Consider the following 144,179-nt stretch of genomic DNA (forward strand, 5'->3'; position numbering starts at 1 on the left):
GCCAATTCCTCCCCTTCTATGCCGTGCCTTTGGCACAGGGATTGTTCTCGTGGGTGACAACCCTGGCGTTCAAGGCTTCATGGAGAGCTAGAAGAGAGGACCTAGAAAAATACAAATAATGAGCCTTAAGAAAAGAATCGGTCTGTAGACCAAGCGGCATTATTTGATTCCCAGCAGCTTGCTCGGTGGCTCTGCTGTCCCAGCTGGTGGCCAGCTTTAATTTCCATCTTGGACTTACTGAACAGGGTTGGGGGAAAGCCAAAAGGCTCAAATTCTTCATGTATGGGGAGGAACCCAGTGGGTTTGCTGCACAACACTTACCTCCGGTGTTAGCTCAGAAAAGATCACAACTTCTTACTCTGCAAGCACCTTGATCTAGCACAGCATGAGGGCTCCCACGCAGCCCACTGGGCCAGCAGCTTGGGCCAGGGCTGTACACTTGTTTTACAGGTAGGACTGTTTTACTGGGCAGGACCAGAAGATCACCAGCATACAGAAGGAAAGATTCCACATCTCCTTCAGGGATGGGTTTGCATTGCCAGGGGAAGATGGGTGGGAGTGGGCAGCCTGGCAATAGACATGTTTTGAGCAGTCTTCTGAATCGGCTTCAAACCTCTCATAAAAAGGTGAAAATCTAGCGTGCTGCACTAAGAGACAAGGGGGCAACCAGTCCTCTGAAGCAGCAAGGGGATTTCTGGGGTGAATTGCCTTACCGCAGCTGCAGAGCACAAGCATCTGTCCAAGCAGAAGGTGAGGGCATGCGAGTCCTTCTGCAACCCAGATCTAGGCAGTTGGTTTTACCGCATTGCTAGCAAAACTCACCAGCTATGAGAAACCACGACTTAACCACCAGAGCCATATAAACTATGAATCTGTTGTCCCAGAGCACAGACCACAGTCAGAGCACACTCATCATCCCCCTTTTAGTGCATTTGGTGTAAGTAACGATCACCTTCTCCAGGAGTGCCCTCAGCAGGGTGGAGGGTAGAACTAGCTGGAAATGACCTTAACCCTGTCCTGAAGGATGCAGAGACCTGGCTGTTCCCTTGCATCACCTCAAGTGCACTGCTTGACACCTCCTCTCCCGCATCTCCATCCCCTTTGCCAGAGTGAACAAGATGACATGAGAACCCAAGTGATTTTTACGCTGGTTGGAGTACAAGCGCAGCCTGCCTATATCCTGCCAAAACTCCACAGCTTGAGAGGAAGGAACCAAAAGTTATATATCAAAGCGGGAAAAAAGGCTTCCCAGCCCCACAGGCAACCAGAAGAAGCCAGGCAGGACAGATTTGTAAAATAAAGGCCAGTGCAAAGAAACAACTCTTCCCAACACCCCCTTCTCCCTTGTCCTACCCTTCTGAGGCTCAGATTTGTCCATAAGCTAAGGAAGGAGCAGACATGGGCAGTGTCCACCTCTTACCACCTCTCTTAGCCCGGTCATTGCACTGCAGGGTACTGTCAGAAAGTCACCAGCTGACCCCGGCTGGACCATGCCCACGTTACACATTTCAGGATCACCCAGACATGCAGTGGAAGCCGGGCCGTATCCCACCCTTCCCACCACCCAGCCTGCCTGCACAGCAGATCCACTGGCAACTGCCAGGCAGCAGCGGTCTGAAGGAAAGATGACTTTGTTTCGGGACCTGAGGGATGCTGTGGTCTGAGGGAAAGGTGCTGCAGAAATTATGATGGGAAGCATCTGTACAACAGCCTGAGCTCTGGATGTTCAGCCTTCTTCAGGCCCCTGATAACTCCCAGATTTCTCGTGCCTTCCCCTCTGCTGCTGAAGGAGGAATCCCCTCTGCTGTCTCCTGTCACAGCACAAAAACTATCAAGCTGCAACAAGGTCTTTTACCATCTCATACCAGCATGCTCTTCATACAGTCCCTCTGCTGCCTTCTGCTCATCTCGCCTCATCCAGGGTGTGCATTCCTCTCTCTCCTTGCTTCATCCTCCTCTCTTCCTCGGCTGCTCTCTCTTCCTCAGCTGCGCAACCTCTTACCTTAACCAGCCACAGCTGCACCTTGTCTCCGTCAGCCAACCCACCGCCCCTGAAGCCAGCCCACAGCTGTATATTATCAATTAACCCAGCTTCATTCCTCTACAGTCCCCTGGCAGATCCTGCGTAAGCAGTACCGGTACCTACAGGTTCCCCTGGAAAAATGTCCTGTCCCATCTCCCTCTGCTCACGGTGTTTGCCAGGAGGGGCCAGGACGAAGGTGCACAGCCTTAGCGTTTCCATGCGACCAACTCAGCATCACTACTTAGAGTGTGCTGGTCCCACGCGGCCAGGCTGGGATAACCTTGGTTCAGGAAAAACTAAAATCAGGAGACCTCCAGGGAGTGAGGAGGGGCTCAACTGTCTGCAGAGGAGAGCTGCATTGAGACAGAGCTTGGGATTGACTCGGATACCAGGGTGGTCAAGGGTGTGTGTGCTCTGTGTCTGCACCCAAGATGCTGAGGGACCATGAGACGTCTGAAGGTAGGTAACCACCAGGCTGCAGTGCTGGTGGGACAGTGAGGGCATGGATCATTGAGGAGACACAGACCAACACAGAGAGGTTCCTCTCACCCAAAAGTCATCCTCTAAACTGCTTCTCCATGACTCCCTGTATAATAAATGGCACTCTGGAGGTGCTGCTCATCTGAGCCTATATAAGGCATCTCAGATGTGTCAGAGAAGTCTCATCCTAGCCTTGCCCACGTTTCTCCACCTGCTCTACAGGGAATATGAATGACCAGCTCAGACGCAAATATCTGCAGCTGGGCAAAAGAAGCCCCAAACTTGGCTCCCTAAAGCAGCCATGGATCTTCAATTGCACATTTGCATCATCACCCCAGGACTAGCTCCAGCAGCAGGAACTCCCTGATCATACTCAACACCGTCTCAAGCAAGAGTGACTCCCCTTTGGGAAGCTGTGTCAGGTGCATTCAGACACAAGCTTGTTCCTGTCCTTCACCAAATCTGGCCAGGCATTTTTCTTCTTAAGTGTGACAAGGTTTTTGGTCTTCTTAAAACTGTTCCCCACTAGAGGAAAACACTGGCCAGGCGGCCTGCAGGTAACTCCTAGTAGAAGGTCTGAGAGCTGAAACAAGGTATAAAATCCCTCTAGTTGAAGAAGTCTTTGAGAAGCAGAGTTGCTGGGTCTCTAATGGGAGATGAAGCCTTCATGTTGCCAGGGTCCCCAAACGATCTGCAGCAAAGCTATGGATGTCTGCCTACTCGTAGCCGCTGCAGGCTGCCAGCACACCCACACAGTCCCAGCAGAGCAGCACAACAGAAAAAACACAAAATAGCCCCCCATCACCGAGAAACAGAAGTGCAATAGCTTTACTCCCACCTTGGCTGTAACAACCACCACCAGATATGAAGGGAATCTGCTGAACAGACTCAATCTAAGTGGGTTCATTTTTCACATAATAGGGTTTCTGGTGCCAAACGCTTAATGGCTCCCTTTGGGAGGCTGCAGTTTGGCTTTGCTTCTGGACAGTTCAAGAGGAAGGAACATGCCCTGGAGAACCATGTACCAGCAGGGTCCTGCACAGAACAACTGGGTACTCGTGGCAGTGGGGACCTGAGTGCAAGCCCCAGGATAACCCAGGCCTGGCTGGGCCCTGTGCATACACAGGAGAAAGGCAGAGACAGGGAGACTGGCAGAAGGTAGACATGATCTATCCTGGCACTCCACATTCACATTCATCCCTGGTTACTGGTGGCCGTACTACCCCTGAAGCTTGTTAGCTGGTCCCAGATCTCTTCTTCCCCTTTGAGCACTATCCAAACATCCCCAGAAATGCTGCGGTCTCTAATCATGGGGGTGCACCTACCTTCATCTCCTTTGAACAGAACAGCCAAATCTTTTCCCTTGCCATCAGGTGGAGACGTCCTGCATCTTTGCCTGCTTCCCTGTGTGTATCCCACTGCCTATCATCATCTCAGCTACCCAATGAGCCCTAGTTGCTGTGCGATAACAATATATCTAAGCCTTCTGCCCTCCTGTACGTCATACAACCAAATATTCCATTTATTTGCTTGATTACAGCAACGTACCATGGATGGCAATTTTTTTTTTCTTTGCCTTACTCGGTAGCTTGCTGTATGCAGCTTATGGACCCATCATGTACACTTCTAGGGAGCTGTGTTAAAACAACAACAAACAAACAGGCTTAGGTGGAAAGAAAGGTTGCTGAAGAGGATCTGTCTTATAAAAGAGACCAAAGGAGCCTGTGTAGTCTAACAAAGCACAAGGTGTTGCTGTATATGATGATCTTATAAATACATTCAGGGATGTAGGATAAATATCAAGGAGTAAGAACTATTTGTTAGAAATGACATTAGCACAAGAATAGATGAATACAAATCAAGTGTGAACTTATTTAGATTGGAAACTAGTAGAAGGTTTCCAAATCATCTGTGAGAACACAAAACATCTGGATATGCCACAGAGCTGGAAAAGGCCTCCTGGGTCACTGGCTGCGGCAGGCCCCATTCCATCTTAAAACTGTTTAGTTCTTCATTTGTTCCTTTGTTTTAAAGTAAGTCTACTGCTCTTCTCCCATCCACACCCATACTGCATACCTGGGGGAGTGCACTTCCCTCTCCTCACCACTGATTTCCCTTGCCTGGACCCGGGGGCACTGGATGCAGCCCAGCATGCCATCGCAGCCTTCGCTGGGGGTTGTATCTTGCAAAAGCACAGCTGCCTTGGCGGGTGAAGGAGGTGAGCGTGGATGGGGTGCCAAGTGTTTGCTCAAACTGGGCAGGTTCCCAGTTTAAATAAATATAAATTCCCAGGATTTAGAGAAGGAGGCTGACCCAGCAGTGCCACCGGTGTGCTGCTGGCAGCCCTGCCAGCGGAGGGGCTGCCACCCACCCTGCTCTCCCAGAGGCAAGGCAGGTGGATCCGTCGCGCGGGAGGACTCTGTGGATCACAGCTCTCAGCTCCACGGTGAGGGAGAAGGAGCCCGGTCCCCCAGCACCATGGTAGAAATGTCTGATTAGATACAACAGAGGGATAGATATGCATACTCAGGGACCTTTCTACATAGGCATAAATTAAGAAAAGCCAAATATTTATTTGAAATGGCTGTGCCATATGCTGATGAAATGCTAATCTGCACAGAAAAAAACCCACTGTAAATAAACTCCCCAGAAGCACCTCACATTCACGGAGCTTCATCTTTCTGAGCAAACTAACAAGAAGAAAATAAAATCAACAGCATCCATTATAGACTCCCTTCCATAAGGAATTCAGGCAAGTTTAGGATGACATGGGCCAGTGCTTTTCAAACGGCCACGTTTAGCCCCCAGGAGCACCTGTTAAGGGCCTGCAGAAGTTATTTTTAAAAAAGAGTTGCTGTGTTTAATTCACAATACAGGCATCTTTGGCCTCAGTACAAAAAAATGCTAGGAGGCTGCAAATCAAAAGCAACTGAAAAACACTGCTGTATGCTTTAGAATCAGGAACTGGGAGTCAGAGGGCAGTTTTGTCTCCTGCACAGATCCCAGGACCTTGGGTGAGTGACTTCACTTCCACTTCTCTCCTCATTCTTCTACCACCTCAACTATTCGTAAGCATTTGCAGCATCTCTTCTGGTGCACCTGAAAGGCACCCAGCACAACAAAGCCCCAGGACCCTACAGAAACATGTCACTATTAAACACCTCCTTATTCTTCTAGTCCTCCAAAAACACTCCAGTCCCAGCACATCCCAAGGTTTGAAAACACTTCAAGATGGGAAGCAAGCTATTAGGAAGTCAAATTTGATTACTTAAAAGGCAGTTTTTGTAGGGGTCATAACAAACTGGCCCTGCAGATTGGCATGTTTTTAAGCAGCAAGGCTGGGTGCTGAAACCTGCAGGCAGTGCCTGCAGCTGGCTCCCTTTGTTCACCAAGCCACTTCCGCCCTCTTACATATGTTGTCCTCACTGGCAAATATGCAAAGACCACCGTTTTTATCAACATGCATATTGCAGTGTTGTCAGCAGCTCCTTAAGGTTATTCCCTTTTTCTTCTCAGTTATATTTATAAATCTTGTGCAGAGTTGCTATGGTTTCTGTTACCACCAGTCCAATTGGTATTCAGTGCAGCTTCTCTCACCTTCACCATTTGGGTGACCTTTACTTCACAAGGAAGATCTCATGCCATCAGCCTGTTCAATTAGATGTCACACAACACGCTGTGCAAGAACACCAACCGCTAAGCAAAAGAGGGCTCTGTGGAACAAATTCATCTGCAAAGGCTGTCTGAGAGATGGATAAACAATGGTAATTATTTCAAAACAAATTGGAACCAGAAAGTGCAACCCAGCAGTATAACTGCTATAAGTGCTAGACAAAAAGGAAAGCCACAAAAAGAAGAAATTTCAGCTCTTAACATCTTGGGTACTCGGGTATCTTCCTCTAGGTAAATATTTTTCTACCTTTCTTGCTCTCCAAAGTCACGTTCAAAAAATTCTTACTTCTAAGACAGTCTCTTTTACATCAGTTGAAAAAATTACCCAAGGGACTGCTCACAAATAGGAGCAACACAGTTGTAAACTGGCAGTAAGAATGTCTCTCTTTGCCAAACTAATATTCTATTTAAGTGACTTTGCACAAAGTTACACTGCTTACTGTAAAGCCAGACAGCCGAGCGGGATGCATAACGCCTTCCCCCAGAAGTAAGCGTGCTGGGAATGGGCTCAGCAGCCTCATGTACCAACCAGATCATGGGATCCTCAAAACCCTAATCCTGACACTGAACAAACCCCCATGTTTTCCCTCCAATTCCAAGAAAAATGTTCCTACTACAACAAAGTCACAAATACACAAAAGGCAGAAAATAGAGCTTGGAAACAATATGACCCTAACTCTGTCCGTGCAGTAGGAATAGGAACATCCCCACACTTTGCCTCTTCATAACAAAGCCAGCACTTTCTTCGTGGCACTTCCTTGGCTGTTGAGGTAAGTGTTCTTGCACTGGGCAACTAGGCTAGCCAATACGTCTCATCCCATATGCTTTTAATACTAGTTGGGGCCTTTGAAAGAAGAGGAAAATTACCTGGATCCTTCTGAGACACCTAGGTGCAGACGTGTAGGAGCATGGTGCTTTAGCTGATCCAAAGACAGCTCCGTATTGCACAAACGGAGCTCCTGCATTAGAGGGACTGAACTACTGTGTGTGTGGTAAGTGGGTCAGAAGAGCAGGTCACAACCAGCATATAAAACCAGGCGGGCTTGGAAAGCAGAGAGGGTCAAATGCCCCTGTGCAGTGGAGGCAGGAACATCACCTGCTGCTGCAGCTCTGAGGTTTGTGTGGAAGTCAGGCTCTGGAACAGGTAATTGAGGCAGCCACAGCCAAGGTTTCGCACAGTGCTCTCACAAAACATTTACCGTGAGCAGGAAAAGACTATGTGCCACATGCTCTGAACAGCAGCATCCCTCTGCCTTTGCTATCACCAGCTTGGGTGGCTTTCTGTGGTCTGTTTTATTCCATCAGAGGGCTACTGAGACTCCTCCTGCCCAGCCTGGCTGCAGCTTGCACCTCCAGCGCTGTTTGGTGGGCAGATCACAGAGCCAGCCTTGGCTGCTGCCATGGTGCTGACACCAGCTTTACACCAGCGTGTTGCTCTGGCCCTCCCCAGCAGCACAGTGTCACCTGCAAGTTCATCACGTACCACCGCAGATCCAGAAAAAAAATATCTCAGTCCACTATCTGATTCAGGGTGGCTTCTTCCAAAAACAGACCCCAAAAAAATTCACTATTTCCTTCACTCCTTCCACCTCCTTGTGCCTGGATTGTACAGCCAAGTCGTTGCTCGCTCGATGGAGGACTTCTTTAGAGCGCACAAGCTCTTTCATCTTTACCATGATCAGAACACCTTTCCTGTTTCACAGGCTCTTTTGAACTGGGGTGAGCTGAACTTTCTATGCAAAGACTTGACCTCTCCCAGAATCCCCTCATCAGCAATTTCCCTTGCTTGCTCTTTCATGTCTGAGGCATTATGAAGCCCTGGAAACTACACATTCTCTCATAAGGAAGTGAGTGAGAAAATTCAAATAATCAACTCAGTCCTAGGAGATTCGGAGTCTATTTCCAAGTTCGAAAGCTCTTTCCTAACATAAGTTTTGCTTTTGAAAGTCTTCTGGTGAGTAGGCAGCTGATGATATGGCTTCTCTGGAGCCTGATTATACTTCCAGGCCAGAGGCAAGCAATAAAAAAGCCTGCCTGGCTCTGTGAGGTCTGAATCAGGTGCTAACACTGAACATCTGCTGGGGCCTCAGCTCTCCTCTCCCCCACCCTCCTTCCATGTGCTGGGCATTGGAGCATTCTCCGTTTTATAGCTTGTGGCAATGAAAGGCCAATTTAAGAAGGAAAAGTATTGCTGACAGCGTTATCCAAAAAAACCAGACTCTGCTTTATCTGCTCTCCATCCAGGGCTTTGGCGAGTCCAACACCACCGTGACATGCTGAAAGAAGACCTGCGTTGTATGGCAGCCTTTGGAAACAGCTACCAGCAAAGCATTCACATCCCAGCTTGAGTGAGACGAACAGACTACGTGTATGTTTATTACTTCATACAACCAGACTGCTCATTGTACAAAAATTAAAGTGTCACCCAAGAGGGCCTTCACAGATATTTAGAAAGAGACACGTAAACACGGAATTAAAACGTTGTTTTTGTGTAATTTAGGTACAAACTACTGAGGCACCACACATTGTGTGTGTAAATATGCACATACACACGTGTGCGCATGGATCTCCATACACATACAGACACAGACTGAACAAACTACTGCAGCAGGCTGCGATATGCTCCAACAGTGTTCTCTGAGGAATCCAATATTCCTACACAAGGGTTTCCACCAGTGGGACACAAAATGAACTTACACTGAGCCATAAACTCATCCTTAGGGCCTTGAGCTGCTGCCACTGTCGGCCTTCCTTCCCTGGTGGTTCCTTGCTGCACCGCGCTGCTGGCTCCCCTCTTGAATTAATAACCCAGTGTCCAAGGCCACCTAGGTGAGTGCACCAGCATGGCTGGGTAAAGACGTAAGGGTCAGCATACAGGGTCAGATCTCTATCCCGAAAAGTCTCAGCAGGGAGAGGATGGTGTCTACGTTCCAGGGTGCCTGATCTGGTGGGGCCCAAGTCATGGCTCTAATGCATGGGCACAACCATCCTACATATAAATGTCCACAGCCTGGAAACTTTCGCTTTTCTGTTCTGCAGCAGAAAAGGATGAACAGACGTGTACAGGAAAAACATATTCGGGGTAGAAATCATGACCTTTAGAGAAAAAGACTGTAGCACCTGAATAATTCCCACAAGAGGGAATGCCCAGTACAGTGAATTTTGCTGAATGTCCAGGAGGAAGGTTTAATACCTGAAGGTAGAAGGTTCATCAAACAGCTCAGGAATGACTTTTTAGGTAAATACTGCGCTTTCATCAGCAGGAAGGGCATTGCTGCTCATAATATGAAACTGAGAAAACTGGTACTTAAGACTTTTCTAAGCAGCAGCTGCTGAATCTCAGCACTGCACCTGGGCAGCTGAACAGGTTAAGATATTGGCATGCATGTCTGTTCCCTTCCAGATCTTGCCTGTGTAGACTAAGCTCCTTGGGCAGCAATGGCCTCTCTAGTAAGAGACCACGAAGTGCTGATCTGGCATTGGCCACAAAAGATTCACACAGCTTTACTAATTTCTACTGCAATAAAACAAACAGAGTAATGTATGCAGCCTACAACTTTCATAAGGAAGAAACGACTGGCTGTAGCAATGTTTTCAAAGCTTTCTCTCTATAAAGGTCCGCTTATTCCCAGGGAGGAACAGACTAGCCCTGGTAGGAATTTATCCAAGAATTCTAGTCAACAGAGCCTCTGCTTGCTCATCTTCCAATACAGACAGAACTGCTCCTTGTAGTCTGATGGCCACAGGTATTGTGAATCCCAAGGGTTCTGCTGTGCAGTTGATGCAAACTGGTCAGGACAGAAGCATTTGTTCCCCCTGCAGGTGAAGAGGGTAAAAGCTGGTGTTCCTTCTGCACCGACCTCCCTGTCCAGGAGTGTAACAGGGCCTAACACCAGGCAGCGGTGATGCTCTGTCCTTGGAAAGATAGGAACAGCAGCTGTGTCTCAAACACTCTGGGGCCCCCAGAAGATATTTTTCTGCAGTGCTACATGGAAACACACTTCTAAAGCCCTGATTTTCATGTCAAATGCAAGACTGACAGAATCTCTATGGTGTTTCTCCATGCAAATTGGAGAAGCCCTTTATAAAGACAGGATCAATCCAAGACGTAGTCTTCACCTACAAAGAAAGAGGAAGGAATATTGACAGACAAAGCAGGGACAGTAAAACAGCTTCAAAAGTTGCTCACGCAATCAGATAGGTGCTGCAGAGCTGTCACACATACCCTGGCAGTCCTTGCTATTGAACAGTAAACACACTTGGGCAGCATTTGCCTTAGTGGTTAACATGTCAAGGCCCAGGAGACCAGTGTGCTGATGCAGTGGGTTTGCGTGGCAGGTTTTGGTAGGGGGGGAGCTACAGGGGCGGCTTCTGTGAGAAGCTGCCAGAAGCTTCCCCCATGGCCCTTGGAGCCAGGGCCAGCCGGCTCCCGGTTACTCCAGAAATACAAACGGGTTCTGTTCCTTCATAGCTTAATGGCATTAGAGTACACTGTGCACCAGTATCTACTAGAGCTTTATATTCTTGTGGGTCTGATGTGCCAGGCCCTTGGATCCCCACAGTCCAGTAAACCTGGTTATCCCTGTCTTTCACCCACCTGGAGGAAGGGCCCCCCTAATCCTGGTCATAGGATTCCCCACCAGGATGGCAAGTGGTGCTAAGCAGATGTAGCGTGGAGTGGTTCTGCTCACTTATGTCTTGCCAGAACGGATTAGAATTCCTTTTCACAGGATCAAGAGTAAAGTCAGTCCTATCACTCTAGAAAACCGCCCTCTGGAGACTGGAGTGGCAGCCTTCCTGGAAGACTCCCCATTTGTGATTGTTTTTCCTTGTAATTCATGCACCCATGCCTCCAGGGTTGAGGTAGGTTTTCCATCCCACCTCCTCATGTCCTCTCCGAGGTCCCACAAGTAAACCCACAGGGTACCCTGTGGTGTGTATCCCCTATATTCTCCCTCCCAAACAGCAGGGCATCTACAGTTGATAGCTGAGATGCAGGTCCGTACAGGTGGAGAGTGGGATATATCCTCATCAAGTTGTTGGATCAATCTCTCCTCAGCTGAGATGATGGAGGTAGAGACGCTAACTTCATAGTCTCGGAGATGGTGAATCACTTCATCCGCTGATGGTGGTGCATCATCTTTTCAACACATTATTGCCAATGAGTTCGTATATGATGATGGTGCACCCTGTACCAATTTCTGCCACATGGGTCCTGTGCATAGAACTTCATCGGGATCTGTAGGTGACCATGGATTGTCCTGGTCATCATAAATCAAGCCTTTCACAGCTAATTCCCTGAAGTACCGGATACTGTTCTCTGTTGCACTCTGTTCCACTTGCTTGGGTGACATGTAATATTCTCCTTGTAGGGATACTTTTCCCTAACCCTTGACAGGAGTCGCTTCCAGAGGCTGAGGGCTTGCGTTGATTTTCCAATGGCCTTGTCAATGCCCCCTTCTTTAGAAGGTGATCCCAGCTGCTTGGCTTCCCTCCTTCTAATTCTACACTATTAGGCCCATTATCCCAGCATCAAAGCAACCAGGTGATAATGTGTTCACCTGATTGATGGGCATAATCTTTCCACATATCCCACAGTTCAAAGGGATCAAGAGATTATCTCCTGCTCGCCTTCTTCATCCTGATCCTGTGATGGCCCAGCTTCATCCTTGCCCTTTCCCAAATAAGCTGCTTTCCACTTCCATTTCTTCTTCTGTATAGGGGCCACTGATACTGACTTGGGTTGGTCTTCTGCATCACTCGGTGCAGTGGCCAAGGTAGCTACAGTGCCCGCTATAGGGGCTGGAGCAGCTGTGGAGCCTGCCGAAGAGGCTGGAACAGCTGCAATGCATGCCATGGAGCAGCCGCAATGCATGCCATGGGGGCTGGAGCAGCTGCTGGGGCTGGAGCAGCTGTTGTTTCTGCCATGGAGACTAGAGTAGTTACAATTAGTTGCTTAAATCCCCATCAGGTCCAGGAGATGAGAACAACATTCAGTATTCCTAGCAATAGGGTCAGGACCTGCACTATGGTGCTTTCAACAGACCAAAGATATTCAGAATTTCTAAAAATCCTATGTGCTTCAGTAATTAGCCCTGGGGAGAGGGGGAGGTGTGGACCCCGCCCATAGGCTGAGTCTTCGGGGGAGAAAAAAACCCTAAAAGGTGCCGTTGTTGGCACTCCCTGCCAGGGACCACGCGGCTCTCAGGGGTGACACCGCCACCACCACATATACAGACCAGATTAGTTTTACGACCAGCAAGCCCATCCTATCACAAACCAGTACCATAGAGTACAATACTATGGTAACTTTAGCCCAGGTCCCAAGGAAAATAAACAGCACAACGGGAAACATACTGCAAGTAAATTAAATAACGCGGTCCTGAGACCACAGGGCAGCAACTTCAAGAGCAGAGAAATCAGCATTGTGGCCAATGATTATTGATCCAATACAATGAATACTGGCAGCAATTTTGTTCTAACCCAGTCTGGTTGGACCTGTTGTTATCTCAACCCTTACTGCCCTGCATCGGGTGTAGAAAAGGGCTGTCATGGTTTAACCCCAGCCACCAATTAAGCGCCATACAGTCACTCGCTTACTCCCTCTTACTCAGAGGGGTCAAGAGGAGAATCAGAAGGGAATATAAAACTCAAGGGTTGAGATAAGAACAGTTTAACAACTGAGATAAAATAAAAACGAAAGAACAATAATAATAGCAACAGTTAAAATGAAAAGGAGGAGGAAGGGGAGAGGAATGAAGTCCACAGTGGTGGAAGAAAAAGAAACTAGTGAAGCACAACACAACTGCTCACCACCTGCTGACTGATGCCCAGCCAGTCCCTGAGCAACAATCCATAACCCTGGTGACCCCCCCCCCCCCATTTCTATACTGATCATGAGATCCCATGGTACGGCATACCCTTTTAGCTAGTTCGAGTCAGCTGTCCTGGCTGTATCTCCTCCCAATTTCCCGTGCCCCTCCAGCTCTCCTGCTGTCAAGGCCTGAGAAACCAAAAAGTCCCCAACCACACCACTGTTCCCACACCAATCCAAAACACAACCCTGTGCTAACCACCAAGAAGAAAATTAACTCTATCCCAGCTGAAACCAGGACAGTATCTTTTACAGTATCAAGTAAAGTACTTGATACTGTATCTTTTACAGTATCAGCTTATTATTGTGTTCATTCCCTTTAAAGGCAAATGGAGTTTAAAAGATCTTGTCACCAGAAGAGGATGGGATGGGGGAGAGGCAGACCTTTTATTAAACCTTTAGAAAGATTTCTAACTCATTTTGCAAGTGAAAACAACAGAAGCCGTAAAACTCTTGCAAAGGAGAGCTGTCACTGAGATTAAGCAGATCCAAACTCTGCCATCCACTTTTCATACTTCTCCAGGTCTGCAGCAGAAACAGATTTGGATATTTTCTTCAGGGCCAGCTCGAAGTCCCCCTTGGTAACCGGTAACTGAAGCTCCTCTTTAGAAAGTGCACGAATCTCTTCTGGAGTTAAGCCATTAATACGTCGTCTCATTGCCATTAAAGAGGCATCCCTGGAAACACAGGACAATGTATAGGAGCTAATTGCTAGCAGCATGTGCTGTTAAGCCTATGAATTTTGATTGTATTCTCTTGCTAGAAACCACTGGCAGGAACACTTAAGAGAGCATTTATTTACCATAGAAGATGTGGTTCACATCTTTCTCAGCTTCCATGTTCCCAGATCACTACATTAATTCAAAGTAAAAAACACATTGGCATCAAAACCCATTTAAGCATATGGTAAATGTGCACAGATAATTAAAACTATAAAACTGAAAACCTTTTACAATGATTCATAGAGATGAAATTTTACAACTTCAGTGCAGGAAAGGGCAGGATGGGAGAGGAATGGCACTCAAAGACTTTTTTGTTGGTGGTTTTTTTTGTTTTTTTTTTTTAAGTAGCCTGGATTTTGCACCTCCATCCTCTTAGATTTCAATCTTCCCTCTACCATGTAGCCCAAAAGGACAGTCAGCAAGTGTCTGGAGAGCAGCCCAGCTCTGTTGCCTACTCACACATAGTGCCTGAATCCATAAAGGGCAGAGCAGGAGGCATCAGACAGTAGTGTCACATGGGCCAGCAGGGCTGAGGCCATCGGTGCCTGTGGTTCCTCATGCTCTAGCTGCTCTGTGACTCCTCCCCAGCTTGGATGCTGCCAGCATGGCCCGCTGGCACAGAGAACACTGCTCATTTCTCATACCATGGCCCACATGCAGTTTGAAATTACATTCTCTCTTTCCCCAAGTTTTTCCCAGCAAGGGATAACACAGGCCTCAGGGAGAACAGGTAATTTAACTATTGCACTGCATGACACACCCCAGGTTTTCAAAACCATAGAGTCATTTCACAATTTCAGAAAAGCAGCAGGGGAGGATAAAAAAAAAAATAATCCCAAGCCATGTTCTTAAAGGATCAATTTCTCTTGGCAGGGATCCTGATGTTATAAGGGGACACAGACTTCCTTCCAATAAGTTTTTTCAAATACTTATCCCTCCACCAGAAAAGACTCATTTGTCAAAAAGTGAAAGAAATCATGGGAACAGAATGGAAATAAATTCAATACTAATGCTATAAACTATCTGTATCACCCTTGCACCTAGAAGATTCATGCAGAAACTAAGACAATGCTGCACTGGGGTTGTCCAAACATAGAGCATATAGATAGATGCTTCACAGAAGTACTCTGTGAAAGGTTCCTTTGCATTACAAAATTCTAACTCTTAAACTAATGGTATTAAAAAAAATTAAAAATCCAAACCTGTTTTGCACTACATTAACAAATGCAGACAAATGCAGTAAATGCAGCCAACATGAGATTTGCTCAGAGATTTTTTCTCTTCAGATTTCAGAAAACGTGACTACATCTTACAGAAAGACTCCATGGTCTTTAGACTGCTCACATGACAGTTGTGCATGGTTCCAGTAAGTAGATTTGGGCCTTCAAACATAGTCAACTGTTAGCATGGCTTCAGCTGTAGTGGGATTGCCTTTTATCACATAATGCAAATGATGACTTTCTATGCAGTTTTCTTTGCAGATTAAGGAGAATGAGATACCTGCAAACATTAGTGATGTCAGCACCAGAATAGCCTTCGGTCTTCTCAGCAATTTCTTCAAGACTGATATCAGGATCCAGTTCTATTTCCCGAAGATTAATCTTAAGTAGCTTTTCTCTGCCTTTTGCTACAACATACAAATACATGTTTGAAGACTTGTGACATTAAAATCAGATATAACACAACTTAGATATTTCAGTGAAAAGTAAAACCAAAAGGGCTTAATATAAGAAAAGGAAAGAGACAGTACAGATCATAGTGAAGTGTGCAATCTAATACAGTAAAGTATATGGCTAAAAGTAGTAAACCGGTATGCTGTAGAGCCATTTTCCAAAGTCATACATCATTAAAAATGTCTGTTATGTCTCAGGTGACAAAGCATTTGGTCACATACTACCCAAGGGCACAAAAGCACAATCCTACAAATGTCTGCTTCTTCTCACATCCCTTTGGATTCACTTGCTGTTCCAAGTGTTTGACTGCATATTATTCAGACAGTTTCATTAGAACCACAATGAGGATTCTATTAACAGAGCTTCAGACAGCGCAAACCCCTTAACAATAGGCTGAACTTTAAGCATATGTTTAAGCACTTTGCTCAGTTGGGACCCAAGAAAGCTGCTGAAGCCTGACAGAAAACAGATACATTAATACAGTAAACATATATTTACAATACAAATGTACTGGTATCACACTTTCAGACCCAGATGCAGTATGCACCCAGTGATAACCAGCTGTGTAAATGAGCATTTATGCAGCCAATTAACCATTTTTCTTGTAGAGGCGATGTGCACACGTGCATTTGGGTACATATGTTAAGCTGCCTAGGCTTCTAAGAGAGAATTCACATTTGACAGCTTTAGGCCTCAGTGTTACTCAGCACAAAGGTGGTAAAGAAGAAGATGCTTTCCTGGCTTTACTGTACAGAAAAATATACCAGCTCAGCATCTTTGTTTCCACAGCGACCAATTTTTATGACCTAGAAAAGAGGACAACCTCAACAGAAGAAGCAGCAGTAGGAAAGGTTAAGAGTCTTCAGGAAATGTCCACGCTTACGTTTTATTTATTGATGTCCCTAAATATTTTTTTTTAAATTTTGGGGAGATGGGAAATATGAAAGAAATTAGAAAGCTTCCCTCAAGCTGATTTTGTGTTCTTTGCAGAACTGTCAAGAACATGAGTTATCAATCACACACAACTGGCACTAGCTATAAAATGGGGATTTATTATTTGCAGAGCACAATGTACATATGGCACACCTGCAGAGAGCATCCTGTATCAGAGAACTCTCTTCTAATCTTTGCTATGGGGCTACAGAAGTCCTTGCAGTATTTTGAAAATGAAACATAGTAGAATACATACTTCCATCAAATTCCACAATATACAGGTGTATACATGACTATAATAACACTTTTTCAATTAAAGTGCCTGAGCACATCAGATCACACAGCACATTTATAAATGCATCATTTAGACTTGCCCAGAACAGCTCAACATTCTTATTTGCAGAATAGATGCAACAGAACATAAGACTGGAAATAAAACTGGAGTACATCTCAAATGTTGTCCAGGGGGCAATACACTGTGTCAAAACCCAGTCTGGTTTAATTAGAAACAAGAGCAAAAGTTGATAGGATTTTAGACTAATTGGTCATAAAGACAGGCATCCTTTTAGGAGCTGTTACCATCTGTAAGCTGCAAAGACAAGCTGTAGAACTATTAAGTGTCCTTATACCTGCTAAACTCAATCACAATTGCTGTCACCATGAACACGCATCTTGTTATCTGGAGTGCTCATGCAGGGAGATGAGGCATCCACTGTACCAAGAAGAAATGAAGCTATGCAAACTTCAAGTGATAGGAATCTCAAAATTAATAGGACAGGTGAATGACAGCTAGGAAAGACAACACAAACTGAGACGTCTTAGGGCAGGAAAGCAATCAGCCTGCTGCATTCTGAGTGGCTCAAAGCACAGTCACAGATGCAAGCAAGCAGTGATTTACAATGAACTAAGCCTGTAAGTGAAAATTCATGGATCCACTTCTTTGCATTTGTCTGCAAGGGCACGGAGTGCATTTGCAATATTTGTGAACATGTCCAAAGGCTGCCTTTGATGATCACTCAAGGACTGACTGTTAAACATTTAAAATAATTCTAGGCTCATTAAAACTAACTCTCTTTCAAAATGTAAGAACTCATCAATGGGCTTGCAATGAAATGCCGCAGCTCTTTGTTTTTAAGCCCCCAAGCAAGTAGTAGTATTTTTTCTTTCTCTCTCTTTAAAAATAAAGCAACCCAGCCAAACAATTAACCCCTGAATTTCACTGCTCATCACAAAAACATCAAGATTCCTCTGAAATCCAACAGTCCTACCAGTAATCCTAAGCTCATCCTGCAAAGGCCATTTTAAAGGAAAATGCTCGTAGCAAATTTACCTGTGGGCAAAGGTATATAAATTCTCTTCTCCAGTCTCCGTCGGAGAGCTTCATCAATATCCCATGGAAAATTTGTAGCAGCTAATACCATAACCATCTTGGAAGGGTCATCATTTTCCAGAGCACCATCTACCCCTGCAAGCACAACAGTTTAGAGCAATTTCACTCCACAGCTCTTATTGATTGAAACGCTTGCTAAGAAACACTGCACGAACAGACGTTGTAAAAGTCTGGACAGAGCTAAGCAACAGCTCTATATAGTCCTAGTGCCTCTCTCCAAAATTCCCATAGCTCAGGTGTGACAAGACCACCATTGTCACAGAGAGGGAGACAGTTCATTCTTTTGCCGAGTCAGGGGAAGGCTTTCTTTGATAGCGCTAATAACACAGTCATATGTGAGGGTAGCCCTACTAGTCCTACCGGAAGTGCTCCGTCTGTCAAATCTGGCCATAGAAGAAATAGGAATCACTCCCTGGCCTCTGAAATGAGGACTGCAAAGCCATTATCATTTTGGGGCAAAAGGCTGCCTACCCTGAGTTTACCACAACGAACCTGCACATTTGAGGACATTATAAATGGTAGCTACACAATAGCTGCAATACAGAGGTAGTTACCAAACCACTATGCCATACAATATTCCTCAGATGGTCATCCTTGTTACGTGCACCTGGACAGAAAAGGTACTAAATCCGACTAACAGGGTAATATTAGCTACCACCACAGAATACAGCAAAATCAGATCTCACAATGGCAGCCTTCAAGCTGGAGACTCCAGCAAAGGGCAGAAATTTGCTTAAATCGCATCAAAATCAAAGATCTCTATTAAACTGCACAAATCTCCATTATCTGCTTCTCCTAGAGTCTGTTGCTTAAATTTGAGTCTTCAATTTACCATCAAAATGTCTGTTTTAGAAAAAACAAAGCAGAACACCGTTTTCAGTTATCTGCCTTCAAACACTCCAAAAATACACTACTCTCAAGTTCTGCCTTATTTTTCCGCTATCCAGAAAGCCAGGTTTTCCAGATTGCTCAAGTTCTTACATTCTCACCTGTAAAGAAACAGCACCCCAGCCCCAAACTCGGATCTAAACACTTGTTACCGTCCATCTGCACAAGCAGCTCTGACTTGACTCGGCGACTCGCCTCGTGTTCATCGAACGTGCCTCTGCGGCTGCAGATGGAATCTATCTCATCAATGAAGACTGTTGTTGGAGCATAAAACCTCGCCTTTATTCAAATGAAAACATCGCTGTTAAGGCTCCAGCAGCAAGCACAGGCCCTCATCAGACCACAACCCAGTCCTACTAGACACACTACGTATCTTCCCTGCCTGTCACAAGAAAATAATTCAAAATCTTGATTTACAAACTATTTGGCGTATGCTGAATTTATACACTTTAAATTGTACTCCTTGAGTCCAGGGGTCTTTCAGTGTTGGCTGGCTTTCCTCAGCAACTGGTCTTGCAGAAGGGAAAAGGAACACAATCGCAATACAGGCACTTTTCATGTCCAGGTTTTTATGCTGGTGAAGGGTAAATATAGGCTGAGCTCCCTTCTGGCCCCTATCTTAACAGAGACAGGTTTTAACTGAGAGTATTGTAGAAGTGCAGTGAGGGTCCCAAAGAGGTGAATGACTCTTCAGTATAGGTCCACACAGGCATGTCCTTTACATACTCTGCATGATGGACCACACCCACAACTGCACTGAGAGGCTTGTGTGCATCATTCAGAACAGAGACAGAATTAAAACATGTATTGCTTCCAGAATAACGGTTCCAAATCCCTTCCAGTTTCAAATCTACTTCCTATGGGCTTGTTATAACGAAATAAGAACTGGATTTCTGTCAAGGTCACAACTCTACGTTTAGTCTGGAAAATGCTACCCTGAACATGGGTGATGTCCCATCCTCAACAACAACCCAGAAAAGGATGGAAATACAAAGATGTTTTTCTAACTGGTTGACAGGGTGTCAGTTCAATGAATTCTGTGCTTCCAGCGTGCTACTGGAGGGGCAGGAAACCAAGAGACGTCCTTCCTCACCTTAGTGATCCCCAGACCACATCATCAAGGACGTACCATTTCAAACAAGAGGCGGACCAGCTTCTCAGACTCGCCTCTGTATTTAGATGTCAGGGTAGAGGAAGACACATTGAAGAATGTTGTTCCACATTCTGTAGCAACAGCTTTTGCTAGCATTGTTTTGCCAGTGCCAGGAGGACCAACCATCAGTACACCCTGAAAGGTAAAAACAAAAGTAATGATCAACAAATAAAGAAACTGCAACTGGGACTCTACACTACATCTCAATATGATCTAAGATCTGTGTTTAAATTGTTTAATAACATAATCGTCATCAGTGGAAAACAAAAGACAAAAATCCTGCTTTTGAGAACAGCATGGAAGTGTTCTGCAATTTCTTCTTATCACTCCACTGGAGTCCAAATCACAAAAGCCAGTAACTGCTGCTGCACCTATCACCTGGTAGCAGATAACAGATTTACAGCCTTGCTCTGAATCAGAGCCTGGACTTGAATTTAGGCCTTTCCCAACTCACAAGGGGCTGCACACGCAGATGAAGTCAGTGAATTCTTTTTGTAACAAAGGCTCCTTCATGAAGGAAGCTTCACAGAAACCAAAACACTTTTGCAGAAAGTTGTGTTCCCTCAGTAGAGCATTTTTCTGTAGCAAAAGATTTTGCCAAAAAATGTTTTTGAAGTGTATGTATGGATCTGGTTGATTTTTACATTTAAGTATGTATGAGAGCATTCACTGGATAGAATGGTTTGTGACACTGTTTAGTCCCTCCATCTCAGTACTTCTATGGCCATACTACTGCATCTTAGCAATTTCTGAATGAAACACATCCTCACCATGCTGTTGGATGGCAGAAGAGCACTGCTATCTCTATTTCACAGATAAGCAACCGTATATCATGTGGACTATCACTCAGTCCCACAAAAGCCTAATATGAACCTCAGTGATTATTCAGAAAGCTTTAAACTAGAAAACTGAACTACAATTGTTAAGTCCCAGGTTGGCATCCACATTATCAGACCGTCTTTCCATCTATGGTCTGTCTGAAAGCGAGAGTAAGGAGCACACATCTCTGCAGCTCAGCACATTTACCCATCATTATGGAAGCAGGTTTTTAGCTAGACACAGTGCTCTCAGGACCCATGTTAAGACTGTAGCACTGAGAGTCATTTATCACTCTTGATAGAATTTCTAAATACAGTTATCCTTATGGATAGTCTTTCCAACACTTTCAGCAGCAGTGCTGGAGAGGGACAACATGCTGTTCCATGCCTGCGTAGCACTAGAATAGGGCACTGTGATTTTAAGCATGGCACTATGAAAATGTAGTGCTCAAGCAGCTTGGGGTTTTTTTCCCTCCCAACTACAAGATCTTATTACAGGCTAACAAGTGCTTCCTAAAGTAAAGTTGTACTGTGTTGCAAGGGTAATCAAATTAACTATAATTAGAATTGCATATCATAATGTGCTTTGCAATTAATAACTTACATAAAATGCCACAGCAATAAAATATCTGTTAAATGCAAGCCACATAGCAAATTAGATTTCATCTGTTCCTCACTAAAATCTACTTCAAAAAAGCACAAAGAATGACATGGAAGAGATCTATAAAAACAAATCAACCGGGAACGCAATTATTCAAAAATGTACTATTCAAAAGCAATAGCCTCTCTGTACTCCATTTTCCATTAATTCTTAATACCTTCATTGTCATTTAACACTTAGCTAATGCAAGCTGAACATAACATCCATCGGTAAATTAAATTAGAAACATTCACACACCATCCATACAGCTAACAGTCCAACGTCACTCCTCCTCAGACTGCCCAAGGTTTCCTAAGCTCCAGAGCAAGCACGCAGAAAAAGTAAATGGACTCTTTTTCTCTCCATGAACATCCAGATATATACCATGATTTGAGTTCCTGCATAGTCATAATTGCAACTACAGCCCTGAGTGACTGGGTGAAAATTACTCAGCCTGTGATGTGCAGGTCAGAGACGACTTACTGTTCTCTCCAAGTTTCAAATGTGTTTATTTAATATTTTAAAACAAGCTGCACCTCAGTTCAAATCACACTTGACCTCTGTGTTTGACAAACTGCATTACTGCAGTACCTGGTCATACAAGGGACTAATGTCATTTTTTGGATATTTGTTTGGTCCTCCATTATTATTATGGAAGGTCAAATTCTGGTTTCAGTTACATGTACCACTCACCACCGAAACCAAAGCCCATCGCTTTACATCTCCTGTATAACTATTACAGTAAGCATTACCTTGTATGTGATACTGGTGGCATTATACATGTGCATAACACAGGTGCAAAGCAGCCACACCAGGTATAAAGCTTAGAGAAAACCAAGCTCTCTGGGGATAATGACGATAGAAATGTCAGTTAAAAAAAAAGAAAAAGAAGAAAAAAATAACTTGGGTTCTCAGCAAAACAAAATATACATGGTTGCAAACAGAAACACACAGGATCAAGTTGCTCTTTCTCTCTGCAAACTCAGAGGCTGCCACTTACTCACCAGTTAAAATCCTTGACAAACACAAAGACTTCTTTATTCTTCCTCTAAGGCTCTGTTAATCCAAACTATTCCAATAAGAAGCTGAAATGCACCACAGGGAGTAAGTGTTTTGATGAAATCACTGCAGGGTTACTTCTTGTTGTTGTAACAATCACTAGCAGAGCAGTGGGAAGCACAGCAAGCAACCAGGCCTTCTTTGCACAAAACAGTTCAGAGAAAAAGAGTGAGCAAGCCCATGGACACTCAGAAACCCATGGCTGCAACTACACAGCACCTGTGTTGTATCAGGGAAGACAGCTGGCTCCTGCATACAAGGCACTGTCCTCTGAATGGAGGCACAAACTGTGAGGGCTGTCTTGGGAATTATTCTCAGGAGAGTCTGAACATCCAAAAACAGATTTGGCTGCCTTTTTCCTGAATTATTGTCCTGAATGCCTAGGCTCAACAAATGCCTGCTGCCACACTGATTACTGCAAGAAACAGTCTTCCCTTCAAAACTTCTCATCCTTGTAGCACAGTCAGAGGTCAACAGTGGGAAAAGATACATGCTGTTCTGTGTGAAAAATAAATTCAGGAGAGCTAGAGCTTCACAAGTCACCAGGGAAAAGGCTAACAATGAAGACTCTTCATGGACTTGTCAGAAATCGATTTGCATTTCAGACTGAAGAGAGGAAATAATCTCAGAATTTTTTCCATGTCTACAACCACCTAGTTTTCAGAGGCAACACTGCTCAGTAGGAAAAGATAATCTCATGCGAAGAGATGGAGACTGTAACTCTTTAAAAGACCAGGTGGTTGTTTCTTTAGTCACTGCCACAATACTGGGAGACAAGGCCAGTGGTACTGTTCACATTCCCTGCAGTCTGCTGAGATACCTGCCTTAAAGACCACTATGGCGACTACATCCTCTAGGCATATTAACAGGTGAAAAAAAGCAGAGCAGCTCTTCAGTTCCTTAAAAGTTTTGGAAGACTGGACAGACAGGGCTGTCATAGTCGATAATAAGGGTATGGATCAACTTTCTCTATGCCAAGAGGAAAAGAGAGTCAGCTGTTCAAAAGACACTAAAATCTCACCCATACATTTGTAACCCACGATATCCAGGCTCTGTCCAAGCTGATAGCTCAGTTAACCTTAACTGGTAGTGACCACAAGCACTCTAAACCCCAAAGGCCATATACAGTCTGGGGCTAGGTTTGGACTGCGCCCCTGCAGCTCAGTAAAACCTCTGTGAACAGCCCTCAGGTAGCCAGCTCCCAGCTCCTGCTGTCAGCTCCCTCTTTTTCTGACTTCCCCTCTTTAATGTTTGTAGACAGAAGCCCCAAGAATGACAAGCCTTCCACTCATCAGTTCCGGCAGGGCTTTGTTCTGTAAATAAGCAGAATAATGGGGATCTAGGACTGGCTCAGGCTGGAGGAGGACAGCTTTGAGTGTCAGAGCTAAGTATAAGCCAGGGAAGTACAAGGACCAAGCAGGAAAAGACAGGGCAAGCATTAGTAACGTAAGATCCGATACATGCTGCTAAACCAGCATACTAAACACAGAAACTACTCACATCCACAGCATTCTTTACACATGCCATTGCCTTGCAGACTCAGAATAACAATTTGCAACAGTCTCTTTTCCCCAGTAATCCCTCTCAGCAACCAGAAAGACCTTTTGTGTTGTGACTAGTTATTCCCAAAACAAGTGCAAATCCATCCCACAACAAAAGCATGATACACAGAAATACTCAGCAATCTCCTCCCTCTTCCGCCTTTTCAGCTCTAAGCAAGGTCCAGATTGAGCTCACCTCTGACCCATCAGCCAGGCCAGCTCAGTCCTATATCCTTCCCGTCACCCCACTTGCAGATCATTCTCCCACTTCAAATTTCTCCCACTCCAGCAGTAACTATGCCCAGCTGCAAGCATAACTGCAAAGCTAAATCATCACTCCGACTAGCCCCCTCTCTCCTTGCTTCCTTGCACCATCCAGCCTGCACTTTGCAGTTTGAGTGAGAGACAGCTGGCACATGCAGAATAAAACACTGCCTTCCCCCGTGAAGTGTTGAGGAGTGACCACCATGATCACTCATATGTCTCATATCAATATAAGCTGTCTATTGAGCATTTCTGCTTCTGTCAATATACCCTATATGCTTGCTTACATGTACAGGCTGACATATAAAAAGTATTATAATGTCAACAAGCTATGACTAAGTAAATACAAAAGAATTATTATTTACTGTAAAGCCCACACACACTTCCAGCTGTTTCTTTCAGTGCATTTTACATGAATCATTTTGAGAGGATTTCATCAACAAATTCCTGATTTTTCCCATTTGCCTTTTTGGCCTCCTGCAACAGGCATCCACACACACTGCAGCAGCATACATACATAACTACAACTTGCCATTTACTAACACCAAATAAATTCTCACCTTCCAAGGTCTTCTGATCCCTTTGAAAAAATCAGGCATCCACATTGGAAGAACGACAGCTTCTCTTAATAATTTCTTGGCTTCTTCCAAATCTGCTATGTCATCCCTGTGCAAGATGAAGAAACTTGTATAAGATTGCTGTACAAAAATATTTCTTCTGTTTTTATACAAGAAAAACAGAAAAGCTTTTCACTTAGTACCATCTCTTTTAGCATGTCAGTATATGCCTCATGAAAGCACCCTTATAATCCTGTGACCTAAAATTGAATCCACTTTTGGAACATAGGGAAAAAAAGATTTTCAACTCAAGTTACCCAGAGCTGCTTAATTAAGAATTGTTTTGTACATGTGAACACCAAAGCAGTATCTTTAAAGCTCTCTGGTGTGTACTTTCATTTCAGCAGTACCTGTAAAGGATGTACTGCGCATAATATCAGTTAGCAACAAAAGCTTAACTGTAACCAAATTAATAAACAGTTTAAACAAAAAGACCTTGTTTTGCCTATCTGTAGAAGATTATGATGACTCTCATTTTAAGAGTTAGAAGATGGATAATTTCTCTTCTTCTCCACACTAGCAAAAACATTTCAGTTGAGAAAATCCTCATACCAATGTATGCTTGGATTCCTTGATACAATGTCCCTTTCAAGAGTTTCAACCATGTCTTTGTTGTAACCAGCTCCATCAAATTTTGGAATTTCCCCATCACTGACTTCCTGGGGTATTTTCTTTCCCTAGAAGTAAAAGTCATACAGTCTCATAAGGACATTATTCTATCAACATATCCTTTACTAGCAATACATAGCAAAATTGTCTAGTTCAGCTCTGTAGAAGCCACCCAAAGGTATCAAGCTTTAACACAGCTATCTCAGCACCATGATGGCCAGCAAAACCAACATGCCCACACTCTACATGCCACAAAGAGGCCACAAAGAGTCCCCAAACACTTGTGGTTGCTTCTACCTCAACAGCACCATGCTTCCTTCATAGATGCAGCTCAGAGTGATAAACCCCCATCCAAGTTCCTTATGTATCACCGTGGGTGGGTGGGTGGCTGGCTGGTTTTAAAGCAGCAAACCAGGCTCTCTTAGTAGTGCTAAACCACTCTTTAGAAACTGACACACTTCCCGGCCAGCTGAAGGCATGAATGCAGGAACAACCTCACAAAGCAGGCTGCTGGTCACAACTTAATTGTACATTAACTCCTAGCTGAAGACCAGAGCATCCAAAGCATATTTTGAAGATGCTATACCTGCCACACTACCTGCCAGAGCTAAACAACTGGCACCCCATCATCACGGAAAAGGAACACAAAACATTGCCTTTGATGGGGGAAAACCAAGGTTCTCTCTTCTTGTTTAATTAAAGGTTTCCTGCCCAGCAATTTCTCCTTGCTTCAGCTGCACACTGTTTCCCTCCTCTCATTCACAGGCCAGCTCCATAAACAGTTAACATGCTTTTAAAAGGTCATATTTATTTAAAGGCTGCACCAAAAGTCCTAAAGAAGCTCCCAAGTCAATCAGGCTTCTTTGATCTTCAGTAATTTCTGCAGCATGCCAATGCTTGTTCAGCAACCAAGCCACAGGCTGCCTCTGCCCCAGATGGCCCAGACTTTCTGGTTAATACTTCCACAGTGCCGTTAAGCTTATGGGGGTGAAGTAATATTTTCCCTTCGAAGCATCAGGGCTCATGCTCCTCCTCTCCCACTTCAGAAGGAAACCGCTTCCCCTCCCAGCTCAACGACAGTCTTCAGCAGTGCCTGAAAAGCAGCTGCGCTGTTTTAAAGGAGGAGGGTGTGTGCGGAGCTACTTTAGGACTCTTAACTCAGCTTCTAAACACTATCAGCAGCAGTTAAAGAATCCCAGCTGGCTGGACAAAAGCAGCCTAGGCAAAGGCAGGCTGAGAGGCAGCTGGAGACACACAAATAACCTTGCAGTAGAAAAAGAAAAAGGTAGCAATTACACCCCTCCCAGTTGCTGTTTGCCAACAAGGGAGCACAGTTTATCTTCCCACTATTTTTATTTCTTGCTTCCAACCTCTGTGTTGTGTAGTACTCGCCAATCAGTTTTTCGCAATGGAAATGAAGCTGCAAGTTGTGTTTAGACAAAAAGCTGGTGTCAAAAATGTAACAGTCTGGCATAAAAAGGAAACAGAAAAAAAAGCCCTGTAGAGTTTGGAGGATTTCAGGAGCGAGAAAATGGAATCCAAATGTAACCAGAAAAAAAGAAGGAGGGAAGGGAAAAAAAAAAAAAAAGAGACAATTAAACGAAAGGTATTCGCTTTCTGTCTTTGTTACACACTTCTCTCCTATCTCTCTGCAATGGACCAGTTTTCTTAGTGCCAGAATTTCTCCACACATCTCAAAACAAATCGGAGGGTTTCTATTTTCTGGGTGAAACAGAGCTAAGGCAGGCTTTAAAAAGCAGAAGGCAGAGCAGATCGCTGCAGCACACTGTGGAGGAGGCTGAGGCAGCAGCTCCGGCCCCGGCTCCCGAGCCCGGCCGGCAGATCCGCGCCCAGCGCGTTTGCTGTGCCTCATACGGGCGGTGAACACAACAATCTGGCAATGCGGGCGACACGGGGCCCGGCTGTGACGCTGCTCAGAGAAGCGTAAAAAAGCAGAACTAAAAGGGGAGAGAAAGGCCCGGCGGCAAGGAGGGGGCCGGCAGCACGGCGGGGCGGCCCCACCGGCAGCGGCGCCTCAGCCGCGGGGTGGCCCCGGCCCCGGTCCCGTTCCCGGCCGGCTCCTCGCCGGCTGCCTGCGGGGCCGAGCCCAGACCCGGCTGCCTGCCCCTGGGATACTGCTTTTCCTGGGACGTTTTTCCTGGGAAAGGTATTTTTCCTGCCCTGCGGCACGGCTTGCCAACAAAGAGAAGGAGAAGGGCGGCCAACTGGGAGATGTGCTTTCAGCATCACCAGGGCTAGCATTTTAGTGACACTGAATGTTTCGATTTTTTTTCCCGATTGCAGAATTAAAGCCAGATTTAAAGTATTTGCAGTTTTCACATGTAATAAGATTATTAACGGTGGTCCAACATGCAATCCTCAGTCAGCAGGTAAGTGAGTAGAAACTTGAAAAAATAATTTAAAAAAATGCCACCTGAGTCCAGGCAGCAGGACTAAGCATAATTTTTCAGTCATACCCTCATGTCTTCTTGTGGTACTACTTTCCCAAAACAGCTTTAAATAAAGCTGCTGTGATGGTTTCTCTCTAAGAAGGTATGCCAACAGAGAGAGGTATACAGGACTGCAAAAGGCTGCTTCTATTCAGTGCCCTGGGCAATCCCATCATGTAAACCTTCTCCTCAGCCAAGTTCTGACTTCGACATATTTAGAAATCTGCAGGGCTTTCCACCAGGAAGAGCTGCCAGACCTGCACTAACCCACTGGAACAAAAACCTTATTTCCAAAATGAATGTACTTCTACTCTTGTACTAAGTTCATGCATTTAGTTTCAGCAGTTGTTTCATTGATGCATCCACCACCCTGATGTACTCACAGCGTGCATGTACTCTGCCTTCGTTTCCCAAACCAAGTTACTCTCTTGGAACACAAGCTGAACACAGTTACCCGTTCACTCTAGCAACCCATTTTTTTCTCCCTTCTAAATATTAACACATCTCTCTTGAGCATGGTTGTAGAAACGCATGCAAAATACTCCAGCTGCTGTTTCACCAGGGCCTCCTATAAAGGCATGGGTATCTCTTCTCTCTGTTGGTAGCACCTCAATAAACTGGGCCTGGGGTTTCATTTACACTCATTTCCATGGCTATATCATACTGCCACCTCACACTCAACCTCAGACAGATCAATCACACAGGATAACTCTGGTGGCTGCAATGACCAGAACTGGGTCCTGAAGACATCTTGCTTTCCTGCAGGCTCTTCTCACTACACACAGACACCAAAAACTGCCAGATGCACTCTCTGCCCCTTGCTGCCAGAGCCCCTGGCTGTGCCTTGCTCCAGCAGCCAGCCCTTCCCATCACTTCCAGGAAAAGGTGCTGTGCCCAATGAAAGTTCAGCCTGATCCGATTTCTGCTGGTCTGTCCAAATCTTTCTTCTCCTCCACTGCTGAGCTCCCAGCTTCTAGCAGAAATTCTTGTACCATCCAAGTATGCACAGCCTACAGCTCTGCACTGCTGAACATTATTCCATTTCCATGATTTCAGCACAGAGTCATTCAATTCTTCCTTTACAACAGCGTCATTCGCCTCTTCTGGTGATGGCGCTCCCCAATTTGGTGTCATCAGCAAATTTAATTAGCACATGCCTCTTTTTTTGTGCCAGGGTCATTAATTTAAATGTAAAACTAGAGTCAATCTCTAGTCTGGAGGAAATCCATAAATGATTTGCCAGTTGACTGATACTTTTTCTTTCAGCACCACTTGTTTACATTCCCCTTATTGCCTAATTCCCCCCCACTCTACAATTCTTCTACACCACACAATCACTAGATTAAGTAATTCCTTCCCATGTGGCATCCAGGTAGATTAATTTCTTTCTCTAAGACATTAACTATGACACTAAAGAAAGTGCTGGCAAAGGCAACATCTTTGCTTAAGAAAAACTATTTCACTTTATTCCGCCTTCCATCCTAAGTCTTTAACTTTTCATTTAACTTTAAATTTAACTTACAGCCTCAAGCTTCACCAGGGGAGGTTTAGATTGGATATTGGGAAAAATTTCTTCACCGAAAGGGTTGTCAAGCATTAGAACAGGCTGCCCAGGGAGGTGGTGGAATCACCATCCCTGAAGGCATTTAAAAAACGCGTAGATGTCATGCTTAGGGACATGGTTTAGTGGTGGACTTGCCAGTTCTAGGTTAATGGTTGGACTTGATGATCTTAACAGTCTTTTCCAATCTAAATGATTGCATGATTCTATGATTCTATCCATTCTAAATTTGTTGTAAAACCCTGCACACTGTTTAGATAAAATTAACATCTCGTTGCCTGGATCTCTTTTCCTTTCCCCTTCTAAATAGAGGCGTGGTCAACCCAACTTACCATTCACATGAGACAACAGCAGACTGACCCAATAAATTTTACTGGAAATCTCTGCTCCCAACCCTGCAATTTCACCTACCCGTTCTTTCAGCATTCTCAGATGGAGATTATGCAGCCTTCTGGACCCAGTGCATGGAGGTCTGTGCTTCCACCTAATGCATCTACCTCATCTCACATCTGATGATGCACATTGGAATAATCAAGCAAATTTTTTTTTTTTTAAGTCATATCTTCATTAATTTTAATATGCAATTCACAGATATGGCAGCAAAGCCCTTGGCTATTTCATATCCTTCACAGTATTTACTGTCCTCATCCACTGACAATCTAAAATAATCTAAAGAATACTCCTAAAAATCTAGTGCTTAGATATGGTATTATGCAATTTCTAAAAGACATACAGGTAGCATGCATGCTGCCTCTTTAAGCTGAACTATTGAACAGAAGCTAGAATTCTTGGCAATAATCCAGCAGAAGATAGCCTGAGAACAACACTAATAATTTCCAGTGGAACTAAGAAGGAAGAAACACTTGAAAGCACTATTTTTAAAAAAGAAACACATAAATACAAGGGTTTAGTGGATAAACACTATCCAGTGGGCTGCAGTTCAAAATTATTTTATATAGCACTACAAAAGGTCATTTTACAGGCATAGTCACGTTAAAACACCTTGTCCCAAGATGGTTACTGTCTGTGATTCTATGATATGTTCTGGGGAGAAGAAACAGTGAAAGAAGGCATTTGCCTCAAGTGAGGCAAAACACTTCTAAAACATACATACTATATTTGTATTTATCTTGAAAAAATATCACACAAAAATATGCATTGTGATATTATAGCCAGGACAGCATACAACCTATTACACTGCAATCAACATCTTAAGAAATAGGTAAGTCATCCAAGTTCATTACATGTTCTAAGCAATCTTAGCCAAGTACCCAAACCCAAGAACTACAGAGCTGAAACATTTACTACAAGGAAAGTGGTTCTTAGCGTGAAGCTTCAGGTTTGCCCTATTGTTTTTAATAGAACATGAGGAGTTACCGAACCTCTTTGGTTCAACATGGTAGGCTACAGATGTAAGCTTCTTGCAGCTTTAAATTCAGAAATTGAAGAACATAAGCACTTGCAATCTAAGAAAGGATAAAACTGAAAGGGAAGTTAAACCCACTTTCATGCCTGTGTGTAAAATACAGAAAGTTGCATTAACTTCTTTCACTTCCCACGCCTGGCTGCTTCCTCTTTCATTCAAAATTTTCTTCAAAGGAAAATCATGGATCCCTTACAAGAATCCTCATATAACACATGAGAATTTGTGACCTGGGTTGATTTTTGCATACATACCCCAGACAAAGAAAATAAAATAACGACCAAGTAGCTAGACAAAGGGGAAGATAAGAGCACGCGTATTGGTATCTTTTTGAAGAGTAGACATATTTTCCTCCTGCCACCTAGTGACCAATTTATTCAGATCAGAGTAGTGTTTAAAATGTACCATATTAAATAGAACACCTTCATGACACTTCCTCCATCTCACAGCAATAGTGCTGCTAATCACATTATTCCCAGAGACAAGTATTGTACAAGTCATGTTGTTGTGGGCTCCCTATAGTAAAGCTCTATAATGCTCGTCAGCAGAAAGCTTCAAGAGCCGAGTTCGCCCTCATTAGAGCTAAGACTTTAAACGGTGCCTTACACAAGCACATCTGGTGAACCTGTCACACACCACAACTCCAATTCCCCATGTAGCTGGCAGAACTGTAAATAATTTCACAAATCTTCACAAGCTTTTTATCACTTGCAGGATGCACACTTGTTATTTTAAATCTTATTGATCCCGGGTAGAGAGATTTCTACAATGCTTGATCTGTGCTGTCACTCAGTAGCACTGCTGAAAATGTGCCTGGTCCTAACTACTGATAGTAATAAGGGTTGAAATTACTTAATACTTTTCCTGTGTATCAGAAAAGCAATTCATGATAGAAAAAGCGTATCTTTGAGCTCTTTCTGTGCTGTGAAGAAGTAACCTGTAATAGAAAGGCCATGAAGGGACTAACCAAATTAATTTGGAAAAAAACTGGCCTAAATATTTTCTTATTCATCTATCCAGATCTGTATAATACTGTGTGCCCCATAGGAAGGGGTTTCTCCTATCTGTCTCTTGAGAAAGTAAAGCTGCTTCAGTACAATCTTGACTTGTATCATTTATACTACAGATTCCTTGGGTTCCTCTCACTGACTCCACAGTTACATCTAAAACTGCAAGTGTCTCAGAAACAACAATTTGCATGCAGGTAATTTTTCAGCCACAAAACAGTCCTGCCTTTAACAACACTACTTGATACTGATTTACTGTTTCTCCTTTTCCTTCACTTCAGCACTGCTTCTTTTTCATGGGTCTTCACAGGAAAGAATCCCCAATTTATTCTGATTTATGTCATTCTTTTTATTTCAAAACAAAGCCTTTCCAAGAAGTATCTTCCTAAACATTATAATAAAACTGAAGAAAAGGAAAGCTGCTACAAGTTTGCTTTTACTACGTTTCTCTCATGTAGTTTTTAAATATCTAACTTCAGATAATCTGGCACAGACTTATCTAGCATCAATGCATTTACAGAACTGTCCTAGACTTCTAGGCACACCCAAATTTTACTATTGCATGGCAGAGGCAATGGTACTGTGGAACTCCATAATGCTTAAAGTGTAGAGAAGGGCACTGGTCTCACTTTGCAATTTTTACATGGAAATCTTTACAAAAAACTTGGATTCCTTTTTTTCTTTTTCTTTTAAAAAAAAGAGGTGAGGAAGAAGGAGGTGAGCCTGACTAACACTGACAGATCACAGTCAAGTCCATGGTCTAACTGAGATAGTAACACCCATCCCCCCCAGCAACAGGCTACCATGCTTCCTCCCCATCCAAAAATATCAAATCAAGACAGCAAAAATACAGAACTTTCCATAATTTGGTGTCCTTATTACTAAATATCCCCATGATACATGCTTTGTCCATGAGGCAAGAGGAAAGCACGAAGTTTTCTTGCACAGGATTATTGTGGCTTTTTATTATTACCTGGATTAAATAACTAAAACTAAGAATGCTTCCCTTTGCCACTGACTGCACCATAACTCCTCCCCACCACATTCTTTCCCACTTCTTACCTTGTCATCTCTTCCTCTAGCTCTAGATTCCCTTTCGCGGCTGCCTGCAGCCTTTTCACCCTTGGATACTGCGTGTGCTCTTCCCACAGGCCCACGGGGCTGCAGTCCTGGTGATTCTTTCCTCAAAGGTTTTACATCTCGGTTGGAACGTTTTATCTGAGGTGGAGCCCTAACAACAAGCAAACACAACAAAAATATGCTAAAAACAGTAAAAAAAGAGCAACATTAAGAAGGAAGGATTCTACAATTTCATTAATTTCCTTAGTGCATTATTAAAAAAATTATTTAAAAAAGCTGAGAAGCCCCTAATTCTTGTCTCTCTGTATCTGCAAACCCAACAACATATTTCTGGTTCTGTCTGACACTCAAAAAGAAAAAAATACAAATGGGAAAAAAACATTTCAACAGTGGAAAAAGAGAAAATTAACAATACTATTAAATCAGTACTCCTAACCAATCTTACAACAAACCAATACACACGTAATGGAAGAGGAAATAATTTAGTAAAAGTCTTCAAATTCCTTCTGACTCAAAACCAGGAGACTGTATTAGGCTGCATTCATATACACAGGTACTACATACACAACTAGATGACATCCCTGGTTAAAAACAAACAAAAAAACCCTAACCAACAACAACAACAAGAAAAAAGCTGGCTAATAGCTTTGCTAGGTCCCAAAACAGAGGAGGGAGAATTTTAACACAATCCTCCTTCCTCTGACTTCATTCCCCTGTGTTAAAATGTCAAAACATTAAAACTGTATAGAAAGCAAAAGCAAACAGAGCCGAACTGCAACCACCTATACTTGTGTGCATCATCCCACAATGTCTGAGAACTCAGCAGTGGCACGAGGAGAAAGAATGTGGTTTTACAATGAGATGTCATAGTCATTTTGCTCTAGGGGTTGGAGTTGTAATATAGAACTATAAATGGCCAAGAATGTCACCTAGCTTTAATTAGTGTCCCCTATTAATTCTCCTACTGATTCTTGCTTTGAGTAATTCAAACTTTGCTAACTCCAAAAACAGTTTCCAGGAATACGGCTTAAAAAAGAGTACATACTTAAACACACTGCTGGATAAAACTGCTACACTTTGCCTTGTATACTTTTTCATCAAACTTAACAGCATAGAATAGCAGCTAATTTTCCTTACTTATTTGCACAAAATTTAAATTTCAGCTTAAAAGAGGGAATAAACTATTGGGGCTTTACCTCTATGAAAGATACAAGAATAAATAAGTCTTGCACTTCACATAATATTAACAGAAAAATTCTGATAATAATTTCTACCATTCAAAAAAGTAATCAGTGTTAATGTTATTTTACACTTACATTCTTACAGTTTTTTGAAAAGTGAAGATCCATTTGTTTGATAATCATAAAGCACATAAATTTACAAATAAACTCAGCATTTCTTTCTGTTAACCAAGATCTCTCATTTTACTTTATTCCTTTGCTTATGTGAGTACAAACACTAAAATTCTTTGGTATTATAATATTAGAAAAATGTTGGTGTGATAAAGGTTGCAATTGTTTTTAAATCAGATTTGTTGTTTTCAGCAACCTGTGTCAGGCTCTGTTGGGGTGAAAATAGGGATTTCAGAAAATGCAGAAGCATCTATTTTGAGGAAACTATTAGCTAACTAAGATTACCTTAAAGATGGTTATAGAAGAGAAACACCATGTGTAACAGAACGTGTTCAGCAATAAACCTAAGCAATGGATTAAACACAGGTCATGTTATCTGTAGCTAGGGAGTGATTTCTAACCACCATGTCCTTTCAGGATCCTTTGGTTCTTGCTTCTTACTGACTCCTCAGCCACCACTGAATTTAACTGCACAAATAAACTGAAATGGAAAAATTTTCTCCCTACACATGAGAAAGGCAACTGTCACCAAAAGCCCACTTACTTCTCCAGCAGACTCTAGTTCCAGGCACTTAGCAAGTCACTCCTACAAGAGTGGAGGAGTGACTTTCTTTAGAACTTCAGCAATAAATGTGACTGTTGTTTAATTACTTTTTTCCCCAATGTATTAATTCTTTATTACAAATGACTAAGGGGTAAATGAAATGTGATTTTCCTGTTACAAATGCATTCAAAAAGAACATAAAATTATGGCAACCTAACTTTATTCCACCCACTCTGCTTAAGCCTCTCTTTACCTGTGTTCAGCTGGAACAGGAGGGGGCCAAACAGCAGGATCTCTAAAAGGCTCATCTTGACAGGATACAGGGGTATCTGCAGGTCCGTCCATTTTAAAACTCTCTAAAGTGGAGACAATGCTCTTAACTTGCTCATATTCTTCAATTAACTCTTGTTGGACCTTGAGAAATGCATACATTATTTAAAAATTGTTACCATTCAAACTTTTTTTTTTTAATCATAAAACTAACTCAAAACATACACTGCCCTCAAAAGCAGGGACTCCCAAGCCTTTCCTTTCACAAACCCCAGACGTATCAGGCTGACAATAGGTCTTTAACAGCATAAATAACTGAATCTCTGTAGAGTTCATCTTCCTGCTTGTCAGTGTCATGACCAGACAGAGGGATCACTCTTCCATAACAGGTGCTGATGCTGATTTACGTGTGCATATTGACATGTATGCACACAAACACATACTTTTGCCTAGTAAGGGTGCTGTTGGCAGATCTTTTAACATATTTGCTACTATTCTGGCATAAACGAACTTCTCTGATCACGGTTTCCAAGGTCCTAATTATAAAACTGGCTAAATAATTAAAATATAATATTACAAAATTAGCTTTGTGAGGGGCAATGTCACCTAAGCACAAGTCAATCTTTCATGGATTGCAAAGATAAGAACAGAAATTGGGAACCTTAACACCATATAGCGTAAGTTCAAATGATAAGTACACTAAGTAAAATAAAAATGAGAGGAAATTATGTCTCAGAACAGGTTGCAGAATTATGCAGCTGAATTTTATACTTCAAGTTTCTACTGCCACTAGTGAGGGAATTAGAACTACTGCAATAATTTCAAGAGTATTCATTTGATACTTGTCATTTCAATTTTATTCCATGAAGCCTAGGAAAAACAAAACCTGTGTAGAAATTTGCTAAATTTTAAGTGATATGGCTTGTTACAAGCTCAAGTTTTGTATGTTAAGGTCACTGGTTCTTAGTACACACCAGCAGCAAAAAACTGCATTATACATTCTTCTTAGAAGCACAAGCTTTCAGTGCATTAGCTTACGATGTGCTAGGATTCACCTGAGTGCACTTGTATTGCATCTTACCAGTCATCTGGTCATCACCTATCACTCAGTGATGCCTTCCATCCTGTGGATCAACCTCCGTGCTTATGTTGGTTTTTACTTGCTTGAGGGTTGGTGTTGGTGCACAGCTGAAACTAATTAATGCATTGCTGTGCATGCCACTAAATCAGTATCGGCACTCTGCAGCTAGGATTACCTTAGGCCAGCGTGAATCTTGCCTGTTACAAGCTTGTAGCTGGAGCTAGGGACATCCTGAACCTTTCCACCCACTGGAAAGGCACATAGGCTCTAAAAGCTCTCATGAAGAAACACTACAGTCAGGGTATTTGCAGGCTGCCACTAGGCACACTACTGAGTGAAGGCTACAACTAACAGACACTGCAAGGCTGAATCAAAAGCCAGGATCTGAAGTCAGCTTACAAGAAAGCCAAGGAAAGATACCAGGCACCCAGCTGTGTTCATGTCATGTGTCCATGTGAAAAAGAGCTGGGAGAAATACTGCCTGGGAAGGCTTCAACCAAACTTCACTTTGTGGCCCAGGAAGGCAACTGAGGACAGCATCAACAGATGTCAACAATTCAGCCTGAAATCCAGACTCTCTTTACTGTGCAGATTCTGAGTAATCAAGAGGATCAAGAGTATGGAGGTCTGCAAATCCAGCCTGTCTGCTGAGGTTATAACAGCAGCAAATCAGGAAACTAGCAGTACACAGCATCACACCTTATGACTGTTCTTCTGAATGGTGCTTACTGGTGAAAAGATGTGGCCACTAGCCTGAAATCTTCCTGTCTCCCTGTGTGTCTGGAAATGAATCGCACTGAGCACACACAGAGTGCTGTGTCTTGTCAGCACACTTTCAGAAGCATGCCTCTTCCAGCTTGATTTTCACCTGCTCATTTCATTTGTCTCTCACACTCTCATTTCCCCTCTCAGAATGGCATCTTTCCCTACCCGCCCCGCTCCACATATTCAAAACAGCAACAACAACCCCTCAATTTTGGTGGGGCAACTTCAAGACTGAAAGCACTATCTGACATAACTGTTTGGTGGGTAAGGTATATAAAAGAATGAATGATCAAATCAACAGTACTCTGTAATGAACACACATCACCTCTTTCCGGAAGCTACATTTCTCCTAAAGTACTACCAGGTACATCCCCCAGCAATGTATCATTCTGCTCTGGGGAATTTTCCCACTACAAGGACAAATCAGGAGACTTCAGCAGCACAAAGAAATTCTTCTCTGCTTTGAAACCTTGCTTAAGAAGAAGAATATACGTCACTGTTGTCAGCAAGATACCAATAGGGATAGAGGCAAAGTGAAGGGTAAATCTCCAAGGCCCTGCACGGTTCTTGCAATACTGCATTTACTGCACCAGAAGCTCTACGTGCATCTGTACAAAAGGAGCCTTAGGTATAGGAAAAACTTGATTATTTCACAGGGCAAAGCAGCCTTCTTGCAGATGGGATAGCTCTGCTTTCCAAAGACATAGGATATCCAGCTCAGACAGGATTGCTCCTGCCCTGCTTTGCTGTCTGCTTTCTCATCACACAATCAGCAAACACATCCCCCATGCAAGAACTTCCAGCTGAGTTACAAATGTGATTGACTACTAACTTGGTTACTTCAAACTGTCTAACATGCATCCCTCCTGTCCAAAAATAAATCCAGCTGAACAGCTGCTGTGAGGTACAAAGGAATGATACAACATAAATCCTCCAGGGCACTGCTCCATGAGAGACAGCCACTTCCTACTCCAGTGCTCCAGGAATACAGACAAGATTCCTCCTACCAGCCTTCCAACACATGCGAAAAAATTGGTGGAAAGCAATTTGCTAGCACTGAGGACCAGAGTGCTGTCATTCAGCTCTCTGGACCAGCAAGGAGGATTGTGATATAGTGAGCCTTAGATGACTTGGAAGCTGAAAGAGACAAACAGCTGCTGGCCATCTCTTAGCCAGACCTGAGCCTGACCTGAAAAACAACCCCTTACTGCTTAGTCAGTACCCGGCAAACCAACCAACAACAACCCCTCTATGCACTCAAACAACAGGACTACAAAGGAAAACCAGCTGATAAATTCCTAGAGGCCTTAAAGAAACCAAGTAAGATGAAACAGGTGCAGAAAGAGTTTCTTGCAGTTGAGAAACAACCCAGATGCGAGCCAAGAAGGGCTGTGGTATAATTACAGAGGTGACTGAGCAGCATCTTTGAGCTATCAGTGCTACTCTGAAGCAACCTCAGAAGGCTGCAAACAGGAAAATCACTGGACTCACCCAGTCTTTCTGCCCCCCCATCACACACTTTCCCTGGGTGCCAGAGCCCTCACTGGGGCCCAGCTCAGGTTGCAGAGAACCTTAAGAAAGCTTTTAGGTTATTCATGTTTAAGCAGTTTCAGTAGATAGCATAGGCTGAATTAGCAGCTCATCATTGCCAAATAGAAAGATCTTGCTTCTCCTCACTTATTCTACCCAACCACACTCTACCTCTGCTCTTCTGGATTCAATTCTGGCATCTCAATACAGTAAGCCAGCTTGATAAAATGGCATAAAATTAGTCTAGGAGGGTAAAAAGAACTAAAGGACACTCTTGATGGGTTAGCAAGCCGCACTAGCTTGCTACTCTGTGATCAGGTGAACCCCAAGACAAAGAATAGCAGGGTGCAGCGGAGGGAGAAAAGCTGGTGCAGCTGCAGGGGAGACTAGATGGGGAAGAGCTTGGCCTCTCTGGGCACAGCAGGATGTTAACTGGGTTCAGCTACCATGTGAAACTGCCTTTTCCCCTGAGCCATGCTGGTATACCAGCCACCCCTACCTGCCACATCACCTCGTCCACAGAAGCAGCACCATGGGCACTGCGCGATGTTGGAAAGCCTGATAAAAAGCCTTTCAGTCCAAGGGGTGGTCCCACATCTTTGTTTTGACATTCTAGCCCTAAGGATTTACAGTAATGAATCAGAAAACACATCCTACCATAGGGGCTTAAAACACAGTAACCAAGAACTGAGTTCACTCTTAGTGCCTGTTCCAAAACCCATGACAGGGAGTTCCTTTGTATTTCACAATCCAGCAACCATTGCACCTTTGGCATCACCAGCTTTCATTTGCTACACCAGAGCTTATACTCCTACACAACTTCCCATAGCAATAAGCATGGGTATTTGTACCTTTGTAAATATAAATGTGTGAGGGTTTTTTTTAATATATCATGCAGGAATAAAACCAATCAAGTTTCTGTAAAAGTGTTTTCCAAACTTGAAATTACTGCGTGCAACTAGTATTAGTTATTCAACAAGCTCCATTTTTAAAAAGTGAAAATAATGATTCCCTAAACCATACCCAAAATGGATGCCCTGTAACCCAATCTGATCCCATGCAGTCTAAGTATAGTTCCTGTAACCACAGTTCTTCATGAGCTACCTGCAGCATATTCCTTAATTACTCATGAAGTAACCTACAAAGTGTTAATAAAACAGGGACGAAGCAAAAAGCAACATAAGCAGAGATCGACTGATACCTGTTTAAAATTTTTAGAAAAAAGTAAAAGTCATCCTTCAGTCTTTATGCAAGAATACAGTGCACTTAATCACCTGCTCCAGTGACCATGGTGCCTTGCTGGCTGCTCTGAGCTTTCTGAGAATCGTTGAACTCCTGTCTCAACTCCGACTGAAGCTCTTGTGCTCTCAGATATTGTGCAACACAGAGCACACAGTTGTAACATGCAGCAGGTTTTGCTCGACAGCCACTGGCCTTGTTGTAAGCCAGTACTGTCTCCCGGGGGCACGCTCTGCTGTCATTCTGCAGCTGCTGAACTGTCACTGAAGCAGCTCTTTCCTACAAGCCAGCTGTCTAGCAAAAAGACTGCAACGGCCAAGAAACTCTCTCAGAATAAAACAGGGGGAATGTCAACATAAGTAAAGTTCACAGTAGCAGTCATAAGAGTAAACCTACCTTTTATTGTTGTTAAGTAGAAAAAGAGATGAGTTGCTTCAGATTTTGAACCTTTCCAGTCCCAGCCTGCATTTACATGGATGAATATGCCTACATGTCAGCCAAACCTCAAAGCACAACAAAGAAGGAACTTTTTCAAATGAGCTCAGAGCCTAGGAGTGAGGATAACACTCAGCCACCCAAGAGCAAGCTGGGCACTCCCTGAATGCAAAACAAGTAAGGGTCTCAAGAGCAGGTCACTTTTGATATCCGCAAGTCAAGCTAATTATCAGATGATTGATGACAACGAATTTTCCAAAGGGTCAGAGGAGGTCAAACCACTGCTTCGGTGGGCCCTCTAGGATGCATCTTTTGCCCTTTTGAAATTCTGCAGGTTGTGCCAGACTAGTAACACAATCCCTCTCACCTCATCAGTGCTGAGTTTCAAGTCCTAGAAGCAGTATTGCATCAAGTGGAACTAAGCCAGTTGCTCCCAGAGGAGCAGATGACACATGTTCACATTCCTCCTCCTAACTATCAGCACCAAGCGCACAGAACCCTTGAAATCAGGGTGCTCAGTTGCAAAGCTGAAGTTGTCTGATGGTGTGATATGAAATGCAAGCCATCAAATACATGCACAGAATATGATTCTGTCCAGACCAACATGTAGAAATTTGAAAACAATGACACCTACACAAAGAGAGGTAGATCAAGAGTGTTTGGGAGTCTAACCTAAAATCCCAACTACTTCTGGCTCACCTCTGCTCTGCATTGCTCAATAAATTGCTGGAAAAACCTTGTGTTGTACACAAGGCAACAAAACAAATCCACCTAGCATGAGGTACCTCTTCATGATGGAGCATCCACTGTAGAGGAGTGACCAGATAGGGAGAACAATGGTTCATAAAACAGGTATGAGTTGGTCAGCTCCAGAGCCACGGCTGTAACTATTCTTTGCGATGTTACTCATGTGAGTGTTCCTATTTTATGAAGGAACATGTACACAAACACCTGAAACTGAGTTCACTGCCTCAGAAGTATCCATAGGACAAACATCCTGTTTGTGTACTGTGCGCAAAAGTAGAGAAAGGAAGGGCATGCTTCATACTGCCATATCCCCTCAGCATTGGCGTCCCAGGAACTCTTCAAGAGGTTCAAGATTGTGAATGGGAATGCAGAGAGTACATCTCAGAAACAAACTGACTTAAGTAACAATCTTCTTCTTCGAGCACTTATCTATATGCACATTCACTCTGTGCACCACTCCCAACAGTAAAAGCTCTACCTGCCCAGTGTCTGCTAGAGATTGCTGAACCCACCTCCAAAAGGTACTGGTGATACCTTCCTCAGAGAATGGAGAAACTGAAGAACCTAAGGAATAGGCTAGTTCCATATGCCAGAGGAGACACAATTTCAAATGAAAATCAACTACATTCATTCCCTTAACCTAAGAGTTGCTTTGCTTCTTGTGCCACTTGCAAGAAGCATATAGGTATGGGAGTCTTTTGCTTCTGCATATCACTGGTACCAAGTGGGTTAGACCTGAATGTTGCTAAACTTACACAATATGTATGTCATAATTCTTTCATGACAATGATCTAAAGGAAAATCTAAATATTATTTTAATATTGTGAATGAGTGTTTCTTGTGATCCAACTTTCCGTTTAATTTTTTTCAGAACAGGCTGTCTGTCAGACAGCTACTGAAAGTGACTGACAGGTTGGATGTAGCTGCTGTTGGAGTTGGAAAGTAGTGCTAACATCCAGATCATCAGACTCCCTCTTAGTCTGTCTCATAGAGTGAGAAAGTACAACAATTATATATCAAGAGTCGGTAAGAAAGCAAATCTACTTCTATAGGTCTCACCAAACAATTCAGGTGGAGGTATGGAAAAGCTAGTGGTTCCAGGGCTATATCGTTTGCTCTCACAGCTGTATCATTTAGTTCCCAGTGCTATGGGTAGTCCCATAAATGAATGAGAAGGCAAACACCCTGTGTATGAAGCATTTCTCAGTTTTTTAATCACGCTTCTGACTTTTTGGTGTTTGTCCCTGAGCCAAGACTGACACCAGTAACAGCAAAGCAATATTCTGACAAAGCTCATCTGCCACCACTGTGCTGGGAAGTTTCAGAATTAACATGAGCGCACAGCGTGACAGACGCTACCCCACCTGCTGCTGATCTTTCTGGGGACAGTTCTCTAAAGCATTTATGGGACACAGTCAGGGGCCATTCTGTTTTTACCTAAAAGGGATAATTTCTGAGACGATGCCAACTTCAGATCCTCTGCTAAGGAGCCAGCTGCCCTCCCCAGGGAATAATCCTGGAAACTGTGTCAATGGTCCTTTTTTACTTGAGGCTTGTCTCCAAAGCATAGCATGCATTCTGTGGTGCACAGGCTTCTCTGAAGCAGTTCAAACAACACATGACATCATGAGACTTGAAGTAACCTTCATAAGGTAAGAGCTGTTAAAAGTTGAATGGAAGAATCAATGTCACCAGAGGAAACACTAAATACTAGAAGTGAAGACAATGCAGTGATGCAGCTGCAGAACAAGGAAAGCCTATGATCTACCTTCACGTCAGCTACAAGTTTGGCAGGAACTGAGGTCACACATGGGGCATGAATACCTTGTATCAGCGTGCCCTGGCGTGGGAAAAGCTTGAGTACAAATACTTGACCATCTCCTATACAACATTCAGTTTATCACATCATCAGAAAAGCTAGGAACTATCACTGCTGCTTGTACACACACATGCTTTGCAGACAATAAGCAGGCAGATTTCTGCTGTTCTATGATAAATACCTATGAACAGTACTGCATTACAAAATGATTGCTAACAGTGTTGTAACTATCTGTACACAAAATACTCTGTTAGTGCCAGATTTCAAGCACAAAACCATATCCAAAGCACCTGCTACAATAAAAGGGAAAAATTTGCTTCTGTTTTTAACTGACATCATTTAAACATACTGTATTCAGAAAAACTCTTCATGAAACCATCTCTTCAGCTACTTACTGCAAAATTACATCTTTTATGTGAGTTATGTTCTTCTTTCGAAACATAATATTTATGCAACATGAATGCTTTGTTCTGGAATACAGCTTTGTATGTTTATCCTCCAGTTATTTTATTTTTTTTATGGAACACATTTTGCACAATGAAAAATGGGACCACAAAGTGTAAGGAAGACTCAAATACTGGAAGTGCTAAATAAGGATTCTTACACTTCACCTGCAGATTACTTCCTTGGCTTCAGCAGTACTCTGTTTAGTAGGGAGATGCATGTGTGCAAGACTGAGAAGAGTATTGGAATTTTAGAAACCTGATCCAAATTTGCACACTGTAGCATTATAGTTTGCTACTCAGACAACCATTCTAGTGATGCTAACCCATCCACTCACATCTTAGTTTACTGGACGTTAGATGGTCAAAAGATAGAACAGCAAAAGGAAGTCCTCAGCAAAACAGCTTTCCAAAGTATACAAACACACACAAACAAACCAGGGATTAGCCAATCACCCTAAGTGAAAACAACAAAAAATTGATTCAATTAGAACAAAAGAATTCCTTTTGAATACACCACAAAAATATTTTGCCATAAATATCAACAAAATATTGTAAAAGAAGTGTTGCAAACAATTGAAATATACATGCTCTACATCTTAAAAGGTTTGGGAAGTATAGTGTGTTTTGCAAATATCAATTAATAGAATAAAGGCAACCTTATTTCACCCTACCTGTTGCCATTTGCCCTTAAGTGCTGGATCTCTGATCGATTGGCAATGTCTCTCGATTTGCTGGATGACACCCTGGTAATATACCATAGAAGAGTCATAATTCCCAAGGAGTGCATATTCTCTTCCTTTTTTGGCATTATCACAAATCTCTGCTAAATTCATCTTCACTCAGAAATCTAAAGGAGAATATAATCATCAGAAAAATGAATTTTACATGCTGTAGAGTAATTCAGACTGTAACACTTTAGTTTTGTCTTTTTCTCTCATAGTTGAATTGTATCTTTTCCACCCCCCCATTCCCAGCCAGTCCCCCTTTTTTTCAACCATTTAGCTCTGGTGTATCTCTTCACTAGCCTCAGGTTTCAGATCACGAATCACAACTCTTTTATAGTGATAAACCCCACAACTTCTCTTCTGCCTTTGGCCCCAATCCTATTTAATGCAAGAAAATTAAATGCCCTGCCCACATTGAACCTAACAAGCCAAACTTTAATTTGTAGATCACCACAATGTATTAGCAGCCATCAACCCGTGAATCACAAATCACACGAGGCATTAAATTGCTTTTCATACTGTTGTATTACATACATGCCTAAATGTGCCAACCAGCATCAGGGAAGTCTGCACTCAGCACTTTCAAGACCCCTCACCCTAATGAGATTACGATATGGTTGAATGACAGCTCTACTATAGACGAAGTTGAGAGCTTCATTCTGTTCAAATATTCTTTCAAAGTACTCCAACATCCACATGCTGAGTTGGATTTTTTTCATTAAATTTAACATGTCACTTTGGGATTTATGGCAGAGCTAGCAATCCAAATTCAAGACACCTTAAAACAGTGATCCCAAAGTACGACCTTCCCCTAGTCCCCAAAACAATTTAAGATTTACAGATTTTACTAACATTCTTTATACAAGTAGTAAATCACAGTGTGACTTTAAGGCAAACCCATAGCCCAACTTTTCCCAGTAACCCATTCAAGAAAGCAGTATTAAACCACACAATCAAAACTAAGCTGTGTTGTTCAGCTAGGTTTGTATTTAAGGTTCAAGATTGAAGCAGTGCCTGCTCCTTTATCTGAATCCTACATGACTCAAAGTGATGTGGGATTACCACACAAAAAGAGCATCAATTCCTCTCCCTTGTCCTCTGACTCAGGATGGGTGGCGTCCCTGACATTCAGCCAGATATAAACCTCTGGAAATCAAAAATAAAAAACTACAATTCATAGCTATGTAATGCAGAGAGTTGCATTGACCAAGGGGGAGGAGGCCAGCTTGGGAGGGTCATCCAACTAGCTGCATCAAGGGATTGGCAAGACCAAGGTGGTGGAGAAAAAAACAGGGAAGGAGGGATAGAGGCAGACAGGGAGAGAGCGGGGCACAGGGCCTGGCGCAGCGCACAGTTCTGGCTGCACAGCAAAAACAGTCTGTGGTATGGGAGTGCATGCAGTCGGAGCAGGCAGGAGCAGAGAGAAGCCAGAACAGGAGAAGCAAATCCTAGTTGGTTGTAAAAACTTTAGTAGTTTTTATAGAACAGACAAGACAAGATCAAGACGGCATTAAGGGGAATGTATCTTATGCCTTTGTATTCCCTTATGCTTAGCAAAATTCACACCTCTGACAACAAGTTAAACGTATATCCACATAACCTTCACTCTGCCCTCGCTGAACGCTGCCTATAGCAAACATGCACTCTGCCTCTCAACAGTGCCAAACTGATGGTCCTTACTGCTACCTGCAGCTGCACACCAGGTCTGCTCCACTACCTCTTCATTCCTGCTCCTTGTAACTAAGCCATGGAAACCTGTTACCCTTACTTAAACCCACAGGCCACACAGCTTCCATGTAGCTGAAGACTGATGACAAGAATGTACTGCTACACCATGGCTGGCACTCCACCAAGCGCAGCAAAATACATTGAAGATTTACTTGTCCTTGTGCCATGCCACACATTTCAGCTTCCAGATCATTCCCATGGGCTGTTATAAATTTCTGGGCAGGATGTAATAACGTCACAAGACAGACAGCAACGCTGTTAGGCACCATGTTCTGAAATCCAGTCCTGAGGTATGACTATACATTCTCCACCCCTACGAAATAGAGCCAGGATGGCCCTCTTCCACTGCACAATCCTGGAACAGGTCAACTGCCCCACAGAGCAAAGCAAGGAAGAAAATTCCAGAGTTATGAGGTTTTGATTTTTGGATTTATCCACTTTTTGTGTGCACCCATTTCTATTACCAGAGTCTAAGCAATGCATTGAAGCTGTTCCTTTCTCAAATTGTTCTTACTGCTTGGAAGCTTTTCTTTACAATTAATCTAAACCTGCCCTCCTTAGTTTAAGGCCGTATTGTTCCTGTAAGCCAGATTCAACCAGTTTCAAACACCTTCCTCTCCCTTGATTGTGTTTTCACTTAAAATAGTACAATGATCCTATTTTTAATTTTCTCTTCGAAGTTAAAACTTATTAAAATAGAGAAATGCAAAAATATGACAATACCTTACCTGGAAAAGCATAAACTGCAATACTGACTGTAATATTATCAGCAGAAGAAAAAAGCATTTTTTTCCCTGCATGACATGCAATACTTACTAGATGCCTACAGAAGTCTATTTCTAACTGAAATACAGACTATGTTTCCTTTTCATGTTCTTGATGTATTTTATTTGATTTTTAAAAATGAACTGCAAAAAATTTAAATAAGTCTTTCCTGCTGTATTAGAAAGATTATCCCTTTTATTTTGGACTTTGGTGCAGAACAACTGGTCTTCATTTGTGGTAATTAACTGTCCCTGTTCAGAAGCAATCGCTGATGCTGCAGACAATTATCAGGCATTACGTTCACATGTCAAAAACAACATTTTAACTGATTGCTGTCAGATAAAAAACAAACAAAAGGCTTGCCAAGTTCCACAGCCAAATTTATCTTTCCCTGTTAACTTGGCTTTGCTTAAACTTGCAGCTGTGGTCCCATGGACTGCTGTGAAAGCTAATGATCATTACCTCACAGGATCACAACTCCTGTTAAAATATATGTATATAAAAATAAGAACGAGGCTCAGTTCCAGCAGATTTGGATTGAAACTACATTTAAATGGCTTCTTGAAACAAAGACAAGAAGTGTGCTATGCCAGTGCTCTTTTTTTTCCCTTTTGCTGTATGCAGCAGCAGCAACAAGAATGGCTGCAAACACAGCAGCAGCACTGGGGGTTGCAGCAGGTAATGTCATTGGAGTGTTCACTCCCTGTTTGACATGTCACTTCAAAGCAGCACACACACCAGATAAAGCATACACACCCACTGTGGCACGAAACCCAGCACTGAGGGATCTTTCAATTCACTTAAGCGCTTTCTGTTCATTGTTTTTTGGCTTCTTTGCATTGAAACTCTGTTTTGAAACAGCAGACATGGAGTTAATAGGGAAACGTGTATGGAAGCGGGAAGGAGAAGCAGCATGCACACAGGCCTCAAATTATTTCTGTGTGGAATCTTCCAAGAGCTAATTTGAAACAGAGTTGAATGTTACTTTAAATGCAAGTGGGGAAAAAAATATCTTCAAATGAAGACATTCATCACAAGTTAACAGTAAACACAAATACATAAGAAACCACAAAACAGTTGGCCAGTGTTTTAATTAGAGATAACATACTATTGCACCAAACAGAAAACACCCTGGAGAATGAAATGCCATTTTCAAAGCCTTTGAACTACAATTTTCTGAGGAACTAGAAAGAGAAGAAACAGAAATGGCTGTGCTATCCCTAAAACTGGCTGCAAAATGTATCCTTCCCCAGACCACCTCCTGTACCAGCTTCAGGCATATCCACAGGGGCGCACCACCACTATTCAGGATAACAAGGTGTCATCGGCTAGGCTGGGTAACAGAAACAAAACCAACCAACAACAACAGACACTATGGGGCACTCCAGGGAGCGTAACTCTGTACACAGGCAATTTAGGCAGTGAGAGGCTTGCTAGGCTCTCCATCTTAGGCCGCTGGACCCAGGCTGGCTCCACACATCACTCTTCTCTCTAGCACAGTCTCCAGGGCTTCTGGTATTAGTACCACACCAAAGCCAAGCTAGTGTTCAGGTGGCACCAGCCCTGAGGTGACTGATCCCTCCTCTGACAGGACGCAGGGCTCAGATACCTGAAGGATTCTGCAGGGCCTGTCCAGACCTCAACGAAGTGGAACTCTGCCCAAATCAATAATCCCTCTGGCCATTTGTGCAGCCACTGGCTTTTCTGCACATCACACGTGTAAGCACTTCTGGTTGAGCAAACATGCCACCGAAGGCTCCCAAGATGGGTCTGTGCAGAGCCAGCTTGGGTTCAAAGTGTTTATTAGGTCAAGTTTCTGTGCCAAGAAAGGCAGTTAAACTGCTTCTGCACCTGATCCCGAGTGCGGCATATCCATGTTCCCACAGCACTGCAGCTCATGAGCCCTGCCAGACCATAATCAGCTCTACAACAGTTCAGTTCTGGTGCTGCTACATTCCTAGCACAGCCAATCTGCAACCCAGATAAACCTTCCATGAATAATTGCAGGTTTAATGGACTCACACGTGTTTATAACCCTGACTCATATGATCAGAATCTAGGCCTGAATACTTTTCCATCCTTTGAATTCCCCTCTGAATTCCAAAGAATTGCCTCTTTAGGACTATGAATGTGGTTTTTTTTAATTAGAATTCTGTTTTTAAATTGTTCTACAAAATACTATATATTCTTTAAATATACATTTATATGCATATTGCTGCTAGTGCTACAGGCATCAAGTCTTCAGATTTCAGCAAATCCCTAGAAGAACTTCTCAATTATTTACACAGAAAACTAGACAAAGGCCTGTTGTTGTTTCCCTGTCTTCCATTGGCTTTTCAATCTTGAGATAAAACTCTTTAAACTGAAAGAGGGTAGTTTTATATTAGATATTAGGAAGAAATTCTTTACCATGAGGGTGGTGACACAGTGGAAAAGGTTGCCCAGAGAAGCTGTAGATGCCCCATCCCTGGCAGTGCTCAAGGCCAGGCTGGATGGGGCTTTGAGCAGCCTGGTCTAGTGGAAGGCGTCCCTGCCCAGGGCAGGGGAGTTGGGACTAGACTGTTGCCTAAACTCTGGGATTATCAAACTTGGATTTAGTGTTTAACTATATGTTAAACAAATCTGTGCACAGAGTTTAGGTCAAGCTGACCCTCTAAAGTCGTCAAAATTGATGAATGAAAGGACTTCTAATCAAGGGAATCAACCTTGGGAAACAAAGAACAGATAGTGAAAAGAACACCATTATCTATATTATGCAGAAATATACAATAATATATATTATCTCCAAGTGAGAAAGTTCTGGCCAAATGAAGAGACAAGCAGATAAGGTGTCACAATACACAGAGAATTAGTAAACAGGACAAAGGTAATTGTCATAGCGAGAAATCGCGACCTCCAACTCAAATAGCTCCCCCACAAAAGAGGGCAAAACCCCACTTGGGGAGCATGTGTAGTTAGTTAAAAAACTTTAGTGCTGTCTGAGGATGCATACTAATTTGCATTAGAAGCAAGAAACTTGTAACCAATCCTCTGTGTAAATGAAAATGAATATGTAATGTACTATGAATATGCCAAGTACTCTATTGTATATAATGTGTGCCCTCGAGTCACTTGGTGTGCACATTAGGAGGAAATATGCCCTGTGCACCCAGTGTTGCAATATACCACTGTCAGCTTTCTAAACTATCATTTGGTTTGGAGAGTTTTCTTAGTTACAATTTTCGGTAACAAGATGATCTTTAAGGTCCCTTCCAATCCAAACCATTCTGCGATTCTATGATCGTGAATAGCTCAGGGCAGGAGGATCCATTCCTCTCCATCACCTGCTCATAAGCCCAAGTCTCCAAGAGCAAAGCACCCTGGAAGCATGCTGCAGCAGCAATGATCACTTCTGCACCTGGCATGTACCAGGAGCTGCAAGAAGCCTAAGCCTGCCTAGCATGTATCTGACATGGGAGTAGGTGGAATGAAAAAAAAAAAAAAGAAACTGCAAAAAACCCTTCAACTGCAATAAAAATCAAACATCCATTGGAAAGAAACCTATGTCTGTGACATTTGAAACTGTATAAGGAATAGACATTCAATATTCAGCATACACAAGGGAGCACTAATGCATTGATCCTTTTAAGATACAGATTTTCAGTAAGAAAAAAATAACTCCCTCTAATATGCCAACCATAAATATGTATATTTGAAATATGGTATGGAACACAGGAACTGTAATTTTATTCCCCCTCATGCCTGTTGGAGAATACAAGATAAAGGATAACACTATAACTTGTCATCAGAGGACACGGAGAAGGGAAAGAGACAAACAGCAACACTGCCATCGTGACAGAAACGTGGGCACAATAGAAATGAAGCAGAATTATTCTAAAAGGTAACACTATGTCTGTGCACGTAAAGATGACCTAGGGCAAGAAGCTCAACAGAGCCTAAGTGCAGTAGGTCACGTGAAACTGCGAACTATGAAGTAAACTGGTTGGGGAAACTTTCCAGGGCCACCAGCTCCTGGCTTTCTTTGACCACTGCCTCCTCCATCTCCATTTACCCAGCCTCCCATCTACTCTGCCTTCTGCACAGCCCTCCCCTTGCATCTGCTCAGCCACTCTTTCTCCAGCAGATCTTTCCCCTCTCATCGGTCTACTTCTGTTCCCATGTGCCCCCTTCCTTGTATGCTTTCCTCAGCCTCCAGCAGAGCCCTCTCCACTCGCATCCACACAGCATCCGATCCTTTCCTTGCCGCCACCCAGCCCCACCCCTGCATTCCCTCCTCCCGCAGCACGCCGCCCCCTGCAGCCCTCCACCCGGCCTGCCGCATGCCCCGCCCCGGCTGCCACCGCCCCCCCTCGCATCCCGCCCCTCCTCCAGCATCTTCCTCCTCCTCCTCCTCCTCCTGCACCACCCCCGCCCCGGTCCGCCCCGCACCCGCCCCTGCGCCCACACCCCCGCAGGCACCGCGCTCCCCCGCCACGCTGCCCCTCCCTCCAGCCCCCGCCCCCGGCAGCGGCAAAGGGCCAGCCGGGCCCCCCGCCCGCAGCGCTCCGGCCCCACCATCCCCTCAGAGGCGGCTCCGGAGAGACAAATCCCCTCAGCGCCCTCGTTACCACCTCACAACAGTCCCCTCCGCGGGGGCCAGCCGCGGTCCCCCTTCCCCCCCCAGCCGAGCGCACTGGGGTTTGTAGTTCCCACCCGCCGCCTCTCCCCTCAGTCCCCAGCGCCCGGCGGGGGGCGCGAACTACGCTTCCCAGCAGGCTCCGCCGGGCGCTGCCCGCCGCCAGCCTCTCGCCGCTACTCCCCCCCCTCCGTCCGCCACCTCCCTCGGCGCGGCGGGACGGCGGCCGTTGGGCCGAGGGCCGAGCCGCCGCCCGCCCCGGGCAGCGCCGTGAGGGGCCGCCCTGTAGCCGGGCCCTGCCGTTACCTGGGAGAGCCAGGGTGCGTGTCCGCGGGCGGGAGCGGAGCGGGGAGGGGGGCGCAGCGCTTCTGCTCTGTCAGAGCGGGGTAGGGGGGGGTGAGGGGACCGGGGCGGGGGGGCGCGCGCGCGCGCGGCGACGGGTGGTTGCCGGGGCGGGTGGGGGGTGCGCGCGCGTGGCAACGGGCGGTTGCCATGGCGGCGGCGGCGGGGCGCGGGGAGGGGGGGGGCGCGGCGTCCCGCTACCCCGCCCCCACCGGCAGCCCGCCGGGCCCTCGGGCGGTGCCGGGCCCGCTGCGGAACGAGCTGGCGGGCGGCCAGGCTGCGGCCTCCCCGGAGCGCCCCTCGGCCTCGCCGCGGCGGGAGGAGAGGGCGGCGCTGTCCCGGCGAGCTTCACACAAAGGGACATCCCGCTGCGAGCCCGGGGGCGGCAGCGCCCGCCTTCCGGCGGTGCCCGGGGGATCTGTGCCCGGGAGCTGCCGGGCGGGGCGCAGGGCGAGGGCCAAGCGCGGCGGCGGGCGGCCCGGCGGCGGGGGCCGGCTGTGGGCTGGGCGGGGGCCGGCGGCCGGACGCGCCTCCGGTACGAACCGTCCCGCTTCGCTTCAGCGGCGGGAGGGGCCGCCTGCCCCCCGCGGGGGCGCGCACCGAGGCCGGGCACCGTCTCCGCTGGCGGGTGTCGTTGCTTCAGTGTAACGGTGACGGGACAGATGCAGGGATTTGCCTGTGCCCGGACCGCAGCCGTGCCCGGCACCGCCCGGTGTGTGTCGCCGCCGACAGTGAGCGTCGCCGCCGCTTCTCCAGCGTGTGCCCCGCAGCGAGCGCGGGCAGCCTGGCCCGCCAGCGGAGCGGTGCGGCTGGGGACCTCTGAGGATGGCGTTTCACCGTCAGTGCAAGCCAGCCCGTGTCCGTATTGCCACCGAAAGGGGCGGTCCTGCCTGCCTCTCTGACCGTGGCTGTGCTTTCCTGTTGGTTATTTACACCGCAGTAACACGTTGCCATCTGGCGAGGCGAGCGTGCTCTCTGATCCGGTGGAAAGCCAGTCATGCCCCTCCGAAACATCGCCGGAGCTCAGCGGGATCGCGTTCCAGAACTGGCCGATCCTGCAGAGCTGCCGCAGGCACGAGCGAGGCGGAGGAGACGGGGAGGCAGGAGCAGCCCGCAGGTCCCAGCGGATCTGAGCTGACTGCCCGCAGCTGCACCGCTGCAGTGAGTCCTTACGGCTGGAGCTGCCCTGTGACAGCTCTGGGAGTGTCCCACTGATGGTGATCTTGTGATGGCTCCCAAGAATGCCACGTGATTTCTCCCGAAAATGTCAATTGTCGTTACCTTAAGGTAGCAGCGTGAGGTTGTATCTCGCAATAGGGTTCTCAGAAACGTTTAGCTGACACAAGTGAAAGAGCAGGGATTGAAACTAAAAGCTCAGTGTGCCTCTTAAACAATACAGCATGTGTGAATGTGTCACTCATATATCTACAGATCTCGCTTCCCTCAAAATCATGTGGAGATTCTTATGCCTTTGTGCGTATTTTAGAACTGGGGCCAAAATCGTGATGAATTCGTAACAGCTGCAACTCCAGCTTCCCCTTTTCCACATTTCTTCGAACTTGCCTGCCCATGACATCAATTCCTGCTGGTTTTTCGCATACGCAGAAGCATAGATGCTGTGCAGACTCTACAGAGCTCAACAGTTCTTGGGGAGATCAGATCATAAGCAGCCTGCTCCCAGCACTGCTATAATGTCTCTTCCCACTAGACCATATACCTCTTATCGCATTAGGTGACACAGAGAAGGCTGGTTATTGAGTCATAATCCCTGTATGTTTGGTTAGGGACTTTTTTTCCCCATCCATTTTTTTTAGTAATTCTTGAGTCAAGTGGAGCGGCTTCATAGTGGAAGAGGGTACCCGTACTACTGCTGTTCTCCCTTTGAAAAGTAGTTGCTCAACGACAGAGCAATAGCAGCGTCACCCTAGTTAGACCTCTCAGAGGGAAAGCATTGGTCTGCGCAGTTTGGCAAGATCTACTAATGACTGGGTCAGCAGAAAGAGAACCACATCTCCAGGTTCCTAGCCCTGCACGCTAGGTTTATGTAAGGATCATAGGATAATTCAGGTTGGAAGGGACCTCAGGAGGTCATCTAGTCCCGCCAGGCAGTCAGTAGTTCATAAACTTGCTAATAAGGTAAATGAATGGTTGTGAGTGTGAAATTTCATAGCCTTTCCTGTTGCTGAAGTCAGACTCCAGCAGATCTGGCTGGAGCAATGCAAAAAATACTGCTTCTCGACCATCTATTCTGCCTCCTTACTGAAGGTTCCTGCCTCCACAACAGTCCCTGGATTGGAACACTAATGTTTCTAATCCATTTTAATACAAAGTATGACATTAAAGTCATCTTTATCAGCAGTCTAATCTAATTTGCTGGACCTGGTATTGAAGCAGCTAGGACTAGCGTGTGCGTTTCATTCCACCGACTGCTGTGAGTCAATAATTTCAGGCAAAGAGAAGGTAAGACATTGCTGGGAGGGGGGGTGACCCCTTAGGCAACTGAAGCTTGTTCTACTATGAGTATATTCTCACGGCTTACATCTTTGTATCTTTTGATAGAGGCTATAAAACTAGCACTTCATGTATAAGACATGATGTTGGTGGGTGTCAGCGGCAGTGGTTATGCAGGCTCCAGCTGTGTTGGTGGAGGAGAGCATTACTCACAGCCAAACCCCAGAGACTTATCCTGCCCCTTTCCAGCAATCTGCAAATCTGCCAGCAGAGCTGATTGTGTGCCCTCTCTCTCTGATTTATTCTAGTCAGTTCAATCAGAAGCCGATATAAATTAATATAACACTTCTGCCATGAACATTTGATTTGGTTCAAAGGTGTCTCCAGCTAGAGTAATTGCAGACACTGTCAGATAAGTTTAAAGCTATCCACTCTTAGGGTCTGTGTCAGATTAACAAAACTGGTTTCTGAATTGATTTGGTTATCGTTACATAAATTCCGTAGACTGTGTCTTAACTCAGATGGCTGGCACAGGCTTTTAGCACAAAGTAGCAGAGAGCATCATTTGTTACCTCCTCCCACACACAAACTTCTGCAAGAGAAGGTTGAAAACATACATGTCTGTGAATTACGAACTGCCCTTTGCTTTTATCTTCCCTTCCCCTTGCAATTATATTTAGCTAGACTACAGGAATTATTGTGCCTTCTTAATAATCTTTAATGCCTACATGCAAACATAACTCTTTACCAAAGGTGTTACAGGCTACTTTCAGAAATGCTGGAATAATGGAGGGTGAAAAACAGTAGGGAAGCAATAGCGAAAAGAAGGTGCATGTTACGTATTCATGGACATTAACCTTCCAAGGGAAGTTATGCACAACTCAGTAAAGGCATCAGTAGCAATTTAATTTTCATGCACATACAGTAATTGGTCTTCTGTGTCGATATTTTTAAGGTATGATATTAATCAGTATGACACATACACCAATTTCTGTACTACGAAAGAACCTCAGAGTCTGAACCTTGAGAAATTGTGATGGGGTGGCAACACAGAAGGATTTAGTCAACATCTTCCATACAAGGTGCATCTCAAAATGCAGTGAATTGCTAATAGACAGCAGTTCAAGGGAAAACAGTTGATTTTTCAAATGAGATTTCAGTTAAGTCAGAAAATTAGGGTAGGAATGGATGCAGGTGCTTGTATTTATCTGACCAAATGTAGACAACTGTCTTGCAGACCCTTACCTGTGAGTTAGCTTTCCTCTTAAGTTTTTTTGGTAAGGTGGGGGGAGAGAGGTACTTCGGCAATACAATTCCTGCTTTGACCCAGGTGGACTGTGCCCTGAATGTGTTTAATTTTTTCCAGTGGTTATAACAGACTTAGCTTATCGGCATAAATCTAAGTGTTTGCACTGTAGATGCCTAAAGGTAGGTGAGAGGAGTCCTACCTAACGTGCTCATTGCATTGTTAGAGCCATGTAGAGAGAAAGCTGTCATGGCAGTTATGACTAGGTTGATTAAAATGATGAAGAACAAGCCAATGCCAGATTAACGGAAAATACAGGTAGAAGAGAGGATTAAGATGGGTTGAAGCAAGCCCACATGAGGTTGAAAAAACCCAGCTCTTCTGCTTTGAGTCTCTGGACAGAAATCAGAAGAAATTAAGAGGAACTAGGATACTGTGTTTGTTTTCTGTATATACTTAACATGCAGAAGCATTTTGCATATGTTAGAGCATTATTTTTTGGAGAAGGAATAAGAAAGTGGCTTACAGTAGTTAAAGAGAGGAAGACTTGGACAGAAACCTCGGAGAAAGTAGAGTCAGGCCCAGGGAGCTGTGTGTCAACAACTGTTAAGTGAAAACCAGAACAAGGAAAGAAAAGTTTATTCATATCATCTCAGTCCTGTAGCAGCCCACTAGACAGTATCAAGCGGCAAAGTTCCCTGAATCAGTCTGGTAGGGTTGACAACTGAGAGGAAGTCTCCCGTGATGCACTATTAAGCAAAAAAATGTTTGGCAGCATGTCTCTTTCATGGTAGGGTGTGAATGTTGAGCTGGTTTGTTAAAGATGTGACACTTCTGGAGCACACAGTCTGTCCCACTGCCTGAATTTTGAACCTCATTGGCCAGTTTCAGTTGCATTTGCAACAGTGGCACTCTTAATAGTAACTGAGTTCCATTTAGATTGGTAGCAAGTATCAGGGTAGAAAAGATGGACTCAGCTGGTGCCGCTGCTAAGGAGAAGGTAGGCAGAACTTGGCTGTTAAAGATTTCATCTGGCATCAAGCTGCCTGGTCTGCACACATGAAATGACCACTACTTGGAGCACCTGCTTCTGTGCACAGTTGTAATACCATGTATGGCCCATAGGCAGCTGTTTCATTGAAGTGATGAGGGCTAAGTGGTACAAAACCATAGAATACTAGGCTTTGATAGTTTGAGCCAGACAGTTACATCAGTTGAGCCTGTTAACTCAGACACAACCATTAATTTTAAGTCATGCTGGTATATAGTCTCCTTCCCCTCTAGATACTTTTATGACTTAAAAGTGACAGTTTCAAATCAGGGTGCTGTTGAGCACCTTTTTGCACACACTGTTTAGGTGGCCAAACCACTAGAATAAACAGAGCACAGTCTAATACATATTAATGGATTGCCCAGTGTTTTTGATTTCTTAGGCATGTTAGTTGCAGTTCTGCAGTGTGAGATACTAGAAGATGAATTGGCTTTAACAATCTGCTCCTGTAAACACATTCATCCAGGACAGAAGATAGCTACATTTAAGGAGTATTCCTTGACATATCGGTAATCCTTTCCAGATTTGTCTCAAATAGTCCTTTGAATAGGGCTGTGATCAATGGCAGTGTTGGTGGTTATGTTGAAGAAAGATGCACTGAAAGTTGGTGTTCTGGTGTGTGCCTGAGTATCAAGGTTCTGCAAGGCAGGAGGTAAACATACTGGAGGCCGTGCATCTGCTTTGGAAGGCCAACTTCTGTCATTTATCAGTAACTTCTTAAACGCCCATCACTGAGTATGTAGAAAGTTCAGTAGGTAGGAGCAGTGTAGTAATGGCAAGATGTAATTGGAGACAAAAGTTTAGCCAAAGTTCTCAATTGAGAACTTAAAAAAAAAAAAAGTTTAGGGAGATCAAGAAAGTTAAATATATGCTGGTGATCATTGTGAAGAATCTCTTCCCTTTCTGGCCCCCTGATGTGATGACTGTAGGGAACATGCAGTGGTTTCCATGTGAACAACTTAATCTGGTTTGTATTTTGAGGGTAAAATTGGGAATCTTTTTTTAACTTCAAAATTTGGACTGTGTTTGGACAATGTGCATTTTGTTAATGTTGTTCATTTATTTAATAAATGAGAAACATGATTGTGTTAGTAGAGGGAGGATCAGTGGCACAAAGAACACTATCTCCTAAAAGAACAGACATTGGTATCACAGCTTTGGTTAAACATTTAAAATTATAACATCTCATTCTCAGGGAGGGATATTCACTGCCTATGTTTAAACACCTAACTTAGACGCCTAAATTAGGAGGCTTGTCTCCCTAGATGCCTTGCATAGTTGAAGGACTGAGAGAGGCTGCTCCAGAGAGCAATTCGAAGTTAGTTAGGCTTCTGCTCTGAATTATCATCTGGAGGAGCCTCTTCAACTTTGAATGCTGTTCTGTGCTATTCTTTGCATCTTTTCCTTGGCAACAAAGCTGACTTAACTGATCTCCGCCCCTCAAAACTTGTTCGTGCCCTCTGCTTTTACATATCACTCTGTTGCTTGTGCTAGTACAGCTGTTGATGTGGTGGCACTGTCGACTAGGTTGGTGAAATCATCTGGGTTAAAAAGAACCCTGCAAAAGAAGATGTAACTTTTAACCTAGGTCCTGTCTCAGATCTTGTTCATCATGTGACCTTGTAAATGGTTAAACCTGCATAGATGAGGAAGTGATGAGCTTTTAGCAAGAGACAGAAATTAGTTGTTGAACTCAGGGACCTGTTTGCCAAGTGTGCCACCAAGAAAAAGATACATTTAACTCTGAGATGTAAATTAAGGAGACTGACTCCTGTATCAGAGCATTGTTCTGTTCAAGTACATGATTTTTACAATATTAGGGTTTCACAAATATCATGGAAATTTTTTATCGTTTGCATCGCTGTAAGAAAGAGATAGCCTTATATCTCTGTTATCCATGTAAAAAAGGGTCATAGTTTAAACAAAATAATTTATAGGATTTACAAATGTACTGTGAAAATATGTGCTAAACTTTGTAAATAAGCCTAAAAGCATGGTGTTGCCACTAACAGAGCAACTGCATTCGAGTTTGAGTAGCTTAAGTTCCCCACCCATCAGCCAAGAGCTGCTGATGTTTCCACAGACACACTGTGCAGTTTACCTAATTTTAGTGTTTTACAGTGCAGACATCTGCACGTGAGCTAGCTGCCTTAGATTCTTTTCAAAATCAATGGAAAATCTGGCTTTTTAGATGATGCTTCGTATGACCGGCATGAGATATTCATATTAGCTATGAAATATCTACATTTGGCCAGCTGAATCCCACCCACGGGCTGCACGGCTGCTCCTTGTGCATAAAGCACTACCGACTACAACAAGCTAGGTTCAATGGCCTTGTATACTAACCTCTAAAACCACCCAGGCTCAGCTGCAAATATGTGACTAAAACTTTTATTTTCTGATTAAAAGTCGTTACAGTTCAGAGATTTGATGCCACTAGTGACCACTACTTTGCAGTCTCTTTTAGTTAAAAAAATTCATGTTACAGAATTAACCGTCCTGTTTTAAACCAGTATGCTTTTAAAACAAGCATGTGTTAGGCATGCTGGCCACAAACCCAATGACGTGAGAGAATTGCTAATAGTTTTAATAGTTATTAATTTTTGCATGGCATCTTATGCTGCTTTTTAAAGTTCACTAGTCATCAGGTAAGCTTCTTAATGACCTGGGAAGAGATTGTTCAGTTTTATTTATCTGTGACCTTCCATATCTGAACCTGGCTAATTGCTTCTTTTAGCTGAAGTACTCACCTCTTTCTTGTTCTTCTCCATGAAAATAAGAATGAAACCATTCCTAAAGAATCAAGTAAGGAAGAAGGTAAAATCCACAAGGAAGCACAGCCAAAGCTAAACTTGTCTATGCTAAGCTGGAGCTAAACCTATATATGCTGTTGTCTTCTTGTGTGCATTTCCTTGTTCAAATATTTTTTTATATCACCTGAAAAGAAAAAAAAGTATGAGAGGGGATGGATGTGTTGTGTTTAATTTTCATGCTTGATGCATTTTTAAATGTAATGAAGTTACAAAATGAGCCTGTTGTGGTTTATCACCAGTAGGCAGCAGCTCAGCCCCACACAGTCGCTCACTCCCTGCCCAGTGGTATGTGGGAGTAGAATTGGAAGGGTAAAAGTGAGAAAACTCATGGATTGAGATAAAGACAGTTTAACAGGTAAAGCAAAAGCTACACGCACAAGCAAACCAAAGCATTCACAAAATTCATTCACTACTTCCCATCATCAGGCAGGTGTTCAGCCATCTCTAGGAAAGCAGGGCTCTATCACATGTAACGGTTACTTGGGACAACCAACATTGTCACTCCAGACCTCTCTCCTCTTCCACCAGCTTTATATGCTGAACATGATGTCATATGGTATGAAACACCCCTTTGGTTGGTTTGGGTCAGCTGTCCCAGTTGTGTCCCCTCCCAGCTTCTTGTGCACCCCCAGCCCAACTTGGTGGGACAGTGTGAGGAACAGAAACATCTTTGATGCTGTGTAAGTGCTGCTCAGCAATACCTAAAACATTCTGTTCCTATGAAGGAAATTGACCCTACCCCAGCCAAAATCAGTGCAGAGCCTTAACTCTTCACATCCTTTTACAGTGGAGAAATACATTTATGATGAGGGTACTTGTGCAAAAGGAAATACAAGATTGGGGCTTCCATAATTATGGGTTACAAAAGAAGAGCAAAGTTTATTAAAAAAAAATATTCCAAAAGTACAGTAGAATAATATTCTACAGTTTTCTAATGATGGTGAAGGTGGTCCTGTGCTGTTTCTCCTGGTCACCTTTGGCGTTTGTATTCTGGGTTTCTGCTTTCCTGAGATACCAAGAGATCCCTCTCCTACTGACACAGTCCTTGGGACCTTCCTACATTACAGAAGCAGCCTCCAGCACCACTGTTGAGAGCAGCACTGGCTGACGTGGTGGACTCCCTGTGCCATTATTTGGAAGTGGCTCCAAAGTGTGTATCCCACAAGACAGGGAGCAATTTTCCATCTCAAGGCTCAGTGGTGCATGCTGACTCACACTTCGGCAGCTTAGGGCTACTACAGAGTGCTGTGTCCACACCTTGTGGTGTCCCTCCTCTGCACTTCTAAGAGTGCAGAGCCTGCGGGAATAGCGTTGAAAGACAAAATGGGTCTGAGGGAGCCAAATACAATGTTCTTGGCCTTACTGCCATTTAGGGGGGATCCCAAGAGTGAACTACTGAAGATCTGTGCCTTAATCTTGAATGCGTGGGATGTACCTGAATAGGTCCCCAAGGAGAGAGCTAACAATTAAGCAGAGGTAATTGGGTACTCAGGCTTTTTCCCTCGACCACGGTGTAGGACATAGTGTAGACATGTCTTAAGTGCCCACTTTTAGTCCTGCAGTGGGATGAGTACAATATAAACACATAGGTTCATACAGATTAGCTGAGTACATGTTAATTGTATACAGACTTTGAGAACAGAAGTGGTTAGTACTATATATCTGAAGCACCTTAGTGTTTCATACATACTGCTAAAGTAAAGCCACTTAGGTTCCTAGTTTGTAGCTCTGCCTGCAGCTCAGCAGATCTTTGGCTGGCTCTTAGATCTAAAAGTAAAATTTTCCTTCCTGAGATACCATACACTTCCGTGATATTCTTGGTAGGAATGGAATGCAGAAGTGGAATAGATTATATTAATTGTTGTCTAGAAGCTTTCTATCCACTGCATAGGAAACCTTGATTATATTCTTCATCACACCATATGGCATCTAAGTATAATGTGATAAAATTACTAATACGGGACAATAAATAATGATGATTATGTGTTTTGGGTGCCACCTCGTACATGCACAACAAGTAATTATAGTTGGAATGAATAATGAAGATTTGAGTGTTCTATCTAGGAATATATTAGAAAGGACACAATTTGTCATTAAGGATGGTAATTGTCTCATCTGACTTTATGGATTCAATAAGTAGGTGTCCACACCAAGCCAGTCATCTGTGACTGCATCTGTGATCAGCGGAGAGGAACAGGCACGTCAGAAGATAAATGGCCCCTCCGGTCTTAGACAAATATTTTCAGAGGAATGCATCTCAAAATCTCACATGAACAGAAAATCTTCAACAACATTTATCGGGGGGAAAAAAGAGAATACATTCAGGAAAACCTGGTCACATATTGTAACCTTTCTCAGATGAATCTCCCAAGTCTATTTGCTTCACTGGACCATCATATGTAATGAAATTTTTGATGATGTTTATTTAAGCCATTTTTGACACATTCCAGTGATGGAAGTTACACCGTCTCTCTAGGTAGTTTATACCAATGCTTAATTTTCCTTAATCCTGGACAGCTGTCTCATGGTTTAATGTAAATCTCCCTTGCTGCAGTTTATCCCCCTTGCATGTTGTTCTAATAGACACAAACAACAGTTTACTTCATCCATCTTTGCAACTACTTTTTACATATTTAAAGATTCCCTCCCCCAATTTTCTCAGTTCTTGGCATCATTTGTGTCTTGACACTGAACTAAATACTAGGAAAGTGATACTAGTAGCATTTATGTACAGTTAAACCTTCCCTCACCTACCCCTTCATGGCCCCCAGTTACCTTAGTGGTCTGCTGCCCCCCTGATGGCACTGATATACCTTGCTGCACTCACAGTTGCAATACCTTAATGCTGTGAGTCTGTCACCCCTGGCTGGCTTCCAACGAGCACTCCCAGTTTGTTTTCCTTCCTGGTAAATCAGGGAGAGGAGAGGGTTAAATGGTTGTTTCTGTCACACTTTTATGGACAATAACTGGCTCACAGCTTTAGAAGGCATGATGCCCACGCTCAATAGTGAAAATCTGGGGGCTTGTTAGGCAGCATTTACAAGTGTAATGTAGTTTTTGACTCATATCTGCCTTTTTTCTTTTTTCCACGTGCCTTTTGCACAGAGCTTCCATGCTTTCTAATTTCTTTACAGTGATACTTTCATAATTTCTGCAAGGCATTACACAGAAATCCAGCCATTTTGTTTGTGTGTACTGAAGTATGCTTAAGGATTTGTGAGTTACCCTTAACACAGAACATTTCACAGGACTATACCACAAAATTATTCTTAACATGTTAATTTAAAACATATTTTTCGTTAGATTAGTTCATAAAGGGAGAGGAAGGAAGATATTTAGCTTCAGACAGCACTTGCAATAGGAATCCGTTATTTCTGTGCAGCATCTTTCCTTTGAAATATCACTAAATGATTTCCAGAGAGAGGAAGAATGTAATTTAATGATCCCTTGCACAGCTCGAGCACCTTTCATCAGAGCATCTCAAAGCATTTCAGACAAGCCTGAAAGCTTGTCTGTTTTTCCCCAACTATTTCAGTTGGCCTAATAAAAGATACTACGTCTTCCTACACACCTTGTATTATTTAGCACTCAAAGCATTATCGTACTTGTTTTACAGATAACTAAAAAGGGCACAAAGAATCCACGTAGTTTTATTTCAGACAGTGAATCTAAGATGAACTCTGTGGGCTCCCATTTTCCCTGAGTCTCCAGGAGTTGTAGAATACGTGTTCTCAGATTACAAGCAGACATGTGGAGCGAAGTCTTCATCCCACTGACATCAGTGGCAAAATTCCCATTGATCTGAATAAGGCAGAACTTGCGTCCTAGCTTTTCTAACTGCTGCGTGCCAAAATCGACTTCAGACCCATGCATCCTCCCTGTCTTACGTGTCACCCTTAGTAATGAAGGTCCTGCAGTCCATGCCGTGTCTGCCATTATGTTCTCAAGAAGTGATCAAGACAAATATAAATGAGGAATGAGAGACCCCAGCAATCGGAGGGGTCTCTGCACAGTGAGTGTGTGGTGTGTGGTGAACGGTCTCCTCACAGTTACTGCAGATGGATCCATCTGCCTGTTACGCATGCACTCTGTGCTGACAAAAGGAGCCGCTTGAATCATCTTGCCCTGACGTGGACGTGTGCTGTGCTCACTCACGAGTGTCCCAGCTTGCAAGTGTGCTGCCAACACCACCACAAAGGCTGTGCCAGGTCTCTGCTATCATGTCTGACCTTTTCTAATTAAAGGGTGGTTAACCATCTTGAGAAAATCTGGAGATCTCTTCCAGCCTCATTTTTGCTTAATTAAGACCATGGATTTGGGCACACAGCACCAAATGCACCCAAAGCAAGTGCTGTCTTAAAGAATAAAGTCTCAAAAAATGATCAATAAGTCTTTCTACCATAATGTCTGTGGAGTATGCTCTATCATCAGAAGCCTAATTTTACAACAGAAATAAAAGCACTTTAAAATACAGATTAAAAAAAAAAGAACGTGAAGGGAGAAAATGCCTGTGTATGCAGTGAACAGGTATCTTCTGCTACTGAGAATGGCTGAATATGGTCCTGGTGAGAAAAAGAGCATTTGCTCATTCTTGCTCCCTGTAGTGTCCTTTTGTCCCTTGCTGCAGGGCCCTTCTCAAGCTTGATGGTGGTGCAGCCACCCAGTCTTAGTATATTCTTGATGGTTTTCTAGCAAAATGCTCACTGAATCCTCTGGCTGTTGTGCTAGACTGAGAGCAGAAAGCTTTTGCTCATCTGGTATTTGTTATCTACAGCTGCCTTTCCTCTTTCATAGGTACTTCAGGTTATGGATAAGCTGAAGGAAAAAAGTTTTTCGTACCGCCAGTTTCAATTTGAAGCTGAAGAACACCAAACAGCCAAGGTCTGAGAGTAACTCCTGAGCTTACAGAAACATTCTCATCTCTATTTGGCTGAAATAAATGTTGGTCTATTACATCTTGTATTATGAGTTGCTTGCAGATCTTTGTATCTGATCATTCTCTCATTGTGTTGGAAAACAATATGTGGGAGTTTCTTTCCATACTAGATCTTTGTGGGTTACTTGCTAGTAAACTAATTTTACATGACTCAGATTTAAATAATAAAAAGGCTTAACTCCAGTCTGAGAAGAGTTTATTGCCCACAACTGTAGCCTAGAGACAAACTCCAGCACCTTTGGGACTCAGCTGAGGCAGCAATTAGGCAGCATTTTATTGTGATGCAGTGAGTGCGCAAAAGATGAAGCTGGACTACTCTCAAGAGCTTAGAAACAAAATTGGCTTCCTGGAGAGAGAACGTAAGAAATCTGGCAACCTAAAAATATTTAAAGAGCTTAAGGCTCCCAGGGGAGAATTTTAAGCTATTGAAGTGGAAAAGACTGAGCATTTGCTAAGATTGAAAAAAAAAAAAAGGGGGGGGGGTTTACATGAAAAACGACGAAGTACAGATATTTTTTTTTTTACTGTAGCATGTTTCAAAGGGGAAAATATAATAAACCTGAAATCAATCAGTAGCACAGACTTCAATGCAGTGTTCCAAATCAAACAGCCCTAGCTTGAAAACAGGAGTCAAAAGAGGTTTTTTTTTTTATTTCAGAATTATAAGGGATTGAGGCCAAGAAACCATTAAATGAGGTGAAAGGTCTAGGCTAGAGGGCATCTTGAGCAAGTCTAATGAAGTCATGGTTGCTTCAGTGGCCATGTTCCCAAAGGGTTTTGCTGTGTCTGTCACTGCATCTCTCTGTTCCTCCTCTGAATCTGGCTCCCTGGCCTCTGTGGTTACCTGCCAGAACGTGCCCCACCAGGCGCCCTGTGAAGCACCCTCCTGGCAGCCCCACAGCGTGTAGCAAACCTATGTCAAAACAAAGCCATACGAAATATGATTCATCTCACCTGTCACTTGAAATGTCCCATACAGACATTTACCTGTGAGCTAGTCGTGCCTGACTTGCTGTATTGTCAGTGGGGAGCAGCAGGAGCTTACAAGGCTCAATTTAGCTCAACTGAGTGTAAAATTCTACCGTATGCCAAAAGTGTCTATTTCTCTCCGACTTGAAACGGCATCCTAAGGTGCCTAACTCACAAATGGACACCTACAGTTTAAACATCTACATCTGCTCAATGAACTCTACCCAAACAACTAACATTATGCCAGCGCAGACCATGTATTAGAGGCCTCTCTGCTGTGTTCAGGCTATGCCTTCACGCACCCTGTATCAAGGACTAAGACAAATTAGCTGAAACGGTTTAGCTTATTGAGACATAAGCAACGAGGGGGCTAGAGGGTGCAGAGTATTTACCTTAGTGTCGCCTCTTCCCTTCCTCTGCATTACGCTGACAGCCCTGTCCACATCACTGCTCCAGCCAGGTTTGGGGGCTGAGGGATAACTGGCTGTAAGGAGGGCGGGATGGGGGACAGGAGGGGAGGAGGCTGGTGGAGGGAAGGAAGCGTGCAGAAGGAGATGGGGACGGGGTGCTTTATGTGCTGTGGTAAGTAATAGCAGCCCAGTCTCTATCTTGGGAATCTGCAGGGCAGAGCAGTTCGCAGTCTTGAGCTCTGCATGTGTAATGCAGCTGAGGAATAGATCACCTGGGTTCTCCACCTGGGTCCTGGACCAAGAGCACTTGGGACTGCACTGCAGGTAGGGAGCATGCCACATGTTATGCTTCTGGCATGAAATAAACTCTGCCACACGCATCCTAACCATGCCTAGTATTACCACCCTGCCTCAGTTGTACAGCTCCGCTCACATGATGCCCTATGTCAGAGGCAATCCCGTCAAGTGACACAAGAAACCCCAAAAGATCTCTGAAGGAATTCCGCACCAAGGGGCAGAGCCAGGCAACTGATCAAAGTGGGAAGTCTTGCTCTGCTTTTCTGTACCTGAGTAAACTTCATCTGCACAAACTTTTGATGTCGGTGTTGACTTTGACAGAGCTACTCTGGTAGGCAAAACTAGTCAATGATTTTTAAGTAGTCCCCTAATGAGTACCTATTCTGTGCTGAATGTACTCAATTCCTTCTCATAGTCCCAAGGCTTCCCTTTTGTGTATTTAATGTCATAGGCTTCCCATTCAGTTGTTCTGTTGCTGGTTTGGAGGTTTCTTTGCTCTCTGACTGCGATTTGCCGGGCAGACAAGGTTTGTGGCTGTTACCGTTAATGCAGCAGTGTTAACGGCCCAGCATCAGCCAGCTGCCCAGGACACGGGCCTTTGTTGAGCCCTACACACCAGTACTGTACATATTGTAAAGCCGTCCTGCTCATCCTGCTCTTGATTATTGCTAAATTGCCCAGAATCCGTCTCTTTTGTTTGTCGGAAATCAGGCACCTCTGGTAAACAATAAACAGCGGGGAAAAGGACAGCATTATCCTCTCTGAAGCGTACCAGCGTAGCAGCCAATTTCTGGATACACCATTCATAGACCAGAAAGCAAAGCGCTGGCTGGTGTGCAAATGTAACAGCAAACACAGTGTTCCCTGGAGAGGCTGAGCTGTAATGTGCATGAACAACGTGGAACAGTTCTGGATGAGCAGAGAACATGCGTATCTCGGTGTGCTGCAGACGGCTGTGGCTCTGGTATTGCATGGTGCAAGGCCAGATATTTATTTAAGGCATTTCCTGCTTCAGCAGTGTCTGCTAAGAACATGACATATTTTCTACACGCCTGAAAGACCTAGTATAAATGCAGGCACGTCTGCGGGAGAGGAGGAATCAGACCCTATGCCCAGGACCGGCATGGAAGTGCCCTCCAGCTGCTGCCGTGTCAGTGATGAGGAGCAATGCACACTGCAAGGCACCCTATGATGCTGAAGAGGAGACAGTACTGAGGACCTGCTTAAATACACCCGTCCTGGACTTGGCCAGTTAACCTGCGTTGTGCTGGAGATCCTTTCGCTTCGCTAAAGTGACACAGAGGAGAAAGAGCATGGTGGAGGTCGGGTTCAGCAGTACGTGGGAACGCACAGCCTGGGCTGTGAAGGGAGGTGGGTATACCTTAAATGAGTTTTGTTGCTGACAGTGGCCATCTGCAGCCTCAGAGCTGGAGCCTTACCGTAGGAATCCAGAGCCATGTGCCCTTCTACGGTACACCCTTTATGGCTGGAAGAGCAACCACAGGCAAAGCATATTTTGCAGCGAGACTTGAAAGAAGCAAGTATAGTCTGTTGTCATATCACTAAGTGACAAGAAAATAAATGTTTTTATGCCTACCAAGATGTGACTAGCTTGTCAGTTATGTAACCTGCTTGTTCATGCTCTTGTCATGATCTATGAGTAGTTTTTCTGCCAAAAGATCTTACACAGCTTCTTAGCCTTCAGAAGCACAAAGGATCTGGGATATATTGCACTAAACATGATGCATACCAGTAGAAAGGCCAGAGAGTCTTCCATGAAGTCTGCTTGTGGCCATACAATTGGTGTTCTCAGATCAGGCAAAATCTGTGATGTGCAGTGACTTAAAAACAAGCAGACTCTTTCAAAAGTCTGTCTTTTTTTTTTTTTAATTTTAAAGTTGTGTATTTAATAAATAGTTCACCCAGAACACAGCTTATTTTATAGCAGAGATGTGATAGGGAACCAGACATGCAAAGTTTCAGGTCGGGAAGGGTTATTTTAGGACGGACATCACACACCTCGGAAACACCAGTAGCACTTTGTACTTCTGTTGAGATGTGCTTTGACCATCTCAGAGTGTTCTACAAACTGACATAGCAGTCATGCCTCTGCCGTAAGAGATATCAGTATTACTCCCATTACAGATAGGAAAATGAAAAACAAAAGGGGCAGGGATTCATCTCTTGTCAGTGGCAGAGCAGGGATTTGCTTCACTTGTCCTGATTTTTTGCTCCAACCCTTAGCTGATGAGCAGTGTGGCAGGAAGCAAAGTAAAGCCTAATGAGGCCAATGTTCATCTCAAAATAGATCAATACTAATGGAAATTGTGCTTTGAAATTACTACAGGTTGACACCCCAATAAAGTCAGGAAGTTCAAGACCTGTGCATTTTGGGGAAGAAAGTGCTTCTATGGGCAGAACTCACACAAACTAAAACCAGACTGTAGCTGGAGGACTAATTTCTGATTATGGTATCTATTTATCTGCTTTTCATGGTATAACTCAGATTGATAAATGGCATTGCTTTCCTTGTTTTACAGTTACTTTGTACCTGGAAACCCCAGCTAAAATGAACCTGTTGTTTGCTAGGTGTTGTGAAAACAGTGGTTGTCCCCGGGCCTTGTAACATTCCTGAACAGCAGATGCAATAAATCTAGGCAAGGAGATGGCAGAGGCAAGGGGACTTGCCTCAAGATGCAAAAATGAGATGGCATCGCATGAAACACAGCTCAGGTCTCTGAATCCCAGGACACCATCAGTCTCTCTGCTGACATCTACATGAATACAGACTCACTTTCAGAATTACAGGTTCCAGGGCATGGAGTAGAGGGAAAAGAAACCAAGTAAGATCCCTTCCCAGGCAAAGAGGAGCCCAGACAAAGTCCTTTGAGTGCTGTTCTGGTGGGGAACACTTTTTTAGCTTCTGTTGAGTGATCCTCTTGCAGGAGCAACTTCCTCGGAGCGTCCCCCTCGGCTGCCTCTCTGCTGGTCTCATCCTCTGCTCCCACTGCTCTTGGGCAGAGGCTGATGTGGTCCCAACATGCCGTGTGGAAACGAGCTGCTCCATAGGATGCAGGATGGCTTGCTGCCTTTGGAGAAGGAGAGGGCTGTGATTATTGCTCCCAGAAAAACTGGAATAGCTGTTTACCCACAGCAAGAAAATGTTATTTTGGGGGCAAAAGGGAGCTGTAATGTTTTCCTGTTACAGTAGTTGGCAGCATTTCTCTATAGCCCACACAGTTCTTTCTTAAAGGGATCTTTGCTCGTTGCTGTAAAGGGGAGAGAAGTATATGAAAACTTTTGGAATTCAGACAAAATATTCTGACAGTAAGATGGGTTTAAACCCTGAGAGCCCAAGAGCAACCAAGCAGAGGAATAGGAGAGTGGGACCCAGAACCAGGAGCCTGAACTGAGGAGGTACTGGTGGCTAGGTGCAGAGAAATGCTATATGTATTATGACTTTCAAAGCATAGGCTATTGGAATAGATACAGTAAGGACATCACTTGCAGGTTTTTTTGGGTTCATCCAGATGTTTCAATGTACTAAATTTGAGTGATGGCATGAGGAAATGGGAACCAAATGAGTTAACTAAGACAACTCCACTTGGAGGCCAAGGTGGCAGAGCAAGCTGATCAAAGACATGGAGGTGCATTTCATGGAAATACATAAGAAAGTTAGGTAGCAACCTGCCTTCTCCTACAGAACTGATTATAAGCCATCCTATGACCCTGATTTTCCTCTCCCATTAACATCTTGTCTCTAATCCTCCTTTGCTTCAGGGGAAGGTTAGTGGAGAGGCTGCTGTGGGTTAACCCTGGCAGAACATGTCTTACCATGTAACTTCATCTTACAGTGGCTGCAAAAACTTGACGTAGAAGGGCAGAACAAGCTCTCGTTTCAGGGAATGCTGGGAGGTCTCTTGTTCAGCTGGTTGCCACTGTTTGCCCATTTCCCTTATCAGTGTGAGCATTAGGTCCTCTTCTCCGTAGCTCCCCACGCAGCTGCAGCACTGGCACTCTACCAGACCCTCTCTCCCAAGCCAGACACCTACCACAAATACACTCTCCCACCAGGAAGAGCCATCAGCCATAAACGACAAGGGAAGCTACTGGATTTTGGGCATTATTTTGTTCCCTGGAGAGAGTGTTGCGCATGTTGTGGCACTGGTGGCTGATACAGCCAGGGTATACCATGGTGTAGCAGATGTTAAATTAGTGCATGTGTTGCACTGAACACATTTGAAGGCTGGGTGCATAGCTGGATGGTAAAACAGTAAACACCTTAGGCCTAAATACCACAGGAAAACCCCTCGCTTGTATGTATCTCAGATGTGTTTTTCTCATGGCACTGCTCTTTAACAGATGGTTGTTAAACCCCTTTTCACTGTGTTCAAAGGAGCAGAGGAATGTTTGCATCCCATCCCAAGGCAGCTGCCTGCCCTGTGTTTGGGGAGGTTTGCTGGGCACGGCAGAAGCCCACTGTGGGTGCACAGCCCTCTGGGGAGGTTTGCCAGGCACAGCAGAAGCCCACTGTGGGTGCACAGCCCTCGCTGACTCCCCCCAGCTGAGCCTGCACTGCCGTTGGAAGGGCCAGTCCTGCACTTCCCATCGCAGCACCCCACCACCTCTCCTTGTGCCAGCCCCAGCATCCACCCAGCTGCTTGGTCAGCCAGTTCAGCAAACCGAGCTGACTGAAAATTAACCCTACCAAAAGGGAAAAGAAACGAGGGGAGGACTGTGTCGAGACCAATCAGCCCCCGGCGCTGCTGACCCCACAGCCGAAGGAGCACAAGTGTCAGTGGAGGGTTGGGGGGGAGATGCCTTTTGGCAGGAGCCCATCTGTGGGTCAGCTTCAGCCAGCTGTGAAACCGCACATTTGCTCAGCCCCGGAGCTGCCGAGGGTGCCAGCATGCTCGCCAGCAGCCGGCCACCCAACCCTTCCAGACCTCACTGTGGCAAGCTTCGCCATTGGTGAGTGTGCTAGGGAACCCGCAGCATCTTTAATGGATCCAGGTACTTGTGCAATTCATGCCTGAGAGCTTGAAGACTGAATGTCTGTTTTCCCAAGCAAGAAAGGAGCAGACCCTTACTGCACATACACTGCGAATGCCCGGTGAGGGTAATTTCATGTTATCCCATGAAAGTAAGTGCCTCGGGGTAGAGCTGGGGCTTGTTCTCCTCCAAAGTGGGAGGCATAAATAGTTAACAGAAGAACAAAAGAGGGCAGCTATGCCTGGGTTTAGAGCAGGGAAAGTGAGAATACAAATTATGGCTTGCCTATTGAAGAACCATACGAAGTTGTGGACGTTGTTTCAGTAGTGTTGCAGCAGTGATAGTGTCAGGCTATAAGCAAGGCAGAATTGATAGGAAGAGCAAAGGGCTTCTAGACTAGCTGACCACGCTGTAGAAAGCAGACGCCCTTGCAAACACATACGCCCTTCTTCAGGCCTGTTCTTCTTCAGATTTGAAGAGCTTGTGTCTTTGCAAGCATGTTTTGCCTAGGAAATGGGTTAGTGTAATAAACCTCTTTCCCACCAGTGTTGCCCCACTGCTGATTTAAGGGTACTTTTCAGGCAGACGTTTCAGCTTTTTGAAAATGGAAGTGTTTTCAGCATGGTGTCCTATTCCTGATTCTGGAAATACTGTTCTCACCCTTGAAACATCAACTGATTGATCCACGTTCTTAAAGGCACATCACGGGCAGGAGTGCAGCACAGCCCTTAACGCGCTGGGTTAATCCTCCCCTGCCTGCTGCCAGGCACGGCCACACGCCATCTAGTGAGGTAGCAAAGAACACTGCTAGCCATACCTTGCACATGTAGGTTACATTTGTTGTATAAAGCCATGAAACGACGTCTGCTGGAGAGCAGGCTGTTTTTTTCAAAGTCAGGTTACTTGTTTTAAGGTAGCTGTCCTAAAGAAAGGGCCTGTCCCAGCCTTTGTTGTTAGGTAAACTGAGGCACTTACCAACCACTGCGGTGATGGAATAGATACAAGCAAAAGACAAAATTTTCCGAAAAATTGTTTAGTGTATGTTCAGTAACCTTGAAGGAGCCTACAAGGTCATGGTTGCCTACAATACTTCATGGCTAAAGGTAGCTGCTGTTTTAAAGGCAACTTCGTCACTGTGTGTCTGCGGCGCGGAAGTAAGCTGGACTCCTTGCAGCCAAAAGCTGGATTCCTCGCACTGCTAAGGCTGCAGCCTGTGCCGAGGAGCTGAGGAATCCCTCCGAGTCCTTCCTGCTTTGGGCTGTCACGCTGTAGCTGCAGCCAGTGCTACAGGAAGCATTGCTGGGTACACACCCTCCCTTTGTGCTTTATGAACCTTACAAAGGCAGCAAACACTTGTCTTTTGTCAGCGAAGAAAGCACAGAGCGTAAGACACGGAAGATTTATAGGTATAACGTCCCAGCACTGCGTGCTTGGTTTTACCCTCACTCCAATCCCATTTATTTTAATAGGGATGTTGCTGCTAAAACCCTGCATGATATTTTAAATATTTACCCCATAGGGAGCACATAATCTGGGAAGTAACAAGGTGCCATTTCCTACCGAATGTGTTTTCTGACTACAACCACATGTCAATGGTACAATTTAGGGCCAGGCTAGAGCAAAGTGTCGATTCACCACTTACCAGCACAGCTAAGCTGTACCACCATGTGAACTGGGAAGGTTCTGTTTGCTGTCATGCTGATATATGTCAGATAGAAAAAAAGAAAGAAAAAAAAAATTACGATACCAAAGCTGGAACATCAGGCTTCCTTTTGTGACTTGCTTTTCTTATTTTTTCTTCTAATCCTCAGAGCAAAACAATTTTATTTTAGAGCCAAGCTCCAAAGTTTATTAGATTGTGAGCACTGCAATGGGGCTGCTCACAGGTGACCAACACAAATGGTGTGGTGGCTCTAGAGACCACATTAAGCATGGCAGCAGGATGTGTCATGTCAGAAATTGTGTTTTCCTTTCCACAAATGTCAAAATGCTGCCTAGCCCTTCATTTTGCCAGGATTTTGCCCATTCTGGTGTGGAATCAGCAGACTTTATTCTGTCCTTTGCAGCATGAAGCAAAGACAGGAGCCGAGTTCTCCCACCATGTCATCTACCCCTTCCTCAGCTCTGAACGAAGGCACATCGGCACAGAACAGCTTAAAACCTTTGAAGAAGCCATAAAGCCCAGCAGTTCCCGTGAAGCCCATCACAGAAACTGTAGCTCTTCTCCTAACTAGACTAGAGTGGTACTTGACTGACTCTCCTTGTCAGTGGACAAGGAGATGCATTTTGGGATGTAGTAATGAGTGTGTTGGGAGGGATTAACAGTCCCTCACCTTGAAATGGCTTCAGCTTGATTTCTTATGGAAATGAGGGTCTGTGATCACATGGGCAGCTGTATACATCTGTCTCTCTGTGCTTTTCTGCATTATCTGCCCTTCCCCTGGTAACTTCTGAATTCACTGACCAATTTCAGCAATCTGTAACAGAGGAGTAGCGGTCTTAAAGATAATTAAGTTGGTAAATGTTCATTGAAGTCCACAGAGAACTACAGGAGAAAGAACTTATTGTCATTTAAAATAACAGTGTAGCTCAACACTTACTTGCCCCAGAGAATCCCCACCAGGGAGGATATTATGCAAACCCTCGTTTTCCTCCTCACACGTGTGTTTTGGCAGAGCATGATCCAGCCCTAAAAACTGCAGCTTCTTCCTAGATTGTTTCTAAGGTGGGGATCGCAGGTACGGTTATTCCATAGATGATTAACCACCAAGCACTAATGAATTCCTTCTAACATGATGCGGGGCTTAGCAGAGAGTACGCCATAACATCCTGCCGAAGCAAGTAGTTGGTTCAAAACTGTAACAGTATCGCTAGCAGTGTTACCCAAACTGCTAGAAATGATCTAGTAGGATTAGAAAAGTTCATTTTGATGTGGTGTGTGTGGTAGCATCCAAACCGTTTTCATCAGGTCTTTGCGTCGAGCTTAGCATGTGTGTTGTCGCTCACCCATTTTGTGCTCTAACCCCATCCATCTTGTGCGTACCAGTGCGGCGGCAGCAGCACCTTTGTCTTGGGCAGTGGAGGAGCAGCTGCGTTACCCAGTTCCCAGTTTGCAGGGAGGATTCAGCTCGCTTTGCAGCCCTGCCCCACAAATACCTGACAGCAGAGTCCCAAAGCACAACTTGAGCAAGTGGGTGACCTTGGTTCTTTGGGACCCCCAAACCCCTTGTGCCATGACACAGGGAAGGGGTGGGAGTGAAGGCATTCCCTGCTTATCCCCGAGCCCAGAGCTACCACTTAAAACAGATGTCTGCGTAAAAAAGGCCCCACACCTGCCAAACCACCAGCCTCAAGCTTCCTTCCTCGTTTCTTCAGGCCTCAGAATAACAAGAGCATTTGTGCAATGTACAGTGCGCCCTGTGGTTTTTTCCTCTCCCTGAAGACGTGCTATCTTATCTCCCTGAAGCAAAAAATCAGACAGCAAGCCTTACAAGACAGGAGAAAAGAGGTGAACAGTCAAGCAGCGTGCACTTTGCTCAGCTGGCTTTACTTTTCCACACCAAAAAAAAAAAAAAAAAAGAGAAGGAAAAGCATGGGTCAGTGTCATAGACTTTGCCAGAGAGACATTTGAGTCTGTGCCTCATTTGCACGTATTCTGCAGTGCGATACCCACAGCACTAAACTAGAAAAAATCCGTTAACTGAAAAGTCATCTTGAATCAGAAACCTCCAAGGGTTCAGTTTTAAACTGCAATGAGAATTTAGTGTTTTATTGCTGCTTCGCTTTTGGTTCCTGTTTTTGCTAGCATTGAGAAACAAGGTGCCTTAGGAAGCCGCATGGTGTGTAACATGCAGTCTCAGCCTGTATACAAAGGAAGGAAGATGATGTGGCAGAACATTGTTGAGGAAAGATCCTGTTTGTACAGGGAGCTGGAGAATAGTAAACCAGAACAGAGCAGGGATGCAGAAAGACCAGAAATGAAAGGAAATCAACTCATAACGCTCGTGAATCCTGCTTGTGTGCAAGAGTCCGCTAGAGCCACTGAGACAATTTAAAAATCTGGTTTATTTGTCTTTTCTCAGTTTTCCTATCCTTTTGTGGAGGGGAGGAGAGAGGATAAGAGAAGGGAGACACACTTGGTTGCATTCCCCTGCCAGTCTTTTCTCCCGTGGCAGCCCTGCAGCAGCGGGGCATGTGACTCCAGCAGCAGTTAGGTTTGCATCAAAACTGCCAGAGCTGACCAAATGTTTCTTAATAGTAATTCCTTAGCTGTGTTTTATCCCAGGGACACGTTATTTCAGGAATAACCTCTGAAAAGGTCCTGTCTACCTTGGTGATTTTTTGAGATGTATAAAAAGCCATCTCTTAGTTTGTTTCTGTGAAACAATTAAATTAATTGATTCGATGAGCTTCAGTTCCCGATAAACATTTGCCTGTTCTGCAGATGCTGTGTGTGTAACAGAGGGAAATTACCTCCCTGCGATATATGCCCATTTCAGGTTACATACTCTTTTGTTAGCCTTTTTAAAGCATAGCCACTTAAGGTCATTACGCTCTCTAAATAAGTCTGTAATACAATTTTCCATAAACCCATCTTTTCCAAGTCATATCAAACGTCTTGATAAGAGAGTATCTTGTCTCTGCAACGGGAGGATTTGTCTGTGAGTAATCTGGGTGGTGCTGCAGCAAGTGGGGTTTTTTTCCTGAATTGATTCAAGCGGTTTATGGTCAAATTTCGAGACCAATATGTGCACAGTGGCAAACCCCCGCATCCAAATACAAGCATTTGTAGTGTCTTTTTGCTTGTACATAACCTTCCTGCGTTGGTGTGAGCAACTTTGATCTTTGATACAGTGACCAGCTTCCTGCAGTAGGCGGAAGAGACATTCTTAACTGTGTCTGCAAGCTGCGTCAAGAATTCATCAAAGTTGCTGACTCCTAAAGTTCAGGCGAGCAGTGCTGTGGCACATATTATAAATGATCCTTTTCTACTGGCCTGCTGGCTGTAAACAAGCTTGATGCAAATTTAGACAAGGAAAGCACCATGCCAAGATGTTTACTGATATTTTTGTGTTGATTCTGGTGTGTTGGGTGCACCCTACTGAAGCCCTCTATAAAAAGGCAGTGCATGAAAATGCCTCCCCCGTGAAATTAGCCATAATTTTAATTGTAACAAGCCAGAGACATTCCAACACACATCAGAGCCTTCCTGGACACAAGCAAAGAATAACATGATTCTTATCCCAAGGCACCCGAAATGCGGTCAGCCAGTGCTGAGTGAGCAGTGAATCACAGGCCTGGGAAAGAAGCAACCAGCCAGGGATGTTCTTCTGAGTTTTGAGATGAGCCTGTTTCGTCAGGTGATTTCCACATGGAACTTGCCTGTTTTGAGCTTTTCTGTGGCTGATGACTGAAGTCACTGGATAAATTTTGGTCATTCTAATGGCAGGTGCAATATAGCAGGTTGAGGGGAAAGCAAAGGGGTTTAAAATCCCTCCCTTGTTTTAGATATCTCATCTCCAGCTTCTGTGTGATGTGGCTGGCACCACTCGCTCTCTGTGCTGATGGGGTGGGATGAGAGGAGCTACTGGAGGTAACTAAAGCCCTTGTGCATAGCTGCAGCAAGGTGGGACAGTGCCACAGGTGCCAGCAGCTCTCTGCCAAGTAAGGCTGGGTATCATATAGCTAGGAGATCCCCAGACACAGGTGCCATATGGCTGGGAGGTCTCAGGACTGTGAGGCTCAGGACTGTGGGCAGGTATGGGCTCCAGGCAGCAAGTCCTGCCTTCCCATGTGGCCCACATATGAAGTGGGAATAGGTCTGTCTGTATCAGGGATGTGCTTGGTATATATCCATGTGATCTCTCATAGAGGTCTCATCCCGTGCTGGGGACACATGGGGATGTATCCCACCACGGCACACACACAGTCCGTTTCACTATTAGCTGTAAATGACCCAACTCTCTACGAGGCGGCAGCAGTGCTGCAAATTTTAAATCAAAAAATGCCCCAACATGCTTCCCAGCCTCTAAGTGCTGATGTCTGCCAGGTGGCATCCCAGGAGGGATGTGAGCTGTGGACATGGACTTCAGGTAGCCATCAGCACCAAGGTTTGTATCCACAGGATGTGGTACAGGCACCTGACAGGACATCAGGGAGTGCTTGCTCAGGTCTGCCTCTGCTGCTTCAGTGTTGGCTAGGCTTCATTGTGGTGAGGAACGTCCTCTCTTCTCACTGCTTAGGTAAATTCATGCAGCCTCTCTGGGTCTGTGTGATGCATGTCTGAAAAGGAAACGGGAAGGAGCTGCAAATGCAAATGTTAAGCCATCGGTGGAAAACATCGTAACTGAAAAATCTTTGGAAATAGTTAAATTTCTTTGGTTATTCACAAAAGCTGAAAATTACTCCAAGTTCTCTTTCAGAATGAGAAAAACACCTAATGCCTGGGTGTCTTTTTAAAGTTAAGTTTGTATTTACATCTCTTATTTGATTACCTGTAAATAGCCAGCCATGTACTTCAGCTTCAAGGGACAGGAGACACTGAACTTTACATGGAGTCTTCTGAAATCAGCGAGTGCTGGAGAGACTGTGAAAGAAGTGACTTTGTCCTGGCTGTGTCTGCCCCAGGAGAGGGGACAGGCTTAGGCCCGGGTGTGAGCATCCCCTGGCATGGCTCTGCCCTGTGCCTCTGAGCCCTCCCTGAGACACTGTTCCTCGGGGCTGGCCACCCTTTTTGTTTGAGGGGTAGCTGTGGGAGAGAACTTGCCATATACGAGCTCTGCTGTGCCGCTTGCTGACAGGTGAGAGAACACGCCCTGGTCTGTTTTGTTCACAACATAAATCACAGTGTCGAATTTGTCTTTACCTTCACTAGAGATATACCAGAGCGTTTTGTCCCATAATGGCATCATGCTTGTCCAGCTGCCCTGAAAACACGTGTGACTAGAGCAGGGGAGAAGATCTACAGTATGAGAGCTTAATATCTCAACTGTCTTAATTTTTCTGTACGTCATCACCCCAGCTGAGAACTGGTCACCATAAGCAGATAGCGCATGGACTCTTCTTAGAGAATCTGCTCATCTCCAGCTAATTAGTTTCTCACCCAAGGACTGCTGAGTATGCTATCTCAACCCAGGAAAGAGCCACTCCCACCAGCTATATAATTTAGCAAAGCTACAAACCAAATGAGTTGCCAGCCTGTGAAACACTCATGCCACCCCACAAGGTGTGGTTTTCAGGTGGGCACTTTCAGCCTCTTTGATTGCTTTGCTAGGCTGAAGGAGCTTATGCCATACATGTGTGTCCGTAAGTTGATAGAAACCTGTCTGAGATTTGCCTGAATAAAACGTTTAACACTGAAAAGAGGCAAGTTTTGCAGACCTGCGTTGTCCAACACAGATGGTCGTGGCACTGGACTGCATTAATACAGGTAAAGGCTTCCTTTTGTGCATGTGAGGAGGGAAAATATGACTGTCCCATACCATTGCAGGTCTGTAAATATAATTTTCTAGAGCTGTGAACTCCAAGACTAGACTTGGTAGAAGCGATGGAGAAAGGATAATTTCCCTTGAAAAGTCTGGATAGCTGAATAGGTGTTTTCTTGAATATGCTGAAAATAAGAAAGCAAGGGATGCTGATCGTTGGAGTGCTTTGCAGTCAGAAAAACAGCAAGTGTTTTCAGTTCATGGGGAGATGAATGGAGAGAGAGGGCAAGTCCAGAGTACGTGAAGGTAGGAGCTTCATACAGCCTTGCTGCTGGGCTTGTTTTCTGTGCTAGTGGCCCAGGGAACTGGTAAAACTGGCCTGGGACAGTAAAGGCTATAATCCCAATTCATCGTTTATAGCCTGCTTGTGTCCAGGCAGACACATCTATCCCAGCCTTCTCAGATTCAGTGAGCTGCTGCATTTCACAGTCATGGGAAGGGCTTCCCAGCTGCACGATCCAAACGTTTTGAAGTGAAACATGGTGCGTTATATTAACTCGGTTCAGATAATCAGCTTTAAACATCTGAATCTCATTTCTTGATGCTAATTCCTCTTGCTCAATCTTTAGTTCAGCTGTGTGGAATTCTCAGACCTTTCTGACCCTGACTTATCATTTCCTGATGTTTTATTACTAAGTCATTGAGGTTTCAGGGAGGCTGATGTTTCTAAAATGTGCACACCTTTGATTGTATGCATGGCTGGCATGTCAGACCAAACTTTTCATATGCTCTGTATATATCACTGTCTGCACTGCTGTGTCCTCTGCAGTTTCACCATTCAGCAGGCTTATCTGCATGCCCCATTAATGCAGTCCTCCTTAAAATGTGGTTATTATTTAAGGCTTTTCAAAAGCTCAGCCTCTGCACACTACAAAACTCGATCTGAGCCTACGTCCGCTCTTGTCACTCATGTACAGGTTCCATCTGTTCCCCTTTTCCTCTCCCGTTTCTGCTTGCCACATCCAGACCACATGCTGCTTATACATTGTACAATAGACATTTCCGCACACACACTTTTGAAAATGTGGCTCTTGGTGCTTTATTGCTCACATGTGTCTTGTTGCTTAAGGCAAGTTTTATCAGTAATGATTTTGTTGTTTACTGACACGTAGAATAAAATAGGGTACTGTTAAAATGTGACCAGAGAGGAGAAGAGCCTTTGATACACCAGTTACACAATGTCTGCCAGCTTTCTGATCATTCCCCCCTGCCACCACTTCCCCAGATTCTGTAGTTGCCCAAGGATGAAGCCAGATCCTAACATCACTTACAACAGTGTAAGGGCTGCTCTGCTTTGCATGAGGTTGCTCCATGTTGGTAAGGATTCACCAGCATCTCCTGCACTCCTGTGTCTGACAAGGAGAGGGGATGGGACCTTCTAGCACTCCTTTCCAGCAAGGCAGCCCTAGCTTCTGCTTTAAATCTTTTTTACAGGCCCCCAGTGGTGCCTTTGTGTAGTGGCTATATTCTTCCATTTGGGGGGGAAAAAAAACCCTACAGGAACTAGTTCTGGAAATTAAATCAGTGCTAGGAAGGTCTATGAAGGCGCTTCTCTTGCAGGAGCCGAGCAGACCTCTAGTAGCTACTCCAGTGCACCAACTAGAGCAGACCCAGAGGTATGCAATGACAGGGGAATTAATGCAGGCAGATCACCTGGGAACCATCTCAGGTCTTTCCTATCACACCTTGCTCCATACCTGTGGTGAGGCTGGAGTATCTGCAAACAGATCACACTGGGTGCAACTCCCAGTAATGCTCCTGGGTGTCTGCAGCGGGGATGGCACAGAGCCCATTACACTGGATTATTGCCACCCAGGGATTTCCTGCACCAGGAAAATCCTCAGCTGCCCAAACCCTCTGGTTTTCCACCTGAAGAAGCCCAAGACCTGCCTATGGTAATGACGATTTCTCCTACTGGGGAAAGCAAAGGCTACGGAAACCCACAAATGGTAGGAATAGATCCTGTTTCTATCAGAGACCTGTTCTAATTAAAGCTTTCCCTACCAAAGACAGTGTCTGCTTCTGACATGGAGATAATCTGCTACTCCCTTCCCAAGAAGAGAAGCAAGCAGCTACACAGCTCACCTTGCATTCCTCATGTGCGTGCTGCATGCTTGGCACTCGGCCTCCTGGGCATGGCAGAGGAGCACTCTGCAGTGCTGGAGAGCTGATGGCAAAAGACTCATTTCGGAGGGCTGCTGAAAAGAAGGCGTGAGCACATGAACATAGAGACCCTTCCACTTCTGTCCATGGACCCACAGGGTATCTCATGCCCCCTGTTCTACCCTGTGGTTCCCATCCCACCCAGTCCTCTCTGCAGGTCAGGAAAAGTGTCGAGGAGACCCAAGATCTCTTTCCCCTGAGAAGAGGTGGGCAGGAAGAGCCAACTTTTGTTTGCGCCAAAATACTCTTAATTTTCAGATACAATACACTGAACATTTTGTGTACTGCCCTCTACCAAAGTTTGTGGCTGTTGATCAGCCACAGGGGAGGCACAGAGGGTACGAAAGAAAAGATGGAGTTGAGCTCTTGGCAAGCTGTTGTAGATTAGAGAGGAGGCAGGTAGGAACAGAAGTGAAGCAAGTGCTTAGAAGTTACTCGGGAGAAACAAGGGCTTTAAGTGACGTTTGAGTATGGGAAAGAAATCAGTATCCGTGGTTTCCATTGGTGCGCAGGGTGCTAAAAGCAGAAGTGGTTGCTGGAGTCTGAACAGGAATCTGAGGCTGGGCTCTCAGCTTCGTCCCAAATTGGATGAGAAACTATTCATTTGATTTACAGGGTCACTGGCAGAAGAGGTCTTATTTTATATAATTTTGTGGGTTTTTGAAACAAATTGCTTTGTGAGCAGTGGAACTAATGGCTTTTGGTTTCCTGTGGTCCTGTGAACCTTGCTTCATAGCCACCTCCCTTCTCCCCCATACTCCTAAAATAAAATAGCTGCAACGAGCCCAGCTCTTCCCTGCCTGTGTGCTCCAAGACTTCTCACTGGGCACTAGTCAGGTACATACATACTGGCTGACCAGCTAATGCATACATGGTCAGCCAGCATGCACACACCCACTAGCCAGCTGGCTGCTGGCCGCATTTCTCTAATTAAGGTTTCTATCCCTCACCCAGCCATCAATTTGCACAAAATTTAGAAAGGAAATCGATAGCTTTTGCAACTTCTACCTTTCTGTCGTACGTGAAATCAGGTAAAAATTATTGATGGAACTGGACAAACAGATTGAATCTGAGCTAAAAAGGTTCTGTTGTATTGGCTTTGGATGTGCATGTAGGATGTCAGTTCAGGTTCTGGAATTAATTTCTCTGTCTCTTTTTCAGCTATTTTTACTCTGGATGTGTTCTGCGATTTGTTTCCCACACAGCATTGAAACGGGCACAGCCAAGGGGTGAGTGAGGGGTAAGAGAGGGGAGGGGGTAATTAGGGGATGCTGATGTTGGTGCTAGTGCTGAAAGAAGTGCTCATCAAATTATAGCCTCTCAGATCTGTATAACGTGGAGGCCCACAGCACCCCATGGAAAAGTTGTGAAGATAAATATATTCTCGGTCTTAAGGTGTTCAGATACAGGGTGCAAAGAGCTAGAGAAATCAAGGCATCTGGCAACATGCCAAAACTACCAGCAACAGTGGCCAGTTGTGAAATGTAATGTTTTCTGTCGTAGTTCAGCATCTCAATACTGCCCACGTTCCCATGTGTACATCTCAAGCCATCGCTCTGTGTAGGGTCTCCTAAGAAAAATCCTTTTTGCGGCAGCCCAGTTGCTGTACAGAGTGCACATCAACTCACAGAATCAATTCTAGAAAGCCTTTATCTGAGTTACTATCCATACAAACCTCAGGCTTGGAAGAACAGAGGTTTTATCTGGAAAACACATAGGAAAAAGCTTCTTGAGCATTAATTTACAAAATGAGACCTCTAATTGCGAAGCATTTCTTTTCTTCAGTTAACTATAGATGATAATAATGTGTGAGATCTGCCTTTCCCCCCTGTGTTCTCTTTAACACTGTTTGTTAGACATGAAAGGAAAAGAGGATTAAAAGGGAGAGATGGTATTGTAAACAGCCCTTCAGGGTAGGTGGGAAAACAACAGTAACTCTCAAAAAGAACACAGGGATGCCCTTAGGAAAAGGTTTTGAAAGTGTCCTGCGTTTGAAAGTTAATGAGTAAATAGATCTCAAACACTACTTTAAAGACTGACAGCACCAGCTTTAACATCTCAAGCATACACCACAACTGAGAAGAGACAAAGGGAATTTTTAATGGGCAATAAATGGACTAATATTTTTGAAAGCAAAGCTACTAGGGGGTTAGTTCTGATGGGATGTGGGTTTGTTCTGTACTTCCTGACACAGCGACTTTACTGTATTGGGTTTGTTTGCCTTACACTATCTTTTGATGAGGCACTACTTTTTCCTTTAAAAAGGAAAAAATGTGGTCTTAGTAAATAATCCTCCTCTAAGCTACAGTAAATCCATTGGGTATGGAGTTTGCTGGTTTTGGGGGTTGTGTAGGCACGTGCCAGACCATCTCACCGCTATCCTGTGATGCCTTACTTCACACCTAGCTTGGGTTGCTTGGCCATCTCTGCCCCAGCAGTGTTGCAAGATCACCTTGTGTGGACAGCCCCACACTGGTGGGAGGCTGGCAGGCAGGCAGCAGCACCCCTTCCCACCAGCATGTACCAGCACGGGCACTATTAGCCATGCTGCAGCATGCCCCTCTCATGTCCAGTGGATCCCAGGCAAGGTCCCAGACTTGGCATCTCTCTTTGGAACAGTCCCGTACTGTCCCATACCATTGCACTTCAAATGAACAAACTCTTGGTTACTATGTTCCTGGATGTCGGGCATTTTGGAGGAAGCTGGTCTTACCTAGAGCTTTTGTACAGCTCCTGTCACAACCTTCTGACCTTCAGGGTCCTCTGCACATGGCTGTCATGAGTATTCAGTAGCTACAGTGGCTTCCATAAGCATGACTGTGCCTTTGTGGCCACAGGAGAAGACCCAGCAGGAACTCCCCAAAGCAGGTCTCCCTTTCCTTCACCCAGAGCTGGGTCAAGGCAGAGACAAAGTCACCTTAGGATGGCACACTTCCTATTTTGCTCGTGCCTGGAGAGGCAAAAATGGATGTTTCTGATGTAAACAGCTCATCTGTGCCTACTGCCCTCAGCTGAAGGGAAGACACCCGGCCCCTCGCCCATGCTCAGCAGCCCACAGAGGGCAGAAAGAGCCACTATGTGGGGAGGAGGAAAGGGAAAAGGAGTCGTCTTGCTGGGGAAGCAGAATGGGAAGATGTATAGGTTGGAACGGAAACCTTGCGTTAAGGGAATTGGTGTCAGGCAGGGCTTGGGAGAGGTGGCTGGGAAGGACAGAAACAGAGAATCCCTATTTCCAGTCATATTCCAAGGAAATCCCTTGATTGATCAAAGGGATCGAGGAAATCCCTGTACATCTGGGTATGCCTTTACCTGCCTAGAATCGTACAAAACCCCACTGATGTCCTCCAGACCTTTTACCTGCCCAGGGTACCCAAAACCATATCACCTCTTCCCAGCTGACTCTCGCTTATCCTCACACCTCAGACATGCATGGGCTGCTTCACAAACCTTCTTCCTACCTCCCATTTCTCCCAAAACTCCTCTGCCATTGCCACAACATTGAAACAGGCCTGCCTACACCAGCGTGAAGTTGCCAGCTTAAAAAATAGAAGAGAGGATTGGCTCCCCAAGCTTTAGACACCCAGACATGAGGGAGCACGTGCCAGGCCTTGACACAACACATCAACAGCACCTCCACCTTATCACAGCTGCTGTCTGGCTCACTCACGCTATTCCTAAGGGCCAGCCACCTCCTTCCAGTGCTTCTCAGTTGATCAAAACCACTTAAGTTTAACTTTTTGGCTCAGCCATTATGTTCTACCTCTTCCAGAGCAACTAAAATCCTAGTCCGCCCACACCTTCATGCCAGACCCAACCTCTCCGAGCTGCAGGTTGTACTGCCCCTCGGGAACCTCCCGTCCTTTTCCCTGTGCTCAGCCTCTGGCCATGTCATGTCCTGACCTAGTGCAGCACCTGCCTGCTCTGCAGGAGAGGTACCTGTGCTCCTGCACAGCTCACCTGACTCCCCATCCCTGCAAACTTGAGTATTTCAACACTTGAACAGCGGGACAGGCTTGGCTCTTCTATGTCCTCTTCCTCCCTTCCCAGGGCATTTTTCAGCACATTCCCGGTGTCCTCATTAGCTTCTGAGTTAGTCTTCCTTGAGCTTATTCCTAAGTGACAGGCTGCCGAACAGGCACATAACCTTTCACTTGACTTCCACCAGGGAATGCAGCCTTGAGCTGATAAGGGTATGACTGAGACCAGCTCTCCTGCCCTGTCAGTGATGACACCATGTGGGGTCAGCTCTGCTGTGCCTGCTCTTTACCCCGTGGAAGTTACCACCAGCAGTAATGCTGGCTTTATACTACCCAAAAGCAAGAACTGTGTATATATAGCTCACCTTTCATATACAGATGCATACCTACCTACATACATATACAGACATATATATATTGGCTCTACTGAATCCTGTCCAATTTTTGGCATCCTTCTGAGCAACTGGAGCATAAAAGTAGAGAAGGAAAAGGTTACTGAGCTTGCTTTATGTGTTATGAGTGAGAAAGACTTCTCGCATGGTGGCCGTGTTCTACAGTGCCATCCCAGCCCCAGGCACTCGAAGGACACAGCCAACTGGTGCACAGCTCTAGTCAAGCTTGTTGTGACCCTCTGGAAAAACAAGAGTTCGACTTTCTTCTGGCTGATAAAGTCAGTATTGTGAAGAAACCAGAAATACTAGTCCTGCCTAAGAGCTAGCTGTGCTGTGCCCCAGGCAAGAATATGAACACAAGCTTCTCCCTCCAAATAAAAGTGAAACTGCCAGGTATTCTCAGCACAGCCCCAGGTGGAAGGCTCTGCTTGCTGGCGGTACATACAGTGTGTGACTCCAAGGGTGACGATGTGAGACTGGGGAAAGGTGGAGCAAAGGAACATAACCCCATCTAGGTAAAGGGTTTGCTTGTGGTGCAGAACCAAGAAGGAGTTTCAGCACTGTGTCTTCCCTAAGTGAACATCAGGTCATCTCGATGCCTTGTTGACTCACTGAGAACAGCATTGCATTCAGCACAAGGTGAAACACAGGGGAGAGGAGCTGCATAGGCAGGTGTACGCAGACAAACAGATGGAAAAGGTGGGTGCCCCAATACTGTGATGGCAAGCATTGAAGAGGGAGAGTTTGAAGAGGACTAGAAAAGACCTCAGTGTTTTCCCTACCATGCATAAGATCAAATATAGAGCCAGGGTGGGTGTGGGACTTATCAGTAGGAGGAGAAAGCCTCTCAAGCTAAAAACTCTGCTCCCATTTTCTGTCCTCAACCACTGCCCAAAGACTCATGGCAAGCAGCAATATCAAGTGTGAAACATCAGCCCTAGTGGTTATCAATTTAGCAATCCCCAGATTCCAGCGAACACCAAATCCCATCACAGCCCAGGGGATGGCCAGTTTCCCCGCTTGTTTCCTGCTCCATCTGTGCCTTGCCTCATGCTAAGTATGGATTTATTTTTCAGAAAAGGATCCGTGGGCTAAACAAAACAGTCCTTTTACCACCCCTGAAAAAACACCCTCCGACATCCCTTCAGGCCCCTCAGTGTAGCGCGGTGGCGGGGTGTCAGTCATCTGTCCAAGTGCAGGTGTCAAGCTCAGGTAGAAATCTTCTGGGACTCTCTAAGTGCACTGACTGCATCTCCACTGACTGTGGTGGGCAAGCTGCTCTCCAGGACTCCCCGACAGCTCCCCAAAACCCTGTGGATACAGTCACAGACCAACCGCCAGACCTATAACGTGCTACAGAAAAATAGCAGGCATTGCGTCTCACACACTGTTTGGCAGGTTTTTTAGAGTGAACACATCTAGACCCCTAACTCTATTCCTGTCCAAAACTGGTGTGTATTTTTCCTTGGACACTGCCCAGTCTGCAGAGTTAGTGTTTTCCACACAAAAATGCGTGTCAGTAAACTTTAAAGGGGTTCTATTTTTGATTCAATGAGGAATGGCAGTTTTCCATGGAACCTACTTTCCTTTCCTTCTTTCCTCCTTTCTCCCCCCACCCCACCCCACCCCACCCCCCACCCCCAAATAAGATTGCTAAAAATTCCATAGATTTTCATTTGAAATGCTACCCGGGGCCCCATAGATGTCGAATTGTCATGTTCTGCAGGAGGTTGAATGGTTTCTTTAGTAGTCCTTTTTTACTGGGAAAAAATAGGGGGAGGAGGAAGGGGGTGGGCTGTCCCCATCTTTACCTTTTCATTGGACTGTTTTCCCCTCCTCTTGAAGAGAGTGCAGCAGAGGCTCTGCTGTAAACTTCTGAAAACTCTCATGTTTTCTAATACTATACTGCTGCTCCTGAGTCTGTATGGTCACTTGTGATCATGAAGGATGAGGAGCAGAGTCACAGCTGTGGAGAAGCCACTGGAATCCATAACTCCATGGTCAGAATAAAGATCTGCTGACGTGTGATCTCCTCAGAGTGGGAGATACATGCAGATTTGCAGGAAGCATCTTACTCTCCTGCATTCAGGTTCACCTACTTCTGCATACAAGTTGTCCCACAGCATGCAGACCACGTCCTAAATATCTGAAATTTGCAGGAACATGCCATTTCCTTATGGGCTCCCATGTTCAGATACATTTCTCTACTCTCTTTTTGTCCTGTTCTATGTTTCCAGAGTCTTAAATCAGCAAGAACAGAGCTTCTTCCAAGTCGTAATGATCCTCACTTGTTCCCTCTCTCACAAACAGAATCACTTTGGCCAACAGCCAGGGCTGCAATAAGGGCCGGGCACATACACAGGCAGCTTAAAAGCACCTCAGCTTCGGGAAATCCTGCTGGGCTGTAAAAGCTGCCCACAAACCCAAATCGTATCAAGCAAGGCCTGTCTGATAATTCTTTGGCACAGTGCCCAAACTCACTGAACAGCTTTTCCATACAAAGTGTTTCCAGGTGGGTTATTCGGTACTGTATCCCTTCCATCTCGTATCGTCTTGCAGTTGAAAAAGGCGTTCCTTAGGACAAGCTATTTTTAAAAGGAAAACAAATATTCTCCTTTATGTTTCTGGCTCCTCTAAACCAGAAGGATACTTTGCAAGACAAACTGTTCCTGCTGAATAGAGCAGGGGTCTCGCCTCCTCACAGCGCCTGTGTCCATACAGGACTTTCAGCTGGGGAGATAATTTATATTTCCACAAGGAGACTGATGCTGGTACAACTACCAGTGTGAACAGTTTGTGCTAGTGTGAAGATGCCATACTCCGTTAAATCTAGTTTCCCTTCCTGTATTTTTATAGCAGCATCACTGCAGCCGCATTTCAGCCTGTGCTGCTTTAATTGCACCAGAGGAGTGAGAAGGAAGGAGCTGAGCCGAGCGTGTCCCGCAGCCGGCTGCTGGCTGAGTGCATGGGGCAGGGTGTGAGGAGGCAGGAGCCTGGCCCCACGCAGCCCCGCCAGCTTCGGGTGTGCACACTTAGGCTGTTTTATGTGGGTGCACACCAGATTCACCAGTAAAGCTTGGCTTTGCTAGGAAAAACTGCATCTACGTGAGGACCTCATGGTGTAAGACAGCAAAGCTTGGACTGCTTTCTGTCTGGAAAGGCTGGTTTGCTGCTCTCCCTGTGATGAAAGAGGCAGGCAGACCATTCGCTGACCTTCTGTTATTTTGGCCCATTGCAATAATCTATGTCCGATGTGAACGGGGTTATTGAAAATGCACCCCAAATGTAAGACCTGTAGATCTGTAACTAGATACTGCATGAGAGAAGTGGGTAAAGGAAAGATAGGGCTTTTATTTGAAAACTGTCAGAACAACAAAGTGGTCTGTTGGGTGATTTGAGTCTTTGGGGTCTCTGCCACCATTGACAACAAAGAGAGGTGGAGGCAGAACCACAAAACCCAGAGGTGCCCGTGAGTTAAAATAAACTGTTTCACTTTGAGATGCTTTCAGACAAGATGATATTGACACGTGTCTTTGGAAAAAAATAACCACCTATGACCACTAAAATGTGACCCGGCAGTGAGTGATCTGGTTTTGAGGCACAGCTGCCGGTGAGACCTCCATCCCCAGGGCGGCCTGCCTCACCGCTGCTGCGGGATGCACAGCCAGCCAGGATTTCTTTCATACCCCTGCTGGGAAGAGGCGGGTGTTGATGGGAGTGCTGTGAGCTGCGTGTCACCCCAGCCGGTCTGGTCTGTGCTCCCGGCTGCGGTGGGGTTGAGGGCTGCACCGTGCACGGGCGGTGCGTTGGCATGACTCAGGTTCCCCACCGCGCAGCTGTCTGCCCTGCACGGCCTTCGTCCCCACATCCCTCGCCGTCTTGACATCTCCCACTCCTGATACCTTCCTCTTCTTCTGGAAGAGTCCTGCCAAACGCTGCTGCCTGCCGCTCAAGGTCGCCCAGGCACTAAACCAAAGCTCCTGCTCTCAGCCCAGTCCAGCTGAGCTCAGTCAGCAAGACCCGGTGAGGCAGAATCAGAGCTGGGCTGCAGAACAACCTGGGCTCCTTGAGTCCTGCAAAAACTGAGGCATTACCCATTGCGGCAGAGCCTGGAGAGCCCCGTGCTCTTGAGGGAGAGCAAAAACAAGACAGGAGCTGTTGCAAAGGTGATTTTTTTCCTCCCAGTGAGTAGTAGAAAGCCCCACCCAAGTTTCACTCCTCACTCTCACTTTATATTAAAAAACATACAAAACAAAACAAAAAAAAGTCAGCATTTGCTAGTGTGTGCTGCCCTTGCTGCCACGTGACCCAGGCATGTGATTAAGTTGTTGATACTTGTTTTTTTATAGGATCACATTCACAGCTGCTGTAGAAGCCTGCATAACTTGTCAGAGCAATTCTCTACCCTGGCAAGTTACACGAGCCAGGGAGCTTTTCCCTGCCACAGCGTATCCTACCTATGCATGCCTTCTTCCTTCATGCATGGCTCCTCCTGTCCACCCTTTTGCAAAGGCATCAGCTGTACTTATTTTCAGGAAAGCTGGCATCATTTCTCATAGCTGCACCATGGAGCTGGGTGAGAGGCCCCGTGATGAGGCAGTAGTTTCTTCCAGCCTTTCTTCCCACTGGAAGTGTTGCTTTAAAAAAAGGGAAGGATAAGCCTCCACTTGGGGAAAAAAAAAAAAAAAAAAGAAAAGAAAAAAAAAAAAAGACTGGGCTTGCCAGCCTGCAATGTGCTCTGTGTTTGATTTCTGCTGGCAGTCTGCACATTTCTGCCTGTGCAGATCTGTTCAGTCATGTTGCATGGCTGGACTGGATGGGGCTGTTTGCTTCAGCACTGGTGATTGTTCCCAGCTCTCCGGAATGATCACCTTACCCATGCTGGGGAGCCACCGTGTTGCAATGGGGCCCCTTCCCTCCCTGGCAGACAAGGAGCTCCAGAGGATGAAGGGGGCCATGCAGAGCCCTTGCAGGAAAGCATGTCTTAGCAAGGGGACTGACTCCCTTTTACTGAAGGACTAGAAAGAACCATGGCCCTACTGGTGGTGTCCTTATGTGACCAGCGTGCACTGCCTTTGGCCAAGTCCCAGCTGCCTCTCAGGTCTCAGTAGTTCTTGTGAATGATGGGGGGAGCCCCTGCTTCAGTGACCACCTTTGCTACACGAGAAGAGGCAAGCCTCTGAGATACCTTCACCGTCCCCTGCTGCTGGAGTTGGCCTGGCACCGGGCCAGCACCTGATCTCAGGTGAAGTATTTATGATCCTGGAGCCCAGCAACAGGTTCACAGTTACACAGAGGCATGAATGGGAACCAGTGCTGCCCAGTTTGTCCTCAGCATGCTGGCAAGGAAGCACAGGAGGTGTGAAATGCCCACATTTACTTTGGTGGCAATTACCCATTACCACCCCTGTGACTTACTGAGGCAGAAGATGAAAGCTACAGTGTCAACGCTACTGATCTCCCTCCAGTTTGCCCCAAATCTCCACGTGCTTCCAAGTGATGCAACACACACCCTTCCTGGGATTTGACTTTTATTACAAACAAACTTTTTGTTCACAGTATTAGGTGCCAACCTTTCTTATGGGCTTTAACCTAGCAGCCTAGGGCAGCCCCCCCTGCGCTCTCTCCAAGGCTCACTGCTGTTAGCTTGTTGGTGGTGCTTGTACCTGCAGACACCACCACGCTATAGAGACACTACATGGTGTTTGAGGTCAGGGTCAGGCTAACAGTCATACAAGGATCATGATCTCTACCTCCCCTGTCCAGAAAATGTCTCTCTGCCCATCCAAGGCCACTCTTCAGAAAGCAAATGCTCACCTTGGCCATAGGACAAGGATACAAACTGTTGTACTCTCCCACTGCCATGTGGCTTTAACTGGGATGTTAAGCTGTGTATTTGTCACAGGAAATAAACATACTGTTTTCCTATAGGTGGTTTGTTTTGGTTTTGTCAGGCATAAAGCCTGAGGGCAACAGTGGACACAGTGCTTGCTTTTCCTCTTCCCTTGTGCTTCCCCTTTTCTGTACTTTGCCACTCTCTCTTTCCTCTTTGTAGAAAGGTAAATCTTTGATCATAACAGTTTATCATCACCTATTTTCATACTGCCTGGATTTGAATAAGAAAGTCACAGAATCTAAAACTCATTGAGTTGCCCCATTCTTGGTGTAAAAAAAAAAAAAAAAAGTTGCATTACTGCTTTTCTGTTAAAAAAAAATAAAGATCAGAGGTGATGTTTGGAAAAGCCACATAGTTTTTAATGGTAGCTAAAACTGTGGTAACCAACAAATTTCAGGCTTCTTATTGCAGTGCTTAAGTAGGAAATCAGAGAATCATAGAATTGTTCAGGTTGGAAGAGACCTTCAAAAATTATCAAGTCCATGCTGTGGGCAGGGACATCTTTCACTGGATCATCCAACCTGACCTTGAACATTTCCAGTTATGGGGCACCCACAACTTCTTTGGGCAATCTGTTCAAGTGTTGGGGTGCCAGTCAGCATATATCATACACCCAAAATATGTCTTATTTCTCGATTGTTTAGTTTTGGTGTTATTCTGGCCCTGTTGCTCATGGCCTGTGTGAGGACCCAGCTGCTTCTCTGGGCTCTAGAGCTCTCTCCTATGGCATGTTTGTCTGAAATTCCTTCTTCTTTCCCAAGGACCTCAGGCAGCTTATGTCTGGTTTGCATTGGAGCTCTTGTGTCTCTGACACAGGTAAGGGTCTCTGTGTCCCATTGGGGCCTTTTTGCTGAAGGGGAGCCTGTGATTTATTTATTTATTAATCTTATTCCCATGGTTGGAGAAGGTTCTGTTTTGCCAGATCACCAAACTGTCAGCATGGAGATGCCAATTATCCATATATCTCTAAGTCAGTAGCTGGACAGGGTCCAGTGTGTGGTACTCAGGAGCAGTCAGTATGATTCTTTGGTTTTCTTGGGTCAGTATAGCTTGTTCCTTGTTGAAAATTGCTTTCTGCTCTTAACGACCATCTCTTTTCTCAAAACTTCTTTTTCCTTAGTGATACCAGCAGGAAACACATTTATGATGGCACATATAATATATGTATATATGTGTGTATGTGTATATGTATATATGTATGTGGGTATGGGTATGTATAAATAAAATAGACCTTCAGTTTTCCAAATTTCAACTTAAATATCAACTTTTTAGATTTCAACAAAAGAATATATACAATACGTACATACAATATTTTGAGGATGTCTGTCATTTTCTGAGAACCTCTGTTAAAAAATAACTTTAAATTCCTTCCTTTCCTGCCTGCCAGATAATACTGGCAGATTTCTTGTGGCAGGGGACACACACACATGTCTCTCTTCTTTTTAGCCTGCAAGACCTCTAGGCCAGGGGTTGCCCTTATCCTTCTACAGCTACTGAGAGCAGGAGACCGAACCTCTTCACAAAACCCAGTTCACCCAATTTCATTCTCCAAATGACATACACTGACAGAAAGAGAGAGGAATGGTTCTGCTCCTCTCAGATCTTGCTTATTTCCCCATGAAAAATTACACAGACTTCTAAGCTAGTGAAGGGAGACGCATCGGAGATGCTCCTCAGTGGTTGCCGCGATTAACCCGAAGCTGTTAGCCAGAGCTGCGTTCCATGAGCCCAAAGTTTTGCTGTGCAGGAGGCTTTAGCTGCAGTGAGGGGTGCTGCATTAGGGACAAGCTTCCAGACTCTAAGCAGCAAGTCTGTTGCAATAACTCTGTTGATCAAATACAATTTCTGCTCACAGCACAGAGCCAAAAAGTTTTTGATTGCAGCCTTGAGGGGTATTTCTTGGCTCATGGTCGATGTTTTAAGCAATGTGCAGCCCTACAAGTCATTACCAATGTTTGAAATCTCTTCCTTCTTATTATTATCCTAGGAGATGTGGAATGAAGACTATTTACCTTCCCCTCATAGTTCATTATGATTATTAAGCCATAGGAATGAGGACATGTGCATGAGAGTTGGATATAACAGGCCTGTTCTAGCTGCGTCAACATTATTTCCCAAAGATGAGAGTATATTCAGAAATATGGCCAATTTTCCCTTTTTTCTTCTTCTGACTGTATTTGTGTACAATGATTTCAAGATTTCACAATGGCATATTATATACACACTGTTTGCTGAAGAAGTAATAGGAGGTTTCTCATTGCTACGTTACCAAGACACTTAAACGAGTCTCTTCATTAATAATCTGTTGCCTTATACCTTCAGATTCCAGCGTCTGGTCTGGCCGCTGCTTGCTATCTCAGCTGCCTTCTCCCCTGCACTGAATTTAAAGCTGTTTTCAGTTGTCTCACCTGCCCCCTTGGGCCCTACCGGCTCCTTTAAAATGCATCTTTAGACCCTCTCTCTGCAGCAAGGAGTGACCAAGGTCCCAGCACAGATGGGGTGGAGTAAGTGCTTGCAGATGTGTCCACACAGCACCCGGCAGCAGCTCTTCCCAGCTGGTATCACCACGGGCTGCTGTGCAGTGCAGAGGTGCTAATGAGAGTAGGAAGGGCAGTGTATTTGCATGGACACTGGGTTATGTGGCAGCAGAAGAGCAAAGCTTGTTCAGCCAGGCTTTGACCAGCCTGGCTATGCTGGTCCTAGCCCCCGGGGCAGCTTGGGCTCTGCAGACCACCTTCACTTGGTGCGGTGTAGGTACATCCTGAAGTCCTTCATGGCTTTCTGGCTGTATGGTTGGGTCTTGTTTTCAAAACAGACTTGTTTACTCAAGACTTTCACACACTTAGGGTGACGTTCAGGCTCCTCCATGCCAAATCTCTTTGGAAAGTGCAAGCTGCTCTTACAAATCTCCAGAGGCAGTGGGGATTCACAAGTGAGTTCTGCAAGTGTTAGTGCCTTTAACCCCTTTTTCAGAGATGGGGGATTGCAGCGTTGGAGATGCTGCTGTTTATGGTAGCGGGAACAGAGAGCTCAATCTGCAATGGGTGCAGAGCCTGAACTGTCCTCTCCTTTCCACATCCTTTTGAATTTAGGCTTGGCAGGTCACTGTGGAGGAACGTGGCCACCTGATACATTTGTTCTCTAGATGGAGAGGACTGAAATGTATTAGCCTATTTATCTGCCTCATTTTGTAAGCACTACATCCACCTTTAAATATAATGACAGTCTGCATAGCCCACATGCACTTTCATACCATACAACTTTTCTCCTGAAAAGCAAGACTCTGCCTGCTCTGAAGAATGTGCTTTTTTGCTGGACACTTCAATTTACACCTTCTCCCCATTGCCCATATCCTTTATCCTTTGCTTCCAGGTGACTGTGACACTACATTGGAGTTTGCATAAGCAGGGACTGTCTCATGACTTGTTCATGTAGCACCTACAAAAATGAGGTTTTAATCTAAACACTCATCCCTCATACATAAATACAGTAAATTGGAGGCATGAAAATGGATAAACTGGGAATGCAGCTCATTGTGGAAATAGTACCTAACAGGGGAATAATTCCTAACTCCTCAGGGTTCCAGTGCTCCTTTCTACTTTGCTCTGAGCATTCAAAAGCATGCTCACCACAGGATGGTTTGTGTTAGGAATGATGATATTTGCTTGATTAAATTTCAAAAATGTCTAAGTGGCAGACCTACTGGGCCAGAGTCAAGAACTTTTCTTTCCCGTGTTTTCTGGTGGTTAGACAGTGTTGTTGGTTGGTAGCTGGCGAGTGTTCAGTTCATACATCTAACATCACATTGCTGATGGCAAATATAATTTAACTCTTCAGTCTAGAAGCCTTATTGGTATAAAATCATTATATCCTAGTAGCAAAAGAGAGAGCAGCATTTACTAATAATTCTATAAATATATGGATGGCTTTTATTAATAATTTAACCAGTTATTTTGTCATAGGGATTCTACTAACTTCGTTCATGTCACTGCTATAGTCCCCAAGAGCCAACACTCATGACCAGGATCATGGTGCATTGAACTGTGAACAAAGAACAAAGCACACACATTCCACAGGAGTTGGCCGTAAGAAAATATTGATGGATATGGGCAGGAGCAGGTAAAGCCGAACCCTGGTGGGTTGACCATGTCTGGACACCAGGTGCCCACCAAGCCACTGTATTACTCCTCTCCTCAGCAGAACAGGGTGGGAAGAAAATAAGGTGGATAAACCCTTGTGGGTCAAGATAAAGGCAGTTTAATGAAGCAATAGCAAAAGTTGCACACATGGAAGCAAAGGAATACAAAAGATGTTATTCTCTACTTCCCATCACCAGGTGATGTTCAGCCACTGCCCGGGAAGCAGGGCTTTAGTACGTGTAGTGGTTGCTCTGGAAGACAAAATATTATGAATAACGAATGCCTCCCCTTCCTCCTCCTCTCTCTAAGCTTTTATACCTGAGCAGACATCATATGGCGTGGAATATCCCTTTGGTCACTTCGGGTCAGCTGTCCTGGCTGTGTCCCCTCCCAAGACCTTCCCACCCCCAGCCTGCTGATGGTGGGGGAGGCTGGAGGGGCGGCCTTGGTGCTGTGCAGGGCTGCTCAGCAGCAGCCGGAACACTGGTGTGTTAGCAACACCTTCCTGGCTACCAGTGCAGGCACAGCGCTGTGAGGGCTGCCGTGGGGCTCAGCCAGACCCAACACACCAAATGTAATGTATAGTGCTCACCTGGGCTTTTTCCTAGTAGGACAGCCTGCTGGAATCACACCCTACCTTCCCGGAGACAGGCTCAACAGGCAGACAGGATGCATGATATGGAGGATTCTGTCCTCTCTCCATCTGGGTCAGCACAGTGATTTAAGGAGTAGGGGCCAATGGTGACAAGTTCCTGCCGTTTGCAGCAGGCACATCTCCTCTGTGACCACCCCACCTTGCCAGGTGTCCATGTGTAATGGGCATGAGGCTCTGCAGGTGGAACTGAACAATAACGAGGACAATAGTTGATGTGGCCTGGAGGTGTTGCTGAAGTACGGTCAGCCTATGCCCTGCTTCAAATCTGCTTCCATCGAGAAAAAACGACGGGTCCTTGTCCTAGCAGACCCCCTTCTGAAGGGAACAGAAGGCCCAATAATACAGACTGGACCCACTTAGGGAGTCCACTACCTCCCTGGGGCCTAGGTTGAAGATGTGAAGAGAAAGCTTCCCACGCTGTTACGGCCCTCAGATTATTATCTGTTATTGATTTTTCAGGTAGGCAGCGATTAAGTTGCAACAAGAAGTCCAAGGGCAATCAAGAGAGATGCCAGGGCCTTGGGATGACTGGTTAAGGGATCAGGGGCACAAGTGATGTTCTCCTCTGTCCTTCCAGTTGCAGGGAATGGCAAGGGAAGAAACAGGAGGAGCCAGCAGATCGATACCTGGCTCTGAGCCTGGTGTCACTGGCAGAATTTTGGGGTTTTCGATCACGGGTCAGTTTACACGACAGCAGGCCTGCTGGCAACAGATGGGGTACACCTGTCACAAAAGGGACAAAGGATCTTTGCACAGGAGTTATCAGTGCTCATTGAAAGAGCTTAAAACTGCATTTGAAGGGGGAAACAGATAAAAGAAGGCTCGCTAGAGATAAGCCTGGTGGCAGCACGCCACTGTTTGAGGGACGTTGTGCTAGTGAGGTCCTTCAATCTGCTGTGTCCGTGGAGGCAGGGGATAGAGATCCACGTGGCAGGAAAGATGCGAGGCTTATTGATGTGTTAGAAACCACGGAAGCGCTTGGCAATTAGGCCTTCTCCCCCGAGATCAATAGCCCAACTGAAGTGCATCTACACCACTGCACACACTGTGGGCAACAAACGGGAGCAGCTGGAAGCCATTGTGCAGCAGGGGAACTGGCATAGCTGCCATCACAGAAACGTGGTGGGATGACTCGCACAGCTGGAGGGCTGCAGTGGATGGTATGAACTCTTCAGAAGAGATAGGCAAGGAGGGAGAGGCAGTTGGGTAGCTGTGTGTTAGGGAGTGTTTTGATTGCCTGGAGCTTGATGATGGTGGTGATAGGGTTGAGTGTTTATGGGCAAGACTCAGGGGGACGGCCAACAGGGCAGACATTGTGGTGGGAGTCTGTTATAGACCACCCAGCCAGGATGAAGAAGCAGACAAAATATTCTGTAAGCAGCTGGGAGAAGTCTCACAGTCGCTAGCCCTTGTTCTCGTGGGGGACTTCACCTTACCAGATGTCTGCTGAAAGTCCAATGCAGCAGAGAGGAAACAGTCCACAAGAGTTCCTGGAGCACGTGGAAGAGACCTTCCTGACACAGCTGGTGAGGGAGCCAACTAGGGAAGGCATCTCGCTGGACCTGATGTTTGTGAACAGAGAAGGACTTGTGGGTGATGTGATGGTTGGAGGCTGTCTTGGGCACAGCAATCACAAAATGACAGGGGTTTTGATTCTCAAAGGATTAAGGAGAGGGGTCAGCAGAACTGCTGCCTTGGACTTCAGGAGGGCAGACTTTGGCCTGTTTAGGAGCCTGGTTGGCAGAGTCCCTTGGGAGGCAGTCCTGAAGGGCCCAGGGGTCCAGGAAGGCTGGACATTCTTCAGGAAGGAAGTCCTAAAGCGCAGGAACCGGCCGTCCCCATGAGCTGAAAGACGAGCTGGTGGGGAAGACGGGCCTGGCTGAACAGAGCTTTGGCTGGAACTCGGGGAAAAAGGAGAGTTGGCCACCTCTGGAAGAAGGGGCAGGCAACTCTGGAGGACTGTAAGGACATGATGAGGCTATGCAGGGCGAAAATTAGAAGGGAAGGGCCAAAGCCCAACTGGAACTTCATCTGCCTACTGCCATGTAATACAATAAAATGTGTTTCTCTAAATACATTAGCAACAGGAGGACGAAGGAGGATCTCCGTCCTGTATTGGATGTGGGGGAAAACTGTGACAAAGGATGAGGAAAAGGCTGATGTACTGAATGCCATCTTTGCCTCAGTCTTCCACAGTAAGACCAGTTGTTCTCCAGGTACCCAGCCCCCCTGAGCTGGAAGACAGGGACAGGGAGCAGAGTGAAGCCCCCATAATCCAAGGGGAAATGGTCAGTGACCTGCTGCACCACTTAGACACGCACAAGTCTATGGGGTTGGATGGGACCCACCTGAGGGTACCGAGGGAGCTGATGGAAGGGCTCACCAAACCACTTTCAATCATTTATCAGCAGTCCTGGCTGACTGGGGAGGTCCCAGTTGACTGGAGGTTGGCCAATGTGATGCCCATCTGCAAGAAGGGCAGGAAGGAGGATCTAGGGAACTACAGGCCTGTCAGCCTGACCTCGGTGCAGGGGAAGGTTATGGAGCAGGTCATCTTCAGTGCCATTACGTTGCACGTAGAGAACAACCAGGTGGTCAGGACCAGCCATTATGGGTTTATGAAAGGCAGGTCCTCCTTGACAAACCTGATCTCCTTCTACAACAAGATGACCTGCTTAGTGGATGAGGGAAAGGCTGTGGATGTTGTCTACCTGGACGTTAGTAAAGCCTTTGACACTATTTCCCACAGCATTCTCCTGGAGAAATGGGCAGCTCATGGCATGGACAGGTGTACTCTGTGCTGGGTTAGAAGCTGGCTGGCTGGCCGAGCCCAAAGAGTGGTGGTGAACGGAGTTACATCCAGCTGGTGGCTGGTCACAAGTGGTGCTCCCCAGGGCTCAGTGCTGGGGCCAGTTCTGAACAGGGTTGCCATCCCTTTCGTCTCCATTCGGTCTGTTTTCACTAGGACCATCATGGCTACCAACCGTACCACTGCTGCAAAAAGCTCCCCAGAACGACTGGCCCTGTCAGTGGACCTGGGCAGTGAGCAGAGATTGTGGGGATGCTGTCTGCCAGGTGAGGAGAATAAATGAAGCTGCCAGGAGCAAGTCATCATGGGCTGAATATAGCTTGGGGTGAGAAGGCTGGCACAGGCTGCGGGCATGCTCTTGGTTGGAGAGAGGCCCTGAGGCAGCACTTTTGTGCCATGTTTTCCCTTTGAGGTTTGGCTCTGGCCTTGAGGGCATCTCAGAGCCTTGGGAGGCATTGAGGGTGGTATTGAGGCTCTGTGTATGTGTGCTGTTATTTCAATATGGAATTCCAAACACAAAAGTAAAGCTTTTGGTCAAGGAAACAGCAATTAATGGAGAAGTGCTTAAAACTGGAGAGAACAGACAGACAGAACAAGTAACCCAGATGCATCCAACCAGACAAAAGAAGTTGTGCATAAACAGTCTCTAAAACTGTTTACAAAGTCGAAAAGAAAGAGAAAATACAAAAGATTATTTTTTTTTTTTTCTGCTTGAAAGCAGAGGACACAAATGCTAGTTCTTTGTCCCTTCCACCAGTGTTGGGCAGCTTGCTGCTGGTGGTGACATGGTCTGTGCCTCTGGTGCTTTGGAGTGTGGGGCTCCCCATGTTATACAAGCACTTCCATTAGTCATCTAACCATTTCTGAAATCTTTGAGTCTTTGCCAGATGCATCAGGAGAAGCATAACAACTACAGGCACCCTTTCATTTGCTTTCTTTCTCTTCTGCCCTTCTCCCTGTATCAGGAGCACCAAATCATCCACTGCCCTGAAGCAATCAGTCATTACAACGACCTTGATACTGCCAGGGTGCTTCTCTAGCCACTGCAGTCAAAGACACTTCTGGGAAAGACAGAAAACAAGTTAGATTTTCAGCTGCTGCAAAAAGGGAAGAATAACCCTTTAAAAACCCTGTGTTTTTATTTTTACCCACTACCCACCCAGGGCAGCAGAGGGATGGCTCATCAGAAGTTCTAGCCAGTGCTGCCATGATGAGTTTTGAAACAGAGCAAGGTCTTAAAAAGATTAGTCAGGATGAGTTTGGTACAATGCTCTAGGTGATGCTCTGTTTGTGTTGAGAAAGAAATGTACCCTGAATAATAAGAAAAGTACTCTGAGTAAGAAAAGGTTCCACTGATGTTAAAGGAATGTACCACCGAGGATGTTCAAGTAAAGGAATATACTCTGAATAATTAGAAAAGGTAAGGTGGGCACCTGAAGGAGATAAGGAGACCATGAGTCAGGAAATCGTTGAACAAAGAAAGTTAAGGTTTACTCCACCTAGATCCCACCTATTATGAATAGAATGATTAGGTGTCAAAATCAAATGAATATGTATGTAAAGATGTTGTAACCTCTCACAAAAACTGTATAAATTACCTAACTTTTCACTGAAAACTTTGGAGCTAGTTTGTCTGGTGCAAATCGGCTAGCTCCCCAACGTTGCACGAAATAAATACCTTTGCTGCTTAAAGACAAAATTTGTCTCTGAGCAGTTACTCTGTGCTGTTTTGGCATCAGTTTACTCGTCAAATAGGTCCCCTTTTCCCAAGAGAAGGGAACTTGGCAGAGGACATCCAGAGGATGCAAGGGGCTGGCAGACATGGAGCTGCTGATCTCTGGCTAGAGAGACAAATTGCTTCATGTAGCCAGCCAGAGGATGCTTTGTGTTCCCTCTGTTAGCAGAAAAGGAGCCTGCTGAAGTGCCTGTGCAGGGGTATGCATGGGTGGAAGCAGTAATCAAGTCGCTATAGCCAGCAACCTCAAGTAAACAGAAGGAGGCATGGTCTGGGTTGATTGACGACAAGCAGAAATCCCTGCAGCAATTACCTCCTGTCCTAGGATATCTCTTCTACCATTTACCTCTGAGAGAAGCAACTGGACTGTCAACACTTATGGCTAGACCATGTTCACAGGACCACAAGCCTCATTTCCAAGGCGAAGCAGGCGCTGGAGGAGAGCACAACATGCTGCTGCTGGCTGTGGGAGGGGGAGGCAACATGGAGGAGGGGCTTGGATTTCTTAACCTTTACTGTTAGTTTCTTGGAAGCCACCAGCTTATTAAACCAGCAGAGGAAACCTTGCTTGCTTTTTTTTCCCCCCTTGGTGCATGGATAATGACATCCATTTTACATTACCTTGGGAAATTTAAATTACCTTTAAATTACCCTACCTTAGGAAGGTAGGGGAGTATGCCAAGTAAAGAAAAACAAGGTGGGAGAGCAGGAGGCGAAGCATGCAGCACTCAGCAGAGCTGCTTTGCCTTTCCTTGCTGCCCCCTATTCACTAGAACCAGCCTCAGCTTTGGTTTCCCGGGCTGCAAAGGCAGCTTTTTTGAGCTCCCTGGTTTCCCAAGGCAGGTGTAGGGCCAGCAGAGTATTCTGTATACTTCTCACTCATCTGCCAGCATCCTCCTCAGCATGGAGCTCAGGGACACTTTTGAGGATCCCATGACATAATTATGGACAAGGAGTCCATAATTAGGATGGAGTGGGTGGTCATCCCCATCTCTTATAGCACATTCCGTCCTACAGGAGGAACAGAAGTTGTTGGATAATATTTGTGCCATGGGACACTGTAGTGATACAAGTGTCAGAGGTCCTTTGCTTGAGCCTGTGCTGCTTTCTGCCCAGCATGTCCACTGTTACAGCCTGGTCCATGCAGTCAATTTTTCCCTTGAGGTTAAGAGATCCTCTTGCTCTAGGTAGAAGGATGGGACTTCAGCTTGCACATCTCCTGTATAACTATGTCTTCCTGCAGCTCAAACTGACCTAGCGGAATTCAAAATTGTGGCCACTGTGGCCCCACGCAAGATGTGGGATTGCCCTGAGAACTGGTACTGCCCCACATGTGAGGGACTGTCCAGTCTGACCCTGGGTGACTGAAAGCTTGCACCTGCCAAGGAGGTAGTGGTTCACAGCTGAGAAAAATCCTCTGTGTGCTTTTAACTTTTTGTGAAAGCAGATGTTTGAGACAGTTTGTTTCCAGAGCTTTCTGTAGCAGACCACAGATGAATGCATAAGCAGAAGAAAGGTTTCCAAACAATTTATCTGAAATGTTTTCTAAACAGCGTTTCGGGATTTTCAGACTACAGGACCAGACCCTTAGCTAGCATAAAAGGACACAGATCCACAGAGCTGAACAGTGTTCATGTCCTTCACTTAGAAAAGCACAGAAACACAGAAATGTTGGTTGGAAGGGTCCTCTGAAGGCTCAAGTTCATCCAGGCTCCCACTTAGCACAGGACTATTGCACTAGGTCAGGTAAGCCTTGGCGTTTTCTAGCCAAGGCTTGAAAGCCTCCAAAGATGGAGAGTCCCCCTCCCTGGGACATGCTTTCCTTGATGTCTGTTATCATCTCTCCAGCTCCAGCCTGGGCTTGGTGCCCCTTATTTTTGCACCTGCTGCTCACAGGTGTTGGGCTTCATCAGTCGTGTAACTGCCATCAGGGGAAGTGTAATTTGCAATAGGATCCTGTTAGATCACCTCTCCATCTCCCTGTCTCTGGACTAAACTCACCCAGCTCCCACAACCTCTCCTCCTAGCTTCTGCACTCTGCCCTGGCCATCTCAGTATCCCTCCTACTGGGCCTGATCGCACCAAGGGGTCCAAAGCAACACGGTACGTCACCGGTGGGCTCAGGGGAACCACAGCTTCCCTCGCCCTGCCGGCTGTGCGCCTCCTGCAGCCTGCCGGGCACTTTGTCCCATTGGCAAATGGGCCCGAACAAGGTGTGACCCATAATTTGTGGCAACATGAATAGGAGCAGAGGTTTCATTCACTGCACTGGAGATAGTACAGTAAGCAAGCAGTTTCAAAATCCAATTTCATAGACACAGAGATTACATTAATCTCTTTTAATAGCTAAACAATTGAGTTTTCAAGATAGGACAAAGCATGGGATATTCTTGACAAAACTGGTGCTTCAAAGCTGCCTACATCAGATTTAAAATCCTAACTCCTAAGCTCCTAATGATAGAACCGATTGTATCTTTTCAGACAATAGCACTGCAAAACTTGTGCTTAATCTCCTCTTTTTATAACACACTGTAGCTGCCTGGGCTTGCCTGTTGGGAAGAAAATGTAGATTGACTTTGCCTTCGAATACCATATGAGGAAACTCACTCAGCGCTCACCAACTGATCTCAGGGGCCTGTGGAATGATAAAAGCTCAAGTTATCAAAGTATCTGTAAACTGCCTTCTGATTTCTGGCTGGAGCACCTCCCTGAATCTGGACCCTTTGATTTAAGGTGGCTGCTTTCTTTCACCGTGTCTCAACAGGCAGAAAAGGGCATAGCTTTAATTCCTCTTGGCTCAGTTGCATTGGCTCGACATGACTGAAAAGCCCTCTTCACGCTGAACTGAATGTGGATCTACACTGGAAACTTCTGCACAGGTAGTAAGTAGCTTGTAATATACAGGGATGTTTCCATACTGCCAAAAATAGTGGTGTAAAAGTGCTTTTCTTGTTGACACTGTTCTGTTTGCAGAACCAAAATTAGCTCTCCTGGGGAAAGCACTGTTTATTGGGCTAGACTGCATGTTTTCAGAGAATTTGCAGGTTTTGTGGTCTAGGCATGTCCATTTGGGGCTGATTTTTAGTGTTTGCGTTATGATTTAGGGCTCTGACAAATGAGCTTTAGTGATGGTGAGGTGATTGAAGAGGTGTTTATTACTGCTCTGCTGGCAAAGATTACTGTCCCTGCAGTAGAGCTGGCAGAAGCCAACGTATGTCCAGGGCAGAGCTGTTCCAGATTTTTTGCATTTGAGTTGCAATCTCCAAGAAAGCGAGATTAGACTAGGCAGAAGACTGTGAACTAGAGATACTGAGATGTTGTCCATAACGGTTTATGCCCACCAAGAACAGCACTGCTTCCATGCCTCAGGTCCTGTGGCTTCTGCCCCATGTTTCTCTCCTCTCTTTGCACCAGAACTAGCAGTTGTCTAATCCCAACAGGAGACCATTCAGGGACTTCAACCAGCCAAATGATCTCCTTGTTCATGTAGGAGGAGTGTGGGGGACTAGAACATCACCAGCTTCTATCAGCTTAATCATGGTACCTCTCTCTCAGGCAATGGTACGAGTGTCCTTCTAGTGTCTCAGCTCCCCTCTAGCCTTTGGTGCTAGAGTGGCATCAAGCAACAAAAGGTGATAATGCCTTCATCTGCTCATCTGTTTTCCAATCAAACAGTAATCTGAGGCCAGGGACTCCCTCTGCTGCTGCTGTACGGCCACCTAGCAAGGCCTCTGCAGGCAGGGAAGTTACTCCTTACCCTTCAGCTGTAATCTCCATTCTGCTGTAGGAGTAACCTGCTGTAGCTGGTGACACTGCTGTCAGAAATGGAGCTGCCATTAGTAGTTGTGTCCTTCCTCTCCCGACTCAGAGGATAGCCGGAGACTGAGTGCCCTTGCACCCTGGTGCAGCAGCAAGCAGGAGCCGCTGCAGGAGTGAGCCAGGACTGACTCTGTTCATGCAATATTGCCACGCATGAGAGTTTTTCTCTCCCTGGCCCATTAGTAACGCAGAAAAAAATCAGTGGGAAAAGACTGGGCCTTAAATATACAATGAGCCTTCCCCCACCCTTTACCACCTAAACCGATAAGCTACTCCAGGCTATCTTGTTTATGTTTATGAGTGTTTAATACCTCTTAGCATTTGCGTTTGCCTTGAAGCTACAGACAGCTATGTGCTGTAGTGTGCTAAATATTTGTGCCGTAAGTACAAACAGATGTTTGAAGATCTGCTTTGAAGCAAATCTTTACCCTCTAGATTCTCTCCCAAGACTCCTCAGGAATAGTATACATCCCTATATTCAGAGTGAAGCCTTGAAGGACAGGGAAAGAGGAAATAGATAGGAATAGTCAGTAGTGGAACAGGAACCGGTACTCACATCTCTGTTGTATAAATCCTTTACAGCAGCACTTTGGCCATTGGTTTTCATAAAGAAATTTGCAGGGCCTCATTCCTATAAAGCAGTCTCTGCTGCAGGCAGGTCTTTTGGGCTTGCTAGCCTAAGGGCAGACCCACTAGCCTGATTCTTGTCACTTTTTGGAGGTATCGCCTGCAACCTAAATAATATCCCTAATATGAAAAACCTCAGAGTGAGCAGAGATGGTAAAACCTGAGTGGTGTGCGTGGATGGCTCTTGCTCACTGGTATTGCTCCTGCCAGCTGCTCACAGGGGTGGAAAGGCTTCACAAGGCAGACACAAGTGGCATTAAATCATTTGACTCTCAAGAGTCAAAAACTCCATTCAGAGTCAGAAACTGCAAGATACCCCATGATACTGCATGCCACATGCAAAGTAATGGGGAAGGTTGAACAGCCTCCGCCTCAGGCAGCCCCCAGTTTATGTCAAGACGCAACAGAGAACCCGAGAGGGGAAAGGTAAGGTGGTAGTGGTGAAACCAGCCAGGATCGTGCGGTGATTGCTGTGTGGGAGGTTGCAGCCGGGACTCTCAAATGACTTAAACCACTGTGGTATGGCTTTGGTTTTGTTTCTTCTTTTCTCACGTTTTGGGGCAGAGCAGGGTGTGTCTGGAAGTTCAGGCGCTAGCTCGGGACTCAGATGATCTACGTCCAGGTTTCTGCTTTGCCAGTGGCTCCCTTGGGTAAGCAGCTCCCATCCCCTCCGCCTTTTGCCCTTCATTCTCCGAGGAAGAACAGCACTTCCATACCCCTGAGGCGTATGAGTTTAATACTTCAAAGTCTTGAGGTATGGTATGAAAGAGAGCTGTAGCAGGCCATGAAGAGATTCACTCTGCACTACCTTTTGACTGTACGCCTTGGACAGCAAAGGGGATACGCAAAGCAGCGTTTGACCTGAGCTACACAGGGAACTGATGTTCTGCTGTAAATCTCTCTAATTCACCCTGCAGAACGCTTTCCCTTCACTCTGCTTCGTTTCACCTCTCTCACTTAAAACATGAAGACTAGTCATTTTTTTTTTTTTTTATCATTCATTTTCTTTTCCTAATAACCACTCTTTTCTCTGGCCTAATTCTACTTCATCTGAAACTGTTCTTCCTCCCTTTCTCTTCCTCCTCATCTGTGAGCTCAGGCAGGAGCCACCCATCACTGGGATACCTGCTGGGACTGTGCGGTAGGTAAATCCCAGGATTTACAGACCCTTTGCAGCAAGGAGTGGCTGGCTGGGACTGGCCGCTGGCTATATTCCAAGAGCTGGGAGCACTTCCCAGCTCCTGCATCCCGCTTGGTGCCCAGGTGAGGCTGAGTTGCGTGGTGATTCCTTCCATCTGTGCCATGCTCGCCGTGTGCAGGAGGGGCTGGTGCGAGGATCTGGGAAGCAGCTTGGCTCTTCCACAGGCCAGGCCTCCAAGAAGTGCTGTGGTGTGAAACAGGAGCTTGCTGTAGAGATAGCTGGGGAGAGAAAGGTGGGAAGAAAAAAAAGAGTACGGGATCACTTTGGATTCAGGCCTTTAAAGGTGCTTTCCTTGCCCTCTCCTTACCTTTTTTCTTTTCCCTACTTGCAAGAAAGGTCTAGTAGCTAAGACATTAGCCTGGGATTCAGGACACTTACCCGGTTTAGTTTGCTCTCTTTGGCATAGATCCCTGAAACTATCCTCGGGGCAGGAGTCAGCAAAGGCAGGAGTGGGAGCACAGGACCAGAGCAGAAGAAGAGCCTATCCACATCTACGGCAAGAAGCTGTTGGACTGGCTCAGCTGTAACATGGATCTGCATCTGCCAGTGGTGGGGCCAGCTGTGTTGCCATCCTGTGCTCCTGTGCCCTTTTGTTAAGAGAGAACAATTTTTTTCTTCCTGTGTAGGGATGAAGCTTGGAAAACGAAGGACCCTAGAAAGGACTGTGGCCATGATCACAAAAGTGTCTCGGAGCCTGGCAGCTACTCACCGTACCCCTCTTTACCTAACACACTCCAGAGCGGTCTGAGTGGAGAAAAGATGCCATTCTGGTGGGGACCTGACAGCTGTGCCTTCCTGTGAGGATTACGCTGCTTGCATCAGTGCTGTAGGCAGCAAATCTTGTCAGAGGTGGTGGACCAACCCTGCAAGCCATTTACAGCAGGTTTCCTTGAGGCAGCAATGAAATCTGTGATGTTTTTGCTTGACATCTGCAACGCCAGTGGAAAGAAAACAGTGTGACTCCTGCCTTGCATTTGCAGGTGAAGCCTTATCAAGGACAGAAAAGAAGAAAGAGGCACCTCTATTTTTTTTTTTAATCTTCTGCAAATACAAACAGTGTTTTTCTGGTGTAAATGGAGAGGCATAGGGCTCTGTGGGAGTTATCTGCTTCTAGGAATTTATGTCACGTGGCTGTGAGTGGCTCAGCAAGATAGGATGGGAAAAAAGAAATCGGTCCAAACCTCCAAATAACTGAAAGAGCTAAAAAGCCCACAGAAGAAGTCCTCACATACAATCTCCTGTTCCTCCAAGAGAAAGGAAACATTTCCAAGGGAGCTGATACCTGCTCTTTGTGTTGAGTGTGAGGTGGGTTTTTTTTTAAAGAAAAGCCCTTTTCCTGTTCAGTGCCAGTTTTTCTGAGGCCAACTTGAGTCTTTTGAGAAATGCTCTGAGAATTTGGAGGCTGGGAAGGCAGCTCCCTGGCCCTGTCACCTCCACAGCTGCTGATGAAATGCAGAAGAGCTCCAGCAGCCAAACAAGCCGGCATCCTGAGAGGTTGGCTCTCTGGTTTTGCCCTCACCAGCTGCTCTCAGGGCAGGTTTTCCTGCTCAGTCTCACCTTTCAAGGAGGGACTGCATCCAGTTCCTTTTAAAAAAAGGCCATTTTTCAAATTTTCCTGATTTGAAAGAAAATACTGTGTTTGGCGGCAGTGAAAACAGAGGTCTAAGTGAACTCTGGCATCTACTGCGCGGGTGTGATGAGGCTGGGCCATGAATCCAGCAGGTTTTGCTCATTTCTATGCTGTGCGGAGGCAAGCTGCACGTGCGGTATTTTGCCTTTACCCTAGAGCTTCCTCCCAGAACCCTGCCAGGAATTTGATCCTGCTTTGATAAACCATCACACAGACACAACATGGAACTGTAGTCCTAATGACCTGTGTTAATTAAAAATCAAATGACACTTTCTCAGGAGAAAGTTCTTTAGTTCCAGTGTTTTTCTAAGATAATTATACCAAGCCAGCCTATTACCCTCCCCTGTAGTTTCATTTATTGCTCACTTTGTCTAAGCTCCTGCATGCCATCACACTGCATTTTTTTGTCATGTTCCACCCCGTCATTTCAAAATCGGTTGCCTATTTGTTTAAAAGTGCAGCAGAAGCTTTAAAGTCTTGAGGAGAGAGAGGCCGTATGTTTACTGTGAAGATGTACAGTCTGCTGGTTCAATTTCACTGCCTTGTAGCACCAAATTGAGAAACTCTCTGACTCTTTGTCTCCCCTGCCTTCTAAAACAGCGAGATAAACAGGAAAAAGGGGAGACACCTTCTGTTTGATATTGTTTGACTCTCAAGTCAGTTCAGGCTCTAATATTAATAGCTTCCTGTTTTGTTGTAAGTCTTCTGACAAGTGAAGAGCCGCCTTCTCAGCCTGAACTCAGGCAACGATATGCCTAGTGTGTTCCCAGGCTCTGGGCTTCAAATCCCAGTTTTGTGCTTACCTTCAGGCCACATTTTTAGAATTGGAAGTCAAATCACGGAAAATCAGGTGCCTAACCCCACAGTTAGCTGGCAAAATAAAAATGACCTCGCTGTTGCAACGGTTAAACACCTGCAGACCCTGCAAGTATCTTGGGACTTGAGAGGGCAGAATCTAAACAAATCAGACTAATCTTATGTAAGAACTCAAATAAGGATCCTAATTTGAAACCTTGGACTGCTGTTCATTGCTAAGGACATGCTCAGAAGTGGGTAACAGAAAAGAGGATCTGCAAAAATGTGGAGAAAGGTGCATTTGTGTAATATCACTTGTGCAAGATGCTTGTGAAATGTGGTGCGTGGTGCATTGCATCATTTTTCACATACGCTTAAATTAGTAAGACTCTTTCTTTTCTAGCTATCTAAATAACTTTCCCTGTGAGCTGAACTACTTCCTCTGGATAACCCGTTGTTTTGCTGCCTGCTGGAGAGGTGGAGCCCCCCCAAATGCCTAATGTCTGTGTAGGCAGCCTGTGGCTGCTGCTCTGCGTAACCGGGAACCATCTCCCCATCACGGTGTGTGACAGGACAGCTTGGACTTAGCAGTTCTATGAGATTTAAAAATCAGACCAGCTAATCAAGATTTAGAACGGCACTGGATTGAAAAGACCAGCAAGCGGTCCAGCTGCGAGATAATTCATCAGTTGCAGTAAATATTGTTGGAAGAGCTTGTCAAAAGGAAATGTGAAGCAGCTGAAAAGAAATGTCCTTAAAGTGAATGTCAGAGGCTTTTGCAACTGTCATCCAGTGGTCTGGGAGAATCCAGGCTTTGCAGAGAAAACAAGGGTGAAAGAAATAAAAATTTGAATGGAGAGGATAAAGTACCAGTTCCCACTGAGCTATTCTAAAGGAAGCAATCTTACCACTACAGGGACCTAATTAGAGACTGAATCTCACAACTGTCTAATGTCTCCTCCAGGACACTGAGAAACACAAACTAGCTAAAGCAGTCCATTCAGACCAGCAGCAGCAGGAGGCTCTCTGCTTCAGGGGCACAATTAAATGCCAGGTCTACATAGGTATGGTCATTTCCAGTGTTTCTGAATCCTATGGTCTGTTCAGCGCTCACTTAGGACCAGGGGAGCAACTTCATTTTCTTGCCTGGCCAGCACAGCATCATCCTGGTCCTACAGAAGCCAACAGTGGGCTCCCGCTGCTGTGTACCCAAGCCTCCTGGAGGAAAGGCACCAGGGCGCGTTTTCCCAGGCAAATATAAGAGTTAATTGTCAGCATTAACAAGAGAGAATTTCACATTTCTATGACTGATTTGATGAATCACTGCTTTTGTTTGTCTCTGAAACGTGCAGATCAGGTGTGGGTCCTCAGGCCTTCCTGGAGACACGGGGGCTGCCAGTCAGTGTTTGCGTGCATTGGTTCCCTTAAGCCTTGGTACAGGGCTCAGCTCTCCCACCTCGCTCCAGCTGTTGCCCATCTGAGATGCTGTCACCCTTCTCTCCCTCTTTTTGGAAACGTGGAAACAGTGGCCATAGTCTGAGGCTGCCCTTTGGCAGCAGTACCCATCCCTGCTCTAGCTGCTCCCTCCTGCCTCTGAGCTGCAGTGCATCACCTTGTCATCGGTGTGCCAAGCGGGGAACTCCCTGAGTTAGGTTTTGTCTTTCTGTGGTGTTTTTTAATAAGCAGCAAGAACTTTTTTGCTGGATTTTATTTAAGATCGGTCAGTTCTGGGCCCTGGTCCTCAGCACTCCTCTCCTGGTGCCAGGAAGGGCTGCACCAGCAGGAGACATCCTCTGGAGTGAGTGAGCAGCAGGGTCAACAGGAAGGAATGATTTTAGCTGGTATTGCCCTTAAAGGCACTTCTTATATAATCCTGTCTGCCCAGAGTGATTCTCTGCAGGTGAGGCTTCAGGGGAGCACAGGAATCTCTTCCAGTGACTACTACTACTGCTTCTACTACTACTAGCAGTTTGTTTTTCTGTAGCAGGATTTTCCAGGCAGAGGGAGGGCTGTGTCTTCTGAGACCACCCGGGGAGCTCAGTGCCTCTGGAAGGAGCAGGGATGACTGCTTGGGATGGGTGGATGCATCATGTATCGGGGGGCAGTGGTTTACAGGTCTCCTCTGGAGCTGGGAGGAGGTAAGTGACCTGCCCAAAGAGAGCTCAGCACTGCAAACCTCTGACAAGGACATTTTCATAACTGAGATAAACAAACAGATGCCTTTTTTGCTCTAGGAAGATAATTTCTTCTGTGCAACTAGCCTGAGACCGTTTCATTGGCTTAGTCTGTATTTTTACCATGTGCAACAAGCCTTAACCACTTCATTTGAGACTGTTAACTCATTTGGGGCCAATATGAAACATTTCTGGCATTTCTTTTCCATTTTTCTGGGCCTTACATGTTGCTAATGTCTTCACTTTTGTATTTATGTTTTCTTCTCTAACATTTCAGTTCTCTTCTCTTGAGGGATTTTAAATCCTTAATTGCCTGATGCTGCAGATGGAGAGTATTAGTTACCTTCCATCACCACTCTGGCCACGGTGACTTCCTTTGCTTGACAAGCTGATTACTTTGTCAAGGTGAACGTTAAGTCTGCCTGGAGTACCTCTCTGCATCTTGTGCCAGATTCCAATTGCAAGCTAATTTCTTACTGGACATGCTGTTTCTCCAGACACAGAATACTAGCAGTAAAACTGGGATTTAGAGGGGCTTTTTTCCCCACTTCCCTAGGGAGGTTAATGTTGCTCCAATTTATACCAGCAGGATTTATATGGCTATATCTCTCAATGTGATAAACTAATGCACGGCAAAGCAAACCCAAGTGATGAAATTCCATTGATAAAAAAAAAAATAAATTCACATCCTAGCAACCGCTCAGCAAAGTCCGCAAGTGGCGATTAGGAGTTAATAATAACTGCACCAAGCCTGCCAAAGCTGCTGGAAATGTGACAAACGGGCACCTCTGTGGAGCCAAAGAACTGCTGCAGTGCCTGCTCCCTGCTGTTCTGCATTAGCATGTCCAGAAGGGCAGCGTCCTGGGTGGGCATGGGGCTGACAGGCTCCCCAAAGTGCCAGCTCCAGGCAGTAGGGATGAGGAAGGAGCCTTTGCAAAAGCATTGCAAAAATGGCTTAACGCTCTGTGGGCTCTGTAAGGTGGGAAAGAAACCTCCTCTCCGTTGCATAGCAGGATATCACTGGGGTTGGTGTCTCAGCTCTTGCCATCAATGTATGAATCCACAGCTCCCCTTCACACATGTATGTCTCTGCTTGCCAAAGTGGCTATACACAGCACTGCACCTTGCCTTCTTCTGCCACGTACATGCCACCCAGGCCTCCATGAACCTTCAAATGGTCACATGCTGCATGACCCCTAAAAGAGGGTAGACATGGCGTTAACAACGCTTTCAGATTGTCCAGTGGATATAATTGAGTCAAAAGAGCAAAGTAAATTAAATGCCTTTCATAGCAGTTCCTGAGGGAGAACCGGTCTCCTTGTCTGTCAGCTGTAAGCCAGGTCAAGGCTGGACCTTCCGCAGAGAAATTGCTGACATTGGCCCCAAAATGTCATTGTTAAGGGAAGAAAAGCATCCAGATGTCTCTTAATTTTTCCTAGCTGATATAAGGAAGTGGTGTTTAGACCACTATAGGTACCACAGATTTGAGAAACAACACTAAACAACATAAAGAACAAAAAACAAGGGGTGCTTTCTGATGACATAAGGAAACTAAGTCCTACGCTGCTGAATGCTTCAGGAGAGTAAGTCCCAATAGCTACAGTAGCCAAATGACACCTGGGACTAGAGTGTGAATAACACTTCCATGATATTACCTAGCGAACGTCTCAACTTCGTGAGTTTGTTGCAAAAGATAAAAGGTTGGCCAGCATTATTATTTGGTGGTACAGGAACATTCATTTCTCTAACCACGAGTGGTGGTATCTGACCACCTTGAATATCTGAGCAGGCAGGTCAAAGGAAAGCACTGTGAAGACTTGGTTTTCCAAGGCACCTATTTCTAGTAAGTGTGATCTTCATTTTCTTTTAGGAATTCATTTTTCCTGGCGTACTGTGGCAAAAATAATAAACAAAACCATGGTTTTTTATAATAAATAATAAAATAAACAGAAGCATGTACACTCGTAAGATGAACCTCAGGACCATGCTGTCTACAGCCAAACCAGCTCTGGGTACAGTGTGAGCACTGAGGGCAGATTTTGGGCCACTGTTCTCCCTGGCAGATGTGGTCCTGGGGTTGCTCTGCTCACAGAATCCCAGTGAGTCCTTAGTGAAGAGCAGAGACAGGACTTTTCTTGTGTCATGTTATCATACATGACAAGGCAAGAATGTGTTGAGGTGCATATAGGTTGACCGCAGGTCAGCTTCACGCAAGAATGGAAGAGCAACATGCGTCCGGCTCTTTTTTTTTTCCTTTTTCCTCTGGTGTTTGTGGGAAGGAGGAAAAGCATGTTTTAATGTCTGAGTTTATGATATTTCTGCTCCCCCTGGGTGGAAAGGTAAGGGACCTCTTCTCTCTCTCTGCCTATGAGGGAAGCACTGAAGCACTGGCTGTTGGTGTGAGTGATGAATGAGAAGCTCTCTCGGGGCAGACCCTGTTCTCCCCAGGGACCTGCACCCCAGCCACTTCTCACCCTGGTCTGGCGTGCTGGGACACCCTGGCTGTCCCCTCCGGGGTCCCCCTCTCTCCTGTAGCTCTGAGCCATGCCGCTTTCTGTCATTGGAAAGGCAGAGGTTGGGGAGCAGGCTCCCAGTGGGTCCAGAGGAGCAGAGGGCCTCCACTGGGGGTGTCTGTTGCAGGAGCTGAAGGAAGCATCTCTGCCGCAGAGGCTGCGGGCAGGAGCAGCCATGCGCTTCCCTCTGCAGCTGGCAGCACTCCGCTTTTCCCCATCATTTATTACCTGATGACCATGTTCGTGTGTTTCCCTCCAGGCCGGGAGCCAGGAGGGCTGGTGCTTGGGTCACCTTCTCCTGGTGTGCAGCCAAGGATGGCAGCAGTGTCCCCCCACCGAGGGCAGTGCCCCCCGCCACGGGCACACAGCATCCATCCCTGCCGCTCGCCCAGCCCTCCCCTCGAGACCTACTTTTGCTGGGAGAGGCAAGGTAACCTCGCCACTGAAAATAGCTGGGATGGCAGCCAGCGCAGATTAATGGCATCATTAACATCCCCAGTTTATTTATAGGCTTAAAAATGCCTCAGACCTGCACACTGAGCAGAGTTGCTTTGTGTAACGTGGGGACTCCCAGGTCTCCTGCTTCTGCCTTTCCTCTTCCTGCTATTGCATCCTGATAGCAGGGACTACAAAACCTCTGGAGCAGGGACTATAAAACCTCTGGAGCACAGACTGTAAAACCTCTGGAGCAGGGACTGTCTCATTGTAAACCTACTTTGTAAACCTTGCTAACTAGGGGTTTACACACAGGTATTTATTTTTTTTCCCCATGAATGCTGTATTTGTCTGGTCTCCTTCCTCCACCCAACTCTTTCTATGGTCACTGTGTCCTGTGGTCCCTCTTTGGGAAAATTGTCTTTTTGATGAATTCCTAAGGCAGGGGCTGAGCAGTTGTCAAAGGAATTAGTGATTTTCTGCCTTGAGTTGTGAACTGTGAGGTCTGTGGGAGGACTGCGAATCGCATAGCTGTGGAGAGCACCTAGGACATGTGGGACCCTAGTGAGACATGCAGATGTAATTAATGAACATCAAGGTCTTCCTAGGTGATCCAGCAGACCCAACCCAGCTCCCAGGTCCTCCAGGAACTTCACAGGACTGGCAAGAAAAGAGTTGTCCCCAGAAGAGGAGTTTTCAGCACATGACCTGCGGCCGCACTGCCTGGCCTGTTTCCCAGGGCTCGGTGAAAGGTAGGTGAGAAAGGAAGCCTGTTGTCGGCAGGCACAAATCCAAGGGATTGCCTGTGTGACTGGGAGATGGCTCCATGAGTGGGAGAAAAAGGTAAAAATGCCAGTAGGGACCCTTCCCACCCAGAAACAGGGATAACCAGCGTGGTACGTCGTGATGTTTCAGAGGGTAACCACCTTTCACTTTGCCGTTGGTTCTTTGTTGTAGCAATCTGAGATAAATCCTGTGTCTGTCTCTCCTTGTCCCTCTGCTCTGTCTTCTATGGGCTGAAATAAACAACCAGCAGAGAACTGCTCAAAACAGTGTTGTCTTTTTTTCTCTGGGCAGCAAGACTGCTTCAGGGCAGAGTAAAGGTGCCAAAAATGCTAGAAGGAGGGTTTCTTTGCCATGTCTACTACAGGTGAAACCACAACTCTGGGGCCCCCTCACCCCCGCAACATCTGGTGGGTTCATGGTATCTCAGTGCCCTGCGTTCCCCTTCCCCTTTTTCCCATTCAGGTTCTGGGCTCCAGGTCCCCTCCGTCCCCTCCTGGCCAGGACCCAGCTCTTCGCGGTGATGGGGAGGACGGTACCTGCTCAGTACCTCAGTTTCCATGTCTGTAAAATAGGACCATGACATTTAACCGGCTTTATGTAGTCCTTTGAAGGACAAAAGCATAAGTGCAATTATTCAGGTATCGAAAGATCATAACTGGGAGAGTATTTCCCTGTCTGATACACGTGAGGTCCTGTATAATTTAAAAGGCTTCAAGGAAAAGGCAGGTCACATGCAGCATCTGAGATAAAGGGGAAAAGAAGTAATCTTTTAACTGTACTCATCCTAGGAGAGAAAAGACTCTTATACAATTGTTTCTTATCTAAATTCCTGAACACCTAACCAGAAAAGTCAGCACAACTTTCTCACTAGACTGATGTGAGACTAGAGGAGTGAGTCTTGTGACAAAAGGGGCCACCTAAATCTCAAACTGATCACCTGCTTTGAAAAGTGAATATAAAAGGTAGAATTTTTTTTTTTTAACAAAACAGCTAAACTGCATTTCATCTACGGGACACCTATCTCCTGGACCTCAATGCTGCACAGCTTCTGTGGCATTACTCACTCCAATACAGAAAGTAAAAGCAGGGATTTTTTTCCCTGTTTCACTAGGCTACACCCAGTTGTAACCATATTTAACCTTCCTTTTTCTAGCTACCAACACTGGGTGGCACTAAGTAACTCCTTCTGGCATTTTACAAAATTGACTTCTATAAACTTGAATACCACTGACTTGGTTCCACTTCATCCTGACAGCAAATGGGTTTGTTAGAGAAACTTCTAACCATATAGTTATTGCACCAGAAACATCTGACTTGCATGGCACGTTTTGTACTTTGTTTGTTGGGTTTGTTGGGTTGTTAAAGCTCTCCTGAAACTCTGGCCCCACAGGTGTGATAAAGGTTCAATGTGCTATCAGGCTTGAAAGCCAATTTTCCTGTACTGAGGTGAGAATTGATGGAATACTTGAAAATAAATGTGCTTTATGCTGGAGATTTAAATGAATCTCACAGAATCCCAGCATGGTTGAGGTTGGAAGGAACCTCTGCAGATTGCCTGGGCCAAGCCCCCTGCTTGAGCAGGGTCAGCCAAAGCAGGCTGATCAGGACTGTGTCTAGTCAGGTTCTGAGTATCACCATGGCTGGAGACTTCACAACCTCTCTGAGCAACCTCTTCTGTTCATCAACCACTCTCACAGTGAAAAAGTATTTCAGTTTGTGTTCATTGCTTCTTGTCGTGTCACTGGGCAACACTGAGAAGAGCCTGGCTCCATCTTCTTTACGCTGTCCCAACATGAGGTATTTAAACACACTGATAAGATCTTCCCTGAGCCTTCTTTTCTTAAGGGTCAACAACCCCAGCTCTCTGAGCCTTTCCTCATATGTCAGTTGCTTCAATCACTTAATCGTCTTCGAGGGACTCAGTCCAGTATGTCCATGTCTCTCTCATACTGGGGAGCTCAGAACTGGACAGAACACCTCACTGGTGCTGAGCAGATGGGAAGGATCAACTCCCTTGACCTGCTAGTGACACTCTTTCTAACGCAACCGAGGAGGCTGTTGGCCTACTTTACCACAAGGGCATATTGCTGGCTCATGGTCAGCTTGTCCACCAGGACACCAGCAGCCCCAGATCTTCTCTGCAAAGCTGCTTGTCAGCCCAGTCAGCTCGCAGTGTGTGTGCAGGTGCATGGAGTTATTTCTTCTGAGGGGCAGGTTTTTCCCTCTTCATTGAACTTCATATGGTCACTGTCATCCTGTTTCTCCAGCCAGTTGATGTCCCACTGAATGGCGGCACAGGCAAATGATGAATCAAGCCCTCCTTCCCTTCTTTTCTGCAAACTTGCTGAGGGTAGAGCCTGTCCCATCATCCAGGTTATTAATGAAGATTTTAAACAGTATCGGGCCCGTTTCTGACCCCAGGGTGCTCCACTAGTGCATGGCCTCCAGCTAGACTTCATGCCACTCATCACCAGCCTTAGAGCTTGGCAGTTCAGCCAGTTTTCTGTCCACCTCACTGTCCACATATCTAGCCCATACTTCGTCATTTTGCTTACACAGATGTCATGGGAGATAGTGTCAAAAGCCTTGCTAAAGTTGAGATAAACAACATCCACTGCTATTCCCTCATTCACCAAGGCAGTCATGTCATCATAGAAGGCTATCAAGTTGGTTAAGGATGGATTCCCCTTCAAAAAAACATGACTTGTCCCAACCACCTTCCATCACTACCTAAGCCTCCTCCATGTCCAGAATGAGCTGGTCCCCTCTTCCTCATTCAGCAGCAGGCCCACATTTTCCAGCTGTAGAAGCCCTTCATGCTGCTTTTCATGTCCCTCACCAGATTAAACTCTAGGTGAGCTTTGACTTTCCTAACTCCATCCCTGCACACTCCAATAGTGTCTTTATATTATTCCCAGGGTTACTTGACCCTGCTTCCGCCCTTGTGTGCTTTTCTGTGTTTGAGTTTTGTAGGACCTCCTTGTTCATCCTGCTGCCTTTGTTTGATGGGCATAGACCATTCTTGAGCTTGCAGAAGCTGGTCCCTAAAAATCAGCCAGCTCCCCTGGACCTTTCTTCTTTTTTCAGGACTGTATCCCATGGGATTCTTCCAAGCAGCAATCGGAAGAGGTTGAACTCTGCTCTCCTGAAATCCAGGGTTGTGGTCCTGCTCTTGCCATGCTCTCTCTTCTTGGGATCCTGAACTCCACAATCTCATGGTCACTGCAGCCAAGGCCACCCCAGCCCTCACATCCCTGACTGTTTCTTCCTTCTTTGTGATTCTGAGTCCAGCGGATTGTCCCCCTTTGTTGGCTCTTCAGTCACCTGCATCAGAAAGTTATTATCAGTGTACTCCAGAGTCCTCCTGGATTGCTTGTGCCGTGGTGTGTTGACCTTCCACCAGATATTGGGGTGGTTGAAGTCCCCCATGTCCTTATCCTGCAAACACGAAGCTTCCTCCAGTCACCTCAAGAAGGCCTCAACTACTTCTTCCTGATCAGGTGGTCTACAGAATATGTTCACAACAATGTCAGCCATGTTTGTCTACCCACTTCTCCTGGCCCATAAACTCTCAAGGGGCTCTTCATCAATCCAAGGCAGAGCTTCATGCCTTCACACTGTTCCCTCAAATCAAGGGAACTCCCTGCTTTTTGCCTTAGCCTTTTCTTCCTGTAGAGCCTGTAGTCATCCCTGGCAGCATCCACAGCAGTGAGCTATTCCACCACGACTCATAATCTCAATGAGTGTAGCCCGACAATGGCACACAGACCTCCGGTTTCTTCTGTTTGTTCCTCATGTTGTGTGCATTAGTGTATGGGCACTTCAGAAAGATACCCAGTCGTACTGATCTCCTGGAAGAGAAATGAGAGATTCTACCATAAAGTTCTCCCATAGGCACTTCCTCATCTCTGTGCATATTATTGAGGTTCGATCCCTTCAGCCCTGTTTTGTTGACTATGATGTCTCTCCTGCACACATCACACTGAACCCTCTCCTTGCCAACTTGATCCAGCACTTCCTCACTTGCCAACTCCCTCCTCCATCGTTCCTACGTTCAAGTTATTCGCCAGCAGGCTGGCCAGCCTGCTAGCCCACTTGGTGTGGTGGTGGTGCTCTCATTTGGTGTGGTGGATCCCATCCCTCCCCAGCAGTTCTGAATCCTCAGTGAGGGTCCCATGGTTATAAAAACCATACCATTGTCAACAGCAGCTGCACAGCCAGTAGTTGCACTGCAGGATCCATCCACTCCTCCTGAAGGCCTTCCCCATCAGCAGCAGGATTGAGCAGAAAAACACCTGGGACCCCATGCCCTTGGCCCTCACCCCCAGAGACATGTAGTCATGCTTGATGTGCTCCAGGTCTGCCCTGGTGGCTTGATAGGCGGCCTCATGGAAAAGCAGAACCAGAGCCCCAGCAAGCAGCAAACAACCTTAGATGCGAGGCTGGGTCAGCAGATGGGGGTCTTGGCCGCCCCCTCAGGAGGGAGTCTCCCACTGCTGCCACTTTCCACCTCCTCCTGGTGCTGCTGGGGGGCTGGGGTGGCTGAGCATCTCTGTGATCCTGGTGGGAAGTCCCCAGTGTCCCTCAGCCCCAACCCTGTGGAGCTGCACCCTTCTTCAGGAGCTCGACGTGGGCTGAGGCCACTGGCACTGAAGGAGATGGCCAGCCCCCATTGGAGGCTGCAGCATCCTCAACCACAGCGGTACCTAGGTGGTCTCCAAAGGGCTCCAGGGGTCCCCTGCCAGCCCCAGAGGCTTTCTGAAGATGTTGAAGTGGAGCTTGGACGCTGCCATGGCTGCTGGCTGCTGCTGCCAGCTGCACATCATGAAATTCCTGTAAAATAAATCAGCTTTAAAAGGACCGCAACCACAAACATGTGGCTTCACCTCCTGCAGGCAGCTCTTGCCCTGAAGTGCCAAGGCTGCCAATTTAACAGCCTCTAATGGCTCCAGTGAGCTTTGTAGAACCCTGCTGACTGATGCTGGTGGGTATGCTGATGGAGGCAGCAAAAAAAAATCAGGGTCAAGTAGTATGTCCTCAGAGGACGTGTGGCTATTCTCAGCTAAGCCACCTGTGGAGATCCATTGCTGTGTCCTGATAGCAAAAATTACCATTGTTGTGTTTGTACCTGTCCCTAAGAAGGTGTTTAAAATATAACAGACAATAGATGTTATAACCTGATGGAACCATAAAGATTTGTATCCTGAAGGCAAGGACACAGAAGCATCAATAAGAGTAGCTGAAAATCCTTAATTTGGAAATTAAGTTCGATAACCAAATCCTTACGTGGCTATTCTGAGGGCAGCAGGAGAGGTGTGGGTAAGGAAGAAGCTGCCCACAACGAGAGATGGAGACTACTGAAGAAGCTTGGTGTCTCCAAGCAGAAGAGCTGGCAGAGAGTGGGACCAGCTGGTAGCTACATGAGAGCCAGAGGAGAGATGATCCATACACTGAGTATGACCTACAACATGCCTGCCATCTTCTCTGGCAGTGGGAAGAGGGGTCCAAGCAGAGCCAATGGTTTCTGAAGAACAGTTCATTCACTGAAAAGCACAATTCTGGTTGACCAAAAAAGTTGGTGTGAAATACATTCATCAGATTTAACCCATAACATTAGGAATATCAAAATGGCTTGGTTTGATATTTCCAAAGAGAAGCCTTTTTTGACTTTTTTTTGAGGCGGATAGCAGAAGAAAGCCCAGACAAGTCACACTGGGAAGAGAGGTTTGGACACCCTCTCTGCCTCAGCTGGAGCAAGGGTGTAGCTGACACGTGCTACATCTTAAGACTCTGGCCAAACCACAGACCGCGGGACAGCCTGCAACAGGGCTCTCCTAATCCTCCTGCCCAGGGTTTAATGTTATATAAATTATTTATACCGTTTATTGGACCAGATGGAGCAGGAATATCTACAAGGCTCAACTGCCTGCCCCAGAGAGCTGGCCTGGGAGCCAGGAGGTAGTGCTTGAGAGCGGTTGTGTCCACACTGCTCAGGGTCAGCCCGCTGGCCTTGGCTGCATGACATGGCACTTGACTCCAGCTCAGCTTGGCTCTGGGTGTTGTGCCTATGGAACTAAGGAAGGGTTTCTTTTTATCTTGGTTCAAAATGATCGGCATAATAAAGACGATGCTATAGCTCACCCGTGTTGGGTTTCCGTAGTGTAAATCAGTCAGAGTGTGTTGCATGCCCTGGAATGACGCATGAGAGCATTCAGGAGAGCTGGAGGATGGAAAGCTGGTGGGACCATGCTGGAGGAGCATCATGAGGGAAGGGAAAGCTTGCCCATGAGGCACTTGAAAGCTGTCCCAGGAGCAGCTATGCCCAGAGCAGTGCTGCTTGGCAGTTGGAGGGAGCTGCTTGTACAAGTGTAGAGGAGAGCATAGGCATGTGCTAACCAACACGATGGGGACAATCAAGGATGAGGACCCGTGAGTCGTCTGAGGGAGTAATTTCTGTTGGTGTAGGCACATCTGGCAGGCATGTCTACATCACCAGCAAAGGGGGGATGGACTCCAGCCCCAGGGACTCCTGCTCATTCTTTGCTGGATTCTGCTAACTCTGAAGCTCGTGTTTGGATTGCTCCCAGTAGCTGTTTCCACGACAAATTTTCTCCTCGAGGGAAAGCTCTAGGTGCCATGCCTTTGAGCCCAGCAGTGCCACTCTGCCCTGGCCTGCTTTTGATGGGCAATGTAGGCACTGCCAGGTCTCCTGCCTTGCTGTGCTCCCACCCCAGCATGCCTCCAGTGCTGCCTGGCACACCAGGTGTGATACTGCTTCTGGGAGACCTTTTTTTAAATCTTCTTCTGTATGAGAATCAGAAGGGTTTTGAACTGGCATCTTAAGTGCTTTGAGCCCAAGTTGTAGGCAGTGGATCATAGTGGATGATAGCTTTTCTTCATAAGCCTTGTGGCTGAAGATGAGGTCACCTTAGGAATCCACCCTTCCATTCCTGTGAGACTTTTGGGGTTGACCTATATCATGTTTGTTGAGCTTTTAGTTTGACTACTGAACAGAAAAATCAACCCCTGGCAGATCTGCCTTGTCAAATAGACAAAAACCCAGGAGAGGCAGAAGCTCTTTGGAGAGGAGCCCTGTCTTTGCAGGGATCACAAGGCTTTGGGCAGAATTCAGGCAGAGGATAAACCCAGCTATCCAAGAGGATAACTTGGGGAAAGGGAGTTGCACGGGATTTTTCCATTGCTGTAGGAACCTTTACTGTAATTCAGCTCATGTTGATTAACTCTGAATGCTAGTTTCTTAAAAAGTGATTAGTGAGATCATCCTGGAAATGGAAACAGATGTACCATCTGTTAGGCAGTGTATGAGGTTTAGAGGGAGGTTTTGCTGAAACACAGTTGTTCTTGACGCTGACATGAGACTTCGCTGCTGTCACCTTCCCATTACCTCCCCAGAAGCTGAACACCCCTCCGAATGTACAAAATGAACTGGTGGGATTTGGTGTCAATGGACTAGTGGTGAAGTGGCTGCTGGCCGGTGACTAGGCTGAGAGCTGAATTATGGTGGCATCTCAGCCTTTAGGGTAAGCCATGGTACAGGGCTTACCTCAGAGAGGCTTTCCAAATGCCTGAAATCCAAATGGGAAATCTGGGCTTCAGTCTGAACTTGCGCTTGTGCTCAGAGCATCTTTTCCTTCGGTGAAATGTAAACACCAAAAGGTCAGAGGTGGGGTTTTTTGAGTCTTTCTGCAGAGTTGTTCATGTACTGTATCCCTGCCCCAGAACACTTCATTTGCTGCAGGTCTCAAGGATTATCAGAAACACTAAACAGCTCTCAGACAGCAGTTGCAATTATGCTTCTACAGCTGTGATTGTCCACAGCCGCGCCTTCTGTCTTCATCCAGAGCAACAGAGGGTTTTAAGGAATGGTGCAAGGCTGAAGAAGGCAATGGATCCATAGATGTTTTCCTAAATCTAATCTGGCATCCTGCTGGCTTTCACAGCACCTGAAAAGCAAAGTTCACATTTGTTCACATCGCTGCCTGATAACTAATATCTGGTCTAATAGATGGAGCATTGTGGCACCTGGGGAGGACAGGAGCGGGTTCCCTTTGATTCACAGGGCACCTTTTCCAGCGCAGCTGCACAGCCAGGTAGAAAGTTGTCAGGATTCTTGGGTTTTTCTTTCCTTTTTCAGAGTAAATCTCACATCTCATACACTCAAAGTCTCTGGCAGGTCTCCATTTACAAATATAACTACTGTTTATTATTTACAGAGAAACAGAGAAAGGGCCATTGCTTTATGACCATGTAATAAAACAGGTCATTGCTCCCTGTGTGCTTTGAAGCCCAAGTCCTGATCAAGTGGAGGCAGAAAATGGCACTTCAGGCACAGGAAGGGGATTGCTGTAGTGGATCCTTTTGCAAAGACCAGGTTTAAAGACACAACACACCTACAAAGCACAGGGGCGAAAGGAGCCAAGAAGCTGCCTGCCCTCCCTTGAGCAGCGGCATGACAGCAGAAACTGAGCACTGTGCTCCAGCAATACCCATGGGGATCTTCTGAATGTAGGACCTGCTGGCATTGCATTAGTTTTACCTGGGTAGGGCCAACCGTACCTCAAAAGAAATGACTTATTTGCCCCCCCTGTTGCTGCTCTTGCCCCACCACTCCCTCTTAATAGCTATCCTTAGGTCTCCACTGAGAGCAAGGCGAGGGGGGCAGAAGATGACGTGCCATGAGGAGGAGAGTGACAAAGTGGATTCAGCATATGGTTGTGCTTTACATTTCCAGAACACCAACTCAACCCCTGCTGCCACCCCTACGCCCAGCCCTCCACGGCTGTCCCCACGGCTTGTTCCCCAGGGTGCTGGGAGGAGCTAAGTTTGGGATGCTGAAGGAGGAGAGGGGTTGGCCTGGAGAAGGCCACTTGGTAACTCACCTGCTGGAGACCAGAGAACATCCAGGGTAGGGAGAGTCTTCAGCAGCTGAGCCATCATCTGCCAACACCATTTGTGTGGTGAAGGACCTCGGTGCACCCCACCAGCTCCATCCACTCCAAAAGAGGTTTGGGGACCTAAGCATACATGGTGAGCAAGGAGGGCTCAGTTTTGCTCCTTGGGTTCCTACAGAGTTTTCACATTTCAGTGCCTCACAGGGGGATGAGGGGACATGCAAGCACAAGCAAGGGTAAAGTGAGATGCTGGTGAAGCCCATGGAGCAGCCAGCAGCCCCACCAACATCTTGCTCCTGTGGCAGTGGTGGCAGCCCTCCATCCCCCATCTTACGTGGAGCTGCCCTCCAGTAAGGCCAGCTCTTCTGCAAGGATGACATGGCTCTCCTGGGCTCTTGCTTGTTCACACAGAGCTGATTCAAAAAAGATGTTGGCAGAAGATGTTACAGACCTTTCAAGATCTCTTTTCATACTTCAGCACTTCTTTCTCTCCATCTTCAGGCAGGAATCACACAGGTCTGGACCACAGCCCCAGGCCCCAGAGCCCCAGCAAGCCGATCCCTAGCAACAAGTCCTCCCAATTACTTCTTTTAACAGCACTTTCACCAAATAGTTGATTAATCCTACAAAGTGCTCTCCCTGGATGCTGTGTGCTGTGCACAAGGACAGAGCACCCGCACCCAGGAAGAGGGCAGGGTCCGGGCTCCTCATGCAAGCCCTAACGGCTGAGGGGCGAAGGGATGTTCTCAGGCAGGACATGTGCAATGGTTACCCCGTGGAAAAAAGTAGCATAATAGAAAATTTCTTCCCCCCAGATTCCTCATATGCAAGCCACAGAAACAAAAAGACAACCTTAGTCTCTTTATCCAGGGAATTTTCAACAGAAAAATGGAAAGCATGTTAAAACAAAAAAAAAAAAAAAAAAGGATTTGGGGAATCTTACTGAAGTTGTCTTGAAATCTCTGAATGTGCCTGCTGGGGTGTTTCAGCACTGCTGGGCTGCCTGCATCGCCCCCCAGGGAGCGGGCGCCCTGGAGCTCAGCAATGCTTGGGGGGCAAGGCGGCTGCACCCAGCAGAGGCTTTTCCACCGGTCAGTGCTCACGCAGCTCAAGCAAGGACACAAGAGAAAGTGCTGGTGGTCCTAAGTGCTTTGCCTGAGCAGCTGGAAGGAGACATGGAAGGAAAAGTGTCAGAGTGGTGTGGCTGACAACACAGCTGCAAGGTCCCTGCTCGGTGACAAATGTCTGCACCCAAAGGCACGCTGGGCCATGGTCTGACACGGCAGACCAGCCTCCTCGGGGACAGAAGCCACTCGATGCTGAACCTACAACAACCCATGAAAACCTTGATTTTCCCCCTAGGGTCTGCCTGCCCAAATAACTCAATAATAACTTACCCCTCCATGCACCCAACTACAACCATGTATTTTTCACAAGTGTTTAGCAAATGTAACCTCTGTGTTTTATACCTTTCAGTCATTGACCAAGCTGATGTGTTTCTCTTTTGGACAAATAGTCATTACATCTGAAAGTTTATGGCTGGGCTTTGAAGTTAATGTTCTCTGAGATGAAGGAGAAAGTTCACACTTCTTCTATTGCTTCCAGCCCCTCTGGCTGCAGACCAGATAAGACAGCGATGCCTTCAATTTACAAGTGATGACTATTTTTGCAGGCAGAAAAGCCAAAAAACTTCTTAAAATAATAAAGGCTTGAATCCTGTAGTGCTCAGCAAAATGCTGGGAAAGGAAAGAAATGAATCCAGGAAACCTGTGGACATCTCAGAAGTGTTCTTTCACTGTTTACTGTCTCAGCTTCATCTGAGGCTGCATTTCCCTTCCTCAGCTTTTGCTGCTTTTATGGCCACGCTGCCTTAGGTTGCCCACAAGCTGCAATTTTCTACCCACCACCCATGGGGAAGAATAGCCACTGCAGGCAAAAAGATTTCCCCTGGGTATTAACTCCCTCAAATTCTCCTTGAATAGGTAAAGGAAATGCTAAATTTACGGCATACTCTGTTAACAGCCAAGAGGGAGTGCTTAAGCTGGAGAGAGTCAAGGCATCCAGCTCCTTCGCACTGGTTTGGAAATTGCAGCCTTGGTGTGACCTTTTCAAGCCTCTTCCCTGCCCTCCTTCCATCCACAGCATCAGACAAGCCGGGGCGAGACAGTTCCTCCAGGCTTTGCTGGGAGAAGGCTCTCAGCATCTCTGCCCGAAGGGGTTTCGAGGAGCATCCCATATGGTGAAAGCTGGGATGCTCAGAGCCAGGTTGTCACTGCCTGCAAGCTCCAGGTGGAATAACTGAGGCTGAAAGGGCTTTAGAAAGGGGACGGGTTTTCCAGGGCTTCATCCAGCTGACTTTGGGAACTCTCCAAAGACAGCAGATCCATCAGCTGGGCAGAGGTGCCTGTGCTTGCCTGCCTCCCACTCCCCTGCCCACCGCATCCCTCTGGGTCTCTTCACTTGAAAGCAGCTTTTCCATTTGAACCCACCAGCCATGGGACTGGCCAAAAAAAGAGGTGCCAGGAAGGTCCATGCGTGCCCGGCAGCTGGGGTTATCTGAACCTGTGCTAGGGAGATGTGAAATGCAGTGATGGCAGTAGCTCCTGCAGGGCCTTCACCAGATATCATTAGCATTTTGATACAGCTAATGAGTGGATGCTTGTATAAGTAAAATACCTTCTGAAATGTGGTTTACAAAACGGCAAGATTGCCAATATATGCCGTCTAATTTAAAACTGAATTACGTCCCTGTTGTAGTACATTAAAGGAAGGACCAGGGTACTGTGGCTCACAGCTGGGCAGCATGTCAGCTAAACCCGCTTCTCCCTTGCAATTACCTGTCTTCAATTTGTTTCTCCCAAATATTCAGCTGAAATTCAGCCGAAAGGCATCAGCCAAGGTCAGACCAGTAAGGCATCATCGGATGAATGTCAGCATCCCTTGTAAAGGGAAATTCGGTACCTGAATGAAGGGGGTACACGACTGGAGGGACCGTTAAGCCCCCCACCCCAGCAAATCCCAGTGCCCTCCCTACTGTGGGGGACAAGAGCTGGGGAGCACAAGGCTCTTGAGCTGCCCTGGCACAGCCACAAGGACCAGTCAGCAAATCCCTCCCGGGAGGTGACAACAAACCCCAGGATGCCACCAGCATCCCCCATACCAGCCAAGAGAGTCCCTGCAGCACCCTGTGCCAGAAGCAGCCGTTCCCTTTTGTTCACAGCTGCACTGCTAATTCGCCTCCATTAGCACAACGAAGTGACTGGACGGGCTCTGGGCAGGGGGGGGGCTCTGCGTCTTGCCAATGGGATCTGCCTCACTGAACACTCAGGAAACTCCATTTAATCTTTTGCTGCAATACTAAATAAAATCTACTTATTATTAACTCCCTCCCCGCCCCCCCCACCCCCCAGTACTGGTTATGTTTGCTGCTGGTTTAGCTTCCAAGTAATTTAAATAAACAACTGAACCATAAGAAGAAACTATTAAACATCCTCTTCCCCTGGACATCAAGATGCACCAGGCCATTAATATTTATTTACCACCACAAACTTCAGGGCTTGAAAGCCATGCCTTGGTTTGTCAAATGGGATAATTATTAAATGTTTTCAATTATCCAGCTAATTAGCACTAAACCCTGCATTGCAGTGAATCCTACAGTACGTGGTGTTTCTTGCATTAATTTCTTTGTAAGTTTGGGCCAGTAATTTGGCACAGCCCTCACAGCAAGGAGGTGTTTCATCTTCTAGGGTAGCATCACCATTTTGGCCCTGGTTTACAAGGCAGCCAATAACCCTTCCAGCCTTCCCAGGCAATCAGCAGCCAGAAAATCGCTGTTGGCTTGGGAACATCAGCGTCAGGAGGCACAAAGGTGGTTGTCCTTCCAGTGGTGTTGGGGGGACTGTTCGGGAACAAGCCCCAGTGTAACACTGCTTTTGTTTCAGTGGCTGCCCAGTCTCTCCTTTAGAAGCACCTACAAGCACTCGGCAGTGCAGTGCCACACTGGGGACGTGACAGATGCACCTTTTCCCCGGGCACTCAGGAGCTGGAAGCCATTTTAGGGGTCTTGGTGCTTTTTCCCCCCGTTCCCCTGGGGAAGGCAGGGTCAGTGGAAGAGTGGTCTGGGTACCAGCAGCACCAGGGCATCCCTCAGGGTTGCTTGAGGTCTGGGTACCAGGCGGCACGAGGGCATCCCTTGCTGCAGCTTCTGCTCCACTTTTCCTATGCTGCCCACTCACTCCCATTTTTGGAGGGTGGCGCAGTAGAAAGCAAAGCTCTGTAACCCTTGGAGAAGGCACTGTGGAAAACACCAGCCTGCTCCCCAACTCCATTGCAGGGTAATGCAATTTCATTTCACCATAAAACGGTCTTACCATCCGACATGGAGCAGGTCTGCAGCAGCCCCGGAGAGGTGCAGGGCTCTGCATCCCATTAGGGCTGCCTGGAGGAAGCTGGACAGAGTTTTTATTAAATCAAGCTTAGAGTCGATGCTTAAAGAAGGGCTTTTTTGAACTAGGAGCTGAACCTCATGTTTGGTGCCCTGCCAAGCTCAGGATAGTGCGAGGAGGAAAAGGAGATGTATTTTTGGACTGCATGTCTGCGAACAGGCTGTTAGATAAAATTAAAGAGGCTGTTTATAAAGAATCCTCTGGTGGTGAAGCAGATGTGGAGGCCTGAGTTTATGACAAGATATATTTCTGGTGTTCGCTTGAACAATCATTTTCATTCAGGACTTTCCTCATGCTGTAATAATTTGTTGGTTTGGGGTCGGGTTTTTTCTTCTTTTAACTGAAACTGGCACGATGCCCTCATCACTTGTGATAAACTTGTTTGTTTACCTATGTCGTGGTAACCAGAGAGCTGGACTTGGGCTCTGCTTCCTTGGATGCTGGTTGTTTCCTATCAGAGCACTTAGGGCTATTTGACACAGGTAGTGAATCAGAAAACCAGCATTTCATTATTCTCTTGCAGTGTTGCTTGCCTTCAGCTTCTGCAGGGCAATGAGCAGGCGCCCATACGACCTTCTCTCACTCAAACCCACACGGTACAGGGACCTTTGCCACAGGGCAAAATAACTGCAGGAGACAATGGAGTTACTTCTTAGAATCACAGAATGGTTTGGGGTGGAAGGGACCTTTAGAAGTCATCTAGTCCAAGACCCCTGCAATCAGCAGGGCCACCTCCAGCTAGATCAGGTTGCTCAGAGCCCTGTCCAGCCTGACCCTGTATGTTTCCAGGGATGGGGCGTCTACCACCTCTCTGGACAGATCCCCAGAGCATACTTCAGGTTTGCTCTGGTACAAAACGGGAGCTGAGTTTTCCTCTGAGCAGATGTTAGTCTTTACTGAGCTATGTTTAGCGTACAAGAAAACACTTTGGTTTATGCTTAATGTTATATAAATACATGGAATGTGTTTAATAGATACTCCTGCAGCTCTAAATGTGTTTTAAAAATACATTGCTTTCCTGAGCATCGTAGGCAGCAAAAGCATCGCTGTGTTTTTACAAGAAAAATCAAGAGCGCAAGCGCACATTTTTAAGTGAAGACACATTAGCATTAATTATACGTGATTTGGGTTTGTGCTGACTTGCCGTTCCTCCTTGGATTCCACACTGAGTCCTGGCTTTCTTATGGCACAGATAATAACTTAAAAGAAAGAAGACCAACACAATTGATGTGATCTATATCTACAGCAGGGCATCGCATATGGAAGACATAATATTTGATGGTAAATTTTTGCTTTGACATTACAGTAGAAGTTAAGCAAAAAGGTGTCATCCTTGGCCTAGAGTTTCACGACTGCGACAGGCAGAACACGCTTCTTTGGGCTCTTTTAAACCTTCTCCTCCTCTTCCAAAAGGAGAAACTCACAATCTGGACTCAATTGAACCTTAAAGCTGTAAAATTCCAGGTTCCAATAAATCTTTGTTTTATAAAAACACATCCAGCATATATCAAAACAGAGACTGTAAAAGAAATTAAACATGTGTGGGTCACATACTCTGCTGGATGCTCCTTAACAGTATTGCAAAATGAGTGGAATAACGAGGTGCAGTGTTGCTATGAGGTTTCGGTACCTCCCTGTACTGCTGTCAGGCTGCCCAGGGCGCCCACCCAGAGCATGAGCAAAGGCACAGGGAAGCAGCTGGTGGCTCTGCTCCCATGTCCCCATCGTCCTTTCCTAGTGTGGGCAAACTGGACTCCAGTCAGCATCCCCACAGGCCCAACACCTGCGCTCAGCCAGGGGCTTCGGGTGCTGGAGCGATGGGATGCATCAGCCGCAGGATGCGGCCCATGGGCATCCCACACATCTGCCCCTCAGCAGGGGCCCAGCAAAGCAGGGACTCCAGCCCCAGCGAGTGCCGAGGCCATGGCGAGCAAAGGTGCTGTAAATCAAAGGGAGAGAAATGTAAAGTGATATTCGGGGGGAGGATTTGCCTGCCTAGTCCTGTAAAGTTGAAATGTGAAGCAAAAACAAAAGCAGCTGGGATCATGCTGCAGAGAAGCAGGCTTTAACAAACTTTTTTTCAGGGACTTAAAAAAATTCTGCCTGTGATGTAATCTTGACATTTCCTGGCTCACTGACGATTTCCTTGGGATCAAACACCCGGAATGCCGGGGAGTCGTCACGGGCGTGCGCAGCTCCTATTACTCGTGTCATCCCAGGGGACGCAGGGGGAGAGAGGCGTGGGGTGCTGGGTGGCTGTGACAGGGGACAGCAACCTGCGCCCCTCTCCCTGCACTCCTATTCGGCCCAGCCGGCCAAGGCACTGAGAACACAGCTTCCCTTTTAGAAATCCCCCTTCATTTTGAGGGGTGAGGTTTAAGGTTCCTGGCTGGGGGCCAGTGTCCAGCAGCCTTGGAAGAGAGAATAAAGCCTGCAAGGACCCTGGCAGGGTCAGACCCTCAGACTTTATAACAAGATATAATCTATTTTTTTTTAATATCTATTGTATTACGGTGATTATATGAACTTCCAGGTGACTTGCTGGAGCAGTCACAACCAAACAAACAAGTCCAAAAGCAGGCAATGCCCTATAGACTTTGGGAATCTTCTTATCAGGAAGATTCATTGAGTTTCTGCTAGTGATGCGCTGCAACTAGAAAGCTGGGGAGGAAAGGGGGAAAAAATCTAGCACACTTTCTTTATTAGCATTATTATATGAAATAGAAGTATTTCAGTTTATATTCAGAGCTCACTTCTTTGCATTCTTGTAAATTCAAGCAGCCCCAGGGATAATGCCTGTAAGAGCACTAGGATGTCTGTCCTCGAGGTCCAAAACCCTGGGATCCAGCAGCATTTTCCAGCAGCAGGATGCGACTAGTCTGCCACAAAATTGTAGCGCTGGGATGAGCAGCAGGTGGGCAGGAGGTGTGTCCCGGGTTCCCAAAAGGAGCCCCATGGATGAACAGAACCCCCGTCCACACCTGCCACGCATGGGGCCATGGGGATGATGGGGCCATGGGGACAGCAGGGGTGTGGGGGGCCAAGACAATTCCCTCGGTATCCAGCACCACGAACATCCCTGCAGTTTCCATCAACCCCTGGAGATCGAACACATTAAATCTGGCAGCTCAGTTACAGCAACGAAATGTGAAACGCAGGGACTTTCATCAGACATATAGTGAAAAAACTCCCTGCGCTCTTACTCACGCCCCAGTCCGCCCCCCGGCAGTGCCACTGGTTTAGGCAACATTTTGCAGCTCCGGGTCCCAGAGCACCTGCTTGGAGTTGGCTGCATTGCGGTCAGGGCTCCTCCTGAACGCTGTGATTCACCGGCACGCGATGAAAATAATTTTTGTAGGATGTAAGTCTTCTTGAAGGAGCAGAGTTTTTTGATTCTTATAGCAACCAACTATTCAGTCAGTCTAAGTATTTCACTGCCTTGAGGAACTCCAGCTTTTGGGAAAAATGTCCTTTTACGTGTGTTGGCAGTTGGCTGTGCTGGCAGCACGTGGCTTGGCTAGCTGACCAGTGCCACGCAGCTCAAATGACCTCGCAAGGCTGTCAACGTGTGCATCCTCATGGGATAATGCCAGGACAGGACTGGTCCCCCCAGCTCAGAGGATGCCATAGCAGCATGGCCAGACAGGAGACCCAGCAGGGCCCAGTGGCAAACCCCCATCCCGACTGAGAGCCTCCAGCACCGGCTCTAACAGGTGGAAGGAGGAAAAACCAGACTGTTCCCAAATTTTGTTATCTGGATCTCCAAAGACTGTCCACATTTGGGTTGCTCAGGACCTCTCTATTACTAATTACCGTAAAATAAATAAAATCAAAGGCAAGCAGTGAAGGACCTGCACGGGAAGCACCCATACCTTTGACCAGAGACCCCAGGCATCTCTGCCCCACCTCTTCTTCCTCACCAGGGAACTGTCAGCAAATCAAGCTTCTGGAGGTGTCACCTGGAGGCTGGAGCGCCAGGAGCTCGGGGCAGTGGGACCACGGGGGTCACCCTTCTCCTCCCGGCCAGGGGACACCCACTGAGTTTAAATATGGGAGCTGCAGCTGAGAGGTTAATGGAAAAGTATTTTAAAAAGGGCATGTAATAGGGTATCACTGACTAAGTTAATGCAGCACCAGCATAGCTTTAGAAGCAGTATTTTTTAAAAAATCTAATATTAAAAACATTATGGGTTTGGTTTTTTTTTATAATTTCCATGCAAACAGTGTAAACGATCAATGGAGGTTTTTGCAACCCATCCGGCACAGCCCTGAAGAAAGAGAAAGCGAAAGGAACGGCGCCGTGCAAGCTGCAAAACGCCCAGCCTGGGCAGGGGAAGGCAAGGCAGGGCCTGGGCAGGGCTCAGCAGGGGCCCTACAGCAGCGAGCAGGGAGCCAGCACCACAGCTTTGCCCACCTAGACTTCTACTCACGTAATCCTCCAAGTCTTGCGGTAACACACATCAGTTGAGTTTGGTTTTTACCTTAGTTATATCACATGCTCCAGATTTTTATATTCACTTCCAGGCATATCATGGTATTTTCAGACTTAGGTCACTTGAATTTTATTATTGCAGGTAGCCCAAATAAAATTTCATTAACTTTTTTTATGTATGTTTTCTAAAGAGAACTGTAAAAGGAACAGTTTAAATTTAGAGGTTTTGAATAAGGATCAGGAGCAGCTTCCCTATCAGTTTTTACAATTACACTCTCCATTTCGCTTCAACCCTCACATTAAATGCAGCATCTAAAAGCCAGAAAAATCAGCACTACTTACCTGGCAGGCACAGATATTCAGATATACAAACCAACCTTTTATTAAAGACATTTCAGGCGATTTGAATTGTGTTACGCATTCCTGTTTTCCCGTTTCCTACGTTTTGCTTCACTGAAGACCTTCACAAAGCTGTACGCACACAACTGGCCCCACAGAAACAGCCTGCTTGAAGTCGTGGCTCTGCCGAGGCTTCTCCCAAGGTTAATTTATTACCAATTAACTTGAAGTGCTCAACACCTTTGCAAAGGCTGGTGTGAATACATCTACAGCTGGAAATCAACTGCAGGTAAATGTCTGGTTAAAAAGGTAAAAATAAGGACCACGATTAGTAATCTATAGGTGCTTGGATACCAACCCAAGGGCAAGAGCAGAAGGGAGCAAGCCCAGCGCCCCAAACCCATTTTAAGAGCAAAGCTACTCACTGTGCAGCACAGTAGTTTCTCTCTGAAGCATTTTAAAAAGCCTTCTGTGGGACGGTGGAGTTGTCCTGAACTTTTATGGGTTTAAAATGAATGCCAAAAAATCGGGAGAAAGGGAGTTTCCCCTGCAAAAGCTGTGGGCCAGTGGTCGAGCACTGGGGATATCAACTTGAACTCCAGTTTTGAGAGCGCTAAACAGACAGAGAAAAGTCCTTGTAAAATTCACATTTTGTATGTTTACCTTTGAAAAAACGCCTGTCAAGTCTCCTCTGCCTTTTCCCCATTCTTGTCAAACCCAGGACGTCCCAGTGCTGTGAGGTTTCTGCGTGTTGCAGGTACAAGCCATCGCTTGGAGCAGTGCTCTGGGACTTGCAGTCTCCGTGTTTATATTTCAGCGCTACGCGTCATTAATCCTCCATTTCATTCATTGTCTTTTTACTTCTCTGCTATTGGGAACAGTAAATAAGAGGGAAGTTGTAACAAGAGCCTCCCTTTTATTCAGAGACCTTCTGTTTCCTGCAGGCTGGCGGCTTCGCAAAAAATCACAGCTCCATTGTGCTCTGAAGTCATATTAAATGATTCAGATGGAAAGAAAAACCCGTGTCAGTAGGAGCAGTGGATTCAAAGAGCAGTGTCGAGGCTGGTGGAGCAGGGACACCAATCCCAGATGGTAGCACATCCTGAGGATGCTGCATCCTGTGGCAACACCGACATTATGGTTTCCCCCCCCCCCTATTTTGTGGGTCTGCGGAAGGCGGGAGCTGCTCCCGGCATTAGGTGTGCTTTGGTGGGTATCCCCAAGCACCACAGGAATGGCATCAATGGTTTGGGGGTGGTGGGGCAGCAGAACAAGCCTCCTGTCCCACCTGGGGAGCATGGATCCAACCTCCAGCAGCCAGGGGGGAGCCAGACTCAGTCCTGCTCCCTGGAGCAGCAGGAGGGGGCAGGGGCACTGCTGGGCGACCCCCTGGCAGAGGCAGGAAGGCAGAGCCTGGGTGCTCCCACACAGAAGCGGAGTGTGCAGCACTCGAGATGGTGCCGCTGTTGCTGAACAACTGCCATGAATGCTCCCCAAAATAGATCATTTCCTTCTTCCACCTCAAAGGAAGCTGTGTTGGAAGGAGGCTCAGTCGCAGCCGAGCCAGGCCAGTGCAAGGGGGGTCCCTACTGCAGGCAGGTTCTGGCAGCCTCCCGCGGGGAGCCAGCTGGACATCCTGGAGTGCAAGTCAGGAACAAGCCATCAGTCCGGGGCAGGACCCAAAGGGTCAGTCCTGCAAAATGCCCAAATGCCCACGTGGGTGCTGTGCCTGTCAGTCTCCTGGAGCAGAAACCCACCAGCGCTTTGCCATCGGCGGCTGGTATAGCAAAGCCGAACCCTCCTGTCCCCAAAACCTGGCATTAAAGTTGCTCCTGTGCCGAGAGGCTCAGGCTGTGATCAGTCCTCACCTGCATTTTCCAGTATCTGTTTTACAATGTAGTGCTTGTTCATGGCATCTTCCTCATTGGAAGGCTTCAGTAGAAACGTGTCAACAAAACTAAAACGAGCGTAAGCGCCGCTGCAGTCAAGTCTGATAATAAAACATGAGTCACTTATTCAATTATTTACTAACACACGTTTTGCAAGAAAGTTCTCTCTTCTAGGAATCATCACCACACAAAGTTGAGAGGTTTCTTTTTAGAAGAGTGTCGTGATTTTGCTTTTTACTGCGTAGCCTTCACTGGGCTGGTGCCTGTGGTCCCCCTCTGCAGCCCACTGCCCTGCTCCCTTTGCATCTCCATTTCGATGGAGCCCCTGGCCCTGGAGTCACCTGCCACTTAGGCTCTGCATGGCGCAGCCGTGGGCAGGAGCCTGCCAGCCTCTCAGCGCCATCCTTCCTCCTGGCAGTTTTCATGCCCAATGTCTCCCCAGGACCAGGAGTGAGCAGGCAGCAAGGAGGGGTCCCCCGGCTGCCACCGGTACCCCCCCCCCCCCCCGGCTGCTGCAAGCCTGCATCATCTGTAGTGCTGCTGGCTGGTGTGAGTTTAGGGGACAGGCATGTTCCCCCTGGGCTGGGCTGAGGAAGAGTGTGGTCACCCCCAGCACTTCGGCATGGGAGGCTTTTCCCATAAAGGTATTGTTTGCAGCGCTTTCTTCCATTTCTCACGTTTGGGAAGGAGTAGGAGGTGTCAAGGATGTTGTACCTTGGCCGGAATTTCTTCCCAAACATTTCTTTGAAAACATTATTTTTATTCTTGGTAACAAATGCACTTGCAAACATTGCAGCATGTGTCCTCGGTTTCCCCTCGATAAGCCTGATTTTTTGAATGGCATCTTGCAAAAAGCATTTAAATGGTGACCTCTTGCTGCTGTAAGGTGTGCGGGGAGCTGGGTCCTTTCCAGACATTCAAGCTGTAGCATTTGGTCTTTCCTGGTTTTATTGAAGAACTTTTGGGAGGTCAGAAATGTGTGATTTGAGCTTTTGCCACCTTAATAGATGAAAGGCTGTTGGAACCATTAGGATGAACTTCCTTTTTGACAAATGCTCATCGTTTAGGTCAAATGTTTTAACAATATAAACAAGATTTTAAAAGGTGTAGCTAAAAAAACCAGGCTTGCCCATCTTGCTTGCTCCTTGCTGCTCTGCCATCTCACCGCTTAACTTGATCTTGAGCACTCGTGCTGCAGTGAAGGCTTGAGCTTCTGATGCAGCAAACAGGTAGACCACGCTTATTTATAGCCAAGTCTTTTATTCCATCATAAAGTGGCAAAAGGGAAGGCTTGTCTCTCTTGCGGGTCACCTCTAATAGCAATAGCTTCAGCAAGATGGATTTCAAAATTAGGTGCTCTTGAAGCAGAAGCCACGCTGTATTTTTCAACAGCATGAAGCAGTCGTAAGAGCAATCTGATCTTCATTCTTAAAAACAAATTCATTGCGGAGAAAAATCCATCTTTGTTTTTCTGCTGGAAGTACTGTCTAAAGAAAAGCCAAAGCACAACATATACAAAATAAAAATACAACTTCTGCAAAACAATACAAAACTCTTGGAGATTTACTTTTCCCATCTTTTCACTCAAACACCAGAAGAAAGTCTGACAGCTTGTCTACAAGGACATTCTTTTGGAATAAAGGCTGGTGCTCATTTAAAGCAAACCTATCCTAGACTAAATTAATACCAGCTCAAAGTGGTTTTGAGATGTAGGATGCAATCCAGTAGCAAAGTCTGGGGAAAAGTTTTATCAATAACACCCACGTTTAGGCACTGCATTGGACTAGCTCATTTGTAAAACGCCCCTTAATGTATTTCAGGGGCTAAAGTAACATGTCACAGCCTGCCAAAGGAAAACTGCACACACTTGTTTTCTTCTAAAGCAGCCCCTGAAAGACACAGATCCGTAATCTGTAGTGAAGTACAGCCTGACGACCAGCTAAAGAATATGATGAAGGAACGTTGTTTGAAAATACTTGGTGTTTTACTGTTATTAATAAAATGATAGGTACATTAGTGTCCTAAAAGCCTGTAGCTGGTCAGCTACTACTGGCAGAGCCTGGAAACGGTGAAAATTAATCATCTCTTGTATTAAACACTGTCTTTGTATCTTGCCACATCTCTGTTACAGACTTGGTATTGAATAACGTATTACAACCCAACGCAGCACATCAACTTAATTCCTTTGATCTTCTGTCAGGCATAGCTGGGAAGGCGCAACGGGAACGTTTATTCTAACTAGTAGGTTTAACCTTTAGGCTAGCAAAAATCAGGAAAGCGTTTTTTCAAGCTTGGCTTTGTCACCCATCTAGAGAACCTAGTGCTGTGGCTGCTGTCCGCCCAGCTCCTCTTCTGGCAGGGTCACGCAAACCCATCTTCCCGCTTTCTAGCAAGCCTCAACCCAGCTGTTACTCGGCCCTTTCTTTTTCACAGTGGGCTGGTTACACCCATGAAAGGAGCTGTAAAGGGGCTCAGTGTCAGCATCACCCTAATTAAGCTGCAGAAATCTTTTCAGCCACTTGATACTTCAGCTTTCCAGGGGCCTGTCTGCCTGAACAGAAACATTTTGTTAAATAAGCTCAACTTTTTGCTAGAGCCGGTATGACACTGAAAGCACAGCAGAAGATACGAATGCTGTCCGTACGTTTTGTTAAACCAGCGTCAAATTACAGAGCATGCCTAGAAAGCAGGTGGCTACAACTACAGCTCCTTTCAGGACCAACTTGAGATAAACAACCACAAAACCAGCACGGCTTCGTTTGGCGTGGACGATACCGTAATGACTGCTTGTTAACACGCAAGTTCTCTCCAAACCATCCCCGTTTGGTGTTTTTTTTCAAACCAGGAAAAGCCTTTTTTCCCTCTACATCAAGCATCTATGTGAAGGTTAAAGCCCTAGGAAATGCTTTTCATTTTGACAGCAATGCCAATGCCATCCAGTTCCCTTGTAGGGAACCGCTGCCTCAACAGTTGTAATTTCACTGTTCATTATCCCTCAGCAAGAAGCACTTTTAAAGATCACAAGGCAGATTCAAGCGTCAGCAATAACCAACCTTGTATCAAGTAACCTTGTAGTAGTAAAGTCTGACCTATTGGTGCCAAGTATCAGCCAGAGTTTTGACCAAGAGGATTATTTAACCAGTGGAGCTCGCAGGGGAGAGGACGACAGCAGGGGACCAGGCAGGTCCTTTCCAGCAATGCTCAGAAGTTCTTACTTTAAAAGAATTAATCTTCCTACACTTCCCCTCCAGAAACAGCGGCTTCATCATGTCAGAAGTTTTCTAGAAGACACAAGCAAAGACTTCAGTCCCATAGAGGTGTGCAAGCTCAGCCGATTTACAAGCACATACCAACTGCTCATAAGAAACCCACGGCCGCTCCTGGAGAGCCCCGGAGGCTCTGGTACACCTCCCAGCCATCACCAGCCTCTGCAGCGCAGTACTGGGGCTGCTTTTCCTCTGCAAGCAGCGTTTATCGTTATTGTATTACCTACCCTCTTCAGCCTTGAGCACGCTCTCTTTGTTATCAATGTGTTAACCCGAAAGATAAAGGTGAACGCCATGCCTGGCTGCTGGCTAAGCGCTCGCTACTCATCTTCCAAGATCAGCGGAATCCTCTAGGTTACTTCTGTCAACACCAAGAATAAAGGCACAAGATCACAGGGATCTCATTAAGTATATTTGTTCCGAGAACAAGACCTGTGTCTACTTTTCTCTGATGACCTGAGGAAAAACCCTTCAGCACAGAAAATGTATTTGTAATCAGTTATGGGCATTTGAATGGGCAATATCCACTTTAAGGAGAAAAAAAAAAAAATACAAAAATCTATCTGTCCTAAGCTTTCTATATTGAGACCTAGTGAACAGCATTGTTCTTCTGTTTGAAACAGAAAGCAGGGATGGATGTATCTGAAAACACCAACACACACAAAAAAAACCCCAAACCCCACCCTTAGGATATTAAGTGAGCCATTTAACTAAGTATTTAAAACCTCTGCAATTATTAGTTTATTAGTATCATCCAGGATTCAGATGTTCAATATTTCTCCTGAAGTTATACATAAATGCAAATTGAAATAAGAATCTGAAAGTCAAAATTGTATAACAAAACAATACTCCATCACAAAAGCGTGTAAAATTACAAGAATGCTTTTTTTTTTTTTTTTTTTTAAACACTGGCACTTAAGAGAACCATAATTTTGTAACCACAAAACTGCCAAATTGTCCCCCAAACTGGTAAGCAGGTATATGTGAAAATAGTTAACAGTTGCCAGCACTTGAAATTTTACTAAGTATGCAAAAAACCCCTTAACTTTGGTTTTGGAAGAGAACTGTATTTGACCAAATTAGACATTGTTGGTATACCATAAACATTTCATTTTTTAATGCAAAATTTAATAAAATGTACTTTTCCATACAGCTATATTTAACTTAAAAATGGGCAAACATCAAGAGTGCGGTATAAAACCTAACAGGAAAAATACATCTTATCTCATTTTCAATTTGAGACAATATACAACTTTGTTTAAAGGGCTAAAACTAGAATTTCAAGAATACAAATATGAATTTACATAGATTTAACAAATAATAATGGTACCATTTATAGAAATCTTAGAAAGAAAAATCATTTCTCGTGGGCCATTTGCTACCAGGAGAGTTTCATGGTATAAAGCCCGTGGCCATCACCAGACCTGTCACCAAAAAATAATATGGTAATTTCATGCTTTTAACTTTACACATTTTTAGGTACGCTCATCGCTCACAAGTGTTCAGAGATTTACAAATACAACTTCCATTACATGGTAACAGAGTCACACATGTAAATTTCTCTACACTGGATGGACATACACTCTTCCTATGGGTCCTTCTAGGACAAAATTTAACATTCCCTCCCTCCCCGCCCTCCCCCCAAAGCATTTCATTTCTGTAAAATTGAACTCTATACTTCTCAACTGTCCAAGACTGGTAAACTCATGCAACTCAATAGAACATTACATTTCACAAAAATCTGACCGAATAGCAGTTTGTTGAGAATAAATTTTTTGTTTTGTTTCCAGTTACGGAAGAATATTCTTTGATCATATGCCTATATATTTTTCTTACCCTATCATGACTATGCAGGGTATGCAGATCAAAGCTTTGTTTATCAGCTGGTTATATGAAAGATGAAAACAGTAATATTCCCGTGATCCCATAAGGGCATTCAATAAAGCAAAAGATGAGTTCCCCTCAAAAAAAAAAAAAAAAAAAAGAAAAAAAAGAAAAAAAAAAGAAAAGAAAAGAGAGAGAAAAGAAAAAGTGTGATTTTTCAAGGGCACCTATTAAAAGGACAACAATACTAATAAAAAAAATTGTATTTACTTAGAAGCATTCAGAATGTCAACAAAACAGCTGCAACTTTTTTTTTTTCCTTTTTGCAATTACAGAGTGGTATTCAGTTAACAGAACAACAATTATTTTTATGATGCATCAGAGACAACTGAAGATGAAAAATGAACTCCATCCCCGTATATAACTAATTTGTGCTGTGCACCAACAAGAACCTGCTTTAAAACTCCCATGCCAATTTACAACCCCCACACTGTACCAGGCAAGGTTAGTGGCCATTGAAATACCACTAAGGACAGGGCTATCTAAAGACACATTCGGTAGTGTGTTAACTATACAAAAAAAGAGACACTGTACAGTTTAAAAACAAATCTTACACAGCCTTACATTTCAATTTTTTTTTTCTTTAAAAGGAGTGAGTTGTGTACAGGGGGGTTAAATGCTTTATAGACAAGAAAGAAATTGCTCTAAAAGAGACTTATTCATCATCATCATCATCTTCATCCTCCTCCTCTTCCTCTTCTTCATCCTCTTCATCCTCTTCATCTTCATCCTCATCTTCCTCCTCCTCCTTCTTCTTCTTGCTCTTCTCGGCCTTGGCAACTACTTTTTTGCCTGCATCAACCTTCCCTTTGGCCCGGTATGCAGCAATATCCTTGGAGGAGAAAAGCAGGAAGAATCTCTCAAAGATTTAACCAGCCAAGAGCTCTGAGCAACTTCCAAATGGTACTTGTGAAACCAGAGCCACCCACGTATCTGCCCCTTCTCCACATCCACTGGGGCAGGATCGGGAGCTGTTCAGCTACAAGGTGAACAGAGGCCCAAAGCCAAAGAAAGGGGAACCTGCTAACATAGAGATGATACTGACGCTGGAACACACTGCTTACTGCTGCTGAGGGATCGCCACTGTTAGGCTTCTGGGAACACGTTGGAAAAGCTACTGCCTCGGATGGTAAAGGCACAGCTGAGCCCACTGTCCCATAAGGAAATGAAGTAGGGAGACCTCTTAAGGTGCCCTTCTTGCCCTACCTTCTACAATGCCTAAAGAAGTGCACAGGAGAATCCTCCTTTAAGGTACAAAATTGTAATTAGCCATCTGAAACACATTACAATGACATGGCCTAATATTCACAATGTTATGCCTCAGTGAAGAGCAGTTATACAGAATTCTGCCTAACTCAAGTTTACAAAATAAAAGGTACAAGAACTTGATTAAAGGGTAGACAGTGCCACCTTCTGCATGCAATAAATTTATTCTAGTCGTTTATAACGCACAAAATTCAGTTCCTGTTACCAGGAAATCAAATCTGTACCTGGAAAACCAAACCAGAAAAGTGGTTAGACTTCCTGACTTTGTGCCAAAATAACAAAAACAATTAGCTAGGTATGATCTACAAGACAGAAACATACCAGCTGCAGAGAAACGTCAACCTTTTTACGTAGATGGTCCAAATCTTCAAATATTCCTCACCCAGTAAATGTCACTTTCAGTAATAAAATCATCTTTCAGTTCCCTCAGACTCCCTTAAAGCTTAGCATGAGATTTTCAAAAGGTACAACAGTCACGAAGTCAAAGGCCAAGCAGTGAAACACTGACATTACCGCACCTTAAAACCCCATTTGTAAGTGTACGAAACAAGGACAGTACTAGTGAAGATTAAAATATCTGGGAATAAAGATTAATAACTCTACCATATAAAAACTCTCAGAGTCGCCTTGGCTGCATATACAACCAACTACCACGCTGAAGAGTTTAAGTTCCATAGGAAGGACAATGTGGGAAAGCTTCTAGACCCTGTAATGCCTCTCCAGCACATAATAAGGACCCAAAGGGGCCACCCTGCTCACTACAATTTTAAAGTCACTTTGTTTCCCACCAGGAGAAACACACAGAGGAAGGTCACGGCACACAAATGGATCAACATGGTAAACATTAGCTATAGGTGGCTGATACAGATTGCTATACGTTAGCTATAAGTGCATAAAGCATCATCAGGGGATGCGAACATGCATGCCCTCCCCTCCCTTGGTTTTGGGATGGGAATCTGCCCCTGGAAGTAAAAACACAAGCAACACTACCCTGCGTGCACAACCCGATTCTACAGCTCCAATTATAATAGTGGAATTTAGCTTCAGTAATTCAAGAAATTGTGTGACATGCTGTTCCGCATGTATTATTAACTATGTTAATTAGTAGAAAGGAGATGGACACAAACTAGGTACAGGAAAAAATACGTTTAAAATTAGCATCTCCTTAGTGTTCTGACATTATCCCAAGAATAACCTGTAAAAAGCATCTATGTGTATCAATTATCCTAATGTTCAGGGATGCTCATCAGTAACTCCAAAATTAGGGAGAACCAATTCATTCTTTACTACCGTTACTTAACACTACCAACTTAACTCAGATACTGCTGTGACCTATGGTTTTAATAACAATGCAGACACCATGGTATCCATTAAACCATCATTAATGGTCCTGAATTACAGATGAATGCAAACAGTTCAACACAAAGGACTGCAATTTAATGTTACAGTAACAAACCGTATGCCCCCTTATATGGTATTTTCCAACAAATACAATGAAGTTTGTCATTAGCGTATTATAATCTGCAACATCAGAGTACATGAGAAGGGAAGAAACATCTAAACTGAGGCTTGACCTCCCCGAAATGATCTCCATAAACGTCAGTGTTACCTTTTCATACTTCTCCTTCAGTTTAGCAGCCTTTTTTTCATAAGGCTGTTTATCATCTGCAGCGGTGTTGTTCCACATTTCTCCCAGTTTCTTTGCAACATCCCCAATGGACAGACCAGGATGTTCTCCTTTGATTTTTGGACGAAACTCAGAGCAAAACAAGAAAAAAGCCGAACTAGAGAAGAAATTTTAAAAAAAGAAGAAAAAAAGAAGGTAATTTAGAAGATAATTTTAATCTTGGACTTTACCACAACAGACAGTTTTGTGACCCTCGTTACAGTTTCTTAAGAATGTTTTGGAAAAGCACCTAAAAGTGAGACAGATGTTAATTACAACAGAAAGTATTAAACTCGAACAAACTACTTTGAAAACTTAATGCATCCTTGTCTCTTAAGTAATGCTGCACATCTAGTCCCATTTTTGGCAGGACCCCCAGCAGAGCAAATTTTATATACCACATACAAAGAAAGAAAATCTCAACAAAAAGAGAGTAAGTGAATAATACCAGGGGAGCAGATGTTATGTAAGAATTGTTTAAAGGCACAGAAGCTGCAACATTTGTTGTTAAAAACCAGGATTTCCAGATGACGGCATCAGCCCAGATAAGACCATTTACTGGTACAGGAACTTCCCCATTTCTTTCAGCATCAACTCTATTTAAAACACACACAAAAAATGTATCACTACAAAGTATTGGTGTCTAGCAGGAGGTGAACCTGAAGTCAGCTGTCTTTACATAGTGGGTGAAGTTTTAGTTCTCCAAGCTGATTTTGCACAAAATCCGCCCTCTAACCCGTCCTGTGCAAAAGCCTCTGATTTTACATGGACTGCCAATGAAAAATTCTGCTCAAGCCAACAGGTGGGGAGAGCAGGGCCTCAAGTTCTTTACACTAGAATGATGCCTTTAACAGAAATTGGGAAAATCAGTCAGAACCGCACAGTGTAGATTTCCGCATCTAATTGCAATGGCTGACATTCCAACTTTGATAGTGGGCCAGCCCAAAAATAAAAACTTGCTATTCGTAACTGAAATTTCAACCTATCTTTATGCCACTGGTCAGGAAGATCATGTAGCCTTGTTATTTCTGAAGCTTCTAAGCCTCGATAAAATGATCATTTATTTTATAGATATGCTCCAGTATGATGATCCCAAACAAGATAACCTAGAACTAGAAATCTACTTACGGAGGCCTCTTCGGTGCATTTGGATCCTTGAACTTCTTTTTTGTTTCACCCTTAGGTGGTACATAGTTTTTCATTTCTTTTTCATAACGAAGCTTGTCAGCCTTTGCCATATCTTCAAACTTCCCTTTCTCCTTAGAAGACATAGTCTGAAAGGCAATTAGAATCACAGAGTACCTCAAGTTGGAAGGGACTCAAAAGGATTTTGGTCTTTTAAGATTCTAACCAAGTCCACTTCCAAAATTTCAGTTGGGGGAGCTAAAGGTAAGGCAAGAACAATGGGCAGTTAACACAACTTACAACTGCACTACATAATTATCCAAAACCTGAACTTTTAAACAATTTATAACCTCAAATAGCATTTCACACAAAGCAGTCATTTAGGGTTATGCGGGTTTTTTCTTCTTTTAAGCGGTTATTCCTACCTTCCATCGTTCTGAGCATTTTTTTGAGAACTCTGAAAAGTTCACTGAAGCATCTGGATGTTTCTTCTTGTGCTCCTCCCGGCAGGTTTGCACAAAGAAGGCGTATGAAGACATTTTACCTCTCGGCTTTTTAGGATCGCCTTTGCCCATTTTTGATGATTTTCTGTAACAAAGGGGGGGGGGGGGGAAGGGAAACAACAAACCCTTAAAACTTGTAGTTTCTACAAACTAAGGTGGAAAGTAAGCTACAACAAAGGACCATGCCAAACAAGACCCATGGGAGCAGTATTCCAAAATCATACAGTGGGAACAAGTTTCTCTTCTGGAAAATTTACCAAAGACTTCTGTCACCGATGTTTGAGGTGACCAAATGCAAGCAACCTGGAATCTCAAAGGGCCTTAAAAACATGCAGTTCTGGTCTCCTGCAAACAAAAACATCCCTTCCAAGCAACCTGAAGACAACTACTGCAGCAGAGACTGTACTCTGTGATTATTGCTAGTGTATCAATCGTGTGCTTGGAAGGAATAAATTGTATTCTTGGAATAAAGATAAATATATTGTATGCTTTGAAAGAATAAATTGTATTTTCTGAGGAGGAAAAATGCACCAGCGTATCTTGTCTCAGCCGGCCTTCTGGGTTACTAAATCCTTTTCCCCTACAGCCTGTGTTTCTATCCCACTCCCCTGTAGGCCCTGGGCACTCGTTTACAAAAGAATTATTTATTTTTTTTAACGCTGTATATTATCATTCTGCTTTATGTGCACTGCAAAAGCCTACTCTTTGTATGTATACCTAGAAATACAGGAATGAACCACCGCACACGGTAAAACATGTTATAACCAAGCCAGGGAC

At 45.5% G+C, this 144,179-nt stretch overlaps 2 protein-coding genes and 2 long non-coding RNA genes across 13 annotated transcripts in view; 2 read left to right on the forward strand and 2 right to left on the reverse strand.

Moving 5' to 3' along the window:
• Window positions 1-13,332: 13,332 nt before the first annotated feature.
• On the reverse strand, window positions 13,333-51,958 carry KATNAL1 (katanin catalytic subunit A1 like 1). Of its 10 annotated transcripts, none has more exons than XM_055701800.1 (11): window positions 51,824-51,958; window positions 43,777-43,952; window positions 35,027-35,187; window positions 32,860-33,028; window positions 25,300-25,424; window positions 24,691-24,796; window positions 19,785-19,943; window positions 18,808-18,934; window positions 17,708-17,842; window positions 15,272-15,398; window positions 13,333-13,726 (listed from the first exon to the last, which is right to left on the reverse strand). In XM_055701800.1, the coding sequence occupies exons 2-11, from the start codon at window positions 43,936-43,938 to the stop codon at window positions 13,528-13,530; spliced, it is 1,470 nt and encodes a 489-aa protein (XP_055557775.1). In that variant the 5' UTR covers window positions 43,939-43,952; window positions 51,824-51,958; the 3' UTR covers window positions 13,333-13,527. The 10 variants fall into 10 exon arrangements, with proteins under 10 accessions (XP_055557775.1, XP_055557772.1, XP_055557774.1 ...); XM_055701797.1 differs by lacking the exon at window positions 51,824-51,958 and adding an exon at window positions 51,245-51,331; XM_055701799.1 differs by lacking the exon at window positions 51,824-51,958 and adding an exon at window positions 50,934-51,254.
• A 2,779-nt stretch (window positions 51,959-54,737) lies between these two features.
• LOC114017887 (uncharacterized) lies at window positions 54,738-113,941 on the forward strand. Its single transcript, XR_003563190.2, has 3 exons — window positions 54,738-54,813; window positions 81,254-81,321; window positions 102,460-113,941. It is a non-coding gene; the product is annotated as an uncharacterized LOC114017887 (long non-coding RNA).
• LOC129735344 (uncharacterized) lies at window positions 54,823-63,960 on the forward strand. The gene is made up of 2 exons (XR_008730861.1): window positions 54,823-60,317; window positions 63,636-63,960. It is a non-coding gene; the product is annotated as an uncharacterized LOC129735344 (long non-coding RNA).
• A 23,734-nt stretch (window positions 113,942-137,675) lies between the features above and the next one.
• The window catches only part of HMGB1 (high mobility group box 1), a 9,008-nt gene continuing 2,504 nt past the window's right edge, over window positions 137,676-144,179 (reverse strand). Inside the window, exons 2-5 of the mRNA XM_055702853.1 lie at window positions 143,325-143,487; window positions 142,903-143,048; window positions 141,718-141,892; window positions 137,676-139,674 (exon numbers count right to left, since the gene is read on the reverse strand). Coding sequence (XP_055558828.1) covers window positions 139,498-139,674; window positions 141,718-141,892; window positions 142,903-143,048; window positions 143,325-143,474 — 648 coding nt within the window. The 5' untranslated portion in view covers window positions 143,475-143,487 and the 3' untranslated portion in view covers window positions 137,676-139,497. The remainder of the gene's footprint in view (window positions 139,675-141,717; window positions 141,893-142,902; window positions 143,049-143,324; window positions 143,488-144,179) is intronic.

The sequence above is a fragment of the Falco cherrug genome, chromosome 2, assembly GCF_023634085.1.
Source record: "Falco cherrug isolate bFalChe1 chromosome 2, bFalChe1.pri, whole genome shotgun sequence".
Lineage (NCBI taxonomy): Eukaryota > Metazoa > Chordata > Aves > Falconiformes > Falconidae > Falco > Falco cherrug.

Coding starts and splice junctions, on each gene's coding strand:
- KATNAL1 (XM_055701800.1), bottom strand. CDS start 43,938: ATGAATTTAGCAGAGATTTGTGATAATGCCAAAAAAGGAAGAGAATAT. Junction 25,425..32,859: donor CTAGAGGAAGAGATGACAAG/GTAAGAAGTGGG, acceptor TTTTACTTCTAG/GGAAAGAAAATACCCCAGGA. Junction 15,399..17,707: donor TTATATACCTTTGCCCACAG/GTAAATTTGCTA, acceptor TGTATGTTGTAG/CAAAAGGCAGAGAAAAGCTA.